Source organism: Nothobranchius furzeri, chromosome 9 (genome assembly GCF_043380555.1).
Source record: "Nothobranchius furzeri strain GRZ-AD chromosome 9, NfurGRZ-RIMD1, whole genome shotgun sequence".
Lineage (NCBI taxonomy): Eukaryota > Metazoa > Chordata > Actinopteri > Cyprinodontiformes > Nothobranchiidae > Nothobranchius > Nothobranchius furzeri.
The window spans coordinates 69,391,235-69,533,734 of record NC_091749.1 but is presented as its reverse complement, the minus strand read 5'-3'; the positions used below and the strand labels follow the sequence as shown (position 1 = coordinate 69,533,734).

Sequence of the window (142,500 nt, the reverse complement as noted above, 5' to 3'; positions counted from 1 at the left end):
CCATCCATCTATCCATCCATCCAGCCACACACTCCACCATCTATCCATCCACCCATCCCTCCATCCATCCATCTATCCATCCACCCATCCCCCCACCCATCCATCCATAGAAACTTCCAGATGGAGGCAACCAGGAAGCATCCAAATAAAATACTCTAACCACCTCAGCGGACTCCTTTTGATGAGGCGAAGGAGCTCAACTCTGAGTTCCACCTGGATGATGGAGCTCTTCACCTCCTCTCTAAGGCTGATCACCCTAATGGAGGAAGGTGTTTCCAGCTTCTTGGACCAGAATCCAAACTGCGTGACTTTCCAAAGACAAACACGGACCCATCCTGAAAATATCACCTAAACCCATCAATCCAATTCAAGATGGCTGCCAAATACATAACTAAGCGCAGTAACGGCTGTAAGTGAATGCACTTTTAGATGAGCTAAATCTTTCAACAATCTTTGTACAAACATTTGAAATGACTGTTTTCTTGTTTTGACCAAAGCAGTCACAACTCCATTTCTCCAAACGAGTTTGACGTAAAAGTTTAAACAGATCTGTTGAAGTATCCTTGATGCATCTCCACATGTGTAGAAGTACACAGCATGTGCTTGACACGATGCTGAAACTCCAGATAAAATTAACACATTTAAAACAATCTCATTTGTCTCATAATCAACCAATTATTTTCGTAATATCCTTTCATCTGTGAGGCTCCAACAGAAAACACACTAGTTTTGTTGTGATTCAACAGCATGGAGAATTTATTCAATTTAGCCCCTCCCCCTCAGATCTCACTGCTGGCTCTGTGATGACGGGAATACAGAGCGGACGACTGACATTGGTCTCTGACCACATGGAGAAATCCAGGTTCTGCTGATCTGGATCGTAATCAGCGGGCCTTCGGCGTTGCTGACATGCAAAAACCGAACAAGCCTCGTACACGAAAACGCTGGACGAGCCGGGTTCTTTACGGGAGAAACCACAGAACCCCGCCAGCTGAGGACAAAACAAGCATCTGATTGTCAAGGTTTAAAAAGGAGTCTGTATCAAAAGAATGAAGGACCATCTGCAAAAGAGGCATGACCTTTGACCCCAATAATAAAAAGAGGCCTCTTCCACTCCACAAAGTGTCCTCGGAGCCCCAAGCAAATTCCATAGTGTCTTCGTTAAGGCCCCTGCTCTCAGGAACATCCCTGAGCCAACAAACGGGATGTTCTCCTGGAGATGGACTACCAGAACCAGGATACGGGTGAGCAGACAGACCAACTACAGCATCACCGTCTCCAGCAGGAGTCCCCGGTGCAGCCCCGGCTGAGGCCTCACACTCCCACCTCTTCCAGTAGGAGGGAATTAAAATCCCACAAGCGATCGGCAAAAGTGCTGTGGAAAAATCAACGTCTCCGAGAGCTGGAAGAGAACAGGGATACTGTAAATACTTCCACTGAGCGGAAGGAGCAGGATGACGGCCCCGGCTGCTCAGTGCCGATCACCAGCACCAGGAGCTGGTTGGAAACCGGCTTCAGGTGTCATCGAGGGACCAAACTTCCATCACCGGCTTTGGAAAAACGCAGCAGGAATTCCAAAGCCACGACACCAAGCAGAGCCTTCCAGCCGGAGCTGCAGAAGGAAGCCCCGCTCTCCCCCAGGTTCCTCCTGGACCCAGAGGAGGTGATCCTACCTGTGAGCGCGGTCGCCCCTGTGCATGCACGTGGAGGCAGACGAGCAGCAGCAGAGCCAGCCCTGACAGCATTCTCTCACAACGGCCAATCACGAGTCCAGAGGCCGCTCCGGCAGCTTCTTCCTCTTCCTACGGAACTCCAACAAGAACCCTCGCGCTCCGCAAGTGATCTGCATGAGCTCCTGCTGTAAAACGAGCTGGGGGAGGTGCAGCTGGGTGGGAGGAAGAGGGGGGAGAGGTAGAACAGGAGTCAGGAGGGAGAACACAGAGGAGTGTGAGAGTGACGAGGAAATGGAAGTCAGAGAGGAAGTTTATGGGAACGTTTTCTATGTGAGTGTCACAACCTGCTCCTGCCTCCCTGACTGTCTCTCCCCTGCCTGATTAGTCTTTAATGTTCTCACCTGCCCCGTGTTAATCCGCCCATGTGTTCCTGATTTTCCCCTGTGTACTTTATACCTCCCTTCTTGTATCAGTCTTTGTCGGATCATTGTTTGTTGTCAGCGTTGTTTTGTTCTGTCGTTCCCGCTCTGCCATTAAAACTACTTTTATTTCATCCGTGCCGGCATTCCTGCCTCCTGATCTGCTCCACCACACATGGTCCGCCGCCATCCACACCCTCAACGTGACAGTGACAGAAAATCCTTCAGAGGTTTTAAAACAGGAATGAGGTAAAAACCACCTGGCAGGTGGACGTGCTTTCCTCCACGGATCCCAAAGCAAATCCACACGAGGTGGAAAGAGAGCTCACGAGGAAAATAAAACCTGGAAGAAAATAAATGATAACGGCTCTTTTGTCCACTCGGAGCAGAATCCTCAGCGGCCAAAAAAGTGCTGACTCATCATTAAGTTTAACTAGCGTGAAACCCCGACTCATCAGGATCTACAGAACCACGTCACATTTCTACTCTGAGCTTAAAAACCGGAGAGGCTAAAGGAACGAGAGAGAAGTCTGCTTAGCATGAGGATTGCTGTAAAGACTCTGACATACTCCTCATACAGGAAACTTTCTTCTGATTGGCTAAATGAACTGACCCGTACTGGAACGTTTACTGTGTGAAGGTAAGTAAGTAAACTTTATTTGTATAGCACCTTTCCCAGGCATAAGCCACAAGAAGAAGAAGAAGAAGAAGAAGAAGAAGAAAATATAATTTCTATAGCGCCTCTCAAGATAAAAATCACGAGACGCTTCACAAAAACAAAAAATATAAAAATTGTAAAAATATAAAAAAGCACTTAGAAAATGTTTAAAAATATATTTAAAATGAGCAAAAATAGACAATTGTTATTAAAAAATGTCAAGAAAGAGAGAGAGTGAATAGGAAAGAGGGAAATCAGTGGATCCTGAGGAAGGTGGAATAGGTGGGGAGAGCAGAATAAAGAGAGAGAGGTGAAGAAGGTCATACAAAAGCCAGCTTGAACAAGTGAGTCTTCAGCTGCTTTTTAAAGGAGACCACTGAGTCCACTGATCTCAGGCTCAGGGGGAGAGAGTTCCAGAGTCTGGGGGCCACAGCAGCAGATGATCTGTCACCTTTGGTCTTTAGCCTGGTGCTGCACAACCAGTAGGCTTTGATCACTGGACCTCAGGGACCTGCTGGGGGTGTAGGGACTAAGAAGATCACCAATGTAAGATGGTGCTTGTCCATGTAAGGCCCTATAGACCAGAACCAGGACCTTGAAATGAACCCTGAAGTTGACTGGCAGCCAGTGAAGCTGGAGGAGAAGCGGGGTGATGTGGGTGTGTTTGGAGGACTTGGTCAGAAGCCGAGCACAGGCGTTCTGAACCACCTGTAGACGGTTCAGGGAGGTTCTGCTCAGACACGTGAAAAGAGAGTTACAGTAGTCTAAGCGTGAGGAGATGAAGGTGTGGAGAACTGTCTCAAGTTCAGAGCGGGACAGAATGGGACTCAGCTTAGTAATGTTCCTGAGATGGAAGAAGGAAGAGCGAACAAGAGAACTTGACAACAAGGTGCTTGACAACATTTTAAAAAGTTTAAACAAAAAAATGAGTAAAATAAAAACTGAGTAAAAACAATTAATAAAAAAAAGATATCATAAAAGGCCAAGACCACACAGAAAACATAACAGCCCTAAAATAACTAGACGAATGCCTGAGCAAATAAACGAGTCTTAAGCTCACTCTTGAACTTGTCGACAGAATCAACAGAACGCAGAGTGAGGGGTAGGTTATTCCAGAGCTTAGGAGCTACAGCTTCAAATAAGCGGTCACCTCTAGTGCGGTAGTAAGTGCGAGGAACTTTAAGCAGATTAAGATCCTCACTCCTCAGAGCCCACATAGGGGTGTAGGGCTGGATCAGTTCTCTAATGTAGGAGGGAGCTTGTCCGTGCAGGGCTCTGAAAACCAAAACCAAAATCTTAAACCTAAAAGACACAGGCAGCCAACGAAGTTCCTTTAGGATGGGGGATATGTGAAACCTCCTATTCATGCGCGTCAGGACTCTTGCAGCAGAGTTCTGCACTAGTTGCAGACAATGGAGCTCCTTCTTGTTCAGACTAGAAAATAAACTATTACAATAGTCTAAACGGGATGACACGAAGGCAAGAACGAGGAGCTCCAAATCATTTCTTGACACCATATGTCTAAGCTTTGAGATGTTCCTGAGTTGAAAAAAGCAGTTTCTCGTTAGCTGCTCACAGTGCTGCACAAAAGACATTTCACTGTCAAAGATGGCTCCTAAATTTCTAAGGCTTAACTTCACAGATCGGCCCAAATCACCCAGGCACTGCTTAATCTCCGGGACAGAACCAACAGGGGCAGCAACCAGAGTTTCTGTTTTTTTAGCATTTAGCTGCAGGTGATTTTCATGAAGCCATTTCTTTATCTCCACTAAACAATGGAGCAAAGAGTCTAACTTAATCAGCTCAGACTGCTTAAAAGAGCAGTATAGCTGAATGTCATCAGCAAATAGGTGGCGGGAAACATCACTAAACCTTTGAATGATCTTACCCAAAGGGGTCAAATACAACAAGAAAAGAACAGGACCCAGGACGGAGCCTTGGGGCACCCCACTCTACAATTCTGCAAATTCTGACCTTATTTGGTTTGCTGTAACACTAAAGCTACATTCTGATAAATAAGAGGAGAACCACTGAAGGACTGTCTCTGATAGTCCTATTTGGTCCCTCAGTCTCATCAGCAGAACCTGACGATCAACTGTATCGAGGCTGAAGAAAGGTCCAAGAGAAACAGAACAGTGCGCATGGACGTAATTTTTTTTTGTTTGGGGGGGGGCATGTCCCCCCCACTTTTTCCAAAGTCAAGTTTTGACCCCTGCACTTTTTACCATCCAAAAACAATATTACGCTACATTAACTTGACACTGGTTGAGCTCTAGGGCCAACCGTTTGTGTTGAAGCTTGTTTCCCATTAGAGCATACTGTAAAGATACCCCCACCACCACCACCACCACCCCTTCTAAAGTGAAAATTACGTCCATGACAGTGCGTTTTCCAGAATCAGCAGCCATCATAATGTCAGCGGACACTTTCATTAAAGCTTTTTCCGTAGAATGATGTTTACGGAAACCGGACTGAAATGGCTCAAGGATGTTACTTTGATTCAGGAAGGTAGACATCAGTTCATAGACCACCTTCTCAAAATCTTAGAAAGAATCGGAAGCTTGGAAATAGGTCTATAGTTCCTACGGTCAGTTGGGTCTAAACCTACTTTCTTCAGTAGCGGCTCCACAATGGCATGTTTCAGTGCGTTGGGAAACACACCAGCAGTTAGAGAGAGGTTGACCATTTTGGTAATACACGGGCCTATTACTTCAAACACTATTCCGAAGAGCCTACAAGGAATGAAGTCGGATGAACAATATGAAGGCTTCATCTTAACTACTAGCGCCGAAATGTCAACAAGTGTCAAAGTCTTGAAAGAGCACCACGTACTAGAGGCGGGCTCCGAGACTGCAGGACAGGAGTGGGGAACCCTGGTCCTCGAGGGCCGGTATGACCTGCATGGCTTTGCTGCAACACTTCTGATTCAGTGGTTGATTCACATGTCCTGTAGCTCATCAGGCTCTGCGGAAGCCTGTTAATCACTTGCTAATTGAAAGCAGGTGTGATGATGCAGGGTTGAAACTAAAATATGCTGGATAGCGGCCCTCGATGGACCAGGGTTCCCCACCCCTGCTGTAGGAGAACCCCCAGGGGAGGACAAAATATTATCTTTAATCATCTTGATTTTGTTTGTGAAAGAATCCTTGAGACGACGCTTGTCGTGATTTGGCGCTTTATGAATAAACTTGAACTGAATTGAAAGTTTCTGATTTGGAGGAGTCTCACCGTACAAGCCAACCCTGCATGAACACGATCAAATAAAACTATGTCAACCAAAGATTTCTTTATTTATTTTTTACTTTCAGGCCTGATGAACCCATGAGGAGAACACGCAAGCTCCAGGCCACAGCTCAGACTCCAAACTGTCAACTTCTCGCTGCGAGACAACAGCGCCACCAACCACAGCACCGGGCGAACCTTTCCTGAAATCGTTGGTAAATATAAAGTTCGAACTAAACTAGAATAAACTGAAATATTTTCTATTAGACTCACAATCCCAAGAGATGTTTACAAAGATGTGAAAAACTGATGAGCTACTCTGAGCTAAAATCTACTAAATAAATGTGTCAAACAAATAAAAATGAAAAATCTCCTTCTTAAGTGTTGAAAGGAGCCGTGAAATGGAAAGTAGAGATTATAAACGTTAAATGTATGTAAGCACTCACTAATATAATTACATATATGAACTAACCCAACATGCAGCCATTTTTTTATAATTTTATGCATTTCAGTGTTTTTCTAAATGACTTTTCTCTTAACTTTAACAAATATGATGAATAAGCTCCACACCTGCAGCTGGCTTGGTTTCTGCTGGAACAGCGTCAGCTGACACACACACACACACACACACACACACACACACACACACACACACACACACACACACACATACACACACACACACACACACACACACACACACACACACACACACACACACCATACGCTGAATCTGCAGGATGTTCAAAGCTGCAGTCGTGCTTGAAGGAAGGCGGTTCCTGTTAGACCGTGGTCCACACAGTCCAGGTGTGCTTACCACTAACACACACCCTCAAACACACACTCATACCGTTGTTACCCTCTACTCTCACATTAGCCTTTAGTGGTTCTGAGTCTTTGATGGATCTTTAGACTAAAATCGGAGGATTATCCCTCCCTAACCAGCTTTTCTAAACCTTTCGCAAGTCGACTAATTTGAGCTAATCTGAGAAGCGGGAAAAAACATGAATAATAAAAAAGAAGAGATGATTTTCATGCATCTGGCATTCGTATCCGTCAGCAAGGCCAGGCATGTAGGTCCCCCTTCAAGCAAAGTGTTTCGACTGAGGGGAGGAGAAAACTAGAGGGGAGCAGATAACGATTAAAGCAGGTGGGATGGGTGTGTGTGTTTGTTTTTGACCCAAAACTGAACACTATGAACGCGTGTGTAACTCACACTCACTGCTAGTGTCAGTCAGTAACACGTCTATAGAGCCTCTCCATCAGTCATCGGGTGATGTTCTGCAGTTACAGCAGGTGGTCCAGGTTTTTTCTCTCTCTCTCTCTCTCTCTCTCTCTCTCTCTCTCTCTCTCTCTCTCTCTCTCTCTCTCTCTCTCTCTCTCTCTCTCTCTCTCTCTCTCTCTCTCTCTCTCTCTCTCTCTCTCTCTCTCTCTCTCTCTCTCTCTCTCTCTCTCTCTCTCTCTCTCTCTCTCTCTCTCTCTCTCTCTCTCTCTCTCTCTCTCTCTCTCTCTCTCTCTCTCTCTCTCTCTCTCTCTCTCTCTCTCTCTTTATATATATATGTATGTATGCATATATGCTATATATGGCATATATATACTATATATGTGCTATGTATATATATATATATATACTATATATATAGTATATATACTACATAAAGTACATAAATAGATTATATATATAATATAGTGTATATTCTACATATAGTATATATATATATTATATATTATAGTGTATTTATATACTATATATAGTATATATACACTATATATATAAACTATATATATATATATATATATATATATATATATATATATATATATATATATATATATATATACTGTCATGATCTGCCCCGGCCTCCCTGACTGTGTCGCTCCTGCCTTAATTAGTCCTATTGTTCTCACCTACCCCTCGTTAATATGCCCATGTGTTCCTAATTCGCCCTGTGTATTTATACCTCCCGTCTTGTACCTGTCTTCGTTGGATCATTGAATGTGCATGTCCTCGTTTGTCCTGTCGCTCCTGGTTGCTATTAAATCCATTTTTATTTGTCATCCGTGCCTGCTCTCCTGCCTCCTGAACCCTCCACCACACATGGTCCATCATCTCCACTCCACCCGCAGCATCACATATACACTATATATACTATATAGTTTATATATACAGTATATATAGTATATATATTGTATATATATTCACTATATATATACTATATATATATACTATATATCGTAAATATACACTATATATATGTGTATATATATATAGTATATATAGTGTATATATACACTATATATACTATATATATATACACATATATATAGTTTATATATACAGTATATATAGTATGTATATTGTATATATATTCACTATATATATACTATATATATATACACATATATATAGTATATATATACTATATATCGTATATATACACTATATATATGTGTATATATATATAGTAAATATAGTGTATATATACACTATATATACTATATAGTGTATATATACACTATATATAGTATATATAGTGTATATATATTCACTATATATATACTATATATATACACATATATATAGTGTATATATACTATATATCGTATATATACACTATAAATAGTATATATAGCATATATATATATATATATATATATATATATATATATATATATATATAGCATATATATATATATATATATATATATATATATATATATATATAGCATATATATATATATATATATATATATATATATATATATATATATATATATAGCATATATATATATATATAGCATATATATATATATATATATATAACCCCAAAGATGGTGATAAAATCATAGAATCGTCAAGGCTTCTTCTGAGCTCGTGAAGGTTGTTTAACGAAACAATGCAAAAGAACGATCAAAAATAAGGAGATGGAGCTTCAAGAAGCAGTCAGTTCAGAGCAAAATCTCACCTAAAACGTCTCATAAAACAACAAACAAGCAAGAGATAACATTAAAGCTAGAGTCTGTTGAGGCCATGAGCTCCATCTCTTAGTACACCGTCTCACTGAGACGCTTTTGCGAAGAAATTTTTACTAAAACAACGTATGTGTGGCTTCACGAAGCTAAAAGAAAGCATCCACGTAACAGGATATTCTCCTCATCACTGCTGACCTTTAAATTTTCAGTTTTATTGCTTTTGGAGGAAAACGTCCTTCATCTGCACGAGAGGAAAAGCGTTTGTGCTGATGCTGAGGTTTCAGAAGAGGCCCAGCTGTTAGCTGCGTGAAAACATTCAGGAAATTAGAGTTTGTACTGTCTTAGCCCTTCCTGTGGTTATAAACTAACAAACTAGACAATGTCTGACAAACAATTAAGTCACAGAAAGTATTACTGCCAACACCAGTGTGGAGAAGTCCATAAAAGACATGATGGCTTCGTCCCACTCTGAGACGTTGGAAGAGGTATAATCTGGGAAAAGTCCGGAGGATTTTCTGGTGTGAGTATCTTCCCCTGGGCTCCACCATCAGAAATGTCAGATTGAGCCAAAGTCCTGGACTGGCTGATGGATCACCCGTCACAAGTTTGGTAGAAATAAAACATAAAGTACTCATTTTTACCCGTTTGAGTCTGGAATCGTTTACATGACACAAGTAAATAATAATAAATAAGACATTCCTCTTTAAAAACAAGCTAATTGTAAGTTATTAAAACTTTACAGGCAGACGTCTTAATGCTTCAGAACAACGTAAAAAAAACACTAAACTGTCACAAAAGCTCAGATCTAACTGGAAACCTTCAGGAAAAAATGTGCTTTAGAAAACTCGCTAAAAACAACGGAAGTGATTCCAGAGTCCGGGTAGACGGTCTCCTCGAGTCCTGCAGCGAGTGTCGGGAGCCGCTGTAGCTCTGATGTAGAACGAGTAAAGCTCTACACGTTAAGGCCAAAAGTTTAAATTCATTCTGAATGTGATCGTTAGCCAGTGGAGTCCGGCAGCAGAACTCTGGACCACCTGAAGACGAGTCAGCCCCGTGGTATCGGTCGTAACCGTAGCCCAGGTGCTTAGAGACAAAGCTATTGTTAGGGACACGGGCCGCCCACTGCATGCCCAGTTTGCTCTCCTGCCATCAGGACGGAGATTTATTGTGCCTAAGTGCAGGACCAAGAGGTATAAAAGGAGCTTTATTCCTGAGGCAGTAACGATTCTCAATAAGAAATGAGTCTGGCGTGGCCATTTTACTTTATTTGTATTCATGTATTGTTTTTATTTTTTATTGATGCGTGTGTTTTTGTGACTGTGTGTGTAACTGGGCGCTAATTCTCGTGTCACATGGCAAATCAAATTTACCCGCGGGTATTAATAAAGTTACCTTGACCTTGACCTCGCCTCTGATTGGCTAACAGCAACACAACTCTACCACTGACTCCGTTTGCTCTGAGACATGGATGTCTCCACAAATAACACAAGCCTGGAGGAGCTTCTCCCATGTGGTTGGGTTGCTGATGCTAATGGTTAGCCTCTGTTAGCCGAGACATTGTCTGATGTTTCCTGGACGCTAAACCAACAGCTTTCCTCCTCGTGAGCTACGATGGGTGAGTCTAAGCGACCGCTAGACGACAATCTGTCAGGATTTTCTAATCCTGGAGTGTCACCGTCTGTTTTCTATCAGAAGCTAATGCAGGAGGTAGGTGTAGGAGACTATTTTCATTCTCAGCCTGCATGAATCAACAATAATAATCAAAAATAATCATTTTTAATGGCTGTCAGTGTTCCACCCCTTTAAGGAGGACAATTTGTGGGTTTAGGTTTAAATGAGCAACACAACTGAATATCATCAGGAGACATGGCTGAACTAGACCCGGATCCACCGGGGCTTGAACTATCTGCAGCCGTCTTCTGCCTGGCAGGCCGTACTTCAGAGCACTCATCCCCGTTTTCACAAGTCCTCCTGCCCACCTCAGCTGGGAATGTGCAAAACAGCTGTCTGTCAAGGAGAAGTGAGCAGCGGTTCTGGCTGTTGTTATGGATCCTGGGAAACCCGCCAGTCAGAGAAGACCTCAGCGCCTCAGAACCGGCTCATGGACTCTTATTTATCTTCACTGGGAATTACGATCCTCTGAAATCTGCCCGTGTGCTGCGACCATCATCATTCCTACCAAAGTCTCTCATCCTTCATTAGTGGTTTTACTGGTATTCCATCATTCCCCTGCAGGAAACCCATCGCCGACCGTGCAACAGCCCAATCTGAGATGGGCCTATAGTGGTCAGTGATCGCTCTTTAAACAAGCACACACACACACACACACACACACCCTTCTCAAGTGCACTCCCTCGGCATAAAAAGAGCGAACTCACTGATGAGTGAAAGTCCCTCCGTGAAGGATCGTTCTGCTGCTGCCTGTCTGGAGGTCCCAAGAGGTTCTCCGGCGTGTGCATGTAAGGAAATAACGGATCTCCTCCGATGCCTTAAGATTCAAAGCCCTTGAGTAGATTAAGGCTGAATAATTTAATGTTTGTTTATTGTTCAAGTCCCTCCAGCTGGTGTTTCATGACCCACGGCAGGGTCCAAACTTCAACTGGGAACCATTATGTTCACCATAACAACAAGGCTAGGGGAGGTCACGTGAGCGCTACTGATGCCATTAAAGACTATGGGTGAAAAGATGCGTGCGACGCGATGCAACACCTTTAACTTGTGCACCCGGAAGTGTGTTTTCATCTAAATGTCATAAATAATTCCAACGTTAGGTTACAGATTACATCCTTTTGGATTGATGAGCTAACGGCTAGTCTAACCAGCAGTTCAGAAAACGTACAGCAAATATCAGATTCAGATCGGGCCTGACAGGAAATCAAACAAAGTGTAAAATATCTGTCAACTTTCAAAATAAAAGTCGCATGCAGATATTGGGTTGCTTATCTAGAAAAATGAAACGTGCGAGTGCCTGCAGCCGACGGAAACAGAGCAGAAAATAAACCACGGACCTTTTGGATACAAGCTGCCATCTTTCTCCTTGCTTGTTATCATTTAAAGTGCCAAACTGATGAGTGATCTTGCTATTTTCCGATGATTTCGTGACCTCGTACCCGCTGTGTGGAACGCTTTCCTGCTACATTGGTCTCCCAGTGGGAGGGGATGCGTTGCTGAGCTTGCAGGAAAGACACATCTGTTACGCTCACACTTCCGGTGGAAAGATGGAGTAAAGCTTGGTTTATGCTTGACGCATTCACTTTCCGCTTGGTGATGCGGCTCGCGGACGGAACGCGCTTCACAACTCGTAGTGTTTATGGTTCACGCGGCTTGTCTCTGCGGTGAGCCAATATTCTCCCAAACTGTAGGGGGCAGCATGGAGCTCTACGGCATGCATCCAACACTACACCATAGTAGAAGTAAACATTGTTTACAACATGGTATTCCAGCATTTTTAACAGCGTCCTCGTCTTTTCCGACAGTGCGAGCTATTTCTCTCCAAGAATTATTAACAACATGTTGATCACGGTGATCTCTGAGAGCTGAATCATACAAATGTCTGTATTTACGAACCTCTGCCATACTAGTTCTTGCCAGTCCGCCATGTTTTTCCGCGTCCGACCGTCCGCGTGGTTAGAAATTTTCCTTGGTGCGCGGTGCGGAAATTTTGGGCCGTGTGCAGGCGCGGTGGAGGGGCGTGGTTGTTAAAATGACACAATTTCGCTGCGCGGAGCCGTGCGGACCTCGCGGACGCGTCAAGCATAAACCAACCTTTAGGAGACTTTGAGTCATTTTAAGGAGGCAACAATCCACTTTGGTCTCGGTTGCACTCAGCCTAGCCGTTAGCTCATCACTCTGAGTTCTATTCTCCAAACTGAGGCTGTTCAGGAAGCTATTAACAGGTTAGATGGAAACTGGACATAAAACTTACACACAGGAACACACTTTATTTTCCCTTTATACAGATTATAATTCCAATCCCAATACACATCAGTGCAGATCTTTTAAAGCTGCCTGAAGACCTATTTGTGCTCACTAGCTTTGCACTGTGATTGGTAGTCCTGCTGGTCTTCTCTATCATTGCTCTATTTTGTTTTCTCGTTTACCTTCCATATCATTATGACCGTTTTAAATCCTCTAGCACTTTGTGTTACCTCATTGGTGATGAAACAGCTTTGTAAATAAAGTTTGATAGATTGAATGATGCAAAATGTATAATCTGTGTGAATTTAACCACAGATTAGGGAGCATGTTTGGGTTTTGCTTTGTTTTGAAACGCTGTTTCTTCTCATTTCAGTTAGGCCTTCTGTTAATTCTTAATTTTACTCTCAAATTGAAAAGTTTCTACACATTTATGCCAGTTTTACTTGTTTAGCTCCTCTTTAATCTGTAACTGTTATCCACACCTGGCTGTAATCTGCATTTATTTTTATATATTACCATTCATCAGTATTATAAATGTTCATTTATGTCTCTAAGCATGTTTTAATATTTAGTTTCTTGAAGCTTGTTTTTAGGTTTTGCAAAATAAAAAATAAAAAAATTCTTCTCAAAAATAAAATTGCTGTTTAATGAATGGTACAAACTTCCTGTCTATAATTTATATCTATAATATATATAAATATAATCTATATCTATCATTTTAGTATTTATTATTTTTAAATCAGTCTTGCAGAGATTGAGACTAACTGTGAAGCAGATAGTGGTATTTTGCTAACTGTGAAAACTTTAAGCATTTAATTTAGTTAACAAGACAGTTTAATTTTTTTTACTATTATTTTAATCTGGGAACATTTCTACTGTTGTGGAAAAATCTATAAGGTCCCTTTTAAAATGCACAGTAGATTCTCTCTGCAGCGTGCGGACACGCTCCGACCTGCTTGCTGGAATAACTGGTAGGAAAGATTTGCCTGATTTGGCTTTCATCCAAGATGTTTCAAATTTAAGAGACTCTTTGCACATTTCACCGTTTTAACATAATGTCTACGTACAGGATTGTAGAGGCTTTTATTTTGAAGGGAGAACAGAAAAATGTATATGATGGAACACAAATAAACAAAGCAAGGGAAGCAATAATCATAATAATCTCAGATTATAGAGAACATGTCAGGTTAGTAGAATGGGATTAAAATTTCTGATACAAAACTCTTCTGATATTTAATGAATAATCGAAACTTTTGGTGCCATTTTAGTAACCATGGTGATTAAATTAAAACGTTGAGCCCTTTGGAAACTTCAACATACTAGAAACACAATAAAAACACAGAATGAGAATTTCTGTCGACTTTAACCTTTTCTCTTAAGTCTCCCTAAAAGGCAAAGCAAGAGCGCGCTGACGCTCCAGCAGACTTTAGTCTCAGAGGTCTCTTCACAGATGGAGAAGTGTGATTACCTCATCACACCTCCAACACAAAACGCCGTAGAAACTTCACGAGTGGCCGACAATCCCTCCTACCATGCAGGTTTAAAGGAACAGTGTGTAATACTCTTACTTGTTCACTATCAAATTCTGTGTATCTGTTATCAAATGTGTCCTTTTTTATTAATAATTCTTACCAACGTCAATTCTAAATGTTAGCTCGAATTTTACATTTTCATTCATGTAAACTATAGTCGAACCTCCGTAGCCACGTGCCATCTTGATACGCGGTAGCTGTTTAGAGTAGCGATGGGTACCAAATTTGGTACTTTTTAAGGTACCAACCGAGTACTATAGAGCTCTGGACCCCACGTGACTCTCAGTTAGTAGACGCCATATTGGCAGGAAAAAAAGGTAAACAAACACGGATCGTAAACGTGAACATGAACGGGATCGGCTAGGATTTTACTTTGTCGGAGTTTACTTCACACTTTAAAACCGAAGAAATCGTTTTATATAGTCAGAAATTAAATAGACTAAACATCTCCGACCCTTACCGTGCCACTGGGATACTTTTTAAAAACGCCAGAAGCTGTCGGAGCGGACTTCTTATCGAACCTGGCCGGGGAACGCCTTGGGAGGAGTTTCCCCGGAGGAGAAACTGATTCCCCGGAGGAGCTGGCCCAAGTGGCTGGGGTGAGGGATGTCTGGGCCTCTCGACGCTACATGCCCCCGCGACCCAACTCCAGATAAGCAGATGAAAATGGATGGATGGATGGACAAATAACAGATTTACATGTAAGTAGTTTAAATGGAGTGGTGTGCTGTTTGAATGTATAAACTGAACGCCAAGAGAAATCACTAGTTTGATTTTTTTCCGTGAATAAAATAAATATGTCAGGCAGGAGCGTCTCAGGATCTGTCTGAGATCTGCCTCGGTGAGACAGATAATAGCAATCCAAAGTGCTTTTTATGTGTGATCTGACAATTGATCAACCATTAATTAAAAATGAAATACAGCTTAGCCGGTTAATTGCTGTGATCATAAAACACGTAAACGGCAGCACGCAGAACTCACGAGGCAACGTTTTACGTGATGTTTACTTGTTGCTATGAGTAATAAGACAGAAAAAGCCACGCCAGAATAAGTTTAGGAAGCCCACTAAGAATCGTAATAAAAGCATTTAAACTAAATACCATACACAGTTGAGGAAACGTTGGTTTAAGTACCTGATATGAAGCGGTCGCTGCATAAGCGAAATCCTTTACTCTCGGGTCCCACATTTTCATTTTAGCCCGGTCACTAGCGCGTTTTATTACAATGATCCAACGTTTGCAGCGCTCCGGATCTTGGGGAATCCTGTAGAAGGCTCATTCCTTATGTCTTCCACGTCTGTTCTGCATCCTGGGGCACAACAGGAATCTACCGTATTTCCTGTCTGATTGAGTTTTCTGACAATAACAAAAAGTCCAGCTGCGGGCTTCTGCCTGCCAATATGGCGCCGTTTCGATTTGAACTGTTGCATGCCGGGAGAAGTGACGTCAACTCCCGGAGCTCAGCACTCTAGTTAAACTACTTATGTGTAAACCTGTTATTTGTCTATCCATCCATCCATTTTCATCCGCTTAGCCAGAGTTGGGTCGCGGGGGCAGTAGCCTAAGTCGAGAGGCCCAGACTTCCCTCTCCCCAGCCACTTGGGCCAGCTCCTCCGAGGGAATCCCAAGGCGTTCCCTGGTCAGGTCCGGTAAGAAGTCCGCTCCGACAGCTTCTGGCGTTTTAAAAAAGTATCCCAGGGGCACGGTAAGGGTCGGAGATGTTTAGTCTATTTAATTTTTGACTATATAAAACAATTTCTTCGGTTTTAAAGTGTGAAGTGGACTCTGACGAAGTAAAATCCAAGCCGATCCCGTTCATTTTGTTTACCTTTGTTGCCTGCCAACATGGCGTCTACTCTCTGAGAGTCACGTGACGTCCGGAGCTCTATTGCAGGAGCCGTGCAGTTAGTTTTTGCCACATGTTTAACTACCACAGAGTAGATAAGGGAACTGATGAGGAATTGGGTCGATAGATGGAATCGACAATACCACTGATGTTGATAAAAACTTATCAGTTTCCACCCTTAGTTAAAACTATCTGCTTTGAGCAGGAAAGCTTTCACTGAAACATCTCTCCTGTTGGGTTGTGATGTTCCTTCCACATGGATTCATCAGAGAGCTCAACGCCCGTTCCAGTGTGGAAACGCAAACCCATATCTCCAGCTGAGAACATCAGCAGCTCATCAAAATCATTAGATTATGTTTGTACAGTTTGTTTTTTGTTATTCTAATGGAGGGCAGGAGGGGTGGGGGCTCTTCCCTCAGAATAAAGCCCTGATCCAGGTCATAAGTAGGACAACGCTGACCTTCAGAGGACATCTAATCCTGCGCTGCCCTCTACTGGTCACAGTCATCACTGCTGACTCTCTAAAAATTAAGTCTGTTGAATTAAAGCTGCTAGTTTTCAATAAATAGAACCAAATAAACAAGCAGCGATTCAACAATGAGGTCATACCCAAAGCAACAAAACAAATAAGTCTGCTTTTTACTGACAACACCACAAACATGAGTCCATCCACCAGCAGGCCCAACATAAACACAACGTTTTAGTACTTAAAGGAAAACGGTGAGTCTTATTTCTCACATTCATGACCTACCGCACACTTTCCCGCCACACAGAGAAACGTTTGGTTCTGTCCACACGGCGTCCCGTCGATGACCCGGTCTGAGTGTCGCACGTAGAACCTGAAGCCCTCAGCCCGGCAGTTCAGTTCACAATGCTGCTCCTCTGGCACTGAAAGGACAGAAGGACACGTCCTCACAGAGTTTATAAAACATACATATCAGCCGGTCAGCTGAGGGTTTTAAATAATGCAGCGCTGCAAGATGGATTCACGAATGAGAACCTCAGATCCTCTCCGTCTTTGTGAAGAGACACACACGGAAACACATCAGATCTCAGAAACCCGGACGTACATCCTGATGAGGAGTGGGTAACACGTTTGGAACAAAAGGATGTTGCGTCATTTGATGGAAATAAAAAGATCAACCTGCTAAAGTTAAGTCACCAAGTAATGCAGCAGATGCATCGCGGCGATCCAATTAGCCCAAATCTTGAAATTGGTTCTCGTGGTTTGCATGTTTGTTAGTGGAGGCTGTGCTTCTCCAGCCCCTTCCAGAGTGAAGCTGCCCTCATCTGTGAAAAGCACCGGGCGCTAGAGCTACACTGTCTGGTAAATGCCAGTGGAGCTCCACGGCGCTGGCCAGTGACCACGGGGCCCGCCAGAGGACGTCGAGCCCTAGATCCCCCATGAGTCCAGATCCAAGAACAGACAATGACCCTGATTTGGCCTCGGACTGATTTCATGTTTAAATCATTTGTCTGTGGGTCTAAGAGCAGCTCTCACTGACAATTCTCAAACAAACCTCTTTGACAGGATGTTAATTTGGAGACTGTTTTGTCCATTAGACGCACCGGATCGTCAGGAGTTTTGACCGTTGCCTGGAAACCGCAGGTGTGTCAGGTCAAACAGTTTTGTCCTCAGAACGGGTCATGGATCACACAGATGAGAATGTGCTTAACTGTGAAAATAACATCTTGTTCATTTTCATGGCTAAATAGTTGCTTCCTCCTTTTTTCAGAGAAGAACAAGTTTGGCCCCGTTTCTTAAATCGGAGTCTTCTCTTACTTCTCGCTCTAGCAGACTTGAAGTTTTGGTTTGTCTTTCCACCATCATTCACTAACTCACTTTGCGTATATGGCTCATTCTAGCAAGGGTCATACCAGAACACAATATAGAGCATTATTACTAGGTTCTCCTTTATGAAGCTGGAGTTTGCTGCTTCAGAGCATGCAGGCGTGTGTTAAAGAGCAAGTCACCCCCTACCAGAGTATTACTCCACTCCCACTTCCTGTTTGAAAAATGCAACGAATGCTGTTGCCTAGCAAACCGAGAGGGCGGAGCCGCTAACAAATATACACACACACAGGCTCACAACGACATTGTGACATCATATGGTACCAGCTAACATTCTAGGGTACCTCTTAGCCGATAGCGATGGCAGATTTAAATTCAAATGCAGTGCAGAGTTTTTACCTGACAACGGAACAACACTGACAGTTTTAGGTAGAAAATGAACATTTTAACTAAAGTGCAGTAAAGTGCAGAACTATTGACGACATGTGTCTGCAGCACGATTAGACACGCATTTATATAGTTTATCAGAAAAAAAGTTGATTTGGGGGTGACTTGCTCTTTAACGTAAAGACAAATGAATTCAGCAAAGGCTGTTGCTGATGCAAACCTGTTAGTGTCTACTGTCCTAGACGTCTTCTGCTGTTTCCTGGACGCTAAAACAACAACAGCCTTCCCCGTCATGAGCCAAGATGTCCAAGAGTCCATGAACGCTAATTTACATTGTGGCGAAGATCTGACTGGTTTTTTGAAATCCGAGCATTTACCCATATCGGCAGCTTCTGATAGAAAACAGACGGTGAAACTCTAGGATAAGAAAAGCATGACAGATCTACGTCACACTGTCACTTAACTCATTCACTGCCAATTATGGGCATCGGAACGAGCCCCCGCACCATGAGAGCAAACATCTCAGCTCTAAAGCTGATCTTCATCCACGTACGTCACACGTCACGTGATCAGGAAGCAGAACATCCATGTGTTAGGAGATCGTTTTGGGCCGCTGCTGTAAAAAAAGTGAGGCGCAAACAGGAAAAGCTTCGGCCGATCACAATTCAACAACGGATTATGTAAGAACGGATAACGCTCGAAACGCGCGGATTCTTCCTGATGTAAGAGGCGAATCTCTGCTTTGAATTGGTTGATTTGGCGTCGACATCATCCTAGTGCGCAACGTTCTGTCACTCTTAAAAAAAACAGTAAAAATGGTGAGAAACGCTGGCAGCGAAAGAGTTAACATTCATGACACGTCATCGCTGGACAAAGTTGGTTTTAGCTCCGTCACAAACTCACATCAAACCACTTCTGGTCTTAAATGCTCCAGATGGAGCATCAGGATTAGTACCTTCATCACAAACCTGCAATTTCCAGCCCTATATGTGTCTACTGCCCCCTGGTGGAGGATCTACAGGTAGGTGGCGTCCAGGAAACAGCAGAACACGTCTCGACCAGTAGAAGCTAACTGTTAGCATTAGCAACTCCACCACAAAGCATAACTCCTCCAGGCTTGTGTTTTATTTGGATAAAACAATGTTGCAGAGCAAACAGTCTGTGGTAGAGTTGCACGGCTGTTAGCCAACCAGAGGAGAGATGTCCAAATATTAGGAAATAAGACTCCCAATCAGGTCGTCTGAAGCTACTTTCTCCTCCAGCTGACTTGTACTTCCTAAAACAGGCGCATCGGAGCTTTTTTTCTCCTCAGAGTATGACAAGACATTCATTTCTACTAGAGACCACTGCAAATGTATTGATTAAACCAGAGGTCCACATCTTTAAACTCATTTTTCAAAAATAACTAGTAAAAAATTGTTCTCAGTGAACTTGGTCTTTAACCTCCCAGAAAATTTGCCCCAGATCAGATCAGGAAACACTCTTAGAAACCAAAAAAGGTAGCAGGAACATTTTAAAAGTTGCAGTTTAAAGGTTAAAGGTCGTGACGAGACGATGAAAAAAAACTGATTTGGCTCGTTTGGAGGGTTTCAGGAAAGAACCTTTTCTCTAAAACAAGATGGACACTCAGTTCAGGTTGGTTAGATTTTATTCAACCAACAACAAGAGAATGTTCCAACGTGGAGATCTTTACCCACAATGCACAGCAGCACATTTGGTGAAAACCAAACCCCACCTGTCGCATGGTGGTGGAGGGCTGATGGTTGGGGCACATTGGGACCTGAAACAAGATGATACCCTACACGTTGTGGACCGTATATAAACATCGCTCCTACCTTCGTTAAAAGGTTCCCACTGGTACAGTCTGCCCATGAAAGGCTGGTTGTTGTAATAAGAGCACTGGACTGCTCTGATGGGTTTGCTGGGTGGAGGACAGGCCTGTGGGTGGACCAAAGAAACACAAACATGGTTTTAGTTTCTCTGAACAGACAAACCTAAAGATCTATCCGTCAGGGTTTACTTTATGGTGAACAAAGGCGTTAGATGTGAAGGTTCTCCTGTGGAACCTGACCTCCCTGAAGGCTGAACAAACCCACTATCTGTGGCATCACCACAGGGAGTGTCAATTTTATTGTACAGAACAAACTGATCAGGTAAACAAATAAAAAGAAGCACTGGCCCCCATAAAGCCAGTAAAGAACGATGCTGGAGAGGGGAGAAGAAGAGAGTTGCTGACATCACTGTTGCAGATCCTGTACTGAGCGCGCTCCCCGGGGCAGGAGGAAGAAGGCAGCGGGTTGTACGGCCTCTCTCTTTGCTGATGGCCGGCGGTGCGACCACCTGGATACAGCTCCTGCTGAACCTCAGCCCGGTTTGGTGACGTCGGCTGGTAGAGTGGGGCCCAGACCTGGTGGTGTTTTGGACGTTGTGTCCTGGGCTGGACGTAGGGTCGGTTGAGGCGTTGCATGTTGTTTGGTCTGAAACCGCTGTTCCCTCTGTTTGCTGCGGGGGCGCGTCTCTGCCTGTAGAGGTGGGACGTTCCAGAACCACGACCTGGTTCCTTCTGTAACGGAGCAACGTACGGAGCTCGCCCGTAGCCATACTTCCCAGGAGTGATGAGAGTGACCCTCCTAATGGCACAGACAGTTAAAAGATTTAGACAACACGCCTCTTTAGAGACATCGTGAATCTGTACTGGCGACCGGAAGCTGGACTTTGGTATTATTTTTAATTGCGGTTACCATGGTAACCCCATGTAAGCCACTGACAGCCGCTTTAACATTTCTGTAGCTCTTCTTGCAAAATGTGATGTTTGAACATTATTCAGTAGCTGTGTTTGCACCTTTGATGGTTTCTACAGAAAATTTAAATTTTGTTTGCTTTTTATTTAATTATTAGATAAGTTTGAGCTCAAAGGAGCTCATTTAATTATGGAAATCTGGGAGCTTTGAGTCCATCTCAAACAAACCCCTCAATGCTCAGTTGTCAGCGTTGTTTGTTTAAAGGCGAGCGCAACAGGAAGTAGGTCACAAAGCTGCCAAACACTGGCTGAGCTTTTGACTCCAGCTATGAAAGGCTGTCCTTTGAGCGGAGGCAGCCTGACGGCCCATGGTGACAGATCCGGATTCACTTTTACACCAGGCTGCTCAGCATGCAGCACAGATCTCCACAAAGGAACGGGGAGAAGAATAAACGTTCCTGAGACTGTGTGTAAAACTCAAAAGCTACGCGTAACATTTAAAACGGAACTTTTCTTAGATGACGTTTGATTTGGCCCTTTCGCCACAGAAGCAGAGCCAAGCTGGTCGATCGGTTTATTGGTTTACTGAACAGAATCGAATCAAACTGATTTAAATGATTTCTTTGTGTCGTAATGATCATTGAATCCACTAACTGACAAATGGACGAACCCTCCGTGCCGCCACTGTAGGTTTCTGAAGAGCTGAACCACCACCATCTTGGCTGCGTCATGCGCCTCGTCACTCCCGGAAAATACAGAAATGGAGCTGAGAGCGGTGCTGTGAGGGTGGGGGCAGAAGAGCAGCCATGAAACTCTGAGCCAATGTAGCTACGAGCTAACTAAGCTAACGGTAGTTGGTGGGCGCTTTTTCAGAGCCGTGCCCAGGACTTTTAAAATGGGGTGGCCCATGTGGGGCACTTGTTTTTTCATGGGTGGCACCAATGGTTATGCTTATTTATTTATTTATTTACACAAATCGTTTATTTATTTACTTTCTAGTGAATTTTTGAGTTTCACATTGCACAATCACCTTTTTTTTTCCTCTTCGTCTTCTACTTTTGTGGTGGTTAGCAAGTCACTTCTTGTTGCACGGCTGCCACCAACTGGAGTTGAGTGGGACTCTAAATACTATTTATGTGAATATGAAAAAATATTAAATAATACTACATGCCTGGGCTGGAAAACATGGTGAAAGGTGCATGCAAACACACACTATTTTGGAGTTAACAACCCAAGCCTTTTGTCAACAACGTAAAGTCAATTTAAACTGGAACTTAGTAGGGTGGCACCTGGGGGTGGCCAATCAGATTCTAAGGGTGGCATGTGCTACCCCAGGCCACTCCCTGGACACGCCCCTGGCGCTTTTAGCCAGAAAACCTCAGTTGAGTGACTCTACCCTCTGCTGTCTAGGCTGTAGCAGTTCCCTGAGGCAAGCAGTGTGGCGAGCAGCTAGTGTTGGTGGCTCATCTGCAACCTGTCAATAAAAAGGACACGCCCCTAAGTATTCATAATGTCAAGCTCTAATTACATCTAAACAGATGAGCGGTAGAAAAATCCAGCCCTCTCAGAAATGTCATGACGGTTAAGTAGATCTTTTAAACCTAAATGTTTTTGAAACAGGCTGTAAACGTGTTTATTTCTGCTGTGAAGTTGGAATTTTTAACATGGGAGTCAATGGGAACTTTCCGGATCCTGCCCCTAGTGGTCGAGGGGTGAACTACAGTTTTTTTGCTTCACTTTTGGCGGGCCGAATTTCCCCCTCAGTCGAATCGCATTTTTAGAGACAAACACACGAATGACTGAAATTCTAATTATTTTCCAGAGTAAAGCTAATAAGTGGAATTAACTATGTCCAATGCGTCCATCCATTTTCTGAACCCGCTTATCCATGCAGGGTCGTGGGGGGGGGGGGGGGGGGGGGGGGGGGGGGCTGGTGCCTATCTACAGCGGTCAACAGGCAAGCATGCGGGGTACTCGCTGGACGGATTGCCAGTCCATCTCAGGGCAACACAGAGACACACAGGACAAACAATCATGCACACACACACACCTAGGGACAATTTAGACAGACCAATTAATCTGACAGTCGTGTTTTTGGACTGTGGGAGGAAGCCGGAGAACCCGGAAAGAACCCACGCATGCACAGGAAGAACATGCGAACTCCATGCAGAAAGACCCCAGGCCGGGATGCAGACCCAGGACCTTCAAGTCAACAGCTCTAACCACCTCACCACTGTGCAGTCGCTCAGTCCAAACCCTGCCTGATGCTCAGCCAAACGCTTAAAGAATTCTTCTGTTTATGATTTAGAAAGAACAAATTCTGAAAACTGTGCGGCCCGATTCAAGGATCCGAGTAAAAGACAAAACAAAAGAAACCAAGAAGAGTCAGCATTGTTTCTCTCTCTTCCTACACCTCCATAAGTCACCTTTGCCCTCTGCCTACCTGCGTTCTCCGGGTGCAGTCTGCTTCACGCCCAGGGGTTCTCCTCCCCTGCTGCTGTTGGAGGTTCTGGTTCTGTGGTGGTCTGGAGTAGCAGAAAAGGCTCCGCCCAGCTGCTGGTGCTGAACACCGGCTCCTCTTGAGGGGTGTTGCGTGTATGGCAGACAGGGTCTGGTCTGCTCTTGTACCCCTTTGCCACAGGTCCGGGAACAGGAAGACCAGACTCCCCAGGCCCCCCACGAGCCCTGGGTTCCTCCCAGCTCCCGATGAGGGTCCACCCTCTGGGGAACCTGCAAGAAGACCAAACAGCTTCAGTTAGAGACGCCACAAAGTGTGAAGAAGTGGGGTAATCCCATCAGATGGAAAGCTTCCATCACCAAGTGTTTAATCTCTGCAGATCTGTTCCTTAGAAAACATCTCACCACCATGACCTCATGACCTCTACTCATGAAACGCTCCTCTGTTTGGTGTAATGAAGCCCTGATTTGGCTGACTAGTCCCTGTCGGTTAGTGACCCACCCCCGCCTCCCCTTGGCTACCCGTCTCTATCCCTGTTGACTGCGGCGGGGCCAGAGACGTTTTAGCGGCGATCACTGCTCTCTCTGTTTGAGGACGCTGCCAGCTGGAGCTCCGCGCCAAACCAGCTTTCTGAGTGGAGCCGTGTGGGCACCCTGCTCTTTGTCTCCATTCACAGCGACTCTCTGGGCAAACGCACGGCTGCAGTAGAAACTCAGCTGCTGCTGACTGTCAGCGGATGGCAGGTTGGCAGGGAGCTCCTATTCAGAGATGAACCCCCCCAGCTTCCTCTGTGGCTTCAGCTCAATGCCACTGTGGTCTCCAGGTCATGAGCGGGTCACTCAGCAGGACTAACAGAACGGTGGGTTGGTCACTGAGCTCCGACAGGGTTTAACCAGACATGACTTACTGGATCTCCTCCAAACAGGAAGTGAGGTCTGCTTTTAACTCCTCCATCAGACCCAAGCCCCCACAATGCGGCTCAAAAATTGAGGCCAACTCGGAAGTACCAAAAATTGCAGTTCCGCCCTCATCCACTAGGGGCTGGTGTCAGAAGCGAGCAAATCCTTATTGACTCCCATGTTAAAAATACACATTTCACAGCAGAAATAAACATGTTTTTGGTTTAAATGATCTAGTTTACACTCATGACAACTCTGAGGGGGGTGAATTTTTTTCTCACTCTTCTGTTTAAGTGTATTAAAAGCCTAAAATTCTGTATAATTAATGAGCATCAGACCCACGTGACCACAGAGCTAGCTCCGTGGAAAGGCCTCAGTAGAGCCTCGGTCTGGCCTGGAAACTGTTCTGGGATTTTGAGTCTCTGTGTGTGTGTATTCTGTTTGGATATTTTTTGTGCAATTGTTGGACAAAATGACTTGCTGTGGCATTATTTGCACTAATAGAGCGTCCAAGGAGTCTCCCAATTCATTTTATTTTGGTAAGTAAAATTACATTTATGTATTTTAGGTCACTGCCGAGCTGAGCTTAGATTTTAACATGTACTGTTTAACCATGAAATTTAAATGTAATAGGGTAAAACCCAGTGCATTTAACATAATGCTGCACTTTAGAAAATGGGTTGAAATTAACATGTTGGTGGAGCTGGGTTCCCACTATCGGCTTGTGGAGCTCTCGGGAGACCGATGTTTTCCACCCGGTTCTCCCCTCCCCGCAGCTCGGCGCATCTCTGTCTGATCGCAGCGGCGCTTGTCTGCTGTGCGGCTGCCAGCTTGTGGAGGTCTCAGAGACCTCTGTGTTCCACCCGGTTTTACCCAGCGGTCAGCCCGGCATATCTCCGACTCAGAAGCTCCGGTGTTGTGCACAGTTAACTCCGGTTGTAGCTAGGTTGCTACCTCTGTTAGCTTAGCTCCCACCTCCGTGTTAGCTTTAGGTTAGTTTCAGGTTAGCTTGTAGCTAGTTCGAACGGGTGTCGTCAGTTGATCCCAGCCTTACAGCCCCACCCTCAGCTCCACCTCTCTTCCCTTTTGTGGAATTGTCTGGGCTTGACGGAACCTGTGACATGGTCAAAATGGCGGTGGTGGCCACCTCCCATTTCTCTTCAAAAATGTGTTATTGGAGTCTATGGAAACCCACTGTCGAATATTTATATGTCGATCAGACCCAGTAGAAACCTTTTTTTTTTCTATTTATCTAGGCTTCTAGTGTTTTTTGTCTATGTTTTATTTATTTTTTTGTTTGTTTGTTGTATTTGCCTCTGCGGCACTTTGGACAGCTCTCATGCTGTATTTGAAATGTGCTACTGGTATCAAAATTCCCTATTTCTGCTGCTTTTCGCCCAGCAGCCAGAGGAGGGGACACTCACTGGTGGTTACCACGGTGACCCTGATGTGACACTAGCAGTAGCAGTAGCATTTCTATTGATCCCACACTGTTTATTCATCCAGTCCCAGACATTTGGTCTCAGTGTGATTCTTACAGATCAGCTGGTGGCTGCTGCATTCTCGCTCCACATGCTAACTGTGGTCCTTTAAAGAAAGTAAAACAGCGAGGATAACAGCAGGTCTGTTATCCTGAGAGAGGGATATCCAATCCAGCATTAAGCTCACCTTCCGGTGATCCGCTGTGTGCTGCCCGTCCAGCAGCTGAGACCAGAGCAGCATCACAGCCGATACTCTGCAAACAGACACACGTCATCGCTGGACAAAGTTGGTTTTAGCTCCGTCTCAAACTCACATCAAACCACTTCTGGTCTTAAATGTTCCAGATGGAGCGTCAGGATTAGTACCTTCATCACAAACCTGCCATTTCCAGCCCTATGTGTGTCTACTGCCCCCTGGTGGGGGGTCTACAGGTAGGTGAGCGCCAGTTTTAATGATGGTACTTTTTTATGATTTTATTATATTAAATTAAATGCATTAATGTACAAACATTACACAATATATAGTTCCTGTTTAAAAATAGACTTTAAGGGGTTAGCTGGCAGGTCGAACACCACCAGCAGAGTCTCCGTATCTGATTGAAATGTGCTGGAATAAAAAGTTATTTACTCTGGGGTTAAAATGACTGTTTTACACCTCCGAACCCTTCTGTTTGGCGGTTTAACATCAGTGGTTCTAAAGAAAGACAACATTTTGAATTTGCAGATTTAAGGGAGTTTGGAGAATAATCCTGAGTTTGATCCCTGATTAATCCAGTGAATACCTGATAATCCAGACTCTCTGCATGGTCCGTGGTTCCAGACCACTGAAAACAAAACAAAAAACTTTGTTTTTTATGTTGGTTTGACACAAACAACCTCACAACAGAAACAGACTGTTTTATTCATGTGTTAGAGTGTTGTCACGTGACCTCCCACAGACACAAACACTTGACCATGTGAGCTGACCTCTGACCTCACAGGAGAGGCAGCCCCTCTGGTGAACCCCTCCCTCCCCACTCCTGGCAGGCTGTAGGTCTGAGGTCCAGCTCGACTTTCACCTTTCCCCCCCACAGCTCCTGCTCTGTCAGAATTAAACTTAGACACAAAGAAAGAGGTTCTGCCCTCGTTAGTTTACACAAATCATTAGTCCTGCTCGTTAGAGCCCAATAATTCTGCAGCCCGGTTCGGACGTACCCGCAGGTTTCTGCTCCGGGTCTGATGCGCGTCTCTATCCGAGCACAGAGAAGATCCTCATGGTCGGGTCCAAGTAGGAGTTCGGGTTTTCTCTCCGGTCGGGGGTTCGGTTCTGGTCCATATGAAGAATCAGATCAGAGTTCCGGATCACTGTGAGCTCCGAGCGCAGCTCCTCCGGGATTTTACGCGCAAACAGCCTGGAGAGCTGGAGACCGAGACGCACCTACGGCGGAAATGCCGCTCAGCTGCGCCCCCTGCTGCGCACTCTGGGAATGATGGAAGGTCTCACACAGGAGGCGGAAAAAGACCTAGGACGCAAAGTCAGATCAAACCAATCTAATCTGGATTACTGCCGGTTTATAATCTACCTCTTTATTCTGTCGTTCATGTTTGGGCTGATGTCTAAACTGTGTTTTATTTACTGGAAATTCAGGGCAACAAAGGGCTTAACGGGCTAAAAGTTAAATGAACAAATAATGTAAAAAGACATAAAAGTAAAAAACAAATAAAAAGTGAAAAAAAACATGAATGTACTTAAAAGTAAAATATTAAAGCAAATAAAAAATTATTAAACAAATTTAGAAAAATGTCATTACATTTGAAGGCGTTATGTTATATTAGCATCTTGTAGTCCTGCAGTTAAGTTTCCTATAATAATAATAATAATAATAATAATAATAATAATTTTTAGGTGTTGATTAACATCTATTTGTGAAGCTGTTTATGCATCTTAAGATTTAATAATATTTCTGAGTTAAGAGCCAGTTGCCGATCATTCTCTTTTATTTGTCTATTTGTTAGCCTAACCCGTCCGAGAACGTCTGAAAGCTCTGACTCAGCTGGAGGCCAGAGCGCTGACCCGATACAGCAGCAGCTCAGGAGGTAGAGCGGGTTGTCCAGTGATGAGAAAGGTTGCAGGTTCGATCCCGGCTCTAACCAGACAATGCTGCTATTGTGTCCTTGGGCAAGACACTTAACCTACAGAGGTCAGTGCGCCCCAGGGCAGCTGTGGCTACATCGTAGCTCGTCATCACCAGCGTGTGAATGACTGGTTGCGTTGTGAAGCGCCTTGGGGGGCTGTAACCCAGAGAAGGCGCTGTACAAATGCAGGACATCTACCATTACTCGTCCAACTGTTTTACCTCCTGCGTGAGCCGGAAGTAAAACTGATTCTGTTTGGATGTCATCAAGTTCTGTTAAATGTTTATTTTGAGTTTAAACATCACAAAATAATAAATATGTATGTTTAAAGCTAAAGGCTAACAGGAAACTTGTTTTTTCAGGCCAAAAAAAATCTGAAAAGGTTGCATTTGGGATTCTGAGACCAAAGTATTAGAATCTCTGGTGCAAAATAGCTTTTTAATAAAGTTTCTGATGGTTCAATTAAAATAAAGAAATATTTTACATTATACTTAAAATGTTATCATTATTAATGTTATTATAATTATTTGCATCTTTCATAGGGGATGTCCATGCTGGGGATCAGAAACTCCAGTAGGTTAGTACAAATATTCAAATAAACGATGAAACCATAACTTCATTACAATAACAGCAGATTTAATATATCTTAAAAACTCGTCTCTCCCTCTGAAAAAATCTTATTTTGAAGGTTTGAACACAAAAAAATATATTTGTTTATTCATGTCTCATAAATAAACTGATGTTTTTTTATTTCTTCACTTTAACCTCTTAATTTTTTTATTTATCTTTTACCTTGTGAGGAAATGAACTCCTGCTTCACTTTGAACTTTTGATGCACCTGAAATAAAGGATACTTCTGTTCTATTTTATCCTATTCTATTCATTAGGTAATTGAATATTTCTAGACCTGTTTTGTGTTCTACACTTTTATTTCCCTGAATAATAAATTGATCCAAAAGGTCAGATCCTTCTGCTGAAGGTTATTTTTAACCAGAAACAACAGAGAGACGAGCCTACTGGCCGTTCGGGCGCTGACTGGATCAGCCTGGACCGAGAGGTTGTTTGTGTTCTGCGTCTGCATGCCGTCACCAGTCTTGGAGCTCTGTCGCTCCTCTGGGAATTCTCTTGCCTTGTTGGCAGCCAGACGTCCCATAAACTGTCAAAGTGTCTCAGCAGAGCGGCTCCGCTAACAGAGAAGTTGGAGATTAAACTAGCCGAAGCGTTCTGACAGCAGACGGTTTCCTGTCAAAGCAAAACGTTCACATGAGATCTTTAGAGGAACTTAAAGCCTTTTATGATGTCTGTCAGCCGACTCAGCGCTGGAGTCGGTCCTGGACCACAGCCTTCCCACTGGGGTTGTGGTCCCCCCCCCCCCCCCCCCCCCCCCCCAAGGATCCTCTCATGCTCAGAAACGATGGAGTTATGGTCGTTTAGGTCAAATCCTAAAATCTGAGTTTGCATGTTAGTCTGAGCTACAAACGCGAGATTTTAGCTCAATGAGTAGAAAACTGAGCATGAAATTCTGGCTTGGTTAGCTGTGACGGCCATCTTTAATTGGGTTAGAAAAGCCTGACAGATCTACGTCACACTGTCACTTAGCAGTCATGGACTCACCCATCTCGACTCACGGCGGGGAAGGCTGCTGTTGGTTTAGCCTCCAGGAAACAGCTGAGAATGTCTAGTAGAAGCTAACTGTTAGCATTAGCAACTCCACCACAGAGCAGAACTCCTCCAGGCTTGTGTTGTTTGTGGAGATCATCAACGTTGCAGAGCGAACAGAGTCAGTAGCAGCGCTGCTGTTAGCCAATCAGAGGTGAGACGTCCAAACATCAGGACTGAAGCTAATTTCACTTCTGGCTGATACAGGCGCTTCTGGACTCTTTTCCCCCAGAGTAGGACTTAGAAGGCATTGATTCCTACCACACCACTTCAGATTTATTAAAAAATAAAATATTTTTGCTTTATGATTTTAGCTGTTCAACAATAAAGGAAATATGCTGATTTAATTAACAGAACTAAATACTGTATTTTTCTTTTTATTAAAGTCTGAGTAGATATGTGAAGCTGTGAGACATGGAAGGTTCTGGTTCCCTGGTTCTGATGGGTGGGTTCTGTTATCCAGTTCTTGTGTCTGATGAGGAAATGTGAGTTTGTATCAGCATCTGGGTCACCTTTTGCAGTTTTTAGTCGTATTTTATTAACTCATAAGTCTGCTTTTCTGTAAAGGTCAGTGAGTTTGAGCTGCCGGTGACCAGGTAAGAGAAGCTGGTTAAAAAGACCAAGAGGTGAATCTGCTGGTTCTGATGAACTTCCCTACCTGCCCTACCTGCCCTACCTGTGTCATTTCAAAATGAAACAAGCTAGAGGTAAAACGAGAAACGGGAAATTGATTAACCCTGTAACCTGTGTGTTTGCTTTAAGTCCTTTGAGCCAGGCACTAATCTCCATTGTTGTAAATTACAAGACTACAGAACCTGTCAGTGTGTGTGTAAGTGTGTGTTTGTGTGTGTTTGTGTGTGGGTTTGAGCGTGTGTGTGTGTGTGTTTGTGTGTGTCTGTGTGTGTGCGTGAGTGTGTGCGCGTGTGTTTGTGTGCGTGTGTGTGTTTGTGTGTATGTGTGAGTGTGGGTGTGTGTGCTTGAGCGTGTGTGTGTGTGTGTCTGTGTGTGTGTGTGTGTGTGTGTGTGTGTGTGTGTGTGTGTGTGTGAGTGTGTTTGTGTGTGTGCATTAGTGTGTGTGTGTGCATTAGTGTGTGTGTGTGAGAGTGTGTGCGCGTGTGTTTGTGTGTGCATTAGTGTGTGTGTGCGTGAGTGTGTGCGCGTGTGTTTGTGTGTGTGTGTTTGTGTGTGTGTGTGTGCATTAGTGTGTGTGTGTGAGAGAGTGTGTTGTGTGTGTTTGTGTGTATGTTTGAGTGTGGGTGTGTGTGCTTGAGCGTGTGTGTGTGTGTCTGTGTGTGTGTGTGTGTGTGTGTGTGTGTGTGTGTGTGTGTGTGTGTGCGTGTGCGTGTGCGTGTGTGTGTGTGTGTGTGTGTGTGTGTGTGTGTGTGTGTGTGTGTGTGTGTGCTTGAGCGTGTGTGTGTGTGTGTGTGTGTGTGTGTGTGCTTGAGCGTGTGTGTGTGTGTGTGTGTGTGTGTGTGTGTGCTTGAGCGTGTGTGTGTGTGTGTGTGTGTGTGTGTGCTTGAGCGTGTGTGTGTGTGTGTGTGTGTGTGTGTGTGTGTGCTTGAGCGTGTGTGTGTGTGTGTGTGTGTGCTTGAGCGTGTGTGTGTGTGTGTGTGTGTGTGTGTGTGTGTGTGTGGGTGAGGGACAGGTGAAGCTTCCAAACCTTCAGGGACATTCCAACACTCCTGCTACCTGGAGGACATCACGTTTGGACCTCGTTGCTGCTCCAGCATGGAGACCTTAACCCTTTACATACCTCGGTGCTTCTGGTGTCGTCTTCATAGCCACGCATAAGTAACCAAATATGGTCGCTCTTCCTATAAAAGATTAAATTAGCCTAAATTAAAGGTGGAGTTTAGTTTTTTCCAGGATTAAACAGAAAAAATTAAACAACTCTTACTGGATGCTCTTCAGAGGAACCACGATAACTACGCACACCGAGTCAGGGTTAAAGCAGAATCTTTTAATTCTAAGTACAACACAGAGTTTAACTGTAAACCAAGACAAGAGACCTGGTCTCTGTTGTGCCCTGTCTATGACGTCAGGCAGAAGGAGGTGGGATCATTATGCTGACAACGAGATGTCGCTGACGGAGACGGTTTTAGACGAAGGATGGTGACGTGGTTTTTAAAGTGCGAAGGATTGGTCAGCTAAGTGCTTTTAACTTTCTTCAAGTTTGATTCAACTCCAAACAGAAAAAACAGAGAAAATCTACATTCAGTCAGAAGGATTCAGACATCTGAAAAACAGTCTACGTCCATCTCCGGAGGAGCCGCCTCAGACTAATAAATGTTAAATCACCAGGTGATGAATGTGTAATGAGGAGAAGCTGCGGGAAGCCACGCCCACACGTGCTCAGGTGTTTGTGGTCTCAGACAGAACAGCTGACCCGCTTCACTTGGTGTCGGTGAGCTTTGTTAGACTGGCCTGACGGAAGGCCGTTCGGTCTCTCATCTCCAGCACGCAGTCCCGGACCATCTCAGCGAACATGGACGGCCAGAGCTTGTGCAGCGCTTCACCCTTCAGGTTCGTTTCCGACGCCCTCTGGACCAACTCCTGGAGGTACTGCTCTACGATGGCGGCACGCTCCGAGGATGCCACCGAGCCCTCCTGGGGAAAAAAACAGGATGGTGTTGGCGGGGATGAAACTTTATGGTTTTAATTTAAAAAAAATCAGTCGTTCTCTTTGTTTCACGTGTGTTTCGTGTCAACGCTTAATCTATTTCTGGATCTTATGATTGTAAATTTTCAGTCCCCTGGATTATTTGCTCATTTTTGTTAGTTTTTCTCAAATGCTAAAACACAAAAGCCAATCCTCTAAACCAAATGACCAGTTGTCTAAACACATTTACTAAATCATCACCTTCCAACATCATAAACGCATTTCACATGAAGACACAATTCACAAAACACAATCCTCCGTTCTCATCAATCCAAACACATTTTTCTTGCTAAAACACAAGTTGCAAAAGAACTCTGCTCATATTCTCAAATGAAAGCTCATGTGATGCCAAATGCTTGCCACAGTCAGCACTAACTGAACACAATGAACACACCTGTCGTCATTCATTACACACAACGACTCAAAATTGAAGACACCTGTTGCTAATGCTGTGACCACATCTCCTCACCTTCCTAGAGGAGCTAAAAGACATCCTCCTGGACCGCCAACAACACCATCCTGGGCCCGCACATCACATTTATGTGATCATTTGGGACAATGTCCGCTTCCACAGAACAAACCAAACCAGAGAGTGGTTCACCACCAACAGCAACCACTTTTTAAGCGTCTGTCTGCCACCCTACTCCCCTTTCCTGAACCCTATAGAGGAGAACTTCTCATCGTGGAGATGGAAGGTTTATGACAGACAACCAAACACTAGAGAGAACCTCCTAAGGGCGATGGAGCTGGCCTGTGGTGACATCCCAGTGGAGGCCTTACAAGGATGGATTCGCCGTTCCAGGGCGTTTTTCCCGCGGTGCCTAGCAAGAGACAATATAGCCTGCGATGTGGATGAGGTGATGTGGCCCGATGCAGCTCTGCGACATGATGCCGCACAGTGATTGTGGTGTGTGTGTGTGTGTGTGTGTGTGTGTGCGTGTGTGTGTTGTGAATAAAGTAAATAAAAAAAATTCACACCCTGCTCATGTTTTCAAGAGTACTGTTGTGTGCCATATATTCTGTTTTTGCATGAGTTGTGTTACAGTGTACCTGCAGAATGTTCTATAGATTTATTCTGCTCTTTCGGTGTGAAAGTTTGAGTTTTGAAGTGAGAAGGTGTGGCTCTGTCTCGTTCCCTCCTGACTGCCAGTGGCAGTAAACAGAGTGGACGTATCTCCTCGCGCTCTGCGCAGGTCGAGTATTCATGTAAACAAAGTCACGCACGTGACACGTAGCGCACCTGGTCGCGAGTCTATAAGTTACGCGCCGATAGCTACGTTCGGGTCTCCCGGGATCTTCTCGCCCGAGAAGTTCCGAGTGACCCCCGTGACTGGCAGTCATCCAGGAACTCACAGAACCATAGTTACACCGTAACTTCCGTTGTGTTTACGTAGTTTTAGAAAAGGGTGTTGTGTTTAGACGTTGGGGAACATGGAGGAAACGTTTGTGAAATGTGTTTTAGCATTTGAGAAAAACTGTAAAAAGTTGAATTAGTAACTCTACATTTGAGGTTTACAGATTCCAGAATCTTTAGCAGAGGCAACTTGAATGAACGCAGAATAAGAAGAGAAGCTAACCAGTACTAGTTCTGGCGCTGATCCATAACTGGCAGCAGCCCTGAAACTCACGGAAATGATACCGATCACTCACTGATGGCAACCAATAAATTAAATATTTTGTCAAAAAAACTAAGTAATAATTATTCTGGAAAAACCTCATCCAATTATTATGAAAGTCCCTTTTTTAATGACTGAATCCAGATCCAACCATCAAACTGCCCTCCCCAGTTTACAGGTACCCCACTACAGTTATGGTCAGAAGTTTACATACACTTGTAAAAAATATAATATAATGGCTCTACTGAGCGTCCCGTTATTTCTAAAACTCTGATTTTTCTCTGATAGAGTGATTGGAACAGATACTTCTTTGTCACAAAACACATTCATGAAGTTTGGTTCTTTAATGTCTTTATTATGGGTTAACAGAGAAAAGTGATCACATTTGCTGGGTCACAAATATACATACAGCAGTGCTAATATTTGGTTACATGTCCCTTAGCCATTTTCACTTCAATTAGGCGCTTTTGGTAGCCATCCACAAGCTTCTGGCAAGCTTCTGGTTGAATCTTTGACCATTCCTCTTGACAGAATTGGTGAATTTCAGTTAAATTTGATGGCTTTCTGACATGGACTTGTTTCTTCAGCACTGTCCACATGTTTTCAATGGGGTTTAAGTCAGGACTTTGGGAAGGCCATTCTAAAACCCTTATTCTAGCCTGATTTAGCCATTCCTTTACCACTTTTGATGTGTGTTTGGGGCCAATGTCCTGTTGGAACACCCAACTGCGCCCAAGACCCAACCTTCGTGCTGATGATTTTAGGTTATGTTGAAGAATGTGAAGGTAATCCTCCTTCTTTATTATCCTATTTACTCTCTGTAAAGCACCAGTTCCATTGGCAGCAAAACAGCCCCACAGCATAATATTCCCACCACCATGCTTGACTGTAGGCATGGTGTTCTTGGGGTTAAAGGCCTCACCTTTTCTCCTCCAAACATATTGCTGGGCATTGTGGCCAAAAAGCTCGATTTTTGTTTCGTCTGACCACAGAACTTTCCTCCAGAAGGTCTTATCTTTGTCCATGTGATCAGCAGCAAACTTCAGTCGAGCCTTAAGGTGCCGCTTTTGGAGCAAGGGCTTCCTTCTTGCACGGCAGCCTCTCAGTCCATGGAGATGCAAAACACGTTTGACTGTGGACAATGACACCTGTGTTCCAGCAGCTTCTAATTCTTGGCAGATCTGCTTTTTGGTGATTCTTGGTTCACTCTTTACCCTCCTGACCAATTTTCTCTCAGCAGCAGGTGATAGCTTGCGTTTTCTTCCTGATCTTGGCAGTGATGAAACAGTGCCATGCACCTTATACTTACAAACAATTGTTTGCACTGTTTCTCTTGGGACCTGCAGCTGCTTTGAAATGGCCCCAAGTGACTTTCCTGACTTGTTCAAGTCACCAATTCGCTTTTTCAGATCCATGCTGAGCTCCTTTGACTTTCCCATTGTAGCGTTTGTGGGCGTTTGTATCCAATGAGCCCTATTTACCTGGCCTAAGAGAAGTCACCAGCTGTAGTCACTCATAATCACTCACAAGAAGTTAAGAGGCCATGCTATGAAGCTCAGTTCGCTGACACGTTTCTAATGGGCCATTCCCATCTGTACCGGGTCGGCCCGGGCCGGGTAGCCCCAGTCGGCCCCAGCCTGGCCCGGTTGATTCCACACATCCTTGTCTTAAGCCCATGTGGGCTGATTCTACCCACCAATCAGAGGCTTGCTCTAATGGAAGGTGTGAATTTGCTGTCAGCAGTGGGCGTGTTGGCCCTGGTCGGCCTGAAGCAGTACCCCTCGGGAAGAGGGCCGAGAATGAGCCTTGGTTGGCCCGGGAAAATTCCAGGCCACCCAGATATGTAAACAACCTACGCTACCCGGCCCGGGCCGACCCGGTACAGGTGGGAATGGGGCTTTAGTCACCAAAATTGCTAGTTCATGTTGCTGTATGTATATTTGTGACCCAGCAAATGTGATCACTGTTCTCTGTTAACCCATAATAAAGACATTAAAGAACCAAACTTCATGAATGTTTTTTGTGACAAAGAAGTATCTGTTCCAATCACTCTATCAGAGAAAAATCAGAGTTTTAGAAATAACGGGACACTCAGTAGAGCCATTATATTATATTTTTTACAAGTGTATGTACACTTCTGACCACAACTGTATGTGCATGAGTCGTGTGCTCTTGGCCTTGGGCAGCTGAACAGGAAGTGAACACCTAGGACAGGGGCTGTATTTGAACGATGACATTAACTATAGGAATAGAAAAAGCTGCAAACCGATGCCACGAGGGTTCTATTTCACCTTTATTCTGTTGGCATGCCTTAGAGGCGGGTCTAAATAAAGGGGGCTGGACATTTTAATTATGTTTTGGCTTGCTGTAACAGGCTAGTTCCTGGAAATTCCTACCCAACCTTTAAGGTTTTCCTTTAGCTGTGAAGATTAAAAATCACGTGACTCATACAGAAGCCTCGACATAAGACAAACGAACACTACTCGTCCAAAAAAAAGTTGCCACCTAAAAAAATAAGTCACACACTCTAATATTTCATTGGACCGCCTTTAGCTTTGATGACATCACACATTCGCTGTGGCGTTGTTTCAATAAGCTTCTGCAACGTCACCAGATTTATCTCCGTCCAGTGTTGCTTTAATGTGTCACCAAGATCTTGCACTGATGATGGTGAGTCTGACCGCTGCACAAAGCCTTCTCCAGCACATCCCAAAGATCCTTAATGGGGTTAAGGTCTGGACTCTGTGGTGGCCGATCCATGTGTGAAAATGACGTCTCATGCTCCCTGAACCACTCTCTCACTCTCTGAGCCCGAAGAATCCTGGCATTGTCATCCTGGAATGTGGCCGTGCCATCAGGGAAGATGGAATAACCTGGTCATTCAGGATATTCAGGTAGTCAGCTGACCTCATTCTTGGAGCACATCCTGTTGCTGAACCTGGGCCTGACCACCTGCAGCAAGCCCAGATCATAGCCCTGCCCTCACAGGCGTGTACAGTAGGCATGATGGGTGCATCCCTTCTGCCTCTCTTCTTACCCTGATGCGCCATCACTCTGGAACAGGGTCCATCTGGACTCATCATCTTGATGCCAATGATCTGACCCTTCTCACACAGACTAACAACTTTCCACCGCCAGATGTGTCTTTCCACCTGGTTGTTTAAGAAATGAGAAGCAGCTCGTTGCACCAGTTGGGTTAATTAAGCTGTTGCAGCTGAAAGATAATCGCCCTGCAGTAATTATCCAGTAGGAGGCTCCTACCGGTTTGCTTAGTTACATCCAGCTAGCAACTTTTTGGGGGCAGAGCGGTGTATTTACCCCCACAAACGAAAGGCATTAAAGCCTGGAGTCCGTTCAAAACAGTGGCGGCGCCGGGGGGGGGGGGGGGGGGCGCTAGGGGGCGCTATAGCTACCCCTGGATTAGTCATTGCACCCCCAAGTAAATATTAGATTTTTTTTTACACTCTAATTTTAATTTAACGTGTGGATGTGATAATATTTAACATACAAAACAAAAATAATCAGTAAATTATCATCTAGATAGTAAAAACTTAAACCAAAACAGGAAATTGATGTTAACCTTTGACCTCATTTTCCACCTGTGAACGAGTGAAAGGTAGAGCTAGCGGTAAGATGGATTGGTTTTTGTTGCCCACATTTCCACGGGTTCAGTCAGAAACGAATGAATGTTTGGAAGTGATCTCAGACCCACAAAACCCTACGGATCTGGATGAAGAGAGTGAACCCTCAACCGCCGCAGCAGTCCAGGGTTTAGCCGCTGGAAATGCTAACACTAAAGTTAGCTAACCTATAGATGGTTTTCTGTGTGGCTGTGTGTGTTTATGATTTCATGGAAAAGTCAGCGATTGTTCATATGTTTATGATGTACATTAATGATTGTTTCAGGTGTTGTTGAGGTGTTGTGCACGCATGTGTATCTGCTAGTGTTGAAGGTGTTTTAGAGAACAATAGGTACGCATGACCACTTCCTTCATAGCACCCTCAATAGAAAAGACTAGCTCCTTCATAGCACCTGCAGAAAAACATTTCTGGAGCCGCCACTGGTTCAAGATGGCCGTCTGTGCTTAAACCATCAGAGACAAGTATAGGTTGTATAGCTACTGAGTGCATTAGCAGCTGAGAGTCATTCACGCCGACGGACCACACAACATCTTACACAGACTCCCTCCTCTCATTCAAATCCAAACTCAAAACTCACCTGTTCAAACCGGCTTACTCTGTCTAGTCCACAAACTCTCGGCTCTGTAATTTAGAGTATAGTCTTTGTAATTCTATTGTTTAAATGATCTTATTCTTATTTTCATGTAAGTTTTGTCATGTTTTTGTGAGGTGACCTTGGGCTTTGAAAGGCGCCTATAAATTAAATGCATTATTACTATTATTATTATTGTTATATGTTTTGTATATTTGTATGCTTTCACTGAAGTGCCAGAATCAATCCATGCTTCTAAGGCAGTTTCAGGGTTAGTTTATGGAAAGCGTCCTTCTGATGATGTGGGCACTTCCGAGAAGAACAATCTTCTGGATTCATGCTTTCGTTCTTTTTTAAACACAGAAACAGTTTTGTTTACCTGTTTGTAGCTACAGTTAATCTTCTGGATTTCTTGGTTTCCAGGAATCTGTTTTCCAGATTCCAGATTATTATTATTATTATTATTATTGTTATGACTGTCTAAGATCATGAATAACACAAAACTAGACTTCCATCATGGCGTTTCGGTCTAAAGCTCTGATTTAAAGGGACATTATGGAAGTGTGACAGCCAAAACATGTATAGAAATAATAAATGTCTTCTTCATACGTTCTCCTGCAATGCCCTGGTCCTGTAGAATGAGCCCTGGCATTTTTACTGTGATTGCCTGTTTTTCCTGTAAAATCACAGAAAAAGAGAGATGCTCGGGTCGAGCAGGCTGCTTCATGCGCGTTCACGCTCAGGCATCGCCCGTAGCATTTGCTATCCGTAGCTTTAGCAGCAGAGAGAGAGGCAGTGCCACTTTGTCGCTGTTCCTAACGCCTAGTGACAAAGCTAGCTACATTTCTGAGGACCCTTAAGCTTGGTTTATGCTTGACGCATTCACTTTCCGCGTGGTGATGCGGCTCGCGGATGGAACGCGCTTCACAACTCGCAGCTTTTATGGTTCGTGCGGCTCGTCTATGCGGTGAGCCAATATTCTCCCAAACTGTAGGGGGCAACATGGAGCTCTACGGCATGCATCCAACACTACACCATAGTAGAAGTAGAAATTACTGTTTACAACATGGCATTCCAGCATTTTTAACAGCGTTCTCGTCTTTTCCGACAGTGCGAGCTATTTCTCTCCAAGAATTATTAACAACATGTTGATCACGGTGATCTCTGAGAGCTGAATCATACAAATGTCTGTATTTACGAACCTCTGCCGTACTAGTTCTTGCCGGTCCGCCATGTTTTTCCGCGTCCGTCCGCGTGGTTAGAAATTTTCCGAGGTGCGCGTCGCGGAAATTCTGGGCCGTGAGGAGGTGCGGTGGAGGGGCGTGGTTGTTAAAATGACACAACTTTTCCGCGCGGAGCCGTGCGGACCTTGCGGACACGTCAAGCATAAACCAACCTTCAGCTACTTTCTGTAGAACTTTCTTCTAGATATTTCCTGCAAATTAGCAACAAAATAGCCATTTTCGCTCCGAACCATTCTTTGGTTTGACGTTGTTTCAGCTGTCATCAAGGATATAAATGTTACAGATGCACCAAATATTACTGGTGCTTTAGCTCACCTTGTAAGATGTCTGACTCCCATGCAGAAGACCTGGGTTTGATTCTGGATGTGAACACAGTTCATTTAGTTTCTTTTGATGCTCCATCGGGACGATTTAGGATCAAAAGGGGAAAATCAGGTTTGAAACTAAGATCATCTTATGTTGAGAAATGATGGATTTGCAGTCAATTCAGTCCAAATGTGATGATAACATCGGCGTGTGATCCATGCGTGTTCTGGATGACTCTCAGCTACCGCACCATGTTTCAGCTGAATATCTGACAGCATTTCCTGTTAGTAGTAAGTCCACATTTCTGTTGCATGTAGGAACTAAGCTCTACTTCTTCCTGCAGCTCATGGTAACATCTACCGAATGAACAAGCGCAGGCAAAAACCTCCTCACCGACCTTTGGCCTTTTGGCTGTAGGTGGCACTAAAACAGAACCAACCTCGGGGCTCTCTACGCTGCCGTCTCTGCTTGGGTAGTTAAACAGCGCTCTGCTCAGGCCTTCTCCCAGGAGCTTCCCGTTATCCCTCAGCTCCTCCGGACTCAGCCCGGCCCGCCGGCCGCGCCCCTCCAACAGGAACTGCAGCTGCCGCTTCCTTCAGGGTTGGGAGAAAAGGGAGCGTCAGACACCAGGGTAAGCAGACACCACCATGGTAAACTCCACCAAATGTTTTCTCCCCTCTCCTGTGTCACACTTCTGCTCCAACATGTTGGGCTGCTCAGTGCCAGGATGCTAGGATCTACCTAGCAAGCTGGAGGCAAACATTCCCGACAAGGAGGAGGTTTCTGTGTGCCGGAACGCATCCGAGGGCAGCAGCCGGACTTCGCATAGATCCACGCGTTTAAAACGTTAAAACACAGACAGAAACTCAACACTGACAGGTCCAGTTAGACCACTGGGTTTCTGTTTTGTGTTTGGGATCACATTTGGATGGGACGTGTCATATTCTCAGTTTTTAATGCAAATTTCCATTTAAAATCAAAGTTTATCTGATTTAATGATCGGATTTTTATTTATTAGTTGCAGAGGAGATCAAATCTTTGCAGCTGGGGTCCAAAATCAAACACTGATATGCCTTCATGTGTCACAATTCCTGCCCTGGTAAGGTCTATTCAGGGGTTCTGGAGAGGAGGATCCATCGGTATGTCGAACCTCGGATTCAGGAGGAACAATGTGGTTTTTGTCCTGGCCGTGAAACACCGGACACTGGACCAGTGGATTGGTGCTGCATCTGCAGTGATGCGGGCATTGTGCCAATCTGTCATAGTGAAGAGAGAGCTGAGACAGAAGGTGGAGGCCTTTTAACATCTTTTCCCCCATCTACATCGGTGGGGGTAGATGGTTTGGTGGACTCCTTCAGTATGGCTTGTTCTGTTGCCCTTGACTCTGTTGCACCGCTTAAACTCAGGCAAAAAAAGACCATCTCTGATCCCTGGTCAAACGACAACACTCGTGCTCTCAGACGCCAGTGTAAGACACTTGAACGTAGATGGAAAAAGGACAAGCTACAAATGCTGAAAGACTCCCTGGCAGCTTACCAAAAAGCTGTCAGATCAGCTAAAAATAATTATTTTGACAACATCATTGAGAGGCATCGTGGTGATCAACGCAAGCTTTTCAGTACCATTAACTCTGTTCTTTCACTGAAGGAACCCCCCACCCCACACACACACACACACACACACACACACACACAAACACACACACACACACACCAACCATAGCACTATGCACTGATTTTCAGATTTTTTTCCTGGAAAAAATCTGTACTATTAGACATAATCTGTTGGGACCTGTTACCCAGAAAGAGTCACTCTGTTCTCCTCCATTCTCTGATTTTGATCATGTCTCCCTTCAATATCTGGATAAATTAATCAAGTCCATGAAACCCTGAGGTTCCCCACTGGATGTTCTCCCCCCAATGTTGCTACTAGGGGTTCTACCAGTACTGGGTCCTTTTATTCTGAGTATTTTAAATTACAGTTTGTCGTCGGGAGTGTTTCCAGAATCCTTTAAGTCGTCCAACCGCTATTGAAAAAACCTGGCCTGGATCAAAATGATTATGCAAGTTTCCGTCCAATCTCCAAACTTCCTTTTTTATCAAAGGTTATTGAAAACGTGGTACATGCTCAACTCTCACATCATTTACTGGAACATTCACTCCTCGACCATTTTCAGTCTGCTTTTAGGCCAAATCATAGCACCGAGTCTGCACTTATTCGTGTGTTAAATGACATTCTGACAGAAACTGATGCTGGTTCCTTTGTTCTGTTACTACTGCTAGACCTATCAGCGGCATGCGATACAGTTGACCATAACATTCTGTTAACTAGGCTGAAATCTTTTGTTGGAGTCACTGAAACCGCGCTAAATTGGTTTCACTCCTATCTGTCTGACAGGAGTTTCAGCATTCACATAGGTGATTGCTCTTCTCCTTTTGTCCCGCCCCCCTGGGGAGTTCCCCAGGGCTCTATTCTAGGTCCACTCCTCTTTTCTATATATATATATATATTCTTCCACTGGGAAACATCATTGCTAAACGGGGCTTACATTATCACAATTACGCTGATGACTGTCAAATTTATGTGGCTTTAAATCAGTCAAGGTCCATTACTCAGCTCTCAGAATGTCTCACAGAAATTAAAACCTGGCTAGCTTCCGATTTCCTGAAGTTCAATGACAATAAGACCGAGGCCATTCTTTTCAAACCAAAACATAATCTGCATACTTCTGCGGCCTTTGATCTCTCCCTCTCCCCCCTCAACCTTAATTCCTGTGTGACCAGCCTTGGGGTTAAACTGGATGCTGACTTGTCAATGAGTGCACGTGTTAATGCCACTGTTCGATCCTGCTTCTTCCAGCTTCGTCGCCTTACACGACTAAAGCCCATTCTTAAGAGGCCACACTTAGAGTCTGTTATTCATGCATTTATCACTTCCAGACTCGACTTTTCCAACTCGGTTCTAATTGGTGTAAATGTATCTGTCCTAAATCGTCTGCAGAAAGTCCAGAATGCTGCAGCCAGATTTCTTTCCAATGCAAATAAACGCTGTCACATCCCTCCCATTCTGGCTGATCTACACTGGATTCCTGTGCAATTTCGAATACAACACAAGGTTCTAACTTTTGCCTACAAGGCCCTGAATGGTCTAGCCCCCTTATACTTGTCAGAGCTGCTCCCCCCCATCCCAGCTGCTGCACAGAACCGCTCCAATGAGAGCCGAAGATCACGTTCTGATGAAGCCAACAGGACCACATCATCTGCAAAAAGCAGTGTCTCAATCCTTAGGCCACCAAAACAAGAGGAATAAACTTTTCTATTTAAAATATATTCTGATTGATCTGCATAATTTTTAATTTGTAACAACAACCTGAGCTAGCTAGGCCTGCACTTTCAACACTCCTGATATAAACGACAGAATGACTTAAATGGTGATTATTAGAGAGGAAGCTAAATGAACAGGGATGCGCTTTCCATTGACTGCTGACAGGATGCAGTCACACGGTAGAAACTGTAACAAAGGTCTGCATTAGGCTATTTCTTTTACCTCTAATAACAAAATCTGCTTTGCATCTCGTGACACGTTCAGCTGACTTTTGACTCGAAAACTTGCGGAACGTTTTCTATTGACCCAGAGTGACAGTCCTCAAGAGGTATTTAGCTGGAAGGAATGTTTGTATCCGAGTGCCAAGTACCCACCCTCACCCTGAGACACCCAGTCTAAATCCCCCGGCTCCTTGGTGCCAGGCTCTCTCTCTCTCTCTCTCTCTCTCTCTCACACACACACACACACGCACGCACGCACGCACGCACGTACGCACACACACACACACACACACACTAAAAACACACTCACACACACACACACACACACACACACAAATGTATACAAAAGAAATGCTACACAGGCATGCACACACATGTACAGAACCTAAAAATGCAGAAGATGAACTCATTTGGGAATCCAAACACTCTTGAAACGTCTAAACATACAAACACACACGGAGTTCTCACCTGGACTCTTCTAGGAGCAGCAGGAGCCGACAGCGAGGCGTTTCCGTGGCTGCTATGTGACCCAGAGTCCCAAACACTCGCTCTGCAGCAATCACATCGTTCATGGTCACCTAACGTACACACACACACACACACACACACACACACATTCCACTGAACAGACCTACAACACGAAGAAAACTACATTCTGAGGTTTTCTAAACAAATTAAACTAAAAAGAATAAAAACTGAGAAACTAAATCAACAAACTGCTAAGAACAGTAATTAAACACATTTAACAGGAGTTTCTTGTCCATAAGTCGCCACTCCTTCACCAAAACATCCCGTCACAAACTGTAGGTGACAGAAAAATAGAGATGTGAACAAAACTTTTATAATATAAACAAACAAAATGAGGAGGGCCGGTTAAGGCAGTAGAAAGGGGCAACTTTGAGCTGGTCACTGGAAACTAAAGAGCAAGAAAACAAGCAGTGGGGAGTATTTATACAGGGATGGGTGTTAGATGAGTGAGAGCAGCTGGGCTGATGAACGGCTGCAGGGCAGGTGAGAGGAATGGACTAAAGGCAAGAAAACCGAGGAAGGATAAAGATCTTATTTGCACTTTTACATAATTTCACCGAGAACAAACAACAACAGATAATAAAACTTTTAGAGGTGCAGCTACAGAACTAAAAAAGTCCCCCAAACCCAGACTGAGTGGATGTTTTTGTTTAGGAAACAAACGTTTCTAGGATGTAAATGGATAGCGGCAACGTGACTGGAAAATTATGTTGGCTCCGTAAATAAAGGTAACAGTAATAAAGAACAATAACCCTAAGCTAAAGTTAGGGTCAATGCCGCTGTTGTGTCCTTGGGCAAGGCACTTAACCCACCTTGTCTGCTGGTGGTGGTCGGAGGGACCGATGGCGCCAGTGCTCAGCAGCCTCTCCCGAGGGCAGCTGTGGCTACATCATAGCTCCTCACTAGTGTGTGAATGGGTGAATGACTGTGTTGTAAAGCGACTTGGGGGGTTTAGGTCTCTGGAAAGTTCTATATCAAATACAGGCCATTTACCAAAGGGAGGATATTCCTGAAAGTGTAAATAAACTTCGTTTAGGCTGCAGTGGAAGCATTTTCACTCATCCCTCTTGTGTTTCCGGTTTCTGTGAAAAAGGTCTATTTCTAGTGAACATAGAGGGAAAACCATCAAAAGTGAACAATAATGACAAAATGACTGGAAATAAACTGACTATACCAAAAACTAGCACCTCAACTCCTATCTATATTTAGTAATTTGCACTTTTTATTTATAAAAAATATCTAAACAACATCTGAATGTCTACATTTAACAAAGCTGGAATGAGAAATGTATTAAATCCTTCATATTTCAGCCTAAACCAAATGCTTTTCCTCCAGAAAAGCAAGAAAAGGCCATCCTTTCATCAACGGTAAATGACCGCCAGCTACTAGATCAGCACTCCACCCCCGCCCGCCTGCCGCGCGTACGGCTCAAGATCTGCAACCAAAACCCAGCCTGGCGCTCACCTCCAGGCCGTTTATTCTCTGGAGATTGAAGTGATGCAGTCTGTAGATGATGAATGGGCGCCACAATTTCAGACTGACGACTGGGTTGCCTTCTGGGTGGATGGTCAGCTGGTCCAGCCGCCTCACCTGAGCCAGAGCCGCCAGCTGGGGGAGACGGCTGATGTTGGTTTCCAGAAAGATCAGATGCTGAAATAGACAGAAGGAAGCTGCTGTTAGGCTTAAAGGAGCCATCGTTGGAGTTTAGAGCTCAGAAAGCACCAAGATGATTATAAGACTAGCAAGATTAGGGAGAGTGCCTGTTTGGAGCAGGACACACAAGTCTGGATAAAGCAGAAATCAGAAGTGGAGCCTCTTAAGGCTCATCGTCACCATAGATGGCTAAATTACCTCATCAGAGTCGATTCCTCCTCACTTCCGAACAAAAATAAACATTTTTGAGGGATGCGAAGTAAACAATCTGAATTACAGCAGGATGTGCAGCACATCCGGTTATGAACAAAAACGGAACAATGCTAGATTAGCTTATAAAATCAAATCTGGATTACTAATGTTTTCTCATCCTAGAACATCCATCACCGCGACCCGTTGTGTTTCTGTGGTTTCATGAAAACCATATTTGATGCATCCTCACCGACAGATTTGGGAACTTGACTCTTAATCTGGGCAGAGTTGGCACAATGGCGTCAAAATTGATATAGCGGAAAGTGATGACAGTGACGGCACCAGCAGTTTGAGCCCCCCAGCCCCTCTCTAGGGCCTCCAGGGCTCCGAGGCCGAACAAACGCAGGGCGTCGCCGTCGAGCTCTGCTAGGTGACTGTCGGACAAGGATAAGCTCTGAACACTCCCCGTCTCCACAAGCCTGCAAAAAAGAGCACAAAAGTTGTTCTCTTGGAAGGACTAAAAGGATATTAAAGTTTTCACAGACAACTGGTGCACATTTCAGTTTGGTTTCCGTTAAATGACTGTTTTCCACCTAAAAGTCACGTTTTCCCCTCTCCTCTGACACAGAACTAGTCTGCATGAGATATGGCCTCAAGGTCTCATGCATGTGCTCTAAACTGCTTCCTTTCCAGCCCAAGAGAAGAATGAAGAAAGGACTCTCTCCCTTTAATAAATCAAAGAACTCTATTTTAATAAAGCTAATCAAACAAAGTGTTAGTCAATAATAAGATGTGACCAATCTGTGAAATCAAAATATTAATTACTTTATTATAATCCTATAGAATATAATAAGTAATATGACTTTAAATGTTTCCACTAGGAATGATCTCACGTAGCGTTAAGACATGACACATTGCTTTACTGATCCAATCAGAATCTGCCAGATCTGACGGAGGCGTAGTTTTGGTGGTGTTTGGTAAATCTGTCATCTTTTCATTCGACCATAAACCAAAACATCGGAAGTATAAAACTATGCCCACGTCATCTCTAACGCCAGTTCAAAGCGTTCTAGAGAAGTTGTCTGAGTGGCCAATCCGTAACTTTCCTCTTCAGCCGAAAGAACCAACGACAAGCTGGATAAAATCTGTTGCTGTTCCAACTGCTGCAATGGTTCCTTTCAGAATAAAAGCTGAACCATCACGACCCAGGTTTGGGTCTCGCTAGACGCCAACAAAACTGTCGTGACCCGGGAGTATCTCAAGACTGGTGGTCGGCTGCCGTGGCTGCTTCTACAAATTTCGGCTCCACAAAGGTCAAGCTGGACCTCTACACCTCCTGATCTAGACGGGGACTTCCGCTAAGGGTACGTAGACCGACAGAATGGTGTTGAATGTGTTTATGAATCTAACCAAAGCTTAGCGCGAAGACATCACCTTCATTTCCCACCAGAACTAATCGTTTCTTCGGTTTGCTGGTTCTGAACAACATTCCACACTACACCATTCTCCGTCTCATTCACCTAACCCCGGCTTTCCACAGGAGTCGTCAGCAGCACGTCATAGCTGCTGATAGGAACCGCTGTGGTCAACAGAACCATTTCCACCGGAGCCGTCGGCAGCGCGAGTCGGCCGCGTCTCAGGAGCAGCATGGCGCGGCCCTTACACGCCGGTTCTATTTTCTACGCGCGACGCCTCAGAAACGGGTCATGTTCGACATTTTTGGGGAAGGAAAGACAGGAAATCGGACGCGGAAATTGAGAGAAGCTCCCGGGATTTTCAGAATAAAGAACGTACTGTCTTCCGGTTGCTTTACTTATAAAAAAGGTTACTAACTGTGCGTCCCCGTGAGAAGTTATCACCTAGCTAGCGGTCTCCTTTGTTTTTCAGGTCCGTATTGGCGATTATAAAACGGACATAAAACACAAACCATGTTGTAGTTTTCTCCTGCTTGTTGTTGTGTTTACTGACGAAGTCACTCGTGTGACTTCGTGCTCGGTCGGTGACAGCTGCTCCCCTGCTGCTTCGCGTCTCGTGGGAAAGGCCAAGCAGCAGCTTACGCGAGCAAGACGTGCTGCTGACGGCTCCAGTGGAAACCCGGGGTTAGTAACACCATACATTTAGTGTTAAAGTTAGTCTAGTTTTAATTTGTTTAGTAATAAATCTTTAAACTTTTAAAACCTAACTCGCTCTCTTCTGTTGTGTCTGAGTTAATACGAAGCTGTTATCTAATCCCTGCAATAAAAATGTCCAATCTTCTGGTTAAAATAACCCAACGGTCCGTAAGACTGATTTCATATTTACTACGGAATCTTATGTCTCACGGGTCCTTAATTAGATGTAAATTAACTCTTTTACAGTCAGAAGGTGCGAGAAATGTGTGAGAACTTTGGGAGGAGTTGGGAGACCTATAGGAGACCAAGCTGTGACAGAGCAGAGATATTCAGAGAGCAACATATTGCAAATAAAATGGGGATAAATTGCAAAAAGTTAAGTTTGCACCACCAATTTATGCAAATGCAGCACTTGTGCAAATGATTCTGATATTTGCAACAGTGTCAAATGTGCAGCTTAACTTTAATTTTTTCTTAACGTTTACAAATTTTCTTTAAATGTTAGTCTGTGTGTGTGAGCCTCGTTTATTTGTTGCTCTCTAAACTCCGTGGCAACAGCTGAAGTGCCGTTTCCTAATAAGAAAGCTGAAAGTCAAATGTCACGCAGAGATTAGCTCTCTGCTCGAGAGCTCAGCCTTTCAGGTCCGCTGATACTGGAGCAAGCTAGCCAACACTGATGCTTCCGAGTTCAGCCCACCAGCAAGCTAATTACCCACTTTCATATTTCACATTAACCCGATCTTCTGTAACCAAGAGCCAAAGTGGTTAGATTTTAATCCTGTGATTACAGAGGAGTAATCCAAGATGAGGCCAATTTTTGGAAAACAACTATCCAGCCGAGGAGACGAAGCCAAGTCTGCATGCAAAGAAAAGTCTGAAGAAACACTTTTGTAAGCTGCAGGAATTTATCACTGAAGCAGTAAATAGAAAATATTACAAATGAAAAGTAAAGTGGGAGTGCATCTGATTATACAATATGGATGAAGCCCCGTTCTCTCTCGGGCCAATATGGAGACGCTGACGCACCGGTAGGATAGACTACTGCAACGCCCTGCTTTCTGGTCTTCCCAAAAAGAGCACTTCAGGTCCACAACTTTTACAAAACTCAGCAGCTCGTGTCCTGACGAAGACCAGGAGGCGGGGGCACATCACTCCGGTTTCAGAATCACTGCACTGGCTCCCCATATGTTTCAGGATCGATTTTAAGATACTTTTAATGGTTTCTAAGTGTCTTAATGGTCTTGGCCCGTCTTATCTCTCACAACTGCTTTTACCGTATGAACCCTCGCGGTCCCTGCGCTCCTCTGGCAGCCATCTCCTTGTCATTAATAAAGTCAGGACACACAGTCATGGCGAGGCGTCTTTTAGTTATTACGGTCTTCGCCTCTGGAATGGGCTGCTGGAGGATCTCAGGGTCGCAGAGAACGTTCATGTTTTTAAGATCGGGCTCAAGACCCACCTTTTTAGTTTAGCTTTTAACCGATTACGATTTATTGCATTGCTTGTTTTACTTATTTATTTATTTTTAATTACTGTTGTGTTACACATTTATGTTGTTTTATTTATATAATCACATTTTATTGGATATTTTACTATCTATATAGCTCTTGTTATTTTACACATCAGGTATTTTAATCCTTCCAGTGTTTCCTCTGGGTCGGTGGCGGCGGCTGGGGCGCTCCTTGGGTAGCGCCCAGGTAGTGGTGGGGGTTGCCACCCTCCCTCCCAGGGCGCCCTGGACTGGTGTCTTGGCTGCTGCTGTCGAGGCAGATGGCTCCCTTGATGGCGTGTCTTTCATTACCTGTCCAATCTGAGCTCAGACTAGTGTTTACTGTGGTCTTTTAATGTGTTATGTGTGTGTGTGTGCGTGCGTGCGTGCGTGCGTGTGTGTGCGTGCGTGCGTGTGTGTGTGTGTGTGTGTGTGTGTGTGTGTGTGCGTGCGTGCGTGCGTGCGTGCGTGCGTGTGTGTGTGTGTGTGTGTGTGTGTGTGTGCCTGGGAATGGTTTGTGGATTGGGGTCATAATTGTTTTAAGTGTGGGAAAGGGAGGGCATGTGGGTTATACGGGTAATTTTAATCTGTTAAGCAGTTTGTGTTGCTTCCTGTGCATGAAAAGTGCTGTATCAATAAAGTTTGATTGATTGATTGAACAACATTTACCTTACGTGATGACAGAGTTCATTTGGTTGACAAAATATTTTCTTTTTTTTTGTGTAAAATTACGCAAAACATGAGAGGCCGCTAGCGATGGGTACCGAATTCGGTACTTTTTAAGGTACCGACCGAATTCCATAGTACCGAACGAGCACCGATTCACGTCATTTGAAACGGTTCCTCATTTCGGTACCCGTCCTTCATAACGAGAACTTGCCTAGACAGCTGCGCATGCGCAAGAGCGTTATGTCGTCGGTCGCTGCGAGCGAGTTGTAAACAGAGCAGCATGGTAGAAAGAACGCACGCTAAAGCTTGGGTCCACTTCACTAAATGTGATGGGTAACTGGGTGATGATGAAACCAGCGACAATGATCTAAGTGAGACATCCTCGTCTTAATCTGCTCCGGTGGGTAAATAAAATGTTTAAGATAACGTTAGCTTGATATGTTAGCTTCCGTTTCGCTAATGGTGCGTTCGCTTTCTCCTCGGAACTCAGAATTTTCGACTAGAAGAACATGAACGCGCTCTAAAGTTTGGCTTCACTTTACTAAATGCGACAGGTGATTGGGTGAAGACGAAGCCAGCGACAACGATCTAAGTGTGAGGCATCGTCGTTTTAATCTGCTCCAGCAGCTAAATAAACTGTTTAAGATAACGTTAGCTTGATATGTTAGCTTCCATTGCTACCATTGTTATCAGTTAATGGTGCGTTCACTTTCTCCTCAGAAATTCTAACTTCCCAGTAGGAAAAATCAAAGAAAAAGGACGGCAAAAGGAATGAAGATACACAGTAAATTTAGTTCACAGTAAAGATGTTTGCTTCAGTTTAATTATCAGCTTATAAAACTACAAGGACGATGTTAAAATACAAACAGTTGTATGTTATTTATCGTGATATTTATCAAATATGGTTATATATTGAGAAAAATATATATTTAATTATAAAAGAGAATTAAAATATTAAACACTCAAAAGTATCGAAAATTGGTACCGTTAAGTACCGGTATCAATTCCTAGGTACCGGGAATCGGTACCGAATCGATTCAAATGTCAAAGGTACCCATCCCTAGAGGCCGCCTCTTCTTAAGTGTCACAAAAAGGAGGAAAAAACTCATCCGGCGTAGTTCCCGACCTGAATGAGCTGGTGATGCTCTTAGGCATGAACGCCGGGTTAGGACACACACAGCAGAACCGCCATCATTCCTAATCCTGAGGTACGATGGAGCCACAGAGGGGGCAGCCAGGTCGCTCACTCTCTTACCAGATGTTAGAGCTGGCAGCAGGGCGACAGGAACTTGAACAAAACCTGATCCACGGGCTCTAAATGTGCTTTAGTCAAACTACATATAACCACCGTTCAGTCCCAGTGAGGGACTAGTGAGCGGGACATAGGTCTGTGTCTTCTGACGCCTCTCAGGAAACGTTTCATGAGCGAATGATTAAAAACCAATCTGTCCTCAAACCCCTGATAAAAGGAGGAGACAGCTGCAGCATGGGTTTTAATGGTGCTGAAGAGTAGACCTCTATTCATCAGCAGAGGACTACACCAGCACTAGATCGCCCTGATCTACAGCAGGTCTACATGAGCCCAGCAGAGCAGCTCCCTGGCGACACGCAGGAGTGTGGCCGAACGAGCCCTGCCCTGGCGATTTTAATGAATGCTATCTGATTGTCTGTGTGGATAAGAACATGATGAACCTTGAGCGGAGAGGTATAGGATTTGAACATTCCAAACGTCAGTTCTAGCATATTTACGTGAGCAGACGTGGGGAGGCCAGTGGGTTAAGGATGTGTGACGTCAGTGGTCCGAGGGGAGCTCCTCCCAGCAGTACATCAGGGTATCCCCAGTGCTCAAAGTCTCTCCCTGCCGAGGGCTAAACCAGTAGCTCTTCTGACACACCTTGGGGAGAGCGAACCGATGATGGAGATGCCTCATATGAAGCAATCTGAGTGGATCACAACATGTGTTGCCACCATCATGCCTAACAGCCTCATAATCAACGGAGTCGTGATGGAATTGTGAGGTCACACACGGAAAATCCAAGCGGAGAGATCCTGACTCTCACCTGGGAGAGTTGGGCTCTCATGAAGGAGGAGTCCGGCGCCACGTCGAGTAAACTGATCGACTCGGCTGCGATGACGAAGCTTCTGTTTTAGTTCGTCTGTATCGTGGCCCTTCTAGTGTTAAAGTAGAGTTTTTTAATCAGTTACGTTTTCTTTAGTTGACTCATTCATTCATATTATTTTATTTTGTGACACCTTTGTTTTATAAAGCTTCTGCTTCAAGCATGCACACACACACACACAAACACACACACACACTCAAACATGCACACATGCAGGCACGCACGTGATCACTTACACACATGCACGCACACACACGCATGCGTGCACACACATGCGTGCACGCATGCACGCACACATGCTTGCACACACACACATACACACACACGCACTCACACATGCGCGCACACACACAAACATGCACACATGCAGGCACGTGCGTGATCACATACACACATGCAGGCACACACGCACATGCATGCAATCACACACACACAAACATGCACACATGCAGGCACGCACGTGATCACATACACACATGCAGGCACACACGCACATGCATGCAATCACACACACACAAACATGCACACATGCAGGCACGCACGTGATCACATACACACATGCAGGCACACACGCACATGCATGCAATCACACACACACAAACATGCACTCATGCAGGCACGCACGTGATCACATACACACATGCACGCACACATGCTTGCACACACACACTTACACACACACACACACACACACATGCACGCACACATGCGCACACACACAGACACACACACGCACGCACGCATGCACACACACACACACGCACACATGCACACACACACACGCACATGCGCGCACACACACACACACACACACACATGCACACACACACACGCACATGCGCGCGCGCACACACACACACACACGCGCGAACACAGGCAGAGATGAGGAACAAGATGAAGTGGTGTTTGACTCTGGAAGACAGTTTAAAGATCAGAGCATGTCCCGCCCCCAAGATGGAGGACTGCCAGAGGTGGTAAAAAGAAGGGGAGGTGGTGCAGAAGATGGAGCAGTGCATGGTAAAGGAGGCACACAAAGAGTGAGTGTAACTTCTGTGCATCTGGAGGTGAGACAACACACTCTGCATCATCATGTCACACAGGGTGTCTTCTTCATCGGAGCTGAGCGCTTGCCAGGTGGCTCTGCACTCCATCAGGAAAGAGGATTCCAAACACTGAGAGACGAGAACAAGGCAGAGGATTTATACAAAGGATCTCTGGCAACAACAAGACGATCATTCTGATTCAGTTAGGTCTATCTGACTTAATCCCACAGCACCATTGAAAGTGACATCTGCCATCTCTCAAAAACGTATTCTCCCCAAAGACAGTTGTGCACGTCTACAAACGCCGGAATAATGGGAAGCAGTCCCACTACCTGAGCTCGTGTCATTCTGACAGAACATTCCAACCTGATCGGGGAATCCTTCTCATTCACCTGGACTCAGCCAGTGCCTTTGCATGTGCACTTAAGTCGATCTAAGGTAATAAACTGGGAGCTTTTGTCCTAGTTTACATGGACGTTAGAAAATGATGTTTGTTTCACTCTATATCATATCAATTTATTTATAAAGCACCATTTCTAAATAGCATGGCAGCTAACCAAAGCGCTGTACATAAAAAGCCAAATGCTTGAATAAATCAACAAAACACAGTGAAATCAGGTAAAATACATAAAAACATAAACAATCAAGGACAAAAATTCCTACAAAAACAATAGAAGAAGAGAACAGTTAACCATACTATCAAAAATAAAAATTATGCGACAAATGATAAAAACCATTTGAAACGGCACAAATAAAACCAAAAAAGCTACAAGATGGTGCGAGGTGTAAAAAGTGAGCTACTGAATCATAAAAACTAAATTAAGAAAAATAAACCCGGTGCTGGATTTTCATGTAAAGTGTCACAGAGGGAAGGCAACACTGAAAAAGTGTGTTTTAAGGGCCGACTTGAATCTGCTGCAGTAGGCAGCGACATGCGTCCGTTTGTGTTGGCATTCTTCTGGTTAGCCCATGGTCATAGAGCATGGAAGGACAGCAGCTCAGCTGATGATGTTGGGTTCCTGTGGAATTATCTGGGTGCTTCAGCTGGATTAGAACCAGTTTGGCTGACGTGTTTACATGCATGTTAGAAATCAAGTCTATCTACGGCAATAGTTTGGTTTTCTTATGCAATGTAAATGCACCGACTGAAAATCAGGCTGGGATTTTTAATGTTTGCAAATAAATACAAATAAATCGGGTTTAGATCTCAGTCGTATTTTAGACATGATGCCAATTATTGTGCTGCAAATTTTAAACCCAATAACAACACTATCAAAACCAAAAAGGCGTTAAAGACATTAGCTTCATCCTTGCTTCAGTTTATGACGTCGTGTGGTTGTCTTCCTGCATGAAGACATGTTTCCTACCATCTCACACATCTCCACCTAAATAGAACGAAGGGATCGGTCATAGTGATGTGACGTTCACGAACGAATCGAATCTTTTGAACGGGTTTTCAAAGTGAATGATGAGAGCCGAGTCCCTGTAGAGAGCTGTTCATCTTGTCTTCCGGTAACAAATCTCCCCGGAAGTCGGCAAAGCGCCCGCTCAAATCCCATCCACCGCTGTGACGAACGTAGGAGGAACGCTAACCAACCCTGTGCGCCCTCACGGACCCAAGAACACGTTCCTCTTAACTGTTTTCCTTTCCAGCCCAAGAGAAGAACGAAGACAAAGGACTCTTTCTTTTTAATAAATCAAAGAACTCCATTTTTAATAAAGCTAATCAAATAAAGTGTTAGTCAATAATAAGATGTTGACCTATCTGTAGAATGACAATGTTATGATTAGTAAGTTTTAATAAGTAATATGACTTTAATCTAGCTGCACTAGACATTCTGACGACACGTAATGTAAACACAGGACACATTGCTTTTACTCATCCAATCGGAACCTTCCTTTCTGAAGCGTGGCATAGTCTCTGTGGTGTTTATAAATCTGCCAACTTTGATTCAACCAGAAATCAAAACATCCAGATTAATAAAACCAGTCCCCACGCCATCTTAGATCAGTTCACCGCATGCTAAGAGAAGTATCGGACCGGCCACCCGGACTTCCTTTTCAAGCAAAGAACCAACAAGCTGGATAAAATCTGTTGCACTTTACCAACCAAGCAACGGTTCCCTTCAGAATAAAAGCTGAACTCACTGACCCTCCGGGTCCATCTGACGCTGTCAACCAACTGTCGCTTTTTACCTGGAGACAATCCAAAGACTAGTCTGTCGTACTGCTGATGCTGTTTCATCGGCTCCGGTACCGAAAGGGGGGTTCGAGGACCTGGTTTTCCGGATCTGTGCGGAGGTCGTATGTGTGGAGGGACAAAATGGCATCTCGTGTGCTTATGAAACTCCGATCATAGCTTAAGAGCAAAACATCACTTCATCACTCAGACTTGCTTCTCCGGATACGAGAGTTCTGATGACAACGACAACTCACACATACACCATTCATCTCACGTCTCAACCACACCAAGATCCATCAATTCACTTAGAGTTTAGAGTTAGTCTTGTTTAAAATTGTTTAGAAATAAATCTTCTTAAACATTTTCAATTCAATTCAATTCAAATTCAAAATTGAATTTAAAGGTGATTCTCTCTTCTCTTGTCGCTTATTTAATACGAAGTGTTACATAATCCCTGCAATAAAAAGTTCCAATCTTCTGGTTAAAAGTACCCAAAGATCCATAAGATTGATTTCATATTTACTATGGAATCTCACGTCTTATGGTTCATTAAATAGATGTAAATTTAACCCTTTACAGTATTTAAGGTCTAGTTTTAAGTCATGTTTACGAAGTTCCACCAGTGACATCTGGGGTCGTAGCTGCTGTTCTGGAAACCGCAGTGAGGTTAAAATGGTCTTTTGTTTGTTTTTAAGGAGGCAGAACTGAAATTCTCAAATCGTAAATTACATTTTTTTTCCAAACGTAATGATTTTTAGAATAAAGGGGTCATCCAGATGTGTGCATCTGCTACATCTAACCCTAAATCTAGCAAGTAAAGCCAAAAACGTCACGGCGGGGTAAGAGGGTTAAACGAGCCAAGGAATTCACCCTGAGATAACAAAGCAGGAATAACAACTCAGGGATACAAGAGATGCTCGTAAAGCATCGAATCCTTTCAGTGTCACACAGCAACCATCTGAAACAGACAAGCTGTAGACACGCAGGACTTAAAAACACAACGTTCTCTGTTAAACAAAACCATCAGATTTCCCACCCACGGCTCACCGTGTTCCCTTTCGACCTTTCAGTCACAGAACCCGTTTCTGTTTCCAGTTATTTCTGTTGCTAAGGATTGTAATTTCTCATGATACGTTGTCATATAATCTGCTCCAGAGTGAGAGTCACAAACAAGAAAAGGAACCCGCTGAGCAGAGATTAAAACAGATCCCCATCAAGGAAAGCTTTTGCTTTTGGGGCCATTTTTATATCCTGGTGCAGGAAGGAAAGAGCTTCTTTGAAAATGTAATCATAGCCCCAAACACAACCCTCACTTTCATCTCAGCCCTCTCTCTAATAACATGTTTAGGCCTGGTGTTGTCCTCTGCGTAGGAGAGAACATAAGAGCACAGAGACCTTCTAACGTGGTGTTAAAAACCTGGACAGCTCAACATAGATCTGCATGAGTTCACCAGCAACCGAGGCCGAACGCAGACTTAAATAATATCTTATTTGTCTTCCTGGACAGCCTCTGTTCTGGGAAGCAGAGTTCACATCCTGTAGGATTGATGAGCTAACAGCTAGTCCAAGTATAGCCAATACAAAAGTGTACCTCTATGGTCAAAGCATGCACAGATCCCTGCAGAATTCAATGCAAATGACTGCACAACAGTTTGTAAAATAACGTGTGAATTGTGATGAAACTTTGAGTTTTGAGCGCTTTTAATACAGAAGCAACACACTTTGGTCACATTCAGGAAGCAGCAGTGAGGTAGGAAAGATAAAAATACTGAACATGGTAGAGATCAGGAATAAAGATGAGCGACAGAAATAATAAAAGAACGTTATACAAGCATGTGGCTGCCACCCATTCAAAATAAAATTGAGCCATACTGTGATATTACAATATATTTCTCACATTCAAACTACATTTTTTATGTACTGGGATACATTTTGGAACAATAAAAATCACGTGTACCATATGTATTATATTATAATAAGAAAATATTCACTTTCAAAATGAAAAATATTTTAAAAGATAATGAAAATATCACAGATTTTATTTTGAAAGGGTGGTAGCAATATGCTTCCATACAATAGATAAGAAAATGTACAATAAATGGGCAGATGGGACTGGAAGTGATAGAACCAGAGAGACGTTCTGATCCAAAGGCCAGCCTTCACCACCAGGGTGTTGATATCTTACTTTGGATCCCGAGGGCTGTTTGGACGGCTGTTGGTGCGAAGTCTGCTTTCTGTTGTCCCTGATGGTCGCTCTGGTCCTGAACCTGGGCTCACCCGCCTGTCAGGAGCATACATATGAACGACAAATCAAAACAATTAATAATTCTCCAGAGGAGCTAATTAGCACAGAGGACAATTTTAAAGTCTGTCCACATCATCGAGGAACGCAACGACTAAACCAGCTGAAATTTGAATGACTACATATCTGGAATCTGGCTTTTCCGGGAATAGTGATGGAAGACCTAAAGTGTCTTCAAGTGCAGCAAATGAAGCAACAAAAACAGCGTCTCATCACAAAGCAACGTTGACTCGAGAATAAAACAAAAGCTTTTTTCCTGCAAAAGACTGGGATTACACGTCTCCGTAAACAAAAGCAAAAGTGGTCAACCTGCCCACAACATGTGGAGGGCTCCCCAGAAAAATGCACCCTGTAACAAATCCTGGCCCTCAAGAGTGTCCTTCTCGCACTTTCTGTTCAAATTAGACCTGTTTGATTTTTTGCATCCATTTGTGCTGCCATGTGGGTTTCTACTGCCTCAGTAAATGATCCAAACAGTCCATCTAGTTTTTGGTTTTACAAATTATGTTTATGTTCATTTATTTATTTGGCAGACGCTTTTATCCAAAGCGACTTACAATTTATAACCTATAGGGCGTGTTGTGATCTGTGGGGGAAACCGGAGTACCCGGAGGAAACCCATGCATGCATGGGGAGAACACGCATCTCCACGCAGAAAGGCTGCAGCCGAGTTTCGAACCCGCAACCTTCGTGCTGCGAGGCAACAGTGCTAACAACTGCGCCACCATGCAGCCTAAATTATACCTCGTTTCAAAAAGTCCCCGTTTGTGATGTCACAATAAGGAGCATTAGCGTAGACTGTGTCCAGACGTTTCTAAATAAGAAGGAATGTAATCTATAATAGCTGGATCATAATGCTACCTCTGAAGATGAGGTCATCAGTAGCAACAATTGACTAGAGATCAGAATTTTCTGCAGACGTCATTGTTGTTGAGATCTTATTTCTGTGACAGCTTTTAAAAACAACAGAAACCTCATCATTCAGCTCCAAAAACAGCAGGAAACAACCATCCCGTGGTGCACCTTGGTTCTTCTGGAGAAGGTTCCTGTGCAAGGCCATTGGTCTGTGCTGGACTGTGAGCCGGGCTGTTCTCTGGACTCACGTCCTCCTTGCTGCCGTTGGTTGGAGGCAGCTCCAGGGTGGCCATGACGCCCTCCCACTGCTGGGCTGCATTACGGATCGCCAGACGCCGTTTCTCCTGGAAGGGCAGGACAAACCTCAGGAGCCATCTTGTTTAAATGAAATCTAAAGAATATGTGATGATCTGGTTTAATTACACGTTTAATATCTGACACCAACACCCTGCTGATTGAATGATGTTTTTCACCGTAGCCACAGCTCAGCAGTCAGAGCATAATGAGTCTTTGCCCTCGTGGACCCACAGCTACAGCCTTTTCTCAACACCAGGGATTAGTGAGAGTTGGGTTATGGAGACACAAAGAGCTCCACATCACAGTAAACCACACGGGGGTCACACACACACAGCTTAAACGTGCATGAAGACAGAACAGGGTGGTTTTTTTGTGGATGAACAAGTCCCCCCTGGACCGCGTGCTCCGCAGGTTCAGACTCCATCCAGCTCTGCTGTCATGGTAAACTCATGCTAATATGAAGCACTCATGTAGAGGCGTGTTCTAGAGCTACAAGTAGGAAGAATTATAAGTTTATGACTTTATTTTTTCTATTTCTGTTTGTAGATCATTATGATTTTATGACTTTATGTTTTAATTTGATCCATGTGAAGCACTTTCTATGTCTGTGATGAGTGCTATTTAAATAAAATGTACTTACTTACTAGAATGAAGCCAAAATGCTGAGTCACAACAGCATTTGCAGGATTCAATCAAAGCAAGGCATTATGGGTATTATAAGTCTTCGCTGTGCTGCTTTACTTTTTAATTTGCCATCTTTCCTTAAAACAACTTTAATTTTGTCCTTTATCATTTTGTAATAAATAGTATTTTAACTTTAATCTCAACATTTTGACTTTAATTGGCACATTTGGAGTTAAAACTTAAAGAGCAAGTCACCCCCTACCAGAGTATAACTCCACTCCCACTTCATGTTTGAAAAATGCAACAAATGCTGTTGCCTGGAAGACCGAGAGGGCGGAGCCGCTAACAAATACACACACACACAGGCTCACGACAGCACTGTGACATCATAATGTACCAGTTTACATCATAGCATACCTCTTAGCCAATAGCGGTGGCAGATTTAAATTCAAATATAGTGCAGAGTTTTTACCTGACAACGGCACAACACTGCCAGTTTTAGGCAGATTATTTAAATTTTAACTAAGATGCACTGAAGTGCCAAATTATTGACGACACGTGTCTGCAGCACGATTAGACACTCGATTATTTAGTTTATCAGCAAAAAAAAGTTTATTTGGGGGTGACTTGCTCTTTAAAGGGACTTTACGGAGTTTTGAATTTTTATGCTCGTGATTGCCCCCTCAGGCCAAAAGCGTAACGGCAACTTCAATAGTAGGCTCGTGCACGAGGCGTGCATGCTGTATGTGCACAATCCTTAATGAAAATAACAGCTGAGACAGTCCTGTGTGTGTGTGTGTGTGGCCCAGAGGCAGAGGACAGGAGAACGCGCAGCTAATTAATTAAATAATTTGGTTCTGTAGCTTTCTCTTCAGCACAGCCGACAAAGGTTTATGATGGGTCAGTCCTCCTGCATGCTCAGATCATTCCCTTCCCTTGCTTGAAAAAATGTTCCAAAATGAAAGATGAACCCACATCTTTTTTATCTGTGAATTCAATGCCGTTCGACGAGTCTCAAATAAAAATGTGTGCATCTTACTGTACAAAAATATAACATTAATGTAAAAAATAAACTCTAAATGAAATATGTTCACACCCAGACTCAAACCCAGGTCTCCTGCATGAGAGTCAGACATCTTATTAGGCGAGCAAAAGCGCCAGTGGTGTCTTCTCGATCTGTAACATTTATATCCTTGATGACAGCTGAAACAACGTTCAAAGAACGGTTCGGAGCAAAAATGGCTATTTTGTTGCTAATTTGCAGGAAATATCTAGAAGAAAGTTCTACAGAAAGTAGCTAAGGGTCCTCAGAAATGTAGCTAGCTTTGTCACTAGGCGTTAGGAACAGCGACAAAGTGGCACTGCCTCTCTCTCTGCTGCTAAAGCTACGGATAGCAAATGCTACGGGCGATGCCTGAGCGTGAACGCGCATGAAGCAGCCTGCTCGACCCGAGCATCTCTCTTTTTCTGTGTTTTTACAGAAAAACAGGCAATCACAGTAAAAATGCCAGGGCTCATTCTACAGGACCAGGGCATTGCAGGAGAATGTATGAAGAAGACATTTATTATTTCTATACATGTTTTGGCTGTCAAACTTCCATAATGCACCTTTAAAGCTGGGAGAAAAATAACATCTTCTTGTTATATTTTTTGCCTTCTGAGCGGTCCTAATATGTCGCTAATGCCAAAACATTATATAACTCTATAACTGGAAGAAGCCTGAGAAATGAGCAAGAAATTGATTTAAACTGGTCAACAAAGGGGTAAAAACACAAATAATCCAACGATGTTGGTGTGATGGGCAGGTTAAATACAGATGAATGGTGAAACCAGAGCAAAATGGCTTCTGTTTAAATAAATCCCTGTTCCTGACCCTGGGTATCGTCTCTATAACCAACGCTTTATACTTCATTTAAAAATCAGCTAAAAGTCTTGATGTTATCAAAGTTCCTCCAAGAAAATCTAACATTTAAATCAGTTAAACGCTGTTTAATCTGACTAATCTGAGGAGATGAACCTGTTTTTATTGCTCTAAACCAGGATAAAAACAACACGGTGATGCAGATCAGGGTCGGTACCTTATGAATGGTCTGCTTGTGACTCTCCTTCTTCTTCTCCTCCTCTTTTCGAGCATGTACACCTGCCATGCGCCGATCCTCGTCCTGAAAAGGAGAGCTGGCGCAATCAGAGTCGAGCTCCATTCATCAGCTGTATGTTATTCAAGAGAGAGGCGGGGGTGGGGGTTTGGGTTCGACACCCAAGATCCACTACGATCGATGCCGGGACGACTTCACACACCAGCCGGATGCATCACAGGATTATCTTTCTGATTTTCAGGCTCTCGTTCACCGAGCCCAGCTGTTGTGGAAAGGGGAAACTCCCAGCATGCACTGCTGCCAACACAATCTGAGAGAGCCGACTCAGAGCGAGGGTAAATCAGCAGAAACAACGCAATCAGTTCAAGTTCCTGTGTCACCAAGTCTGCTGAATAAATCTATTTTCTATTAAAGATCAATCCCTTTAGTCTGCAAATTCAAACATTTTATGATTTTTCCTCTAAAATATTTAATTATTACAAAAATAAATGAGCCACAGAGTAATTTTTCAGTATTTTTAAAATAACCATGGACCTTCTACATTTATAATAGCTAATTTGCCAGCAGTCAGTCTGAGGTTTTCATGTATTGGTGGCATCGTAGTGCAGTAGGGGCACGTTTTCACAAACCAGCTGAGGTCAAAGATCATTTAGATTACAGCTAACAGAAACATAAACCTGGGATCTATGTGCTGGCGAGGCTTTACGGACCGCTGAAACCTGCAGATCCTGATCACGTGGGCTTAACATCAAGTAAAACGTAAAAACGGCCGAGATTTGAGTCACGATCTTCCTTTTTCTTTACTGTATGTTTTGAGGGCAAGGTGTGTGGGGCGTTCAGATTCCTCTAAGCTACAAGCTCAGACCTGGGAGCGCTCTGCTTGACAGCTTCTGAAAGCACGCCGATCTTTTACTGTAGCACTTTTCTGGCACACGGTGCAAACACCGTGTCTTCATGGGTTATGAAAATAATCACCGTCTTGCTCAAGTGAACTGTGATAATGTCCGCTGCAAATGTTTATTTTATGTCGTAGTCGATTTGAGCCTCTGTTAGCAACCAGAAAACACTAAAGAGTCCCGAGCTAATGAGACAGAACCACAAGAACCGGGTCGCCTGATCTTTAACAGGCTCTGAAACCATTCACTAAAACCTCAAAGAGCAAAAACCATCCGATCAGGTCATAAGAAACAAAAGCTAAAAGGAAAAGCTGCAGCTTCCACAGGACTTCGGTTGTTTGGGACCCTCCTGGTGAAAAGCTCTGCAGAATACAGGCGTGTGTTAACCAGGAGGAAGAAACACATCAGCAGTGACATTACAGCAGCAACTCTTGCTGCCCATCAAGCTGGGAAGGGTTAAAGGTCATGTCCAAATATCTAGGAGTCCATCGTTCTACAAAGAGATGATTCCCAAGTGGAAACATTTAAAAAGAGTTACCAAACTTCCCAGGAGTAGACATCCCAGTAAGATCACTTAGAGGACAAGGATCAGAGGAAGGACAAAAGAAAAGGTCCGTCTCAGACTCGGCAGGCCTCAGGTCGCAGGTAAAAGGTTAAAGGTCGGTGTAGTTTTATCTGAATGAACCACAAGGCTTCTGGAGAAGTGAGACAAAAGAAAAGCAGTTTACCCACAATGCACAGCAGCACATATCAGCTGACCCCAGCTGACAGCAAGATGGTGGAAGGCTGATGGTGTGGGTCCGTCTGATCGGCTCGTGGACCAGAACCATGATCCCAAACAAAGCAGCTGAGGAAAAGAGCCCAGGTTCTACTGCGGTCCGGTAAAAGTCCAGACCTCATCCTAGTTGGAATGCTTCAGCTGGACCTTCACAAAGCAGCAAACCTCCTTTAGAACCAGGCGAGAGACAGGACAGGCCCTGCTGAATCGGGTTCTGTTGGATCAGGTGTGCTTTTGAGGTCAGATCTGAATAGGTCCGGTCCAGATGACATTCTAAAAGAGAATGTGCGTTCTGTTCGTGCATTGACCTGGATGCGGCTAAATGAAGAGAAACAGGAGATTTACGGAGTTCATCGTGACGGAGTCACAGATTCTGATTTTTATCTCACTCAACGACAAATAACCTTGTTTAAAAGCTTCCCCGTTCATCTCCCAACAGACTCCTAACGGTTGGACTCTTACTGTGATGCGCTTCATGTCCAGCCGTCTCAGATGAAGCACACAGCGCAGGACGGCCTGCTTGTACCATGTCTCCAGGGCTACAGGATTCCCATCCAGGGTGAGCTCAGAAAGGGAGCGTGACTCTCCGAGGCAGGCCAGCTGATCAAAACTGCAAACAAACAAACAAACAAAACTTTAAACGCGTGTTGTAGTAAAACTTCAGCCGTGATGAATGGCTGCCACAGGTGAGGAGGTGTCGGCTGCGTTGTTGCTAATTTTGCTTTGATGAATCACAGACTGGAACCAAACCTGCAGCAAACAGAGTGCTTGGTGGTTCTGAGATGCCTGCTGTTTTATTAGCTGTTGGGTTTGATGATTAATGAAGAGCTAAGACAAGAGCAGATAACTGTAACGCCTTACTGAATCCTATAAGTAGCACATAAATAACCTCCTGTTTGACACAGATGGAAGATGATCCTTTAACTTTAGCTCCAAAAGGAAGCATCTTCTGTTCTACTTCATTAGTTATTAATAAACAATATAAAAATTAAGCCTGAAGATATAAAAATGTGTCTAATTATTCTTTTTTGGTATTTTACTACGATTAAACTGCCCTAAAATTAAACCAAGACAAGGGTAAACAAACTTTAGTTCAACTTAAACTAAACCAGGAGTACCATCTGCTGTAATAAATGTAATTTAAGCAAAGCCACAACATCAATATGGCCCTGAACATTAAGAATTTATGCTCTAATGTGAATTTTCTGTTTATTTTTTAGGTTTGATGCGAAGAGGAATAAATGATCATGTTTTCATTAACAAGAAAATTACACTTTCTGGTTCAGAAGACATCCAGATCTCAATCAGATCTTCACAGTTTTGTAAAATGTCTTAGAACCTTGACTTCTTTGTGGGCGGGCACCATCTTGGATGAACCCGCCCACAAGGTAGTCATGGTTATAAGAGACGACCAAATCGACATGGTTGTATGTTGGAGCAAATTAGCCTCCTGAGAAACAGAAAAATGCTCTTATAGAATCTCCTGCAGGGATCAAACATAATTCAGTTCATATTTGAAGTTTATTTTTTGTGACCAAAAAGCTACTGTATAACTAAAATATTATATTGGACCAACTTAAATTCTTGCGTTCTTGTTGACAATTATTAAGTTCATGTAACTTAGGAATGTGTTTTGTTGTGGCCAAAAGGCTACTTCACCATACTCAAAAATGTTGCATTGATTTAATGTAATTCTGCCAGAAGTTGGTTTAACTTAAAAATTCTAGTGGAAAACGTTAACATTTTTTTTGTTGAACCAGTGCTTTATTTTTTAGAGTGTTACCCTATAAAACCTTTAAACTAAGTCAGTTTGTTCAGATTTGAATAAATAGCCACCATTAAAGTCCTAAAAGTACCAGGCTTTTATTGTATAAAGGTTTTTATGTAGAAATACCCTGCTGTATGGTACAGCTGGAAGTAGTGGAAACTCCACGCATTTTACAATGTTTTCCTGCCGTTGGCTTAAACATTCCCAAGGTTTGTGAAGTATTTCATCAAAGTTGCAAGGAGCCACTTCAAAAAGGGCTGAAGAGCACACGTGGCCCCGGAGCCACAGGTTGCAGCCCCCGGGGTCTGAATGGAGTGAATATGAGATTTATGCACGAGATGGTTCTGTAAAGATGTGGTGGAAATTGTGCCGTCGCTGCTTTGTTTCTTCATTTAAAAAACATTCAAACCTAATTTAGATGCAACCCAACACAAACAGATGACATCATCTTTTTTTTCACAATTTTTTATTTTTTGTCATTTTTAAGATTTTTTTGGATCTTTTTAATGTTTTAATTTTTTGTTTTTGTGAAGCTCCTCGTGATTTTTGTCTTGAGAGGCACTACTTAAAAGATCGTTTTCTTTCTTTCTTTTAAACTAATAATTACAGATGTTCGTTGGAGAGTTTTGCTCCTTTAGCTGGGTGAGCTGGGCGCACCAAACCGACGAGTGCGTATCTTTACCTAGCAACAGAGCACGGCTGGTGTCCTATCAGCATTACACATAATCTAAAGGTGCAAGCACCTCATTTAAAACTCCTGCTTTAAAACACACTCAAATTTAGTTTTAATAACAAAATAAAACTGAAAAAAGAGAAATTTTGAAGGTGGTAACATATTAAGGTTTCAGTGACATGTGTCTGTAAAGTTCTGCTGACTTCCAGTAAAAATAAAGTCCTGGTTTGTTGCCTTTCATGCTGTCTGCGTGTGATGCTGAATGGTACGGACACTCAAACCACAGCGCTGGCATGAAATGTCAGCTCAGATCTAACAGAACAAGGTGACCAGGGGCAAAGGAAGCTGTCCTGCCCAGAACCCCAGTCCTGCTTCAGTCAGTCAAGTTCACTTTTTCACATCTAGATCCCTAAACTAAACTGGGCAGTGAGAATAAAACTACCAGGTCGAGGGAACAAAGTAACATGCAGGTATTCAAACATGTCACACACTCAGTCAGCTATGAAGCAAATCAGTTCAAATAATAAATCTGCCATCATCACCTTCTTAATCTTTGAAACTTTGGAGAAAATGGAAACATGTTTGTTTAACAGTTTTGACAATAAACACATCAGGGTAACTAAATGGGAAAACTGTCTAAAGCAGTAAAACAGGAGTGTGAGGTTGTGTTTCAGCCTGTTCTGTCCCAAGGGGCGAGGATGTTGGACGTGGCGCTGTCCAGCCACCACTCCTGTCCCCTTCTCTGTGGAAATGAGGGAGTTAAGAATCTCTTACCTGATGATGTTGTTGCAGCTGAGAAAGAGATGCTGCAAACAGGGCAGGCGGTCCACCTCAGCCTACAGAGAGACGGGAGGAGAGGGGAAACAGAGAGAGGTGTAGATGTGAAGAGAGGAAGATGCTCAGGAACAGGCTGCTGCATCGTCACAGCTCTTTTTCTCTCTCCATTCCCTCAGTCACCTTGCAGCTCTGAGCATCCCTATCCACTCTGCGCATGCACGCACGCACACACACACACACACACACACACACACACACACACTGCCTTGTCTGCACATGGAGGAGGGGCAACAAAGAGAGAGAATGTGGGAGAGAGAGAACGGTGGTGGGGGTGGGTGGGGGAGCGGAGACTGCTGCACTAATGCAGTGATCCCCTGCTGCTGCAGAAGTCTAACGCTAATGCTAAAGCTAACTGGATCATCTGCACATCAAGCAGCACACAGAGCTAACAGGGCTGCACCCTAATGTGCTGAACCACAGAAAACCAGGCAAATCTAGCAGAAACGGAACACAGTGGTGGACCGCTCGTATCGACTGATTTGTGATCGATGCTGGGTGTGTGTGTGTGTGTGTGGGGGGGGGGGGGGGTGCAGCAGCTGGCATGCTGACCTGAACACACAGAGACTGAAACATGACACCTAATCAAAAACCGTGCCCCCGACAGCAGCCTGAGCTGTCAGCATCCATCCATGTTGCAGCCAACGCCCTCCTTCCCTCCTCCTTTAGCTTGTCTGCTCGTCTCTGTTAACATCAGCCATTAGCTTAGCATTCAGGCCATGCTAGCTCTGCTACATTTTAATAAAAAAAATACTGCAGCTTAGATTTATTGGATGAAACTTTGAAAACCAGCAGATTATGTCTTTAATCACGTTATCAAGGCCTTTTCTACACTTAGCTTTTTTTCTACGATGAGAATGGAGCAGGGGGCTCCCACTTGCCCGCAAGGGACACACGCAGCGGGATATATGCTCGATTCCTGGAGGGAGTGGAAGATCGTATGCCTCTCTCAGTTGTCCATTGAGGATGTTGAAGATGTGTGGAAATGTGGCCTGACGATCACTGGATTTCTTCTGATTGGAGTGTGAGGATATCTGGTTTTCTGTAAATTTGGGAAGACAGGAGCGATTGGAGGGCGACCCGCACCCACGGAAAGCACCGTCCGTGTGGGGACCTCACAGACTGGGACGTTACTCGAGGCGAATCGTAAGCTAGGCAATGTCCTAGAGGCGTTACCGGTATCAGTGCGCAAAATGGAAGTCATCTCGGAGAGAGTCACAGGACGGTGTGGAGATGTTTAAAACCTGAATTGGCTTCACTGAAGGACTTGAATGATCAGTTACAGACTTCAAGGCAGAGAGGAAAATTATCTCAGCCTGACCCAAACAAAGTCTTGTTATCTGAATCTGGCGCCATGGCAGCCTTGTGAATGACAACAACAAACCCCCACGAAGGAATACAGACAGATGCTGTGAAAACCCGACCTACCCCCCCGCCTTCGGTTTGGTGGACTTCAGCCTGGCAAGGTCATCAACCTGCAGGTGTCAATGTGCTCTGCGCTCCTCCCAAGATCTCCCTCCCACCTGTGGCTACAGTGGCTGAGCGCCATACAGGGCTGCTCTTGCTGGGGAAACAGGATCCCCCCCCCCCCCCCCCCCCCCCCGCCGCCTTCCTCTCGGTGTATCATGTTGTTACTTGTTGATGTTCGTGCTTATATGTTTGAGGCGTTTTTTTACATAGTAAAGCCACGCCCTGTCGGGAGTAACTCTGGTATACCTTTTTTCCCCTCCCCCAATTTATCCTCATGTACTCCCCTCTTCATCTAATTGAAATGAGCGCCGTTATGGCTGTTCTTGTGGTCTGCCTGTATCTGTTCTGTCTACATGTGTGTGTGTAACCTTGGTCAGGCTGTGCTGCAGAGTCAAGTTCCTATACTCTGGTTCGCTGGAGCGCTGGCAATAAAGCTTTTTCTGATTCTGATTCTGAGCTAATAAAGCTGGACCGCGGTTTTTAAAAGGCATCCCTTCTCTTCAAAGATTCCCGAAGGTCTTTGAAGTGAAAGATGGTTCTGATTTGATATAAGATTCTGTGTAAACTGATGACGGACTTTTCTCAAATGTTCAGAGAAAAACTGCAGCTTAAGTCCAGCCTCTTTATTCCAGAGGTTTTAAAGTAAGATTGTCTAAACTTGAGTAAAAAGGGATTTAAGGCCAGTTATGGTCTTCTGCTGTCACACAGCACTCTGTCAGCTAGCTGTGGTAGCCATCTTGGATGGGGTTGATGCCAAAAGTGTATCAGATGTAGCCTACATTTGTAAAAATGTGTCCAGAGGTTCAGGAAATATTTTGAGACATTATCATTATGGTGAAGGTTGATAAAAATGAAAGAGGTGATATTACAAGCAAAACTCAGTATTATCAAATAGTTCAGACCGACATGTGACCTCTAGCATGGTAACATCTGGGCTTGCAATGCTAACTAGTCAGATGTGTGGCAGATAAGATCAAGTTACATATTCCTCCTGCAGAAAGAGCTGCAGATGTCACCAACTACTCTCTGAGAAGACCCATCAGGATGTGTGTGTGTGTGGGTGTTGATCTGAGCAGTGTTCACTGTGCTTTGTGGAGTGTGTTGGCTTTGCTGTTGCAGCGTGTGACACAGACAGCTTAGATCAGGGCTCACTTTGTGTGCGTGGAGTAAACCCTTTGCTGGAGTTCAGTGTGAAAGACACTCAAACTGTCAGAGAAAAGAGGGTGGCGCCAGGATAGAGAGGTGAAGGCACGGACACACGCACAAACACACACTCACACACAGTCAAACAAAGCCACACAGCTGTGGAAAACCTCACAGCAACTCCTGTCAGCTGATTGGTTCTGATCGATCAGGTCGTCTGACAAAGAGCTTACATTGGAGGTTGATTATGTGGCTCACCAGCTCAGTGATGACATCATCCTGTCTGAGACAGCTAGGCTTCTATTTTTAGTGCAAGACAGTATGCAGCAGCCGCTGCTTCACCAGCATCCACACAGGAGCTGACACACACAGAAAAGGGAATGTTCTTTGTTCTACTGACTTGGAGGCCATCATGACGCGGATCTTTCTCTGTAGCATCCCACAGACGATGGGTTCCAAATGTAACTCTTGCTCTTTATTTAGTATAGCTACTTTACTTCATTAACACTAAAATAATCTGAGTTTAGTGTCAATAATCCTCTCCACCTGTGTGAATGTTTGTGAAGTGCTGATTACAGATAGGTTCCTACAACATCAGTGCCTGTAAGGGGCTAATCCTGACTCCATCTGGGTGCTTTAAAGCTGTTATAGCAAATCTACGAACAAGCTAGGTTTTGAATGCTAACACAGTCAAGGAACACCCACCCCTCCCCTCGGGTATCTTCCCTGAGACGCTTCTACTGGAACCAGAAACCCACAATCTCAGACGAAACGAGATAACGCTAAACACCAGTCGCCGTTTTCTAGGTCCAAATGTCTTTTGTTGTCCGTGACTTCAAAAAGTGTTTTTGTTTTTGGGACTCTGGTAGTTTGTCCTAAAGTTGAAGTGGTAGCAGCCGGCTGTTTCTCCCTCTCTGATGTTATTGAGTGGAGAACCTCTCACACCAGTGGTGTTCTGTTACTGAATACGTGAGTGGAGGACCCAGTGTTGGGAATGTTACTTTAAAAAAGTAATTAGTTATAGTTACTGATTACTTTGTCAAAAAAGTAACTTAGTTACTAAGTGAGTTACGAGATAATAAAAGTAACTAATTACCAAGAAAAATAACTATTTAGTTACTTTTTTCATTAAAGAATGCTGGAAAATGGATTCACCCTTAATTAAACTTAGTTTACTATAAATTACTACAATACTGAAATATAAATGAGTAATAACTGGAACATAATAAAATGTATGTCCAAATGTTTTTTATGAACCTGAATAATTTTAATAAATAAGCACTTAACAGGAGGAACTACTAACAGGAACATTACACTAATCTAGACTATTAAAAGGTCACTGTGTGATATTTAACAAGACCCCAATCAGCTAAAATTTAAAATTGCAAATGGAAGCACCTGCAAAGGTTCCCAACCCTTTAAATGGTCTCTCAGTCTAGTTAAATTACAGAAATGAATGTAATTTTGCATTATTTAAAATTTTCCAGCTTCACATAATTGTGTGTTATTAGCAGCATTTCTGTTGCTGCTAATCTAGTAACGGTTAAATAAATAAATAAAATCCTTTAAAATGACACTAGAAGAGGCACAAGCCTGATGGAGGACTTACATTTACTAACGTGGGTCAGACCCAAACACAGAAGAGCTGAAGCTGGGTGGTGAACACACACAGGTAGTTGTGATAACACCTGAGCTCCATGACGTCTGAGACTGACGCATCAGTGTTACAGCGGGACTAAAGACATGATCAGAAACAGGTTACAGCTGGATGATCTAGGAAGGTAGATTGTGACGTCTGAGCGGTGAACAGGTGAGCGGACCTTCGGGACGTCCCGCTGTCACGCTAAGAAGGGCACGGCTGCAGATTCACGCCTGCAGCCGTAGACTATTCATCACGTCTTCCTCATTTTTGATGCGCTTGGATGAAAACATCTGCCTCTTTAGCTCCTGATCAGCTGATGACAGCTTCAACACACCGCGCTGCTTAACGCACGCTTTTTCTTTTGATAAAAGAAGACGGTAATTAATTAGTTTGCTCATTACTGAAAAAATAATATTCTTTAGTAATGCAGTTATTTAAAACAGCGTTATTCCCATCACTGCTCTGTTGTGTCTACAGCAGGCAGTGACTGAGACCGTGAGAACACTGAGGGTCTCTGCCCACCCGGCCAATCATCATCGTGATTGTAACACCATAGTGCGTTACTGACACCTCTCTCTCCCTGGCTGCAGCTGAAGTGTGGCGGTCAGAAAGCCTGACACTGTTGCTCAACGTTCGACAAGCACATAGTAACGCACAACCTTCCGTCCCCAGTAACGGTAACGGCGTTGCAACAGTGCAAAAGTAATTAATTAGATTATTCCGTTACCTAAAAAAGAACGCCGTTATACTTAAACGCCGTTACTCCCAACACTGGGAGGACCCAGGGATCAACAACCAGGTGGTCCAATAGTTACTTTCTGTCTGAAACATGTTTTTGGCTGAGGTTTTTAGATAAATGTGAGAAAACCACTTTATTCTTTTTTTTATCTCCACAATATATTTATGTGTAAACTATGTCAGAACAGTTAAGGGGCATGAAAAAATGTTTTAGCTCATTTGTTAAAGGGACTTTACGGAGTTTTGAATTTTTATGCTCGCGATTGCCCCCTCAGGCCAAAAGCGTAACGGCAGCTTCAATAGTAGGCTCGTGCATGAGGCGCGCATGCTGTACGTGCACACTCCTTAACGAAAATAACAGCTGAGACAGTCCCGTGTGTGTGTGTGTGTGTGTGTGTGTGTGTGTGTGTGTGTGTGTGTGTGTGTGTGTGTGTGTGTGTGTGTGTGTGTGTGTGTGTGTGTGTGTGTGTGTGTGTGTTCGTGTGGCCTAGAGAACAGAGGACAGGAGAATGCGCAGCTAATTAATTAAATAATGTGGTTCTGTACCTTTCTCTTCAGCACAGCCGACAAAGGTTTATGATGGGTCAGTCCTCCTGCATGCTCAGATCATTCCCTTCCCTTGCTTGAAAAATTGTTCCAAAATGAAAGTTGAACCCACATCTTTTTTATCAGTGAATTCAATGCTGTTCAGCGAGTCTCAAATAAAAATGTGGGTGTCTAACTGTAAAAATATACCATTCATGTAAAAAAGAAACTCTAAATGAATTATGTTCATATCCAGAATAGAACCCAGGTCTTCTGCATGGGAGTCAGACATCTTACTAGGTGAGCTAAAGAGCCAGTGACATCTTCTGGATCTGTAACATTTATATCCTTGATGACAGCTGAGGGTTCAGAGTGAAAATGGCTATTTTGTTGCTAATTTGCAGGAAATATCTAGAAGAACGTTCTACAGAAAGTAGCTAAGGGTCCTCAGAAATGTAGCTAGCTTTGTCACTAGGCGTTAGGAACAGCGACAAAGTGGCACTGCCTCTCTCTCTGCTGCTAAAGCTACGGCTAGCAAATGCTACGGGCAATGCCTGAGCGTGAACGCGCTTGAAGCAGCCTGCTCGACCCGAGCATCTCTCTTTTTCTGTGATTTGACAGAAAAACAGGCAATCACAGTAAAAAATGCCAGGACTCATTCTACAGGACCAGGGCATTGCAGGAGAATGTATGAAGAAGACATTTATTATTTCTATACATGTTTTGGCTGTCAAACTTCCATAATGCACCTTTAAAGCAGCTTTACGGTCAGCAGAGGGTTGATGAGGATCTGAGACAATGGTCTGGAAGGAGTTAACTGAAGCGATTCAGAGGAAGAAGAGCTGTTCTGGTGAAATAAAAAGCCAGTCAGCTTCTAGGTAAATGACTTCCAGTAAAAATAAAAGGGTTTCGTTTGTTTTCTCATCAAGATGTTGTTTGCTTGTCAAGAACATGACATTCAGCATTTACTCACAAACTAAAGCAGAACCAAAAACGGACTGATTGAGGATGGTTAACATCTCTATTGTACCGTGTAACAAAGTGAGAATGTAAAGTCTCTAAACAGGCATTGTCAACGCCTGCGTGAGTCATTATCGTGTGAAACCAGATTTCCCTCTCATCATAAAAACACAAACCCGTGCACCTGGAGGATGATTATTTGGTGTCACGCGGGAGAACTTGGCAGCAAGCGTCGCTAATGACGGAGACGAGTCAAGGTGCTGATGGGCTGCAGTTTCCTTTCCGTTGTATAAAAAACATTACATCTAATAATTAGCAGCTCAGCGCTTGAAGGCAGAAACCAGAGTGAGAGAGGCGGATTCTCAGCTGGCATATCAGATTTAGTTTTGTTTCATTTTCTACCCTAAAAACGGAGGTATGTCTCAGAAGCTGTGCCTACAAACAAAGGGACCTGCTTTGGCACGCATCGCTGTGTTTATGTGTTGAAAGCTATAGAAACCAAAGGGGGTGTCTGTCACTCCCCTGGAAAGTCATTGGGAGGTTATGGATAATGATCCACCACATCTCCCTAGGTAACGAAACAAGACGCCATGCAGCATTAACGTTCCTACAAAACCTTCTGGTATCATTTCTGTTTGTGTTTTACAGTAAAAACTGTGAAATCCCATAAATGAGGGAAAATAAAGAGATTTGGTCCAAAAGAAGAACATGAAAAGGAAAGATGAACGACGTGTCTGGAATATTACTGCCTACCTTTAGTCATTGTTATAGTGCTTTAACTGTTTCTGTTTAAAAAGTAGATTTTAATGTACCTGTTTTATTTTTAGGTCAAACCATCCAACTCTACCGCCAACCTCTGGGGAAGCTGAGTGTAATGCCGCTGTGATGAAGACCAACACCCGCACTTCCAAGGCCTTGGTTCTGGACTGGAAAAGGGCGACTTGTCCGCTCCAGGTTGGGGGAAAGGTCTTACCTAATGGGGAGGAGTTTAGCATCTCTGGGTCATGTAAATGATGGAGAGGCGGCTCAGAACAGTGTCTGCAGTGATGCCGAAGTTAAAGAGCAAGTCACCCCCAAATCAACTTTATTTTGCTGATAAACTAAATAAATGAATGTCTAATCGTGCTGCAGACACGTGTAGTCAATAATTTGGCACTTCAGTGCATCTTAGTTCAAATTTAAATATTCTGCTTAAAACTTTCAGTGTTGGGCCGTTGTCAGGTAAAAACTCTGCACTGTATTTGAATTTAAATCTGCCACCGCTATTGGCTAAGAGGTATGCTATGATGTAAACTGGTACATTATGATGTCACAATGCTGTCGTGAACCTGTGTGTGTGTGTATTTGTTAGCGGCTCCGCCCTCTCGGTCTGCTAGGCAACGGCATGTGTTGCATTTTTCAAACATGAAGTGGGAGTGGAGTTAGACTGTGGTAGGGTGTGACTTGCTCTTTAAACTAGTCTGTTGTAGTGAAGAGGAGCTAAGAAAGAGAGCAAAAGCTCTGGTCAACCTTCATCCCAATCTCCACCTCTGGTCGTGAGAGGAGCCAGCTGATGTGGTTCAGGCATACAGGGTCGGTGTTTCTCAGTGTCAAGGCGCCTTGCTTACGTGGACACGGTCCTTCCTTGGTCAAAGAAAACAGTTAAATGGAACGGACTTGCATCACGTGAATGCATCTTCCGTGGCGGTCACGTAACGTCACGTGACACAGGACATAACGTTATATTTTACACGTATACGTTTCAATATAACGAGCCTTTTACTGTGAATGTGAATATATGTGTTAAAAATTTCTCTTTATTTCATTCAAAATTCATAAAATAAACAAATAAAAATAAATTTCATCCAGTCTCATTTGGAACAGTGCCCTTAGTTTCCCTTTAGTTTCTTTTATACTGATTTTTGTATTTTCTTACCTGTGTTTCCGTGAGTGATTCTTTCATGTGGGTCAGGAAGCTTCAACCCACCATGATGTTTTTAATATAATCATTGACATTTTAATTTATCTTTTCATAATTACTTCATACATTTGATTTTATACATTTTTTAAATATAGCAAGTGAGTCTGATTCTTTACTTTCTCTGTTAAGGGCATTCCACAATCTTTCACCATTTACAGAAATATCACATTCCTTCATTTTGGTTCTGAATTTAGGTTTTTTTAAGACATCAGTCCCTGTTAACATGTACCCACTTACTCTCTTATGAAGCATTTCCTGAATATTAGTTGGTAAATTACTCGTATTCGCTCTGTACATTATTTGCAATATTTTCCACTCGACCAAGTCAGGAAATTTCAGTATTTTATATCTAATGAATAATGGATTAGAGTGATCTCTATAGTTACTGTTATTAATAATCCCCAATGCTCTAGTTTGTAAAATGAACAAATGTTGAGTTAAAGTTTTACATGTGGCTTCCCAAATGTCTAAACAATAAATTAAATATGGTTCAATCAGTGAGCGAAACAACGTTAATAACCCAGACTAATTTAGTAGAAACTTGACTCTAATAATAATATAATAATATAATAATATAATACTGCTATGGCTTGGCAACTTTCCCCTTTATTTAAAGAGCAAGTCACCCCCTACCAGATTCTTACTCAACTCCCACTTCCTGTTTGAAAAATGCAACAAATGCTGTTGCCTAGCAGACCGAGAGGGTGGAGCCACTAACAAATACACACACTCATGACATTGTGACATCATAATGTACCATCTAACATCATTGTGTACCTCTTAGCCAATAGCGATGGTAGATTTCAATTCAAATGCAGTGCAGAGTTTTTACCTGATGACGGTGCATCGCTGACAGTTTTAGGCAGAATATTTAAATTTTAACTAAGATGCACTAAAGTGCCAAACGATTGACTACATTTGTCTACAGCACAATCAGACACTCATTTATATAGTTTATCAGCAAAAAATATTTGATTTGGAGTGACTTGCTCTTTAACTTTTATGTGATTTCCAAGTGAGACTCTCATCAAACATGACTCCAAGAAGTTTGGTTTCTTTTACTCTTTGAATTTCCATTCCATCTATCGTTAAAGATACATCACAGTTAAATAACAATAATAATAATATAATAATAATAATTAATATATAAGCGAGTTACTACCTGCTAGCCACCAAAGCTGCAACTACTAACAACTAACCAACCATAGATAACCTCTTTGGATCTAAAAAAACATTTTAAATTAGTTGACTTACTTTTACACTTGAAATTTGTCCCAGAAGTAGCTGCCAGCTTCTGATCTGCCGTCCTTTTGAAAATACCGCGGTGTATTCTGGGAAATGTTTGACCAAGGCTAGGCTACAAGGCCCCTCCCATGTGTCCTTGCTCAGCTAGCTAAACGGCTAACAAACGGAGAACAAACGCCTGGGTAGAACATGAACATTAGAACACGCCTTCCGATGACTATCTCCTAGGCAACCGGGGCGGGGCCAAGACATCAAGGTGAGGTTCCTTGGCACTGAGAAACACCCCTAGTTAAGATGTCTCGAAGAGGTGTCTCAGACATGTCCTGCCAGCAGGAGACACCTGGGCCAAACCAGAACACGTTGGAGTTATTCTATCTACATGTTAGTCAGGGGACGTTGGTTGCTGGGGAGAGGACAGTTTGGTCCTCTCTGCAGAGGCTGCTGACCCCAATCCGGACCAAAGAAGCAGAATAAAATGGATGGAGATGACCAAATCTTAAAGAGGGACTGCACACCATCAGAAAACCTAACTCTACCCCTAGTCGAGATTTGAAAAATGCTACGAAAGTGGGCGTTGCCAGGAGGCACGGAGTGGCATTGGCCAAGTGTGGGGAATGTCCATCCTGGGAGGGAGGGGGAGTGGGAGGAGACTGTACCGATGACATGAAATTGTTCCAGCCCCAGTCACAAGTTTAAGAAGCAGTAGCCGCTGTTCTGCTTCAGGGGGCAGCAATGAGACGTTTTCAGACCTAAATTGTAGATTTAATCAAGTTTACACAAACATGTCAAAAAATGCACAGAAACAGAAAGATTACATTTGTAAAGACCCAATTGTGCAAATTATAAGCAAAGAAAGTTATTTTGGAGTTTAGTTACTTTTTAAAAAGTAACTCCTTAATGAGTGACATCATAAACTCTCACATGGTCTGGTAGTATTTGGAGTGAATCTATCCCATAAACTTCCAGCCCTATCTCTGTAAAATGTACCGACTCAGTAGAATTTTTCTGTTTGCTCAGGATGAGCAGCAGTGGTGGCCATCTTGGAAAAGGGAAAGAGCAGAATTCCAAATGAGATAAATGACCCGCACTTGTACAGCGCCTCTCAGAGTAAGGACTCCAAAGCGCTTTACACTACAGTGTATCATTCATCCATTCACACACACATTCACACACTGATGGCGATGAGCTACGATGTAGCCACAGCTGCCCTGGGGCGCACTGACAGAGGCGAGGCTGCCGAGCACAGGCGCCACCGGTCCCTCCGACCACCACCAGCAGGCAACGTGGGTTAAGTGTCTTGCCCAAGGACACAACAGCAGACTTCTCTGTCCGGAGTCAGGATCGAACCAGCAACCTTCTGATTACTGGACAACCCGCTCAACCTGTTGAGCTGCTGCTGCCCCCAAAGGCAGTATTTACTTTGTTTACTTGTGTTTACTTTGATCAGGAAGTCTCCCCTCCTCTTCACGGGAAGTTTGCAAAGAGTGAAACTTGAAGTTGTCACACAGAAAGAGTTCACTCACCACAGCAGAGATGTTGTTGTGCTGCAGGCGGAGTTCAGTCAAAGAGTTCAGGCCCTGCAGGTTTTTCATCTCTGAAATGTGATTTTCTGACAGATTCAGAACTCGTAGCTTGCTCAGGTGAGAGACGTTTTCTATCCTGCTGATCTAAACCAAGACAGGAGAGACAGCGCACAATCAAAAACATCGAATGGTCACCAGAGGGTCTGAGCCAGAGCTCCAGCAGACACTGTGAGGGCCAGTTGCTCTTCTAAAAAAAAGTTCCAGTATTATTGTACCTTCATTTATGACTTTTAAAAATGGCTTTGCTTTCCATCTAAACTGTTTTGATCGGAGTTTCAGTTGTGTTTGGAGAAGGTAAACAATTATTGATATTTGGGACGTGAATTTTGCTGCTTAACTTCCCCAGTTGGGGGGCGTTGGGGCCCAAAGGGATGGGGGCAGGTGGAAAGGTCTGGCGGGCCGGATGTGGCCTGTGGGTTGCCAGTTGTGGTCTAAGCTCTACAAAATGATCAAGTGTCTCACAGCAGAAATCTGTGTTACTGCTGAACCAACCACTTTCTCCTTACTGAGCCGCGACTTCTGGTTGAACCTGCAAATTATAAAAACAAAACACTCAGCTAAAAAACTGCTCAGCTGTTAAATATTGTGCAGCTCTTTCTGACTCCCTGCCTGCGAGAAAGCATTTAGGAACCCCTGTGACATTTTAAATACTCGGGGAGAATTCCCAGAGGGTGTTAGCTCATCACGCTGCTTAGTGTGCATGTGAGGAAAAGGTTAAAAAGGCAGCTTGAGTTCAAAAATGAAGCCTGAAGTTACAACCAGGATAGTGACGACATGTTTGGACATGAGGACCTGGACCTGAAACGTCTGCAGGTTTGTCTGGAATGACTGCTCCTTCAAACACTGCAGTAAAAGAATTTACGATGATTTGTAGTCAGATTGGATTTCCAACTGGACCATGAGGTCCAACTCCGGGTCGGGGGAGAGGTCCTACCTCAAGTGGAGGAGTTTAAGTATCTCGGGGTCTTGTTCACGAGTGAGGGTAGGAAGGATCGGGAGATCGACAGGCGGAGCGGTCCGGCGTCTGCAGTGATGCGGACGCTGAGCCGATCTGTCGTGGGGAAGAGGGAGCTGAGCCAGAAAGCCAGGCTCTCGATTTACCGGTCGATCTACGTCCCAATCCTCACCTATGGTCATGAGCTTTGGGTAATGACCGAAAGAACGAGATCGCGGATACAAGCGGCCAAAATGAGTTTCCTCCGTAGGGTGGCCGGGCTCAGCCTTAGAGATAGGGTGAGGAGCTCGGACATTCGGGAGGGACTCGGAGTAGAACCGCTGCTCCTCCGGATCGAAAGGAGCCAGTTGAGGTGGTTTGGGCATCTGGTCAGGATGCCTCCTGGACGCCTCCCTGGGGAGGTGTTTCGGGCATGTCCTGCCGGCAGGAGGCCCCCGGGCCGACCCAGGACACGTTGGAGAGGTTACATCTCCAATCTGGTCCGGGAACGCCTTGGGGTCCTGCCGGAGGAGCTGGTGGAGGTGGCCGGGGAGAGGACAGTCTGGAGCTCCCTAGTTGGGATGCTGTTTTCTTTTAAACAGGTTTTATTTAGAAGTTTTTATTCCAGGTCAATTTTGTAGCTATTTATTGTAGTTTTTCTTAATAAAAATCACTGCTGCTGTGACAAAACAGTCGGTCCATCATCTCTCACTCTCCCTCAACATAAAACTGCCAAACCGACCATGCCAGGTCACACAGAAACACTCGGACGTGGGCCGGACGATCGCTCCCAGTGAGAGGATAACGTTTCAACTGTTGCAGCAAACTGGAGGTGAAGCTCCATCCTGTTGCTAAGACAAATTGTCAAAAACATAAAAACAGGAAGTCTGATGAGGAGACGTGGATCAGGGTTAAAGTCCTCAGATAGTTTTTGAAAGAACAGCTTGTGTTTTCTTGATCAGCTAGTTGTGCAGCAGCTGAAGCTGCATTTGTTGAATTGCATCACCAATGAGTGGAAAATGTTTTGATAAGATTAAACAAAACTGGGTTTCTGAGGTCTGTGACTGAATATTTATCAGCTGTTTCATCATTAGTTGCTGCAAATCCAAAAAAATCATTCTTAAAGCCTCTAATTCTGTCACATAAACTGCTGGAAGGCACCACGGAGTTAAGCCTCATTTATGCTTCTCCGTCTGCGTCGGGGCGGACGCACGCAACGCCATTATCCGTCCTTTTGATGGCTCTCTGGCTGGCTCACAAGGACGGACAGTCGAGCTCTCTTTTCTAAACATCCGTCCAACGAGACAGAGAATGCAAGCTTGTGATTGGTCAGGACGCCGCTTTCGTCTGCGGCGTCGTCATTGCGACCTCAAAAGCATAAAGAGGGCCGAGGACATCCAGCATCAGCCACGGAGAAGTTAGAAGAATCCCTCGCAGAAAAACTAAAAATATGAACGTTTTATTCCTCCGTGACCGGAGGAGCGAAAAGATGCGCAGCAAGCGTTTTATTCGTGGATGGAAATGACGGGAAACGTGGGTTTAGAGGTGGCGAGCGCATGAAGAGGCGGAGGAGGATCCATCGATCCATCTTCTGAACCCGCTTTGTCCACACAGGGGGGGGGGGGGGGGGGGGGGGGGGGGGGCTGGTGCCTATCTCCAGCAGTCAACGGGCAAGTAGGCGGGGTACACCCTGGACAGAGAGCTAGTCCATCGTAGGGCAACACAGAGACACACAGGACAAACAATCACACACACAGTGGCGTGTCCAGATCTTGTAAAATGGGGTGGCCCAGGTGAGGCACAACTTTGTGCATGGGTGGCACCAATGGTTATGCTTGTTGTTGTTTTACCCCCAAGCCTTTTGTGGACAATGAAAAGCCTATTTAAAGGTAAATTAGTGTGGTGGCACCTGGGGTGGCCAATCAGATTCCGAGGGTGGCATGTGCTACCCCAGGCCGCTCCCTGGACACGCCCCTGCACACACACACACACACACACACACACACACACACACACACACACACACACACACACACACACACACACACACACACACACACACACACACACATACACCTAAGGACAATTTAGACAGACTAATCAACCTAACAGTCATGTTTTTGGACTGTGGGAGGAAGCCGGAGCACCTGGAGAGAACCCACGCATGCACAGGGAGAACATGCTAACTCCATGCAGAAAGATCCCAGGCCGGGAAGTGAACCCAGGACCTTCTCGCTGCAAGGCAACAGCTCTAACCGCTGCGCCACTGCGCAGCCCCGTGGAGGACGATGAGGGACAAATTTGTTTGTGTTAGAAAGTCTCTTAAATACAAAAAAACCACAATATAAACACACCAGTAAGTGCCCTATCTTGGACCGGATACAGCAGAACATCACCACGCCTGTTGCTCTCGTAGTCGCAGAACGGAGATGCATGTAAAGAGCAGCCAACAGCAGAGAGCGAGGACGTCTTAGCAGAGCTCTCAGAGGAGAAACGTGGGCGGCAAACCGGCAATAAAAGCCTAATTTCACCAAAAGAAGCTGTTCTGTCTTATCTTTTTATTTCGGGGCTTTTTTATTCTCATCTGAAATCCTTTGATTCCTGCGACCTTTGACCTCACCCAGCTGGGAACTGATCAAAGCAGCTCCTGATAATCTGAATTATTAGTGGAGCATGATACCCTATGACAGCTTAAAGCCATTCCCAGCTCTAAAAACATAAAAACAGTCCTGCCTGTTAGATAAATTACGCTCGAGTCACAGAGGAAATGGTTGTGGGAGTAAACTCAGGAGAAGGGCCTGGGAAATTCATCTGCGTGCTTCCTAAGCGATCTTTTACAATTCTCAAGACTTTATAAACGAAGATTACGAGAAAAAATACAAAAAAAATTTTTTATGTAATCAGTTTATTATATTATCCTCACTGAGAGACTAAATGGATAAATGGTTCTGAATGAGCATGCTCCATCTCCTGCTGTCAAGTCTGACTGAATCCAGCGTTTCTAAAGCTGAAGCCCTGAGGAGGAGGAAGTCAGCTCCGGTGCAGCACAGACAACCTAAAAAAAACCTCACCCAACAAGCTGAAGTCCAGAGTTAAAGAAAACTACCCGATTGTCATGGAGGTCCAGGATTTCCAGGTTGGACACATCTTCCAGGCAGCAGATTTTGGTAATCCTGGTGAAAGATGACGAGAAATAAAGCTACAAGGTGAGAATCTCCAGATTGCCCACCAACTCTCAGAGCTTTATACTAAAATCATCTAAATCTTTCAAATAAAGTTTCCCACAAACTCCTAGAATATAATCGTTGGTGCTCAGAGTGGTTGTTGGGAGCGACTGTTAGCTAGCTCAGTGTCTGTAAACGGATTCAGGTCAAGCCATTTCTGGGAACTCTGCGTTTGAAAAGCTGGGGCGGCCATCTTAAATTGGATTTACTCCAAAAGGGAATCCGTTATGGACGTGAAACTTTCTGATAATTCTCTTAAGATCTGTGCAGTGGTTCATGAGATCTTTTGCAAGCACACACCAACATACAACAGTGCAACAACATTATAACTTTTATAGCCGTCTATAAAAATAGAATTACAACAAAAAGCTACAACATCAAAAGACACAAGTCCTTTTCCAGGTTTGTCCATGCAGATATGGTTGAATTTACACCTGAGATCATTTTGACTTTCATCTTTTTCCAACTGGCCTTTAGATTTAAATTAAAAATGGCAAAGAGACGAACGGCTCTCAGATTCCACGCGTTCTGAAAGCTCGTCTACGAAGTTTAAGGTGTAGAAAATGTCTGGTGGTGAAAATATGACCTCAGAACAGAAAGCGAGCAATAATTACAGCTCACTGCTACATCAGTCATATACACAGCCCGGCCAAAAAAAAGGTGCCACCAAGAAAAGGCCACACTCTAATTGTCATGTTCTGTGTCCCTTTGTTCCCCAGCCCCTCCAGTTCCCACTCCAGGTTCTCCTTTTGTGTTTATAGCGCCCTCATGTGTCCTTTGTCTGCATCTCATTTATGTGTCTCCTGTGTTCCTTTAGTCTGCAACCAGTCACCCCTCTACAGTGTTTATAGTTTCAGCTTTTCATTTTTATTTGTCTCTTTAATATGTTTTGTCCCACCGGGTTTTGTAGTTCTCCTTCCTTTTAGAATTTTAGTTATATGGTTGCTTTTCTGTTTTTAGGTTCACTCTTAGCTCATGTTAGTTTCTTCCCTGATTAGTCATTGCTTTCACCTGGTCCTCCCCCCACACTCCACACACCTGCAGCTCATCTGCCTCCCATCATGCCCCAGTGTATTTAAGCCCTGTCTTGTCTCTGTGTCTTGTCGGTCCATTGTTGCTGTTTGTGGTAATTCTGTCAGTCTCTCGTTCCTAGTCTCTAGTGTTTCTCGTGTCTCAGTTGGATCTCTAGTTTATTTTGGATTTTGGACATTTTTGGACTTTGGCTCCCTGCCCCTGGATTTATTCTTCGTTTCATCCTTCAAAATTAAAGGATTTTACTTTACATCATCTCCTGCCTCGTGTCATCCTGGGTTTCTGCACTTTGGGTTCTAACATCCCTCCAAAACTTGACACTAATATTTTGTTGGACCACCTTTAGCTTTGATTACTCAACCACTCTCTCACTCTCTGAGCCCGATGAATCCTGGCAGTCATCTTGGAATATGCCTGTTCCATCAGGGAAGATGGAATAACCTGGTCATTCAGGATATTCATTCTTGGAGCACATCCTGTTGCTGAACCTAGACCTGACCACCTGCAGCAAGCCCAGATCATAGCCCTGCCCCCACAGGCTCGTGCAGTAGGCACAAGGCATGATGGGTGCATCCCTTCATCTGCCTCTCTTCTTACCCTGATGCGCCATCACTCTGGAACAGGGTCCATCTGGACTCATCAGACCAGTTTTACTAAAGTGTTGGACAGTTCTGAACCCAGTTTTAGTCGTTTCTGCATCTCCTTAGATGTTTTCTCTGCTTGATGTCAATGATCTGATCCTTCTCACACAGACTAATGTCTTTCCACCACCAGATGAGTCTTTCCACCTGATTGTTTAAGAAATGAGAAGCAGCTCGTTGCACCAGTTGGGTTAATTAAGCTGTTGCAGCTGAAAGATAATCACCCTGCAGTAATTATCCAGTAGGAGGCTCCTACCTGTTTACTTTTTTTAAAAATCCAGGTGGTGACTTTTTTGGGCCGAGCAGTGTATTTCTATAACATATGGCTGCTGCACAGTGGTGTGATTTGACCTAAAAGTCATGTCAGATCTTCTAGACTGGTCTTGTTCAGACTCTGGCGGGCAGTGATAGCAAACCTGTTCCTCCCCAGAACGAGGATCTTGAGAGACCTGAGAGACTCGATGCCCGTCATATCAGAGATGTGGTTGTCAAACAGGTTCAGAAGGATGAGCTGCTGCAGATCTGACAGATGTTGGATCCTTTGGATCAGATTGTGCTGGAGGCTGAGAAACTGCAGCTCCTTAATGAAGCCCAGCTCAGGAAATTCCTCCAGACAGCACCTGGATAATTAAAATCTTAGGATTCATGCATTCATCTCTAACTGTCAAGTTGAGCTTCTCTTTCGTTCACTTAAAGATTCAAAACACACATAAGACTTGAATTAATTCTGTTGAATGTTGGTGACTAAGGGCTGAATGTTCAAAGAGATTCTGCTGCCTCCTGGTGGCCACTGCAGGTATTTCTCATATTGACTGAATCAGAATTCCCTTTGGAAATAAGATGAGTGTCAAACTATGTCAAAACTAACAAGAGAAGCAACCTGGTTGGAAAACATATACCAGACATCTGTTATGAATCCTGTCCACACACACACACGCACGCACACACACACTTTTGAACCCAGCAGGATGTTGTAATGGCAGTTGCACATAGAACAGGTCATGGATACCTGTCCAGGTTGATTTGCTGGAATGTAGAAGTGAACGGTAGCGGAGTGTGAGGGAGTTCCAGAGGAGCTCTGTGATCAAATCCAGCAGAACCACCTGATAAAGAAATAAAACATGAGATACGGTCAGCATCCTGCATGAAAACATTCACTTTACCAATAGAACCGCCACTCCGGGTGTTGCCTTGTCTAACTGCTGGTGGGGGGGGGGGGGGGGGTTTAAGGCAGCATGGTACCATACCATGTTTATGTCTATGGCACATTTAAAAGCAGCATGACAGCTGACCGAAGTGCTTCACAGTAAAAAGGACAAACCCCAAGATAAAAACAGATAAAAGTCATATAGGAGGTAGGAGGTCGAATCTAAAAAAAACTGTAAAAGAAACGTACAACAATAAAATACAGAGTCACAATAAAACGTAAAAACACTAAAAACTAGATCATTGAATAAAAGCTAAATGATAGAAGAAGGCCTTCAGTACCGACGTAAATCGACCCAGTTCTGGGGCCTGTCGAACTCTAAAGGGGGAGAGCGTTCCAGAGTTTAGGAGCGGCGAACGCAAACGCCCGCTCTCCACCAGATTTATGCCTCATTTTCTGGACGCACAAAAGCAAATGATCTGCAGGTCTCAGGTTCCTGGTTGGAGCATAAGGCTTTATCAGTTCTGAAAGATAAGCCGGGGCTTGACCATTCAGAATGTTGTAGACGAAGGTCAGAACCTTCAATTGGATGCGGTATTTAACAGGCAGCCAGTGCAAGCGTGCAAGGACGGAGATGTGACAGCGTCTCAAGGTGCTTGTCAGGAGCCTAGCCGCCGCATTTTGCTTTCTCTGTAGACGCTCGGTTGCTGAGAGGCTGAGTTGGCATAGTCTAAACGTGTAGTTACAAAGGCGGGAACAACAGACTCCAGCTGAGGTCGTTTTTAAGCGCGAGATGCCACGTAGTTGAAAAAAGCAGGACCGGACTGCAGAGTTAATTTGTGAACTCATTAACAGATCAGAGTCAAGTTTCACTCCCAGACTGGATACACGGGATTTAAGATTTAAAAACGGTAGAGGGGAGTCACCAGGTGCATGCTTTGGACTTATTAGATGAAAAAGAACGGCGTCGGTCTTGTTTTCGTTGAGGCAAAGGAAGTTCTCCGACAGCCAGCCTTTAACTGCGGTAATGCAGTCGACAAGGAGGCGTGTTGAGTCAGGTTGACTTAACGCCGGATGAATCTGTTTCATGGTGGCACATCTTGGCACTGTGAGGCACTCCGCTGAACCCGCCTCTAGCTCCGTTTGCAGCATGACAAACTGGAGCACCACCTGCTTGCTGCTTTGTGCGGTCACCGGCAACTCTTGGCCGACCACATGCCTGGAACCCGTTTGCTACAGATGACGCGTCGTGGCGGCACGTGTCCAAGCAGAACATCAGAATTATTTGTGAATCAGAGCAAATCCAAAATGCTGAATCAGATGAAATACTTGGAGGCAGCTGGCAGGTGAGTGACTGGAAAGGTGATAAGGGTTGTGCTTACCTACGTCAGCGTGGTTACTGTGGGTGGTGGTCACATTCGTGTCTTCAACAAAATCACGACAGCTGGCCTGCAAAACAGAAATCATAAAGGATTCATTTCCAGACAGTTTAAAACATTCAGTCCTTGTTTAAATGTTTGACGTGTGGGTTTTACACCAGCGGTGGTCAAAAGAATCAAGACTTCACCTCAGAGCCCATCTCAGATGCTGAGAAGCGCTGTTTTGTTTGTTTTCATTCTGGGCCATTCTAACAGCACCAAAATAAATCCTTCATGCAGAATAATTAAAACAACAAACTGTAACTCCATTTAATGATGTTCTACTTTTCTACATTCATGTTTTCAGACTGATTTTCATTTCTGTAAATGTACAACAAAAGTATTGTGAACGTTTTTCTGAGCACTCAAAGTAAGGAAAAATGGAATTATCTGTACAAAGAGAGAAGGCCACCAACAACACTTGTGAAAATATTACATCTAAATAAATTCGTGTTCCTAACCATCAATTCAGCTTCAAAAAGCAAAATGTTTATTACGTAAAACTTTTTTATTGTTTAGACATTTTAAACAGAAAAAAAACATTATAAATTTGTGCTTTTTGTTTTTCTCTTTCAGACCTGAGAAAACCCTAAAAAGAAGCCTAAACTACTCAAGTCAGTATATCACAGGGACGCCCTAGAGAAGGTGGGGCTGAGTTAATGAGAAGAAAAGTCAAACTGTCAAAAACTGATCTATTATTTTCAGAATGAAGTGGGAAATTGTCTCTTTGTTACAGTTAGCTATCTAAATCGTTTTCTGGTTAAAAAAATATATGTATATCAGTTTTAGACTCTTATTGTGAAGGACTGAAGGAAGTTCTTTAAATTGTGGACAATCACATATTCTGTAATGAATATTTCAACCGTTTCTTCACATTTCAACTTTTTATTACAATATTTCAATTTTAATCTCCACATTTTCGCTTGGCTATTTCTCTTCACGGTGGCTCTAATACGCCTGTGCAGAACAGAACCCAGAAATAATCTTTTCTGCGAGTTTTGGAAGCAATGCATTCTTCAGAATAACCTGACCCACTACCATCACTCACCGCTTGGTGTCGCCCTTGTGTCGGTGGGTTGGCCGCGTGCAACTTGCACCTGCTGATCTGGAAAAGATCCGCCACATTGGATTTATCAGGCTGTTTATTTTCTCCGTCGTTTCTCCAACAATTTAGTGGATTAAATGACATTATCTAAATATCTCAATAAAACTGAAGTTATTTAACAGTATAAATTTACCTTAAGGGTGAGAAACGCCCGTTCGTTTCCATCTTGCTCGTGTTTGTTTTTTCCTTCTTTCACACCAGACTCCATTGAACTTTCGTAAACTAAAATCACCCTTAAAAACAAAAAAAGTCGTTTTTGTCTGAATGTTTTTATCAGTTTGGCGAATTAAGATCATTTAGTAAAATTAAACTGCTATAACTTGCAAAAATACGGCTACTCAAAACTTATTTTCATTTTGCCTACAAACTTCTCGCGGGCGGCTCTGCTGTTACCACGGCAACGCCCGCGGTTGCCTGGTTACGCTTACTTCCTGTGTTACCTTACGCAGTGTTCCGTTCAGAAACAAGCGCTATTCGTGATAAAATAAATAAGATAAGATAAGATAAGAACAACTTTATTTATCCCGAGGGAAATTCTTGTGTCATGTACATGCTCAAAGCAGTCGGAGAGACAAAGGAACAGGTGAAATAGAAATATGATTTACAATATATACATAAAAAATGATCTACAGTAGTACCATGTAGGATAGTGCAAAACAAACAATCGCATATCTCAATAATTAAATAAATTAAGAAAATTATAGAATATAATAGAATAAAGAAAAGTTGTCATTACATTTGTTTGATGGCTTTAAGGGTTTTCTTTCTTTAATTTTGTTGTTATGATTTTACTTTTTGGTGGATGGAGTCAGAAGGATTTATTTAAATTACAATTAAATATTTCTAATATTGTCGTAGTAATAATAATAATACTTTGACCCAACAGATTACCTTAATGTGTCAGTATTTGCAGCTACTTCTAGCAACCAGTGTCACAATCAGTAAGAATCTGATTATATTATAAACTGAATATTTTAGCAACTCACGGGTCAGAGCAGATTTCAGCCAATCAGTTGTGCTTTCCAGAAATCCACCATTTTCAGGAAAAAAAAAACCTCATATCCTATTAGCATGAATCAATTCTGAAAATGAAAAGGAAGCATGTAAACACTGCTATTAGCGACAGTTAAAATAATAAAAACATACTGATTGGCAAAAATTCTACATCCTCTTTATATTCAAGAGTATTATCATTTTATGTGTTTTCACATAACATTGTACATAATTATATTTTACAGCTCCTGAGGTTTAAAGTGGAGTAGATTAATACTAAACAAACTACACTAATTAATAAAGAATATATACTAAATAGAAAAGGAAATAAATTGAGCAAGTAAAATACTACAAACAATAAAAAAGGAAGCACATAAAATAAGTGCAAATAAAACATGGTGGTAGAGCTCTGCATTTAAATGGGATGGTTAACAGTTTTAGCTAATGTGCAAACGAAAATGCCCAACTGCTAAATATGTGCAAACATACAAGTCTTACACGCGGGTAACTAGCAGCTGAAGACAAAAACAACTCTGAGATTTGAGTTTTTAGACTTTGCTTCAGGTACGATCACTGAAATTCATTCCTGTTCAAATGAATCCAAGATCACAGATTCAAGCTCTTTTTTTAGGTGTACATGCTGCCATCGTTGGAAAAGGCACAGACAGGTGTAACTCCTTTATTACTCAACCTGCACAATGTAGTTCTGTTTGTTTTACAGAAGATTATGAGAGAGTAAACCTCTTAGGTGTGTTCTTGCTGTGTCGTGGTTCTAATTCGGCGAAACTGTAGTTACAAAACAGGTAAACAAAACTGTTTCTGTGTTTAAAAAGAACGAAAGCATGGAGAGTAAACCTGTTTAGAGCCACTGAAACAAAAGTCAGGGTTCCTCAGAAGGAAACATTACCAAGGAAACTCACATATTTTCCAACTGAAAGTTCTTCATCACATCAGCAGAAGATCATTTATTACAATTAATCTTCACTTAGCCACTTCCTCCCATCTGAGGACCCTGCAGGTCTGGGGGAAAGCAGACAGAAACACATCAGTGCCCCCAACGTGACGAAGTGAACGGTGCAGCGTGATTTCAGCCCTTTTATCTCAGCTGAGGAGAGACAAGAGCAGATTCATCAAAGAGGGACATCCTACTCACTGCCTGTCACAGTCTATTCATGAAGCTCAGGCTGACACATGATGGGAGGCGTTCCTCAGCAGAGTGACTGGCAGCACATTTTATGCAGACAAATGTAAAACTTTGAATATTTATGGGGTATACTTGTTCTAACCGCCTTTAATTCAGGACATTTTCAATGTTATTTCTTTCTTCATTACTTCGTGTGTGAAAATATTCATGACATTCATTTTGTTTTCAGTCATTTCCTTGAACACGTGCATGCTGGAAGCGTCGTTTATAGGAATGTAAATATAAAGATGATGTAGGAGCAGCAGCCGCCTGCCAGGATGGAAGCAGCGCAGCACGACGGCCGCCTTCACTGACTGAAGGAATTTAGGTGAGGTCAGTTTATGAACCTGTTTAAGAAAGGGAGGCGGAGCTACATTGCTGTAACTCTGTGCTGTTCTTGTATGGATTACTCATGCTGCGCAGTCACACAGTCCAACGTTTTAACGTGAATATTTTAGATTTGTTTTGGTTTCATTGTGGTTTTGGAACATCTCCCTGTGAAAACATCTCTGAGGTGTTGGAAAGGGGGGAGAGAGCGTTTCTGCTCGTCAGTCACGAAGCGTTTTGTTTCATAGATTTGTCAAAGTCTGCTTAAATATAAGTTATTTGACATTTTGGGGTCAATCATTTTGATGTTCAGTTATTTTTTTGTACACTTGTTCAGCTACATTGGAGCACGTAAAGTGTGCCTTCTGCAGCTCTATAATAGATAAGAAACTTGAAGCTAGAGCTTTAGCATCGATCTCTGATTGTTGGGGTTAGAAACTTGACCAGTTTCATATCTGACACCACTCTGCAGCCCTCTACTCACCAAAAATTGCACTTGATAGTTTTGTGGAGCAGGTAGGTGTCCTAGGAGGTGCTCTTTACTTGTTTTGTGTCTGTTAGCTGTTATGCTAACCGTTAGCATGGTGAATTCACCAATGGTCAATAACGTAAAAAGCACAAGAAGAAGAGGAAAAAAAAGAAGTTGGCTTTGTCTGTTGGCATCGTAGAGGAGCAAGTAAAAGTAACGTCTCTGGAGGGGAAGCAAAGAGCTAAAACCAAAGTGAACATCGGCATGGCCTACGCTAGTTTGAGGAAGCTAAAGGAGGCTACAAAACGGACTGATGCTGACCTTGCTTTGTTGTTACTGGACTTGTAAGTAATAAAGTTTTTTTGTCCAACTGTGTGGATATTTTCTCCTGGAATTTGTGTTTGCAAATAAATGTGTCCTAACAGGTTAAGATAATAAAACTAGCCTTCACTTCCCATTAAAACATATTAAAAACAACCTAAACAAGGTCGAACATCACAACAAAGTTATTATGAAATGTATAGGACATTTAATAACTGTCTGGGCATAATAAAGATAAGTTAAATTTTAAATCCGTCTCAAAATCAAGATTAAGATGAAAAACATATTTTCCTGCGTCATTATTATTCAACAAAAACAAAATTCAAATGCACGAAGGGTACATGGAAAATCTAAGTATGCCCTCATTGACTCAGTTAGTGGTTAAACATCTGGAGAGAACAACTAAAAAAATATGTTTGGCTTATTTGCAGCTGACCTCAGGTTGATATCGAGTCATTTGAACAAACCATAGAACCTCAGGAACAAACAGATATTGACTCAGATTACGCAGCAGGTTTGGTCAAAATCAAACTCAGCCCGTCGTTCAACCAGGCTGTAAGCACGGCGACGGAAGCCTGATGGTTCGGGCTTCAGCTTCTCTGTAGACCAGAGAACTCCAGATGTGAGGCCATCCAACACCTGAAGTTTGAAGCAGGATCAAGATTCCAAACACAGGAGACAAAAGAACTGGAAAAGCATCAGTGGGTTGAAATTCCCCAATCCAAACTCAGACCTCAACCTGAGGGCTGAACATAAACAAACCTCAACTGAAGAGTGAGTCACAATCAGATTATATCATGGAGAACACGGTTCCTTTACATTAGTGAAAATGCCGATTTAACTGTTCTGTTTTAATGTAAATGACTTTAAGTCACCTTTAGTCATTTTACTGATTACATCAGATTTTAGGTGACCGACCCTTTTACATGAGGCAGTTTAATAAAAGTGGACTTGTGCTCTTGTGCACATCCAGAATTAGCATCTCACACTAAGCCTGATGTGCTTATCCAAGAGGCTTTGCTGGTTCTACTGAGTCACCATCATTAAGCTTCGTTAGCAACTGTGAAACTCAACCAGAGTGCTTTTCACTAACATCAACCTGCTCACCGTCACCGTTTGGATATTTAGATTTTACAGTATTTTTTTTCCATTTTAATGACCAAAAATGTTCTAGTTCTAATGGAGCAAACAGACAAACACAGATGAGCTATTTAGCTACAGGCCAGACGTCTTCCTCACCTTCGGCAGGTGTGGGCGGTGGTCTTCACAGAAAATAAATGAGGTTTAGTTAAACAGAAACATTTTTTTGGCTGTAGAAAAAAATAAATATTTTAAAATTTTTGGTTTGGTATTTTAGACCAGCGGTTCTCAGTCCTGGTCCCGGAGTGCCGTTATCCAGCATGTTTCAGTTGATTACCTGCTTCTACACACCTGACTTTAATCAACAGGTGATTAAAAGGCTCCTGCAGAGTCTCATGAGCTGCTGAACAGGTGATTCATGTAAGTAAATGTTATTGCTATTTATAGCACTCATTATCACAGACAGAGAATCACAAAGTGCTTCACGTGGATCAAAAACAAAACTAATCATCAAGTCATAAAATCATAATGATCTTAAAACAGAAATAAATTAAAATCAGAAAACAAGAGTCGTAAAATTATAAAAATCAGAAAAAGGAAAATTTGAGTTAGAAAATAAGAAAAGTAAACGCAGTTTTAAATAAAAGGGTCTTCCGCTGTTTTTTAAAAGTGTCCAGACTGTCAGGATAAAGGAAAAAGGAAGATCATTCCAGAGTCGGGGTGCAACACTCTGGAAGGAGCGATCGCCTCGACTTTTATATCTGGTCTATGGAACTTCTAGAAGGTTCTGGTTTGTGGCTGAGGGCTCGGGTTGGAGCATAAGGCTTTAACAATTGAGTCAAGAACTGAACCAATTGTGTTGGAGCAGAGGAACAACGGAAACATGTCGGATCCTGGCCCTCCAGGACCAGGATTGAGAACCCCTGGATGGACCAACGAGGTTCCCAATAATGGTAAAATTTCTCATGAACTACTGGACAGAATTTAATGAAGGTTTTAGAAAATACTCAACAGCTGTCCATCAACGATCTTGTATGATCAGGTTGAAATCAGACTAGCAGTTGAAAATTTGGCAAAAACGTCTCAATTTTATTTACGTCAAATTTTAAATCATGTTCATTTTTTCATGTTTTACTTCGTTTTAACTAATTTCTCATAGAGCAATGCAACCACTCTGTTGCTCAGTGTTAAACCAGGCCAATAAGAAAACATCAGCTGTAACCAATACTGAGCTGCCCTATGCTAACACATGCTAATAATGCTAACATATCGCTACAGCTAATCATGGTGTAAATCACCAACTAACTGACTAAAGAGTAAATTCATCACCAAATGAACACATATTTGGGATTTTCTACTTTGTTGTTATAAATAAACAAAGTGATCAGGCTCAGAGAGTGTCACGTCTGAAACGGTCCAGGTGGAAACATGCTCTCTGTTCTCAATTGCAACGTGACAAACGATCTCACTGCTGCGGCAGATTGTCTCAGATTCACTCTATATGGTTAAAGACCAGGTTTACTCACTTTTCCAATACATCTGCAGTGGCCTCTAGTATAACTGAATGCTGAGTTGATCTCAGAGGGGAAAAAAAGTTCCTGGTTCAGGAAATAGAAGTGAACCAGAGGAGTGGTGAGCAGAAAACAACAGGATTTAGTTTAGTTTAGTTTAGTTTAGTTTATTGGTCATATGCAAGTTAGCACAGGGTCAACATTGCAATGAAATGTGTTTGACGAGCAGCGGTCTCTCAGCAGCATAATACAATAGAAAAAAAGAACAAGGTATAACACAGTAAAAGCAAAATATTAGAGTCATGCTAAAAGTAAAAGCTTACTAAATAGATAAGTAAGTATAGATGACTAAATATAAATATATCTAAAAAAAAGTGAGTAGTAACATTAAAATTAAGTAACCAGTGCAGGTTAAATTTTACTTGTGGAGCTGCAGGGTAACATCTGTATCCTGTGTTGTGTGTGTTTAAGTGTAATGGTTGAGGTGTCGTATGGCTTGGTGGTAGAAACTGTTTTTAAGTCTCGTAGTCCGAGCAGGCAGACTCCTGTAACGCCTGCCAGATGGTAACGAGGAGAACAGCTGATGCGCTGGGTGGCTGTGGTCCTTGATGATGCTGTGTGCTTTCCGGAAGCATCGCTGGAGATAAATGTCCTGAATGGCAGGAAGCCTTGTGCCAGTGATGTGCTCTGCTGCTTTCACCACCCTCTGTAGTGATTTACGGCTGCTAGCAGAGCAGCTTCCATACCAAACTGTGATGCAGCTCGACAGCAAGCTCTCAATAGCACACCTGTAGAACTTTGAGATGATACTCGTGTTCATGCCAAACTTCCTTAGCCTCCTGAGGAAGTAAAGCCGCTGGCGAGCTTTCTTGATAACAGCGTCTGTGTGGAGGGTCCAGGAGAAGTCCTCAGTGATGTTGACTCCAAGGAACTTGAAGCTGCTGACCCTTTCGACCATGACACCGTTGATGTGGATGGGTCGGTGTTCCCTGACTGGTCGTTTCCGGTAGTCCACTATCATTTCTTTGGTTTTGCTGATGTTGAGAGACAGGTTATTATCCAGGCACCACTCGTGCAATGCCGTCACCTCCTCTCTATAGGCCGTCTCATCATTCCCTGTGATGAGGCCTATGATGGTCGTATCATCCGCAAACTTGATGACGATGTTGGACTCATGTTTTGCAACACAGTCGTGTGTGAACAGGGAATATAGGAGGGGGCTAAGCACACAACCCTGGAGCGTGCCTGTGTTTAGGATGAGTGATGAGGAAGTGTGTTTACCCACTCTCACCACCTGGGGCCTGTTTGTAAGGAAGTTTAGAATCCATCTGCAGATCGGTGTTCCCAGGCCAAGGTCGACAAGATTTGGAGTCTTATTTTCTGATATTTGGACATTTTGTTTCTGATTGGTTAACAGCAATGCTCTGCAGCGTTGATGTTTCATCTCCACAAATAACACAAGCCTGGAAGAGTTCTGCTGTGTGGTGGAGTTGCTAATACTAGCAGAAAACTTCTACTAGCCAAAATGTGCTCTGCCCTCTCTTGGATGCCAAATCAACAAATACCCTCCCCGCGGCGAGCCAAGATGGGTGAGTCCATGAATGTCAATTCTGGTGTGACATAGATCTGTCAGCTTTTCTAATCTAAGCATTTCCTCGTCTATTTTCATCAACTGCTAATCCAGGAAATAGAGGTAGAAGAATTTTGTCACGTTTAGCCTGCCTGTGAAACACACAGTGACCAATTACGTTTCAAATACTACAAAGAAAAGCTTTCTCTGTGAACTTGATCTTTAAAGAGCAAGTCACCCCCTACCAGAGTATTAAGCTTGGTTTCTGCTTGACGCATCCGCAATGTTTGCATGGCTCCATGTGGCAATATTGCGTCATTTTAACAACCACGCCCCTCCACCGCACCTCCGCACGGCCCAAACTTTCCGCACCGCGCACCTAGGAAATTTTCTAACCACACAGACGGTCGGACGCAGAAAAACATGGCGGACTGACAATAACTAGTATGGCAGAGGTTTGTAAATACAGACATTTGTATGATTCAGCTCTCAAAGATCACGTGATCAACATGTTGTTAATAATTCTTGGAGAGAAATAGCTCGCACTGTCGGAAAAGACGAGGACGCTGTTAAAAAATGCTGGAATGCCATGTTGTAAACAGTAATTTCTACTTCTACTATGGTGTAGTGTTGGATGCGTGCCGTAGAGCTCCATGCTGCCCCCTACAGTTTGGGAGAATATTGGCTCACCGCAGAGACAAGCCGCATGAACCATAAACGCTGCAAGTTGTGAAGCGCGTTCCATCCGCGAGCCGCATCACCAAACAGAAAGTAAATGCTTCAAGCATAAACCAAGCCTTACTCCACTCCCACTTCCTGTTTGAAAAATGCAACAAATGCTGTTGTCTAGCAGACCGAGAGGGCGGAGCTGCTAACACACACAGGCTCACAACAACATTGTGACATCATATGGTACCAGCTAACGTTCTAGGGTACCTTATAGCCAATAGCGATGGCAGATTTAAATACAACTGCAGTGCAGAGTTTTTACCTGACAACGGCACAACACTGACAGTTTTAGGCAGAAAATTTACATTTTAACTAAAATGCGCTAAAGTGCAAAACTATTGACTACACGTGTCTGCAGCACGATTAGACACGCATTTATATAGTTTATCATAAAAAAGTTGATTTGAGGGTGACTTGCTCTTCAAAGAATTATAGACATCCATTAATCTTAATTTAAAATCATCAGTCAAATCTATCTAGAAGTCTATAATATGCTGCTGTTAGTTTATTGGGAACCACATTGGTTGCTATTGAAATGTTCAACCAAGTCAAAATCTCTCAGAGCTACAGTAAAATTAAATGTCCTACAATAAAATTCATATATTTCAGTTCAACTTGACCTGATTTGTCTGCTGTAAAGGTCGTCTTCAGCTACAGTGAGTTAGTGTTTCTGAGGACAATCTCACAGAATCTCCTGAGTGACCATTTTGTCACATCTAAACATCACATTCAAGTACATTATTATTTATTTAGAGTAACTAAAACTAATGCCAAAATAAAGAAAACACTACAAAAAGTCTGAGGGAGAATTAGAGCATAAAAGTGAGAAATTGAGGTTAAAAGGGAAATAAAATGAAACTGAGGAGAGAAACCTGTGAGACTCTAAGGGAGATTCCCCTTAGTGATTTAAAGGTGCAATAAAAATGGTAATCATAAAGATGAACATATGGAGATGTGATGGTTCTCTCCCAGTCTCCATAGTTTTATTAGTCAACAAAGGTGATGAGAATCCAATCCAATGCCAACAACCCTGTGACGTAGAACATCCTGTCTCCATGAGGCTTCGTCTGTTTGTGTCGACGTGAAGCGCACATGGTTTCAGTGCACATTTATATCACTGCAGAGGGACGAACAGATGTTTGAAAATGAAGGTAGTCATTCCAGACAGAAGTGAAGCACTGAGAGGAGGAAGTTGTATAGGTTTAGAGTCGTGGTGACATCTCTGTCCAAGTTCCCTTTATAAAGTTTCATAGTTTTGTTTTAGTGCTGGTGGACTCCAACATTCCAGCTATCCATGCATTTAAACCAACAAGGATGCTAGCGGCGGTAGATCGAGCTGGCAGTAGATCGGGCTAGTGGTAGATTGGGCTAGCAGTAGATCAGGCTGGCAGTAGACCGGGCTAGCAGTAGACCGAGCTAGCGGTAGATCAGGTTAGCGGTAGATCGAGCTAGCGGTAGATCAGGTTAGCCGTAGATCAGGTTAGCGGTAGATCGGGTTAGCGGTAGATTGAGCTAGCGGTAGATCGGGCTAGCCATAGATCAGGTTAGCGGTAGATCGAGCTAGCGGTAGATCAGGCTAGCCGTAGATCAGGTTAGCAGTAGATCGAGCTAGCGGTAGATCGGGCTAGCCGTAGATGAGGTTAGCGGTAGATCGAGCTAGCGGTAGATCAAGCTAGCAGTAGATCGGGCTAGCAGTAGATCGAGCTAGCATCACTGTGACCAGAGGTTATTTACTGGTGACACTGAAGTGGGTTGGCACATACAAATGTGAGGAGGCGTGTTTATGCTTATGACGCGTTAAACCAGCTTTCTCCATGGCCATGACAACATTACTAATTTACAAGGAAAGCAGGTAAGAGATGGCACAGGTTTTTTATTTGCCATGCTGCCTATATTCATCTATAAGGTGGTTTTGACTCGTAGGACACCTTTAAAATGAGCTATGAGGCTGTTGTTTAGATGCACCAAATCCTTCATGCTTCTGCCAGTAGAGGGTCCACAGGTGGATGAGGCCACATAACTGGGCTGGGTCCCATGGCCGGAAGCCTGGATACCTGCTGGTGGTGGTCAGAGGGACCGGTGGCGCCGGTGCTCGGCAGCCTCGCCTCTGCCAGCGCGCCCCAGGGCAGCTGTGGCTACACTGTAGCTCATCCCCACCAGCGTGTGAATGTGTGTGTGAATGGATGGATGACTGATGTGATGTGAAGCACCTTGAGGAGCCGTAGAGCCCGAAGAAGGCGCTATACAAATACAGGCCATTTTACCAGGTGCTCACACACAAACCACAGGCCTGGCTCCTGGGTGGGATCCTGGTCACCCTCTTGTCAGGACTACTTGGTACTTCACCGACATTATGATGAGGGGTTTTCTTGCCCTCTACCTGCTGGGACCAGGGTTCAAATTACGGGGGAGCCAAAGGGAGCCTGGCTTCCCTGAGAGGATGATGGACGACCCCAAAAGTCGTCAACTGACACTCCCAGGGCGAGCCTTAAATGCACCCCACCCACAGGGTGACAGTGGCAGAGTTGTTAAGTGTCCACCCCATAATTGGAAAGTTGCAGGTTCAATCCTTGCTTAGCCTGTTCACTCACTTGTTCACAATACAGGCCATTGTGAACAAGTGAGTGAAGGAGGCAGGGGGATGTCGACAGATGGATCATCTGCAGAGATGGATTCAGAACCGGTCTGCTGTCTCGAACATAAAGGTAAGTCAGTAGGCGAGGTTCTCGATTCACCAGTTCATCCACATTCCAGTCCTCACCTAAGGTCATGAGTTTTAGCTGATAAAGGAAGGCGGTCGCAAAAAATGACCATAAGGAGTTTCCTCCACGTGGGTGATGAGATCAGACATGCTGGAGGGATCCTATCTCAAAGCTCGGCCCGGGGACCCGACAGCTTTAGATGATTTGCTGCTGGTGCCTTTCCAGCACCTTTTGTCTCCAATTCTCTCTCTCCTCATGTTGCATTGAGCAGACTGGAGCTCTGCATGGCATGTGGCACAGAAAATGACTCAGACTGCCCACCAGCTGTGAGCCCGGCTTGCCAGTGGGGAGAAGCTTATATACCACACAGATCTGGTAATGGCCAATGACACTGGAGTAGAGGATTAACAGACGTGGTTGGATTAAAGAAACACCAAACTGCTGATGTTGCAGAGCAGTTAAGGGCAGCCAACAATTTGTTTTGGATGAGCACCTAAGTGTGTGATTACCCATGGTGATGTTTATCTGGTTCCAGACGATGACCAATGGGCTTCCTGGGATTACTGACAGCTGACGCAAACACAGATTACACATTTTCAACAGATGACTTAGCCATTTTAAAATTACTGGTTTTGAATAAAATAAGACACCAAGGTATAAATCAATAATAACTCTGGTGTTTTGGTCTTTTAAAACATTTTTTATTATGTTTTTCCATTAGTAAGGACAGTTTTGCTTCTCTACACTACAAGGACATTAATATTTTTGTCATTCTAAATATGTTGAACTTCTCTAGATATTTAGTTTTACTTCTATAAATTTACGTGGTATTATAAATCTTTTTTATTTTGTTGTTCCTTTTAATCTTTAAACAAATAACATTTTAATTTCACATAAAAAAGATTAAATTAACACATTTATTTATTATTATTATTATTATTATTATTATTATTATTATTATTATTATTATTATTATTATTATTGGTGATTTGTTGTATATTCTCCCTCTTGCGTGCGGCGCCTAAAGCTCATTATCCAATTAAACCAAAGGGGTCGTCCTGGCAGGTGATTTCCCAATTAGAACTGAGCACGTGCGTTTGCTCCCCCTACTTAGAGACAGGTAAATGGGGCGCGCGCGTGTATGCACAGAAATAGCCTACACCCGGTGCGTCTGTGTGTGAGAGAGAGAGAGAAACGAATCATGCACGCTCTAGTGAACGCCTTCGTGCGCTGCCTCTCCTTCCTCCTGCCTCCGTGGCTTTGTGTCAGCTTCTGTCTGTGGGTAGGGAGCGAGAGCGAAGACACGCTGCCGCGGCCCAATCCCAGAGCTCGTTTCAAAAGCACAAAGCCTCTTGCATATGAGGAAGTAGCAGCAGTCGGAGTAGCGGTAGCAGAAGCGCAAGGAGGCTCCTGCTCCTCGGTCTCAGCAGGTCCAGGCTGCGTCTCGCTGGCCGCTACAAGCCCCGCCGCTCCTCAGGGCCCTCCGCAGGCTCGGATCTGGATCGGGGGTCTCTGGCGAGCCGTGGAGCGCGTCTTCGGAGCCCCCTGGGTCTTTCTCCGCCATCGCTGGTGTCCGAAGAAGCCTCGAACAGCTTTGCGCACCCCGGACCCCGCGCTTACCTTCGAGTCGAGCCGGATTAGAAGCTTCCAGGGAGGCGCCGCTGTCACCCGGGACTGGGAGGGACCAGGTGGAGACACCTTGACATATTCCTGGAGCGTGATGAGTGGTTCCGTGGGGATCCCCGGCGACGGGAGCGCGTCGGAGCAGGGCGTCGATGAGGTAATCACCGTGGACCAGCACTCGCAGGAGATGGGGACGGTAACGATCACCGTGGCCATCCAGGCGGCGGAGGACGAGGAGCTGGAGGAAGAGTCCTTCAACAACCTGGACTGTCTCCGAGGCAGCTGCAGCGAGGATGAGCTCGGGAGGCATGACAAGTCCAGGTACGTCTCCCCTCTGGCACGCTTTAATTAAATTACACCCCAGAACAGTTTAACTTCCTATTCCCACACCGGTATGTCCGCTCTGAGTTTGGACGTGATTTTCCCACCAAATGTTAGCTTTTCCTTAACTCTTCCTGATTGTTGACTAATTAGCTCCAGCTGGTGAAGTGGCGCACATGAGCAGCTCTGGGCTCAGTCACGAACGGCCTCGTTGCTTCAGAAACAGGAATTCCGACAGGTGTATCCACCTGACTCCAGCAGCAGACACCTGAGCCGGAGGGAGGACGGCAGCCTTCACTTTAATCTAATCCCCTGCGTCATGGCTGCTGTTTTTATCCCCTGGCCTATAAGGTCCCTACAAGCAGTGAGTGTGTGAGGGAAAGGCCAAAGGTTAAAGACATCCCTTCAAGTGTTTGTTTTTACTCGTGGTGTCTTATTACTGGCAGTTATTTACTCCTAACCCAGATCTGTTACTCAGCTGGCTCTGACATTCCTTTAGAGACCTGATTCAGCACTTTTAGAACCGTTTGATCGCATCATGACAAATCCCTTCCTGCGCTGTTGCATTTTCTTTAATTTACCTCTTGGAGAGGATCCGAGCTGCTGCTCGTGCCTCCGATGCCCTCAGCGATGTGGGCTCCGACCCTCCAGCTGTGTGGTCAGCCTACTGGAAAGCTGTTGACTGAGGGTGTGTGAAGGAGGAGGTGATGAGTCATCCACAAATTTCATTCAGACCCTTACTCCTAGGGTGTGCTGGGCTGATGCTGCCGCTTCAGAACCAGAGTCTGGTGTCTGAAGCTGCCTCTGAGCCTTTAGATCACCTCTTATTCCAGGTGTGGAAACGTGGTTTTTGCCTTGGCGTTTTTAAGGAAACCATCCCACGTTTATCTTCAACCGGAATGAGTTCGACTCAAGCCGGCCGCCACATCTGATGAGCATTAGCCAGCATGAAAAACACCTACTTATTCCTTTTTTTGTTCCAAACTCCCAACGTGCATCCATACAGCTGATTACATCGATGTAGCATCATTGCTAACTGGCGTCCGCATCATTTCTACAATGTTAAAGCAACACAAACGAAACGTTAGTCGTGTCTCCCTTCTACTGGTTAAAACAGAAGAACAACTGTCTTAAACAATCCTGCCACAGCCTGCTGTAGCTAGTGCTAGCAATAAGCTAACGCTACCACAAGCCAACTGATGCTAACCCTAACAGCCACAAAGTAAAAGCATCCACACCATTGGACAAAAAAAATTACAAGTCCAGTAGCAACAAAGGCAGGTCACCATCGGTTTGTAGTTTTGTAGCCTCTTTCAGCACCCTCAAACTAGCGTAGTGTTCACTCTGGCGTTAGCTCTTTGCTTCACCTCCAACTCCTACTCAATGCCAAGGAACCTCGCCTCCTACTCTTTTATTTACAGGCGCTGTCATGTCAACAAAAGCAATATCCTTAATTTCACTTTTATTTTTATTTATTTATTTAGTTATTTAAATTGACAGTTTGCAAAATAAAAGCTAACTGCTAGCCTTTATATTAGCTACTGGCAGAGTAAACGGCTATCGGGCATAAAACAGGTTAAGACCTCCACCAAGTGAGTTTACTTGTCCCACAAAACCGTTAAAGTGGCAGTGTGTAGTTTCCTGGCGCCAGGGGGGCAGTACCTGCATTTCAGGGTAGTTTTACATCACATCACCGTGACTGTCGCTAGTTTAAACAAGCGTTACGGAAATGTTACCCGTGGACCAGAAAGCATGCGACCTTGGCGTGACTCCTCAGACTTTGATGGTCCTTCAGTTGGTTCCATCAAGAGAATGCAAAGCCGATGCTAGGTTTCTGGGGTAATTTCCAGGAGTGTTTCTCAATGTCAAGGCGCCTGGCCCTGCGAGGTGATGTCTTGCGAGGCCAGGTGCCTTACTTACGAGGACGCCGTCCTTTGTCGGTCAAAGAAAACCGTTAAATGGAACAGACTTGCATCACGTGACCGCGGCGGTCACGTAACGTCACGTGACACGTGAGATAACGTTATATTTTATACGTATTAATTTCAATATAAATAACAAAACTAACTTTTTTAATTGTCTATGTTTGTTAAATTAAATAAGTGAGTTACTACCCGCAACTACTAAGCAACTAACCAACCGTGGATAACTTCTTCGGATCTTAAAAAAACATCCTTCGCTCAGCCGGCAGGGAGCTGTTGATCGTTCCACACACCAAGTGCAGGTCACGGGGGGACCGGGTGTTCTGTCGATGGTTGGCACCTGCACTTTGGAACCAGTTGCCTTTGGTGGTGCTTCAGTCACCCTCATTGGGGGTTTTTAAGACTCGCCTTAAGACCTTTTTTTTTTTTTGTCAAGGCATTCCAGGATTAGCAAATTTTACCCGGTTTCGTTGCCCCGGCCTCTTAATCTTTTTCAGGATTATATTTTTTGCTTGTACGCGCCTCTTTTAATTGATTTTATGCTGGTTTTACGATTGTTATATTTTATTCTGATGGTTTTATGTTTTTATTGTGTTGTGTTCAGCACCCTGGGCGTCTGCATTGGTCGCAGAAGGGGCTTTATAAATCAATGAAATGAATAAATTAGCTGACTTACATTTACACTTGAAATTTGCCCCTGAAGTAGCTGCCGGCTTCTGATCCACCATCCTTTTGAAAATACCGCGGTGTATTGTGGGTAATTTTTGACCAAGGCTAGGTTACAAGACACCTCTCGTGTATCCTTGCTCAGCTAGCTAAACGGCTAACAAACGGAGTACACACGCCTCGGTAGAACATGAACATTGGAACACGTCTTGGTGGCTCCCGATGACGTATCTCCTAGGCAACCGGGGCAGGGCGGGGCCAAGACATCAAGGCGAGGTTCCTTGGCATTGAGAAACACCCTAGATCTGCTCGGGTCCTGTGCCTGCTGATGACTTGAAACTACGGCAATACCACTCAGACAAAATATATTTCACCTCTTTAGATTCTGTTCTTTCACGCCTAAAGAGTTTAGCAGTTTTGTTATTCATGTTTCTTACTGCCTAAATGTTTTCGAACGTGGTAACTTACTTAACTTCTGTAGCTCAGACATCCAGCCAGTCGTCTAGTGCAGAGGTATTCAGTTGCTAGTGTAAATCACCTTTTAAACGCAATAGCATAAATTGTTAAACTCTCAGTGTTGCGTTAAGCTAAAGCATGACTCGTTATTAGCTGAGAAGCATCTCCATCACACACCCAGAGCTTTTGTTATGTTTTTAGCACAAACGCCATTAAAGATGGCCGTCATAGATGACCAGCATTACCAAATACAAAAGTACTTCCAGCTCGATTGAGCTTAATTTGGTTTGATTTATTTGTACACAGCACATGCTCAAACGGGTATTGTGTGACATCACTCAGAAAGGTTTAACCATTTTTTAACAGATGATGGAGGAAGCTATGGGATATTTGCATTCCTTCTGGGATTAACTGAATATATTATTTTTTAATTGTGAGGTTTGATAGAAGGAAAACTCTTTTCTATGGCGCCTCGCAAGATAAAAATCATGAAGCGCCTAACTGATGTTGTGAGGCTCCGTACTCCCTGTGGGAGGGGGAATCTGTGACCCCTGTGCCCTTCAGATGGCGAGGCCGTGGCGGTTCCTGGACCGGTTGGACACGAGGCCTGGCACTGAGGCGTGGTGACTTCGGCTGCAAAGCCAGCTTGCTGATTGCTGCAAGAAACGAATGTAAAGGAGGAGGAGGCAGGCAGGCAGAGCAGTGATGTGCAGGATGGGACTTCATCTCTGCCAACAGTGTGAGCCTCTGGCTCGTTGTATTAATGAACATTAAAATCAAACGTGCTACAGTTGTGATCTTGCTGCTTTAAAGATGGAAAATTTCAGCTTTCTTGAGTTTTTGACCGTGATCCGTGTTCTCTTCCCACACACAGCGGTGCCGGCACCAGCGGAGGCGAGGAGGAGAGCTGGCAGCCCCCAGATCCAGAGCTGATCCAAAAGCTGGTGGCTCAGATTGAGTACTACCTGTCTGATGAGAACCTGGAGCACGATGCCTTCCTGCTTAAACATGTCAGACGCAACAAACTGGGGTTTGTCAGCGTCAAACTGCTCACCTCGTTCAAAAAGGTAACCATGGCTGCGGCTCACCTGGGTGCAAACGCAGCCGGACATGGTCTGAATAGCTCACCTGTGACGGCAAACGTCTCGCGATGTTCTAATAGCCCGAATTGCTGTGTTCATTCCTCATGCCAAGTACCGCTCTGCGGGCTAATTAATGTTCTAATGAGATGCCTTAATGCTTGGCTGTAATCCAGCAGATTAGGATGTCCAGACATGATCTAAGTCTGAGACTGTCATTTTCACCAAAACCATCTTAAAGCTGTAACTTTCATCACCAGGGTTGGGCGTCGTTGGATTTGGAACGATTCAGATTCCAATTCCTCGTTTCGATTCTCGATTCCGGCTCTTTGAAGACATGACATGTTTTACACGAGCCAGCTACCCACAGGTGTTACTTGATGAAATAATCTTAACTTCAACATGAATTTTAACTCAATGAACATCGCCTTCATTTAGACAAAAACATGTTTTGGAGAAAGAGAGACTTGCAGCACAGCCAGTGTGTTTGTTTCTGACCACAACCAAAGTCTGGAAGAAGCCTCTGGGATGAGAGGCTAAATGTCTCCAACACATCCAGAAACGTGCAGCTGTTTTCAGCTACAACTCTCAGGATGATCATGTCCAGGATGACTGAGAACTACACCTCCATGCTGCAGCAGCATTCAGTCACAACAGAAACTTAAACGTAGCTGCTGTCAGTAACAATCTAACAAATCTTAAAAGGACATTATGGAAGTTTGACAGGCAAAACATGTATAGAAATAATAAATGTCTTCTTCATACATTCTCCTGCTATGCCCTGGTCCTGTAGAATGAACCCTGGCATTTTTACTGTGATTGCCTGTTTTTCTGTAAAATCACAGAAAAAGAGAGATGCTCGGGTCGAGCAGGCTGCTTCATGCGCGTTCACGCTCAGGCATCGCCCGTAGCATTTGCTATCCGTAGCTTTAGCAGCAGAGAGAGAGGCAGTGCCACTTTGTCGCTGTTCCTAACGCCTAGTGACAAAGCTAGCTACATTTCTGAGGACCCTTAGCTACTTTCTGTAGAACTTTCTTCTAGATATTTCCTGCAAATTAGCAACAAAATAGCCATTTTCACTCTGAACCCTCAGCTGTCATCAAGGATATAAATGTTACAGATGCTGTGATTGTTACTAGAGTGTAGCTCACCTTATAAGACGTCTGACTCCCATGCAGAAGACCCGGGTTTGATTCTGGATGTGAACATAGTTCATTTAGAGTTTCTTTTTTACATTAATGGTATATTTTTTTACAGTAAGATGCCCAAATTTTTATTTGAGACTCGCCGAACGGCATTGAATTCACAGATAAAAAAGATGTCGGTTCAACTTTCATTTTGGAACAATTTTTCAAGCAAGGGAAGGGAATGATCTGAGCATGCAGGAGGACTGACCCATCATAAACCTTTGTCTGCTGTGCTGAAGAGAAAGGTACAGAACCAAATTATTTAATTAGCTGCGCATTCTCCTGTCCACACACACACACACACACACACACACACACACACACACACACACACACACACATACACACACACACACACTGTCTCAGCTGTTATTTTCGTTAAGGAGTGTGCACGTACAGCATGCGCGCCTCATGCACGAGCCTACTATTGAAGCTGCCGTTACGCTTTTGGCCTGAGGGGGCAATCACGAGCATAAAAATTCAAAACTCCGTAAAGTCCCTTTAAACATTAAAACTCTAAACAGAAATAGTTCAGAAAGGAAATAAAAATGTTATTTATTATTATTATAATAATTATTTACTGTGGCAGAAGTTGGTGTGGTCCACCACAGAGAAGCTGCTCTAGCATGACGACTGTAATTATTCTACAGGTTACTGTTCAGCTTCTGACACACACACACACACACACACACACACACACACACACACACACGAGTGTTGGTGAGCGGCTGTTTATTTCTGCAGTGAGAAACTCGCCTCACACCACCATAATTCCCAACATCCCATCAGAACGGCAGCGGATGGATGTTTCTAGTGTCTGCATGACCGGCTGTTGCTGTGTTTCAGTGGTGTCCTTACGCTGATTCACAACAGCAGGTGCTGCTTCAGGCTCATGCACACAGATTTGTTGGCTTGTAATTGTTTTATTCAAAAAAAAAAATGTTGCGACAACAAATCGGGCCAAACTCGGTCCTTAAAATAAACAAGAGCTGAGCTGCGAGTTAATGGGAGACGAGATGATGCAACACACCGAAACGAGGCCCTGATTTATTAGAACCTGATGTGTTTTCAGCTGACGGGCCGAGGTTTGGCGTTACTGAAGCTGATGCGTTAATCATGACGCCTGTTTCAACCTGTACAATGGCGAGCATCCTTTTTCCTACCAAACAGCATTAGTAGAGAACCCGGGTTCTGCAGCCTGAACAGAACATGAACCTGACAAAGTTTAACAGGTATTTCTTGTTTTCTAGTCCAAAGTTTTGCAAATGTTGTTTCTGCAGCAGTCTAACACCCGTTTAAAAAAGGCTTTCGCATCATTTCAGAAACAAGTGAGCTAAAAACGGTTTAGGGGAGCAGCTTTACTCTTGAGCCAAAAGTTTGCTGGCTTACTTTCCTGCTGCAGCTTTCTGACCGGAGATTTCACGCTGCAGAAGTGAGACTAAACTCGGCCCATTTATGGCTAATTACTAAAAGTAAGGCTAAATTGTAAATGTGATTGTAGATGCAGCTAATTATTAAAAACAGAAAAAAAGGAATTAAAAAACCCGCCTCTAAGGATTTTTTTATATAAACACCACAACAAGCTGAAGCTTTCTTTGCATTTTTCTCTAAATTAGCAACAATTTCAAAAATTTTCTACAAATATGTGAAAAATGAAGAGACTTTAAAATCGACCCATAAATTATGCAAATTTATTTTGTGGCTTAAAAAAATCAATGATCAGTTAAGTTTCTCCTCATTTTAGGGAAAATAGGTGATAAAGGCATTAAAACAACTTGGGGGGGGGGGGGGGGGGATTGGTAATTATATATTTTTTCTAAACTTTATTTTAATAATGTGCTCATAAAACCGTTATTTTATTAAATCCAGGTTTTTACTATTTTGTTAGATTAACTTTCTTTATGTTCCCACATTTTAACACTTTGATGCCATTTTAAGTTCTTTCCTCTTTAATAAAAGAACAAAACTTCCTTTTTGCATCAATCTTCTGTAAAATCTTGAAGAATAAATGTTACTTGTGGATATGGAGTGAAACGATAACTGTTCGCTCGACTCCTGAAGCCTCTGTAGCTAATTTCGAAGCTGAAATGATGGAAAACCTGCTTTGAGACTGCTGTGGAAACTCCACGCACTCGTTGCAGAAGTTTGAACATGAAAACTGCTACGAGAACCTTTTTTTTTTTTTTTTTTTCTGCCGAAACACTTTGCTCGTGGCATGTCTGGTCAGTCGCCACTTGAGTCGAGGCCCCCGAGCCCTGGGTTGGAGAAGGAACGTACTCTGTACTGACATGAGCTTCGTCTCGTTGCAGGTCAAACACCTGACCCGCGACTGGAGAACAACTGCTTACGCTCTGAAACACTCGAAGATCCTGGAGCTGAACGACGAGGGCCGTAAGGTGCGGCGTACGTCTGCCGTACCGGTTTTCGCTAGCGAGTCGTTGCCCAGCCGCATGCTGCTGTTGAGCGACCTGCAGAAGTGGCCTGAACTGGCCGCTCTCACCAAGGACAACGGAGGCGGTGAGGGAGGAGCCACTCAGCAGGAGCAGCTGATGAAGCTGCTGCTGAAGGCCTTCGGGACGTATGGCGCCATCGCATCTGTGAGGGTCCTGAAGCTCGGGAAGGACCTGCCTGCGGACCTGAAGAGGCTGAGTGGGCGCTACAATCAGCTGGGCACTGAGGAATGTGCAATTGTGGAGTTTGAGGAGGTGGAGGCTGCTGTCAAAGCCAACGAGGCAGTGGGAAGCGAGGATGGAGGGGCCAGTTCTCTGGGGCTGAAGGTGGTCCTAATTGGAACCAAGCCACCAAAAAAGAAGGTCCCTAAAGAGCGACCTCGGGAGGAGGGGGGCATGCGTAAAAGCCGCTCTCTCAACAGCAGAGTGCGAGAGCTTCAGTACCACGGGGACGACTCGGCCTGCAGCTCCTCTGAGACTGAGAGCACCCCCACCTCGCCCAGACTGGCGAGAAAGTCCCAGTCCTGCAACAAGCTCAGCCCCACCACCGCTGGCATCAGCTTCCAGAACAATCACCTAAGTCCTGCTATATCCCCACGTAGCAGTCCCTGGTCCAGCCCCCGAGCCAGTCCCTGCCCTCAGCGCAAGTCTCATCACAGCCACAAGTCTCCCCTAGCCAGCGAGGGCAGGCTGAGTCCCGAGGCCGGGCGCCGCTGGGCGGACTACTCCTCCGACAGCAGCCTCACCCCCTCTGGCAGCCCGTGGGTTCAGCGGCGGAAGCAGGTGGCGTCTCAGGAGAGCAGCCCAGTCGGCAGCCCCATGCTGGGCAGAAAGATCCAGAACGCTGACGGGCTGCCGCCGGGAGTGATGAGGCTGCCTAGGGGCCCCGATGGAACTCGGGGCTTTCACAGCGTCTCCGTGGCAGAGCGGGGAAAGACCGCTGCCACTCAGACTTGATGCGATTCGTTTCCTCCCAGTCAGAAACGCAGGGATCCTTCTGGACTCGCTCCTGGCCGCGATGCTCCGCCTGCCGCCTACGTTTGAGACTGTGTAGATATATTTTTGGTTGAGTGCATCAGTTTTCAGTCTTTGTTATATTTTTATACAACGTTTTGCGTTACCATGGTAACACAATGGGGATTTACCAATGGAGATTTAAGTGAATGTGAACCGATATGGCTCTGAGAGAAATCTAGACCTGGACCTTGTTGCCTAATCTTTCTCTAAACTTGCTCTGCTTGAGCGACACTAGAGGAAGAACCCAACGCATCTCCATCAAAGCTCATCATGGTCTGGATGGTGTTCAGGAGACCGTGGACTCCAGTTTAGATGTCACCATTTGCCTTTCCTGCATTCGTCGAACGTGAATTTTGTTTCCACGTGTCGTTTCCAACGAGGCCATGAAAGCTCCACTGCCATAAAGGTTGAACATCACACTTGGTTGTGTTCCATTATTTTTATTTCCGGTACGCTTTGGCACTTGGTAGGGTTTCGTCTTAGCCCTGTTTGGCAGGAAAGCTGCTTTAATTTGTTTTTTTACCTTTTTAATTTTTTTTTTTAAATCAGTCTAAGCTCACTGTGGTTTGAGGGATGTTCAGGTGGGGAGAAAAGATGCTCTTATGTTCTTGCCTTTATATCTGAGCTGGGGCATTTGTACACTGAAACTCCTGTTGTACAAATAAATCACTGAAATTGCAAATAATTTGACTTGTTTTGACTCTTAATCCTCTGAGATTTGCACAAACCCAACCATTCATGTCTGACGGAACAAAGGTTTAGCTCTTTTGAACACCAAGTTCCATCTGCAAATATTCAGATTTTTTTTCTAGCTCCGTTGGCTGTGGAAGCCATCTTTAAAGAGCAAGTCACCCCCTACCAGATTCTTACTCCACTCCCACTTCCTGTTTGAAAAATGCAACAAATGCTGTTGCCTAGCAGACCGAGAGGGCGGCGCCACTAATAGATACACACACTCATGACATTGTGGCATCATAATGTACCAGCTAACATTGTAGTGTACCTCGTAGCCAATAGCGACGGCAGATTTAAATTCAAATGCAGTGCAGAGTTTTTACCTGAAGAGGGCGCAACACTGACAGTTTTAGGCAGAATATTTAAATTTTAACTAAGATGCACTAAAGTGCCGAATTATTGACTACATTTGTCTACACCACAATCAGACACTCATTTGTATAGGTAATCAGCAAAAAAATGATTTGGGGTGACTTGGGCTTTAAAGAGCAAGTCGCCCCCTACAAGAAACTTTCTTCACTCCCACTTCATGTTTGAAAAGTGCAACAAATGCTGTAGCCTGGCAGACTTGAGAGGGCGGAACCGCTAACAAATACACACACACGGGCACAACGACATTGTGACATCATAATGTATCAGCTGACATCATAGTATACCTCTTAGCCAGTAGCGGATCTAAATTCAAATACAGTGCAGAGTTTTTCCCTGACGACGGCACAACACTGACGGTTTTAGGCAGAATATTTAAATTTGAACTAAGACGCACTGAAGTGCCAAATTATTGACTACACGTGTCTGCAGCCCAATTAGACACTCGTTTATTTAGTTTATCAGCAAAAAAAAGTTTATTCTTACTCCACTCCCACTTCCTGTGTGAAAAATGCAACAAATGCTGTTGCCTAGCAGACCCGAGAGGGCAGAGCCGCTAACAAATACACACACACAGGCTCACAACTACATTGTGACATCATATGGTACCAGCTAGCATTCTAGGGTACCTCTTAGCCAATAGCGATGGCAGATTTAAATTCAAATGCAGTGCAGAGTTTTTACCTGACAATGGCACAACACTGACAGTTTTAGGCAGAAAATCTTAACTAAATTGCACTAAAGTGCAAAACTACACGTGTCTGCAGCACGATTAGACACGCATTTATATAGTTTATCAGCACTCTGTTCTGATGTACTCTTTTAATTGGGTCAACTAAAACAAATGGTTTGAGTTTTATTAAAATCCACCCAGTGGCTGGAGAGGTACTTGTGCAGGCTGTGTGTTTTCTAGCAGAAACACTTTCCTTTCCCATCTCTGCTTTAAATCATTCTTCGCTTCTGCGTGAACTGCAATCGAAAAGCCCCATTACAGGTTTCTGATTGGACCGGGTCGTCTAGACGGGAAACTGGGTTGCTGTCTGGTTGTAAAGCGAATCCTTTGTCAGAATTCTGTTGAATGGATCGCAGAAAATGATGTTTGTGTGGGTTTTTGTTGCCCTCGCTAGTACTTCAGGTGCTCACAGCATGAACACGAGCTCCTGAAAAGCTCTTCGCGCACAGGTGCGTGGCTCTGCAAATCACTCGTCACACCTCGATTACAGCACAGCAGCCCACAGCCGTAGTAATTCATGTAACGGGAAACGGTTAAAATTGTGTAACCAATTGTTTCCATATTGGTCCTTAATTGGCCCTCTGCTCTGATTAGAATGAGAACATAATTACCCCTTTTGTGAGGCGCTGTTGCAAAACAAAATGCAAAAGTAGAAGAGCGAACACTTTTTTTTAAGAGCACTGTAATTTGTCCTCGGGTGGTACTGTGTTCTCCTTAGCAACCCCTCCAAACGTGGGAGAAATGAAGCAGCGGGAGCCTCAGACTGCTGAATTCACGCGGCGGCAGCTTTGTGTTGCTCTGCTGTGTGTTCGGTTTGGTAGCTCCTGTAGGAGGGAGCGTACCTGGCGGCTGAGGGTCGAGGCCCGTGCTCCTAAACTCAGGCATGACAAGACTAAGTGGGATTGCATAAGAGGGAGATGAATCAACTTTTTATTCTCCTCTTCGCACCATTAGCAATTGAAAATGAGGAAATTGAGCGTGCGTCTGCCTCTGACAGCGACCGAAGGTAGCGCAGGAATAATATCTGTTTGTGAATAGTGTCGCTGAATTAAAACATTATTTTCAAAAGGTGAAATTCTATATGATTACAGTTAAATATAGATTTATAGTTGGATTAAATTGGACCATCATTAAGAGATAATACCGCTGATCTGCTCATTATTTGTGATTTGGCAGGAAGCTCTGAAAAGAGCATTTTGTTCAGTTGAGTATCTTTTATTCAGATCATTTGTAAGATGTGATCAGAATCTGTTGGAGCTTTTCTGTGCCCAGTGTTCAGGTTTACATCATTATAGAATTAAACACAATGCCAGTTTATTAGGGGTATACATAGTTTTATAACCATATATTATGTCAGTGCATCAATGTTGCTTTAATCTAAACTACTCAGGAAATTTTCAGTTTAAGAGGCTTTTTACGAAGTGTCTCGATGTGAAAGTATCTAATGTGTTGGCGACGGCGTCTTGAGCTGTGTTTTGTTCCTGAGAAAAAGAATTAAAGTAAATGATAAATGACCCGCACTTGTATAGCGCCTCTCAGAGTAAGGACTCTAAAGCGATTTACACTACAGTGTATCATTCATCCATTCACACACACATTCATACACTGGTGGGGATGAGAGGCGAGGCTGCCGAGCACAGGCGCCACCGGACCCTCCGACCACCACCAGCAGGCAAGGTGGGTTAAGTGTCTTGCCCAAGGACACAACAGCAGAATTCTCTGTCCGGAGCCAGGATCGAACCTGCCACCTTCCGATTACTGGACAACCCGCTCAACCTGTTGAGCTACTGCTGCCCCCCAAGTAGCACTAAATAGTATTTTAGACTTTAAACTAGAAGTTTAATACTGATCTCAGTGATTGAGTAAGAAACATGACCACTCTGCAGCCCTCTCCTGACCAGAAACCACACCAGATAGTTTTGTGGAGCAAGTAGGTGTTCTAGAGGGTGCGCTTTACCTGCTTTCATGCTAGCTGTGGTTAGCATTTTCAGTTTGCCGATCGTCAATAAAAAGCAAGAGAAGATGAAAAAAGTTTGCTTTTTCTCCGGCATCCCGGTAGACCTGGAAGTAAAGGTGAGAGTCATGTCTTTTGTTTTAACTCTTTGCTTCACCTCCGGAGTTGACTTCGACACGGCCTACGCTAGTTTCAGGGGAGCTAAAGGGGGCTACAAAATCACGGACTAATGGTGACCTGGTTTTGTTGCTTCTGGGCTTGTAAGTGCAAAGAAAACAATCTTTTATATGGTGCTTCCCAAGATAAAAATCACAAGGTCCTTCACAAGAACAGAAATGTAAAAAAAAAGTTCAAATGATTTTTAAAAAAATCGTAAAATTAGAAATAATTGATTTGAAAAATGTGAGGAAGGGAGAGAGAGTGGTAAAAGCCAGTTGTAGTCATTGAGAGAAGGTGTGGATAACGATCTCGAATGCAGAGCGGGACAGAATGAGACTCAAGTGGATCTTTTTACTTTGTGGTTTAGTTTAGTGTTAGCTTGTTGTTAGCGCTAGCTACAGCAGGCTGCAGCAGGTTTTTTTTATGACAGTTGGAATTCCACTTTCAACCAGTAGGGCAGGAGCAGAAAACTGTTACGTGTTACTTACACCCCAAGGTGCTGTTCAACACCATCAGCAGCATTGTCTCTCCTGCCTCTCCTACAGCCTCCATCCACTCTGTTACAGACTGTGAGAACTTTCTGTCTTTCTTTGTGGACAAAGTCAATAAGGTTAGATCTAGCATCTCTCCTTCAGCCTTATCGCTGCCTCTCCCGACTCCAACCAGGCCCATCATCCTAGATAGCTTTGCTCCTGTTTCTTTGCCTGAGTTAACCAAACTAGTTAACTCTATGAAGACCTCTGCATGCCCCCTCCACATCTTACCCTCATCATTGTTTAAAAGTGCTTTTCAGTCCATCGGTCCCAGCGTGCTCTCTATAATTAATGCTTCTCTGGTTTCTGGTCAGGTCCCTGCTTACTTTAAGAACGCTGTAATCCACCCACTTCTTAAAAAACCGAGTCTTCACACCTCTCTCCATAGCAGCTTCAGACCCATCTCTAAACTTCCGTTCATCTCCAAGATCTTGGAAAAGGTTGTGGCTAAACAACTCACAGCTGCTCTTGATGAACATAACATCTATGATAGCTTCCAGTCAGGTTTTCGTAGAGCTCATTCTACTGAAACAGCTCTTCTTAGGGTCTCCAATGACCTTCTGACTCACAGTGATGAGGGGACTGTTCTGTTCTGGTCCTGCTGGACCTGACTGCAGCCTTTGACACGGTTGACCATCACCTGCTACTGGAGAGGCTGAGAGACTGGGTAGGCCTATCAGGATCTGCTCTGGAGTGGTTCTCCTCTTATCTTTCTGAGCGCTCCTTTTCTGTGGCCGTCTCCAAGTTTAGGTCCTCCACCACCTCCCTTACCCATGGTGTCCCACAAGGTTCTGTGCTGGGGCCTCTGCTCTTCCTCCTCTCTCTGCTTCCTCTTCAGCACATCCTGAGCTCCTTCAAGGGAATCTCCTACCATCTTTACGCAGATGACATCCAACTGTACATCTCCTTTAAGCCCCATGAGATGTCTAAGCTGCAGCTGTTACACACCTGCTTAGACTCTATCAAAGCCTGGATGGTGGGAGCTTTCTTCAGCTGAATGAAGATAAGACTGAGATCCTCATCTGTGCCCCAGACAAGCTGGTTCCCAAAGTCAGAGACTCTCTTGGTCAGCTTGCTTCCCACACCAAATCTTCCGTCAGGAATCTTGGCGTGACCTTTGACCCAGCTCTCACCCTGGATTCTCATGTCAGTTCTCTTGTTGGCTCTTCCTTCTTCCATCTCAGGAACGTTGCTAAGCTGAGTCCCATTCTGTCCCGCTCTGAACTTGAGACAGTTCTCCACACCTTCATCTCCTCACGCTTAGACTACTGTAACTCTCTTTTCACGTGTCTGAGCAGAACCTCCCTGAACCGTCTACAGGTGGTTCAGAATGCCTGTGCTCGGCTTCTGACCAAGTCCTCCAAACACACCCACATCACCCCGCTTCTCCTCCAGCTTCACTGGCTGCCAGTCAACTTCAGGGTTCATTTCAAGATCCTGGTTCTGGTCTATAGGGCCTTACATGGACAAGCACCATCTTACATTGGTGATCTTCTTAGTCCCTACACCCCCAGCAGGTCCCTGAGGTCCAGTGATCAAAGCCTACTGGTTGTGCAGGACCAGGCTAAAGGTCAAAGGTGACAGATCATCTGCTGCTGTGGCCCCCAGACTCTGGAACTCTCTCCCCCTGAGCCTGAGATCAGTGGACTCAGTGGTCTCCTTTAAAAAGCAGCTGAAGACTCACTTGTTCAAGCTGGTTTTTGTATGACCTTCTTCACCACTCTCTCTTTATTCTGCTCTCCCCACCTATTCCACCTTCCTCAGGATCCACTGATTTCCCTCTTTCCTGTTCACTCTCTCTCTTTCTTTACATTTTTTCTTTTAAATCGCAACAGATCATTCTTGCTCATTTTAAATGTATTTTAAACATTTTTGAAATGCTTTTTTATATTTTTTACAATTTTTATATTTTTTGTTTTCGTTTCTGTGAAGCGCCTCGTGATTTTTATCTTGAGAGGCGCTATAGAAATGATATTTTCTTCTTCTTCTTCTTCTACTTTAACATCTGGCAGAACTGATGAGCTAACAGCTAGTATGAGCCAGGACCATAATCTGTTTCTCGTCTCGTCTTCCTCCGCTTCCTCCGGGTCTGGGTCGCGGGGGCAGCATCCCAACTAGGGAGCTCCAGACCTTCCTCTCCCTGGCCACCTCCACCAGCTCCTCCGGCAGGTCTCCAAGGCGTTCCCGGACCAGATTGGAGATGTAACCTCTCCAACGTGTCCTGGGTCGACCCGGGGGCCTCCTGCCGGCAGGACATGCCCAAAACACCTCCCCAGGGAGGCGTCCAGGAGGCATCCTGACCAGATGCCCAAACCACCTCAACTGACTCCTCTAGATCCGGAGGAGCAGCGGTTCTACTCAGAGTCCCTCCCGAATGTCCGAGCTCCTCACCCTATCTCTAAGGTTGAGCCCGGCCACCCTACTGAGGAAACTCATTTTGGCCGCTTGACTTACACGGAAATAAGCCTTCTCCAAACCCACAAAACACAGGTGGATTGGTTGGGCAAACTCCCATGCCCCCTCCATCACCCTTGCAAGGGTGTAGAGCTGGTCCACAGTTCCACGGTCAGGACGACAACCACATTGCTCCTCCTCAATCTGAGATTCAGCTATCTGTTTCTGCCATCCTAAAATGATTCCAGTCTCCACTAGTTTGGGGAAAGTTTTGTTGAAAGATTATACTCTAAATTTCATAGTTCACAGAGAACTCAGCAGTAGCAGATAAACGTAGAACTTCTGGCGCTTCCAACAAGGGTCCAGTCCAACAGGAAGTTTCAATGTTTTTCCAAAATCATGTCATAAAATTATGAAATTGTAAAGGTTTGTCAAATACATGAGTCATTGTGAAATTTTAGTGATCGGAGTCCTTTTAAGAAAACAGTGTTGCACTTTGTTCTTGGACTAGCCGCTAGCTTATCAATCCCAAAGAACGTTAACCTTTTTTGTCAAAGACGAATCTTGGTAACGCTTAAGTTTAGGGAACCTTAATAAGGCTGCCAATTAATATGCATATTAGTGGATGAAGTCTGAACTAGTCATTATTAAGCACTTATTAACAGCTTATTACTAATGCAGTTATTCTAACATTAACAGGCCATAAATGAGGAGTTTTATCAAAAGAAGCCATTCATAATTAGCCGAGTGAACTAGACCAAATTCTTTCTTTGCAAAGTTTGGTCTAGGAATGCTCCACTGGAACCTCTGCAGCTCCTAACAGCATTCTGGCTGGCCAATCACAGCTCTCTAGAGGGGTTTCAAACACAGAAAGAGCTGTGATTGGTCCATAATGGTGGGCCAATCATAGTGCTCTATCTGCTTAGTGAACAAATCACAGAGCTTTATCCGCTTTGTGGGCCAATCAGAGCACTCTATATGCCTGGTGGGTGGGATGATGCAACAGAGTGAAACAAGAGTATGTCACATTCATTGTCCAGTGGAATGCGGAGATCATTTGAAAGACAACGGTAGAACCCGCCCCACAACCGAGAGCCGTCAGTGGAGCGTTGCCAGACTAAATAATACATTTATTTAGTCTGGCTTGCCAGGCTAGTTCCTAATGGTTTGTTAACTGAATGTAAATGGTTAGTTGCTGATAAACGCACATACTAATTAGCTCAAATCAATATGTGGCTTTTAAAGAAGTAATTCAAGGGGAACATATTCTTGCCTTTAAGTGCATAATTATTACTAAACTACTAGTAATTGGGTATGAACAAATTCTGACTTTAGAAAGGGGACCAGATTCTTGCTTACAAGTGATTAATTGATTGTGGATCTATTAACATGTGGAGTTTATGGTTTGTTAATGTTAGAATTACAGCATTGGTAATAAGCACCTAATAATAGCTTAATAACGACTAATTCTGACTTAATAGTCTACTAATATGCATATTAATTGGCAGCTAATTAATGATTAATTTGTGTTCCTTAAACTAAAGTGTTACCCGAATCTTATAACTGTTCTGACACCAGAAAACGCTCTGCGTAATGCTGCCTTCTTAAAATGGCTCCAATCTCTGATATTTCACAGCCTTTCATGGAAAAATCTACACCATGGGGGTGTGCGAGGCGTTGGGGTTGTATTCACATGATGCGTTTTTGTGATAAAAACAGACTTTTAAAAACACGTCAAAGTGGAGATGTTTAAAAACTGCGATACAGATCTTTTGATACCAAGTGGTGGTGTGTCGGGGGGGGTATGGTATGGTATTTTGGCATTTTTATCAGAGTAACCTGGATGAAGATTTTTTTCCACTAACGGGAACAAAAGAAAAACCCCAAAACATCTGGTTGAGTTTTACCCAAATCAATCTTTAAATGTCCCAGATGCCACGTGGAAAAAAGGAGACCTAATTAATGGTTTAGTTTACAGCACAAAGGTCGAGGGAGGACCGAGATGGTGACTGACTAAATAAGGTAGTGTGATTGAGGCGTGACCTACTTAACTTCATTTGTTTTTGTTTTAACATCTAAGAAATCGCTGCTGGACTTGAACCCTGAATGCACCAGACATGCAACATTTATCTGCTACAGTTGAACAGTTTGTACTTTTAAATCAGAATTTCAAGTGAGTAACAACATAAAATAAAAACAGCAGGAACACATTTTGGTCGTGGCTGAACTCAGACTAGCAGTTAGCTCATCAGTTATGAAGGCCATAAAAGCCATTTCTCTGAACAGAGGCTGTTCAGGAGACAACAGGTGAACATGTTCTTTCCTCGGAAATGGAGACCAAAAAAAAATCCATACATAGATTTATGTTTTTCTTTTTTTTATTCATTTGTGCTAAATGGTTTTAATATGATGTAAATGAACAATTTAAAGTAACATTAAAGTAGTATTTGAACTTATGTGAATTTCAATAAGATTTAGAGACAAAATAAGCTCTACCATGCAGTTGCCAATTAAAGGGTTAAAGAGCAAGTCACCCCCTACCAGCTTCTTACACAACTCCCACTTCCTGTTTGAAAAATGCAACAAATGCTGTTGCCTAGCAGACCGAGAGGGTGGAGCCACTAACAAATACAAACACACACAGGCTCACAACGACATTGTGACATCATATGGTACCAGCTAAAGTTCTAGGGTACCTCTTAGCCAATAGCGATGGCAGATTTAAATTCAAATGCAGTGTTTTTACCTGACAACGGCACAACACTGACAGTTTTAGGCAGAAAAATTACAATTTTAACTAAAATGCACTAAAGTGCAAACCTATTGACTACACGTGTCTGCAGCACGATTAGACACACATTTATATAGTTTATCAGGAAAAAAAAGTTGATTTGAGGGTGACTTGCTCTTTAAACACAATCCAGCAGCAGCAGAAGTGTGGAGTGTGCAGGAGGATTACTCAACGTTTTAATCTTTTTCATCAGAATTTAAAGTGTTCAAGCAGAAAAAAAAACTATTTGCTTTCCTCCTGGACTCCGATCACGCCGTCCACTTACATCAGTCTGTGGGTGGGTGGGGGATGGAGGGGTCGCAGTGACTCCAGTGGGCGGCCTCAAAATTCAGGAACTAGATTTAGGGTGGAGACGACTTACTCTCAGCAAAGCAGCCAATCAGAAAACACGAGACAAACGTCAAGATCCGGCCGGAAAGGAAATGAGTTTGTTTTTTAGAGCTATGATGCAACTCTGGAGCAGATTTGTCACTGACGAACGTTGGCTGGAGCTCCAGAGAGAAGAATGCTGCTCTGCTTGATGCCCTCCGTCGTGAAACGTGACACCCTCAACCTCAAATTAATAAACCTAAGGAATGCTCTGCTATGGGATGGCTGCTGGTGACCTCTGACCTCTTTGACAGCAGCAGAAACAAACTGCATTTTTTTGTTTTTCTGTTAGCTTCTCATGTACAGGTTAACTGCAGCCAAGCCCCGGATCTTCCACAACACGTTTCCTGCGGATATCACACGAGTGCAAAATCTAGTTAGAAGCTCTGAGATGGCTCTAATTCAGTTCTGCATGGACCATCGGTGTAATTTTCTTTTCTTTTGGTCTAAAGCCTGATTCTCTAAACCACCCACCCACCCACACACACACACACATACACACGTACGTTTGTCTTGCTATACTTGTGAGAACCCTTCACTGACTTCCATGTATTTCTGTGACTTTACTATGCCTAATGCCTAACCCTATAAGCTAAAAAAGTTCTTTGATTTCACTGTGAGGACCCGGCAAATGTCCCCATGTTAGAGGTGAAGTCAAAATGTGTCCACACCGCTGATGCGAGACATGCACACACACGACTCCAGCGTGTTCAACATGTACGAGTCACCTTTTTTTTCCGGAACTGCGCTGCTCTGGGTGGCTGCATGTTGGAGTAGCTCTGTTGACTATATGTAAGTTTTGCCTTTTCTTGGGCTTTTTTTCTTCTACTTTCTCAAGAAAAACTGTATTTTTGGACATTTTACTTTTCTGTTTCTGGTGCTGTGAAGCTTGGAGGATTTTTACTGCTTATTTTTTAGCTTTTTTCACTTTTTGAGCATTTGTTATGATGCGTAACCATGGCAACAAGCTGGTTTACAATCGGGAGCAGCTGATTAACATTGGAAAGGCTGAAATAATACCTTAACTGAAGCCACAAATCCCAAATGAGCTAAAACACAAGAAGCGTGGGTGCAGAGCGGGAGCAAAGCGGAGACAGAGAAAGAGGAAATTCAAACCATCTCTTCCATCGATCATAACGGGCAATGTGAGATCACTGGCCAACAAGATGGAGGAACTCCAAGCCCTTTCAAGGACTCAGCCAGAGTTTCAGCAGTTTCGGAACCGCTGGAGGAGATAATGCAAAGAAGGATTCTCCAGAGAATCAAGAAAATGATGGACAACCCTGAGCATTCTCTTCACAAGACTGTCCGACAACGGAAGAGTGTCTTCAGTCAGAGGCTTCTTCAGTTTGGCTGCAACACTGACCGCTACTGGAGATCCTTCCTGCCAACAGCCATTGTAATATACAACAACTCTTTGATGACTTGATTATTATTATTATTCTGAGCTACTACAGCAATCAATTTCCCTCTGGGATTAATAAAGTATTTTTGAACTGAATTTGAATTAAAGCCGATTCTCTAAACCAGGGGTGTCAAATATGCATGAATCCAGCCCGCGAGATGGTTGTGTAAACTTTATTTTCATACTTTACAATGTAGAGTGAAAATAAACTTATCATTGTGAGCAAGTTTTCTCTGTAATTAGTATAAATAAAACAAAGCTGCGCTCAAGGCCCACACAAGAACTTGAATCACATCCTGAAGTTGGCCGCCACTCAGGATGTGACTTCTGATGTTGATGTGCTGGTGAAAGCTAAAAGATGTAAAGTAAAATGAGTCAAATATACTTTAAGTGCTGCATGGAACTGATCTAGCCATGTGATCTGTAAGCTCTTTGAATCACTAAGGAATGTTTTATTTCATTTATTGATTTTTTTTTCTTTCAAATTTTCAAGTACACTTCAGGTGTTGTACTTGTACTATTTTGGATACACTGTCCTCAGGCTCCAGCCTTGTTTTATATTGATTGTATTAAAACAAAGAAAACAATCTGAAGTTCTTTTTAATTTACCGGTCCGGCCCACTTGGGACTAGATTTCCCTCAATGTGGCCCCCGAGCTAAAATAAGTTTGACACCCCTGATCTAAACCAACCAAACACACACACACACACACGTACGTTTGTCTTGCTATACTTGTGAGAACCCTTCACTGACTTCCATGTATTTTTGTGACTTTACTATGCCTAATGCCTAACCCTATAAGCTAAAAAAGTTCTTTGATTTCACTGTGAGGACCTGGCAAATGTCCCCATGTTAGAGGTGAAAAGTCAAAATGTGTCCACACCGCTGATGCGAGACATGCACACACACGACTCCAGCGTGTTCAACATGTACGAGTCATTAGATTTTATTTACAGAAGTCAAAAATGAAACATTTAGTCCAACCAGAGAACAGATGAACACCTGACATTAAAACAGAACAGTAGTAGTTGGTCTCGGTGTAAATAACACGTATGGCTCACATGTATGTGTTTGATTAGATCATCAGCAGGAAGCTGAGAGGATCTGCTGCAGCTCCAACACGTCTGCAGCGTTTCGACATCGATCATGAACAAACGTGGAGTTTCCGCTGCAGCTGGTGAAACCGTGTGGATTATTTCTGACCCACCGGGTTTCAGAAGCACTCGCTATACATTAAAGCGCTCACGCCCCAAAACATCAATATTACCCTTCAACTTGTCCTCAGGAGTGTGGCGTTGCCACAAAAAGCTCCGTCTCCTTGGTAACCATTTGACCCTCGATGCATCTTAACTTGTGATGGATGAGGAGCAGTGAGTGCTCGGAGGTGACGGGATGTCTGACAGAAAGGAGCTCTGCAGGAAACCAAAGCCATCTATCAGCAAGATGGGTCCTAACCACCGGTTGGACCAAACCAACGGGATAATCACCGGCTTCTCGTCCTCCTGCACAGTCTTAACGGGAGAAGGGCGCAGGGTGACCGAGGCTGATCCGGGCACTTATGTAGGCAGTCGCTGCTGGAGGGAAGAGGAAAACACCTCCTGCTAGTTAGCAGATGGGAAAGAGGACGTGCGAAGCGGAGAGCGAGGGCAAGCGGATGTGAGAAGAACACGGCATTTCAGAGCGTGAGGTGGTGGAGGAGGTCGCAACCCAGCGACGTCTCCAGGGACTGGCTTCAGATGTAGAGGGAGCCGTCAGCGGGGCCCACGTAGCCGACCCCTATCAGGAGAACGTCTATCAAAGTCCAGATGCCCAGGCCTCCGAAGCTGAACAGTTTGCCCAGACCCTCTCTCCACTGGCCCAGATAAAACCGGTCTGCGCCAAAACCACCCAGAGTGACGCTGCAGCGAGAAATGGAGGGCACGGGTAACATCAAAGACTACATCTAGGTGGAAAACAGTTCAGCTTGCAACACCCTAACTGGTTTACCTGAGAGCCAGCGCCGTCGACCACTTGTATCCTCCGGTCAAGTTACAGAACAAACGTTTCTGAAAATGTCTTCTGCCTGCCGGAGGAAAGCAGAGTCAGACGTAAGGAGAGAGGACTCCGATGCGTTTGTCCCTCAGAAACTATCTTTAATTGTATTTCTCTACACATTAAACCAAAGAAAGATCCGTTAACACGGGGCGACGGTGGCGCAGGAGTTAAGTGCTCGCCCCGTAATCGGAAGGTTGCAAGTTCGAGCCCCGCTCAGTCTGTCGCTGCCGTTGTGTCCTTGGGCAAGACACTTAACCCACGTCGCCTGCTGGTGGTGAACAGAGGGACCGGTGGCGCCAGTGCTCAGCAGCCTCGCCTCTGTCAGTGTGCCCCAGGGCAGCTGTGGCTACATCGTAGCTCATCCCCACCAGTGTGTGAATGTGTGTGTGAATGGGTGAATGACTGTGTTGTAAAGCGCCTTGGGGGGTTCCAGGACTCTAGAAGGCGCTATATCAAATACAGGCCGTTTACCATTAAAGATCCACTTCTACACAGGGGACTCAACTAAAGAGCAAGTCACCCCCAAATCAACTTTTTTTTTCTGATAAACTATATAAATGTGTGTCTAATCGTGCTGCAGACACGTGTAGTCAGTAGTTTTGCACTTTAGTGCATTTGAGGCCCTGTCCACACGTAGCCGGGGATCTGCCAAAACGTAGATATTTCTCTACGTTTTGGCCTGTCATCCACACGAAAACGGAGTTTTTTCACACGAAAACGGATCTTTTTAAAAACTCCGGCCAAAGTGAAGATCTGCGTTTTCTCCGTTTTGGGTGTCTGCGTGTGGACGGACAAAACCGGAGTTTTAAGGTCCGCAACGTCACTTTCCACGACAAAAAATGCTGACATCACGTGTGCGACCTGTGTTTACACTAGCCGACAGCATGGAAGCCCTCAGAGCTGCGCTCTGTCACTACCCGATCCATCAATTGTCCAAGTGCTTTCTGCTTGTTTGTTTTTGCAAGCGGAATTACTGCTCCTTGCGGAAGACCACAGACGAAGGACGAGGTTAAGAACGGGGGAAGTACTGCCGCCTACAGGTCTGGCATGTCCTTAACAACTTATTTATCCGGGTACGTGTGGACAGAGTTTGTTTTTAAAACACGGTGGTGTGGATGCAAGTTTTTGGAGGGGCGGATATTCGTTTTCAAAAAACCCGGCTACGTGTGGACTAGGCCTTAGTTAAAATTTAAATTTTCTACCTAAAGCTGTCAGTGTTGTGCCGTTGTCAGGTAAAAACTCTGCACTGCATTTGAATTTAAATCTGCCATCGCTATTGGCTAAGAGGTACCCTAGAACGTGAGCTGGTACCATATGATGTCACAATGTCATTGTGAGCCTGTGTGTGTGTGTGTGTGTGTGTGTTAGCGGCTCCGCCCTCTCGGTCTGCCAGGCAACAGCATTTGTTGCCTTTTTCAAACAGGAAGTGGAGTAATACTCTGGTAGGGGGTGACTTGCTCTTTAAGGTTAACTAGAATAAAACACAGAATTTCTGTAGTTTTCTGTCTGTTACTGTGCTTCAGCCTACGCTCTTCTTCATCACTAGCATCACATTTTGTGTCTGACGACATGATTTATGTTTATCTGGCAGATGCTTTTATCCAAAGCGACGTACGATTGTTAACCTATAGGGCACGTTGTGATCGGTGGGGGAAACTGGAGGAAACCCACGAATACACGGGGAGAACAGGCAACTCCACAGAAAGGCTGCAGCCGAGTTTTGAACCTGCAACCTTCTTGCTGCGAGGCAACAGTGCCAACAACTGTGTCGCCATGCACTCCACTGATTTGATTTATGGTTCTTTTAGCATTTTGGTGCCTCCTCTGTCGTTTCTGAAATAAATCTGGCTTTGACACACGAGACAAACACAGGGCTTAAAATCTAACCCAAAATAGTCTAACAAGAAAAAAATAATAAAAGGAGAAAGAAATAAAACATTTCAGGATCCGCTTGTGACCGTTCTGCAGCCCCGACATTCAGATGGAAATCTGACGGCACTGGGAGGAATCTGAGGAATCAAAAAGCTTTTTTTTTGTTCTAAAATAAAAATGTTTCCTAGTAAGCATGAAAGGAAAAGAGGCTTTTAACAACATGTTTTGAAATCAGTAAAATTAAATTAATAATTGAATATTTTAGTTTTTAACGGAAACAGAAATAGAAAAACGACTCAGAGGTCCATTAGCAGCTTAAAGAGCAAGTCACCCCCTGCAAGAAATTACTTCACTTCCACTTCATGTTTGAAAAATGCAACAAACGCTGTTGCCTGGCAGACTGAGAGGGCGGCGCCGCCAACAAATGCACACAGACAGGTACTGTGACATCATAATGTACCATCTAACGTCATTGTGTACCTCTTAAGCCTGATTCATGCTTCTCCGTCAGCTCCGCAAGGGACAGACACGCACGGATTGACGGAAGCGTTTTGCTCTTTTACTTCTCCGTCTCCTGGGGAGTGTTGCAAAGCAATTCCACTCCAGGACAACAGAGGGCGTAGCGCTGTTCTGTGGTATCCTGTCATGTATCGGTCCAAGACAGTGTGTTTATATTGTGTTTTTTGTGTATAAGAGACTTTTTAACACAGACAAATTTGTCTCTCTTCCTCCTCCACCTCTTCATGCGCTCCCCACCTCTAAACCCACGTTTCCTGTCATTTCCGTCCACAAATAAAACGCTTGCGGCGCATCTTTTCACTCCTCCAGTCACGGGGGAGTTAAACGTTCATGTTTTTAGTTTTTTCGCGAGGTATTCTTCAAGCTTCTCCGTGTCTGCTGCTAGTTATTCTCGACTCTCTTTATGTTTTTGAGGGCGCGATGGCGGTGGTGTAGACAACAGCGGCGTCCTAACCAATCACAAGCTTGCGTTGTCCGTCTCGACGCACGTTTAGAAAAGAGAGCTCGACTCCGTGCGTCCTTGTGGAGCTCTCCAGCAGGCCTGCAAGGACGGATAATGGCGTTGAATGTCTCCGCACTGACGCAGACGCAGAAGCGTGAATCAGGCTTTAGCCAATAGAGGCGGCAGATTTCAAATCAATTGTAGTGCCGAGTTTTTACCTGACGGCGGTGCAACACTGACACTTTTAGAGGCAGAATATTTAAATTTTAACAATGATGCACTATAGTGCCGAATTACTGACTACACATGTCTGCAGCCCGATCGGACACTCACTTATATAGTTTATCAGCAAAAAAAAAATGTTGATTTGGAGTGACTTGCTCTTTAAAAAGCTTAAAACTCTCGTTCACAGAAAACAGGTACCAGTTCAAACGAGAATAAACTGCACGAGAGACTCTGAAAAGGACTTTAACAAGCTGGTAACTCTGCTGTAGTGAAACTCAAAAAGGCTTTTCAGTAGATCTGTTATCGTACCTAAACAATGCACGTGGTCCAGCACATCACAGGTGGTGTTGTAGCGCTTTCGCGGACAGGAAACCGTCATACAGTTGGTGGTGTTCAAACAGCTGTACTGAGACGGGTCCAGCTGCCAGCAGAACTGACAGATGATGGAGAGGGTGAAGTTGGTTTGCTGTTGCCCTGACTCTCCCTGCAAAAACACACGGGGGTAAGTTCACTAAACAGAAACAACAACCGGATTTAATCTGTAAAATTAGCAGGTGGGGGTTTTAAATCGAGCACGCTTCTACTCACGATGCACTGGATCCCTTTTCTGGGTTTACAGGTGAAGGAGGCCTTTTTGCCGTAGGTGCAGTTGAGATGGTAATGACACTGAATGCATTTTGCTGCCAGACGACTACACAAAACTCCACTTGGACATTCAGCAGCGTAGCTCTCTTCGTCAGCTGGAGGCACTGAAAACACACCCGGAGACGGAACCAGAGTTTACAACCGCGACAGACGCTGGGTGTCCGCGCCGATGTTGCTGCTCCTGGTGCAGCTGGCTAATCTGTAGTGATCTACCTGATCTTGTGCTTAAAACTGTGAGGGAGAGTGAAAGTTGGCTGTTGTAGGGTCATTTTTAACCCGTAAAGCACTTTGAGCTGCCATCTTTGTATGAAAAGCACTTACAAATAAAGTTAGATTGATTGAAGACCACAGTGTAATTTTAAGATAATCAACTTCCTTTTAGAATTGCTTGTCAACATGACAAAATATAAATGTAGCTGGGTAATTAATTAAAACTTAGCCTTTAAAGAGCAAGTCACCCCCTACCAGAGTATTACACCACTCCCACTTCCTGTTTGAAAAATGCAACAAATGCTGTTGCCTAGCAGACCGAGAGGGCGGAGCCGCTAACTAGGGCTGCAGCTAGCGAATATTGCTGTTTCCTGGTCAGGTGCTGCAGCATGGAGGATGTGGTGGTGTGGTAGGCTAAATCGATTTTACAGTATTTACACTGGACTATGTTTTCCGTCTTACAACGTGAAAAATGGTCCCTCACCTTTGACCGAGGTCCACGTTGTCCGCCATGGCTTAAGAGAAAGTTAAGTTACATTCGCTACTCGCGTGTGCATTCAGTGCAGTGTGTATGTGCATCACTTATTTCGGTCCGGGTGAAACATGACCCCGGGCGATTGCAAAGCCATGAATTAATTAAACATGAATTAAACAAAGACTCGAGGCAGAGAATTTGACTCGAGGCTTTTTTGTACTCGAATTATTTGAGATGCTCGAGGAATCGTTTCAGCCCTGCCACAAACAAATACACACACACACAGGTTCACAACAACATTGTGACATCATATGGTACCAGCTACTGTTCTAGGGTACCTCTTAGCCAATAGCGATGGCAGATTTAAATTCAAATGCAGTGCAGAGTTTTTACCTGACAACGGCACAACACTGACAGTTTTAGGCAGAGAATTTAAATTTTAACTAAAATGCACTAAAGTGCAAAACTATTGACTACACGTGTCTGCAGCACGATTAGACACGCATTTATATAGTTTATCAGGAAAAAATAAGTTGATTTGGGGGTGACTTACGCCTTAGAGATAATTAAAGAATAATAGAGTAAATCCATCCATCCATTTTCTGAACCCGCTTTGTCCACGCAGGGTCGCAGAGGGTAATAGAGTAAAGTGGTTCCTAATTCATTTAAAGATATTTATCACTTGGGACAGTAAAAAGAAGTTGTAGCAGAACAGCTGACGCTTTTTATGTATTATTACTTCCACAATGTTTTACAACCCTCTATCCATAACGCTTACTACATAGGAGCGACTGTTGTATTTAGTGTCTTGTCTTTTTTTATTTTTGCATTCTCTGTCAGTTTTGTACTCCTTTGCTATCTGTATGAAGAAGAAGAAAAGATCATTTCTATAGCGCCTCTCAAGATTAAAAATCACGAGGCGCTTCACAAAAACAAAAAACGTAAAAATATAAGAATTTAGGAAATGGTTAAAAATATATTTAAAATGAGCAAAAAATAGACAATTGTGATTACAAAAATGTAAAGAAAGAGAGAGAGAACAGGAAAGAGGGAAATCGGTGGATCCTGAGGAAGGTGGAATAGGTGGGGAGAGCAGAATAAAGAGAGAGAGGTGAAGAAGGTCATACAAAAGCCAGCTTGAACAGGTGAGTCTTCAGCTGCTTTTTAAAGGAGACCACTGAGTCCACTGATCTCAGGCTCAGGGGGAGAGAGGTCCAGAGTCTGGGGGCCACAGCAGCAGATGATCTGTCACCTTTGGTCTTTAGCCTGGTCCTGCACAACCAGTAGGCTTTGATCACTGGACCTCAGGGACCTGCTGGAGGTGTAGGGACTAAGAAGATCACCAATGTAAGATGGTGCTTGTCCATGTAAGGCCCTATAGACCAGAACCAGGATCTTGAAATGAACCCTGAAGTTGACTGGCAGCCAGTGAAGCTGGAGAAGCGGGGTGATGTGGGTGTGTTTGGAGGACTTGGTCAGAAGCCGAGCACAGGCGTTCTGAACCACCTGTAGACGGTTCAGGGAGGTTCTGCTCAGACACGTGAAAAGAGAGTTACAGTAGTCTAAGCGTGAGGAGATGAAGGTGTGGAGAACTGTCTCAAGTTCAGAGCGGGACAGAATGGGACTCAGCTTAGCAACGTTCCTGAGAGGGAGGAAGGAAGAGCGAACAAGAGAACTGACATGAGAATCCAGGGTGAGAGCTGGGTCAAAGGTCACACCAAGATTCCTGACAGAAGGTCAGGAATCTTGGTGTGACCTGCGATAATGAGCTGCGGTAATGCAAACATTTCCCCACTGTGGGATCAATAGTCTTGTCTTATCTTATTAAAGCCTGTATGACTGCCCACCAGCAGAATCCAATAACTCAGACCATTTAAATAATTGTGTGACATGATGCAGACCCACTTTGGTTATATGAAAAAGGTCAACACTGGACGCTTGACAGAAACAACTGATGGAGGCTTCATTAAATATGTTGAAAAGATGTAATCACTGACAAATTTGATGTCTTTTTATCATTGATTTGAATAGAAAATAACCACGATGCATTAAGTATTTTTATGCGAAAATAAGCGCGTGCTAGCTCATCATGCTACACCTCTGCCACCAGCTTCTAGATTACAACCATAGCTGTGTTCATTACCCGAGGCAGCTGCTGGGACCGCTGGGCTGGTGATAACTGGTCCATGTTGGGCTTCTCTGGCGAACGTTGGCTCTTGGTTAACATGAGGGGAACTGAGATACCCTGGGGAGGGGGAAGACATCAAAACTCAGTCTAACATCTTCGGGTTTTTTTTTTATTAAAACACACTTTAAAGGTAAACAACTATGCTGGTTCCCATTGAATTCACCTCAATATGAAAACATATAGCTCAGAAAAGGTGTCTGAAGCTAATAACTACAACCAACAGTGGTAACAGAAGCAAAATAAGACAAAGATGACAAAAACGGCCGTTAAATGTGATATATAAGAGTTAAATAATCAATATTCATGATATAGGTGCACAGTTGCTAGGTTAGCACGCTAAGTAACGCTAACTCTGCTATCAATAGCCGTTTCCGACCGAAACCTGATGTTTTGGAATCAATGCGACTGACTTTGGGAACACACCGTTAACGCACTGCAAGGCCAGGTCCATAAACAGGATGACAACGATGCCGTAGTGTCTTAAGCATTGTCCTCGGTCTGGTCTCCATATCTGGCAGCTAATAGCCATTGTTGCTGCGGAACAAGACGCTGCAGATGCGTTCAAAGCGTGTAGGACAAAAGACCTCTGCTCGCTTCTGGTCTTTAAAAGCCTCGCTTCTGGTCTTTAAAAGCCTTTCACATGGAATATAAACAGTTACAGGATTTTTGTAGATTTTCAAATGGCCTAAAATATGTAAAGCACAAAAAAAAATCAACTATTAACTGGAAATAATCAAAAATGTTTCTGAAATTATTTGTGAGAGTGTTTGAATGAGAGTCGTGAAACTATGGAATAGTAGTCTGGGTCATTGAACTGGTTTTGGTTTCACCAATGAGTGTAAAAGATTAGGAGTTTTAAAATGATCTTTAACAAATTTGTCATTAAATCGTACAAATCTGCATGAACACAAAGATGATTAAAAATCTGGATTTTTTTGTTGCTTTTGTTATTCAACAGTTTTGATTTTACTGTTTGTCCACGGTTTCTTAAATTTCTAATACAAAAATGGGTTAAAACAAATTAAAGGAAAACTAAATGTAATTTTTTATACAATCTATTATAATCTGTCTATAATTAACAGGAGGATTTGTTATTTTAATGATTATTCTTCCGCTGCTTGAATGGCAACCAGGTCCCCATAATCCTGGGGTGAATATTGAAGCCGACACGGAGGTGGCAAAAATTGCAGTTCCACCCTCATCCGCTAGGGGCTGGCACCAGAAGTTAGCAAATCCTCATTGACTCCCATGTTAAAAAAGAACATTTCCCAGCAGAAACAAACATGTTTACAGCCTGGTTGAAAAACCTTTTTAGGTTTAATAAATCTAGTTTACATTCATGACAACTCTGAGGGGGGTGAATTTTTTGTAACTCTTCTGTTTAAGTGAAATTTAATGCTTGAAATTCTGAATAATCAATGAGCATCCGACCCACGTGACTTCAGAGCTGGCTCCGGAGAAAGGCCTCAGCCTCACGTTAAAAGATGCTCGGTCATTTTCGACTCTCTGAACTTTAAGCTAAGGTTATTGACTTTACTAACAGATCATCCAAGCAGTTTCAGATTCTTTTTATCACTAAGTAAAATTATATTTCAGTACTTTATTTTGCTGGTTGAATGGGGGGGAATGTTGTGTCATTTAACTGCTTGGTCAAACATGTCAGTGGAGCTGTAAAAGAAACTTGAGCAGGTGCCCGGCTTCCCCTGTCTCCTGCCCGGGAACAGTTGCTAGAGCAGGCGGCTGGCCATCGCGGCTGGCTGTAGGCCGCAAGGTGAACAGAGAAAATGAGCCATCAGAACCAGGAGCATCTCACGACATTATTATTACATGTGTAGAACCTTCTATCGCTGTGCCATTGAGAGCATCCTCACTGGATGCATCTCCACCTGGTATGGCAACAGCACCGCTTACAACCGCAAAGCTCTCCAGAGAGTAGTGCGGTGTGCTGAAAGCATTATTGGAGGTGAGCTGCCCTCCCTCCAGGACATCTACAGGAAGCGGTGCCTGAGGAAAGCGGGGAGGATCATCAAGGACTCAAGTCACCCCAGCCATAAACTGTTCAGACTACTTCCATCAGAAAGGAGGTTCTGCAGCATCCGGTCCAGAACCAGCAGACTGAGAGACAGCTTTTTCCATCAGGCCATCAGACTGCTGAACACTTCGCAGACACCTCACCCTCACTACTGAAACTCCCACATTACACACTCCATACTGTACATTAATGCCACTGTTTTGCACATACCAGCCTCTGTACATTTTATATCTCTTATCTTATTATTTACTTTATTCATTTGTAAAACATGTATATACACACTATACACACACTCACATGCACACACGTAGAAAAATAAAAAATAAAATACTTAGCACTCACATTTAGTTATGTATATACCTTACATACTATACATATTACTTAGATTAGCCATTTTTATATTTTGCTTGTTTTTACGTTGCATTTTTGCACAACTCTGTTGCTGTGAAGCTCGCACACAAGAATTTCACTCGCATGTACTGTACCAGTGTACCTGCACATGTGACGTGACAATAAGTGATTTGATTTTTGATTTGAGGAGCATCTCACTTTGTTATTATTACATGTGTAGAACCAGCACCTCCTCACTTTGCTCCTGCCCTTCCTGCAAACATTACCAGCTGGGATGGTAGCCAGCTGACGAGGTCCTTTTCAGATCTGGCCAAACAACATGAAGGTGTTGATGCTTCAAACTACAGGTAACTGTAATAAGTTCTGCTACAGAATATTTCAGTATTTTCACTCAGTTTTGCTGCAGTTCACGTTCAAATGGGTTATTCTTAAACCAGTGAGACACTCCCACCATCTTGACTGTGTCCTGTGATGCACAGTGTCCAAGTCTACTTACCAACACCAGCACGGACCATGGATATGAAAAAGAGCGTTTGTTCATGTTTATTAAAAACAAACGGGACAATAAATGCAGCGATAACCAGGGCTTTGACAGGAAATGTTTGCTAACATTTAACATAGATTTTACAACATGCGAGGTCCACAGGTAAAATGTTCAGAACTTCCATTTATTGAAATAAATTGTTGTGATCTACTTCTACTGATCTACTTTAATCAATTTCTCTCTGGGATTAATAAAGTATTTTTGAATTGAATTGAATTCCTCAGTTTATTTAAACCACTGCAGATTATCTGGTTGCTACGTTTTTTTTCCTGTCACTCCAATGCCTCTCATATGTGCTGGTGGAGATAAAAGGGAAATAAAATGACACACATCACAAAACGCCTTTTGTTGTTATTATCTTTAGTGAAAATTAAAGACATCTGCATTATTACTGAGATGCAGGTGGTCACGTTCTGTGATAGCTACTATCATATTGTGTGACCATGGACCGCGCCGCACAACTTCCTCAAAGCTTACGTAGTTTACGGTTTTAACGTTGCATCTTCTTCTTTTATGCCAATTCAGGATGTACAGACGCAAAAAAACGCAACACTGCCCCCTGGGGTCACAAACTGTGATGGGCCGCAGAATTTGGTGTAACACCTGTAGGGGCCGCAGAGACGCCTCAATGCGAGGCTGTCTGCTGGTCACTTGTGGATCCTTGAGGGAGACCACAGAAACAGTGATGGGATTTATGGCTTTTTCACGAGAGCCGTTCATTAGTCGGTTGTTTACCTCAAAGAGCCGTTCAAAAGACTGGCTCTTTTGAACGAAGTGAAGCCAAGGGGGTATCAATAGCAACGTCTTCCTGCGGTGTCCGTGAGGGCGCACGGGGTTGGTTAGCGTTCCTCCCATAGATATGTACATAAACACGTGTTTATGTACATATCTAACGTTCCTCCTACGTCCGTCACAGCAGTGGGTGGGGTCTGAGCGGGTGAGTTTGACCGACTTCCGGGGAGGTTTGTTAAGAAGGACGGCTCTCTGCAGGGACTCGGCTCTCATCATTCACTTTGAAAACCCGTTCAAAAGATTCGATTCGTTCGTGAACGTCACATCACTACACAGACACACTGCAGCTCTTCGAGTCGACAATTCACTTTTGAGTCACTCAACTGCATTTCTCTTGCTGGTTGAATGGGGGAAATTATATGCATTTACCTCAACACCGCTGGTCATTCGTCTCAGAGACCGTCAACAACGGCAGACTTGCAAATATTTGACAGCGGTGGACCAGCAAAGCCTGATATCCTTGGTCGGCTTACCTAGTTATGATTTTGTTACTAAACAGGCCGGAGGTGCCGTCCCTTTGATGTTGCTCTACCGCGTTTTTCTTTCTAAAAACACAGTTAGCCTTGGGTTAGCATGTAGCTAATGTCTTGCTGATCTTTAGAGCATGAGTTGATGTAAAAGGCCACGGCGCCCAGCTACGATCGCAGCGGTCTGGCTCTGCTTGCAATTTACCAGTCCCGGTCCAAATTTCAAATCCATACTTCACAGTACTACATGGATCTTGCCAACAACGCCAATTGTGGCAAGGCGTAGAAACGAGGGCCCGGGCGGGACTTGATCCCCAGACTCCCGGTCCGGGCAAGAGTCCACGCGCGCTAACCAGTCAACCAAAGGGATATCCCAGTGGCCAGGTAGCCGGGGTGCATGATCAATCGGGACGCAGTGACAGGATGTTCACCCTGTCACAAAAACATGAAAAAGTTGCATTGTACCTCTTTAAATCTAGTCATTAGTCAAGAGTTGCATTCATGTAATCTAAAGAGTAAATTCCACTGTGGCCGTCCAGATGAACTCCTCATTGACGAAGAAAAGCTAAACTAGTTCCCGGTGTGGTGTGTAGTAAGAGAGGATGAGGTCGTGCATTGCCCAATAGACAAATCATTTTTCAGTAAATTATTTGTGAAATAAGTCACGCAAATTCCTGGAAAGCTGTTTGTACAAAAGCTGGTTTGGGAACGCTGCAAAATCTTAATACAATCAGATGTGATAATAAACTAAAAAACCTCCCATTCTCCATTTTTAAATTTTTTTTTATTTTTCTTAGCAACGCAGGTCTTTGTGAACACTTACATGAACACAGAGGTTTAAACTGCCGCCTCCCTTTTGTCTACATTCACAAACCGATCCTTTTTCCACCGTTAACTCACCATCTTTCCACATCTTTGCTTCCCAGTGCGATAAACAAACCAACAGATCACTTCATATTCACCTTTTCCACATGCCATCATCAGCTCTTAAACTGAACTACCAAGACTGAGGTAACCAAATGTCAGACTCTGCTCTGCGTTTCATCTCCATCAGAATTCTTCTTCGGCGTTCCGACAGCGGGACCGCTTCAGGAGGGTCAGGCGAGCCATCACCTCGGACAGCGGCAGCTCTCCGTGGACCTTGTTGTCCCTCGTGCGCACATTGACGCCGTTCGTCATCTTCTCCTTCTCTCCGACAACTGCCAAGACACAAGACAACAGCTTGACATTTTTCTCTCACGTACGCACACACCGCTCTGTTTCACCAACTTCAACCACTGTGGGTGGCGACTGTGCCAGCTTGGGCGTCCATTTGCCTCGTAGAGGATGTTTACGTTGACTCACCGAGCCTCTGATAGCAGCTGTCACGGTAAACAGTTTATTACAGATCACATACAGAGGGATGCGAACGTTTGTGCAGCCTTGTTAATCTGCGTGATCTTCCTGTATAAATGTTTGGTTGTCAGAGATCATACAGTAGACACACAGTGATATTTGAGAAGTGAAATTAAGTTGATTGGATTTACAGAAAGTGCAATAACTGTTTAAATTAGACAGGTTTGGGCACCAAAAATAAAATAAATGAACTCAGTATTTAGTAAATCCTATTTCCGCTTTCCAGAACTGCGCTGCTCTGGGTGGCTGCATGTTGGAGTAGCTCTGTTGACTATATGTAAGTTTAGCCTTTTCTTGGGCATTTTTTCTTCTAGTTTCTCAAGAAAAACTGTATTTTTTGGACACGTTACTGTTCTGTTTCTGGTGCTGTGAAGCTTGGAGGATTTTTACTGCTATTTTTTAGCCTTTTTCAATTTTTGAGCATTTGTTATGATGCGTAACCATGGCAACAAGCTAGTTTACAATCGGGAGCAGGCAGCTGATTAACAGTGGAAAGGCTGAAATAATACCTCAACTGAAGCCACAAATCCCAAATGAGCTAAAACACAAGAAGCGTGGGTGCAGAGCGGGAGCAAAACGGAGACAGAAAGAGGAAATTCAAACCATCTCTTCCATCGATCATAATGGGCAATGTGAGATCACTGGCCAACAAGATGGAGGAACTCCAAGCCCTTTCAAGGACTCAGCCAGAGTTTCAGCAGTTTCAGAACCGCTGGAGGAGATAATGCAAAGAAGGATTCTCCAGAGAATCAAGAAAATGATGGACGACCCTGAGCATTCTCTTCACAAGACTGTCCGACAACGGAAGAGTGTCTTCAGTCAGAGGCTTCTTCAGTTTGGCTGCAACACTGACCGCTACTGGAGATCCTTCCTGCCAACAGCCATTGTAATATACAACAACTCTTTGATGACTTGATTATTATTCTGAGCTACTACAGCAATCAATTTCCCTCTGGGATTAATAGAGTATTTTTTAATTGAATTGAACTGAATTTAGCAGAAATAGCAGCCTCTAAATGCTCCCTATAGCTCCCAATATGAGTCTAGAATCTGGTTGAAGGACCATTCTTCGTTACAAAACATCTAGTTTATTCAGGTTTGATGGCGTCTGAGCATGGACAGCTCTCTTTAACTCACACCGGCACAGATTTTCAATAATATTCAGGTCTGGGAACTGAGATGGACATTCCAGAACATTCTACTTGTTCCACTGCATAAACCTTTTTAGTGGATTTTGAGCAGTGTTTTAGGGTCATTTGTCTTGTTGAAAGATCCGGCTCTGGCACAGCTTCAGCAGGTAGGTAGCAGGCGTTTTTCTCGGAATGCTGTGTTCTTTTTCCTCCATGCATAACGCCCCTTGTTATGCCCAAATAACTCGATCTTAGTTTCATCAGTCCAAAGCACCTTATTCCAAAATGAAGCTCTTGTCCTAATGTGCTTTAGCTCCGTTTGTGCTGTGGGTGGAGAAAATGCCTCCTATGCATCACTCTCACATACAGCATCTCCTTGTGTACAGTGCGCCGAATAGTTGAACGATGCCCAGTGACTCCATCTGCTACAAGATGATGTTGTAGGTCTTTGGTGCTGCTCTGTGGGTCTCTGACTGTTCTTACCGTTCTTCTTTGTTTATCTGAGATTTTTCTTGGTCTGCCACTTGGAGCCTTAACTTGAACTGTGCCTGTGGTCTTCCATTTCCTCAATATGTTACTAAATGTGGAACCAGACAGCTGAAATCTCTGAGACAGCTCTCTGTATCCTTCCCCTAATCCACGATGGAGAACAATCTTTGTTTTTAGGTCACGTAAGAGGGTTTTTTTGAGACCCCATGTTGCTGCTCTTCAGAGAATACTCAAAGCAGAAAGAAACTTACAATTGGCCCCTTAAATACTCTCATAATTGAATTTACCTGTGTATAGAGGTCAAGGGTCACTGAGCTTTCCAAACCAATTTAAGTACCAATAATTAGTACTAAAGGTTTTGGAATCACTGAACTGACAACTGTGCCCAAATTTATGCGCCTGCTTAATTGAGTTAAAACCATTATTGCACACTTTCTGTAAACCCTATAAACTGTTTTTCTTCTCAAATATCACTGTGTGTCTCCTATATGATACCTTAAACTGAAATTGTCATAACAACGACGGTGGCACAGGAGTTAAGTGCTTGCCCCGTAATCGGAAGGTCGCAGGTTCGAGCCCCGCTCAGTCTGTCGCTGTCGTGTCCTTGGGCAAGACACTTAACCCCCCTTGCCTGCTGGTGGTGGTCAGAGGGACCGGTGGCGCCAGAGCTCGGCAGCCTCGCCTCTGTCAGTGCGCCCCAGGGCAGCTGTGGCTACATCGTAGCTCATCTCCACCAGTGTGTGAATGGGTGAATGACTGATTGTGTTGTAAAGTGCCTTGGGGGGGTCCAGGACTCTAGAAGGCGCTATATCAAATACAAGCCATTTACCATTTAACAACCAACAACTTATTCAGTAAAATCATGAAGGATGCCCAAACCTTCACATCCCACTGTATTCCTTACGATTCCCTGCAGCCAATCAGATTGCCAGCAGGATCATCAGACCTGGAAAACCCTTTCCTGGCCTGATGAGTCTGGATTTCAGCTTCAACGTCCAGATGATTGGGTCAGAGTTTGGGGTCACGAACGTGAAAGCACGGATCCATTTCCATCAGCAGGGAGATGTTCTGGTTCCACTTTGGACCCCTCAGTACCGCCTGTACCTGGTCTAAACACCACAGCTTACCTGATTGTTGTTGCTGACCATGTCCATAGTTTTATGACCACATGAGCCCATCTTTTGACGCTACTTCCAGCAGCACCTTGTCACAAAGCTCAGATCATCTCCAACTGGTTTCTAGAACATGACCATAAGTCACTGGATTCCAACGGCCTCCACAGTCACCAGATCTCAGTCCCGTTCAGAACCTTTAGGATGTGGTGGAATGGGTGGAGCTGATGCTGTCACACCAGGATGGACCAGAACCTCTCAGAAATGTCTCCCGACACCATGATGGACCTATTATATGAAGAACTAATGTGGTTCTGAAGGCAAATGGATGTCCACGCTGGTACTAGAGGAAGTACCTAATAAAGTGGCCAGTGATTGTGGAGGAATCCGCTTTAAATACGTTTTTTTTTCCTTATTTTTACTCAAGTTTGAATCTCAGAAACCGAGGAAATAAAAATGAGTTAGAACTTTGTTCCTCCAGAAATCCTCACCAAGGATGAAGTTATACTGAGCCAGCTGAGCGTTTCGGATCTTCTTGTTTAGGAGACATCCAGAGTCCAGGTCGGCGTCTGCCATAAAACCAGCCTCTGTGAACTGCTTGCACACCTGACAGGTAAATAAAATAAAAAAAGCCACACATGGTTCACGAACGTTCTGCACATTTAAGCCCCACCAGCATCTCCTGCCTCCCTGCGACTGGGTAATGGAACACCTACCCTCTTGGCGTAGTCCTCACAGGAGGGGTTGACAGGCACCAGCATCACTTGGCGAGGAGAGAGCCAGAGAGGCCTGTCGGAGGGACAGATGGCTTTAACATCTACACACTCTGAGATAAAAACCCCTCCACCCACCCAGCTCCAGTAAAATCACTGGAATGATGAGATACGACTAATCACTTCATCACAAAGACCTGCTCTGAACTACAACTCTCCCAGTTAGAGCAGAGAAACACAGACTCTGGCCAGGGTGGGATGTTTGAGCAGATCTGCACATAATGGAGGCTTCTCACCATTTTCCTGCATAGTTCTCTGTGAGGATGGCAATCATCCTCTCCACTGAGCCCAGGATGGCCCGATGGATGATGACTGGCCGCGCTTTGTCGTCGCCGTCCTTCCTGTGATCAGAGATCAAAGCGATGGAGAAAAAAAATTCAACTTTCATGAAGTTGTTCTTTATGTTTCTCCAGACTGTCTGGTTTTATTCCAACAGGTTTTTGTTTTTCAGACTTTCATCAGCTCCGGAACAGTGAGGTTAAAACCACAATTGAATAAATGGAAGGAAAAAACCTGTAATTTAAACACATCGGTGTAAACACGGCACCTGAACAGTATTTATATTCAACAGAACAGACGAGTCTCGTTTCTAAACAGCTGAAATGAACTAAAATAATAAAAATCTATGAAATACACAAAATAAAGTCATTCACTTTCTTTTGTTGTTCTACCTATCCTCTCTCTCCCCCTTCTTGTTCTAATTTTGCTCCTCATTCATCCTCTTCCTCTCATCTCCTCCTTTGTCTCCACCATTGTCCACATTCTCATCATTTCTTCTCAGTCATCTCTTCCATCCATCTTGTCCTCTTGGTCTGGAGATTTTTTTTCTCGCTGTGGAACCTGGTAGACCCTCCGGCCTTCCACTGATCCACGGCTGTATAACCCAGCAAACACCCCCCGCTAGAGCTAAAATTCTAATTTTATTAGTTGAATTGTGGTATTTTTTTTATGTTTTCCATCAAATCATTTAAAACAGGAACAAATCGAGTCTGTAACAAAGAGCCTGAAGATCAGATTTAAAACCAGTTCTAAATTGAGACCAGGGGCGGTTCTAGCATAAAAATTTCCTGTCTGAAGGACAAAGGGATTTAATATTCAATTTTCATGCAACGTAGGTAACAACGTTATTTAAAAGTTTGCCAGTCCAGATCTGAAGAGAAAAAAAATCCAAAATAAAAAGCTTTTTCCGGTAAGTTTTGTTTTAAAAAAACTACTTCCAGTGAAAATAATGACTTCTGGTTAAGGTAATGACCCACCGTGTAATTTTTCTCTTAAATATGTACGTATCGGAGAAAAACGGCAAATCCAAACTACTTCCGGCGAAGGTAAGGACCCGATGTCTTGATTTTCCGGATACGTCATTTCCTGTCACGGCAAAGACGCCAGCTGATGTCTGCAGCCAGATGCTTGTGGCGCCATGGGGAAGTGCAAGTTTTATGGTAACTGGATGGCTAATTCCACGTTCGCGACGTGGTTAGTACCGGTTCCAGGCAATAGCTGGAAATTATAGCTTAAATTTAATTTTTAAAAATTGCTTACGCTTGCTGAAAGTGGCCTTAAAAAAAAGTCTTAAATTTGGCTCCCTTAAACCCGCAGATACCCTGTTTTGAGACGGGGGAGATTTGCTGTTTTTTTTTTTTTTTTTTTTTTTTTTTAATATAACATTTTGACCTATTGTATGGTTTTAATATATTACAAATGTGTTAAAATAACCACAAATGGTAAAAATAGATCTTTTAAAAAATGTCAAACTTGAGGGGTGCCAGGGATGAATTTAGGGGCGCTTCAGCAACCCCAGAAACGCCTACGGTTGAGACAGCTTTGGTTCCTTTCTTTAGCAGCAGATTTCCGTCTGAATGATTCCGAAGTCTGATGCTTTTGTTTTATGTTCAGGTACAAGCACGAAAACGGGAGTCAAGAACGTTCTGAGAAAAGGAAATAAATCAATCAGGAACACTTGGACTTGAGGGTTCTGCACTAAAGGTTTAAACGGTCGTGTAATTCAGTGAAACTGGTTTTGAATTGTTGAAAAAAAAAGCTGAATGGTTCTGAGTCTAAATCAGTTTTATTTTTGAAGATCCCGACTCTAAACAGGATGAACGCTGAGTTCTGTTACCATACAGATCAGACATCGTTTACTTTTCCTGGGATCAGCGACTCAAGTTCCTGCTGCCGAGTTTAAATGTGAGCAAAACACCTTCCATCCCGTCCTTGATGCCGCAGACGGCACCAGCCCAGGGGTGTGTGTGTGTTTGTGTGTGTGTGTGTGTGTGTGTGTGCGTGTGTGCGTGCGTGCGTGCGTGCGTGTGTGTGTGTGTGTGTTAGATTAGCTGACTCACCCCATAAAGGTCAGGTTGAAGCGAATCGGCAGCTGGAAGTCCAGCTGAATGGTTGCACACTGGTGGTAGCGTCCAATTGCATCTTTGATCTTAATGTCGATCTGCGATGGAACAGAGCGAATCAGGATCCAGCTGGTCTTGTGTTTGGTGGGCTTCAAACCGCATGCTCCTACCTTAGGTCCATAAAAAGCCCCGTCTCCTGGGTTGAGTTTCCATGGCTCCCCGAACTCATTCAGGCTGTTTTCTAGTTGCTGCCGAACATGAAGAAACACGTCGAGGCAAATTACACACACACACAATCTGAGGCTTAACACACAACCAGAGTGATAATCAGCATAAAACACGAGTAATGACTTAGTAAAAACACCACCTACATCACATCAGGGAGCGGGACGTGACTCACAGAGGTGATCACAAACATGGCAGAGAGCCAGCTCTTTCATCTGAAGAGCCAAACACCAGCAGGATCAACAATTCAGCTCAAGGTTTGGTAAAAACAAAGTTCGACAGGTTTTATAATCCGGTTTTGAGCTGGGATGAAACACCTGGAGCCGTTACAGATCCACAGGTAAACATGCAGCGTTCATCTCAAATGGAAAAGACTTTTAGGTCAAAAACCAAACTTTTTCTTTCACTTGTTTGTGGTTTCAAACGTTCAGACGCTGTTCAGCAGAAACCTACATAAACGGCAGCGCGGTTTGATTTTAGTATTCACTTTCTCCTCTGCAAACGTTCCTTTGGAGCCTTCGCAGATTCTCCCGCTCTCTTAGAGACTTCCACATGCATATGTCCACTGGATCTCAGCTGCTCCTCCATCCTGCTGGAATGTCAAGTCAGCAGCTGCAGAGAAGTCTTGCAAATGAAGCCTGACTGAACAATACCAAAGACAAAATCCAAGACTGGATTTGCTTATTTATTTACCGAGAACCCCATTATCCTCCACCTTAGCGCAGGAGCTATTCCTCCTGAGGTGTCCCACATTTTCATTGCAAACATGACTACCGAGATACTTAAACTCCTCCACTTGGGGCAGGACCTCATCCCTGACCCGGAGAAGGCATTCTACCCTTTTCCGAATCAAGACCATGGTCTCAGATTTAGAGGAGCTGATCCTCATCCCTGCTGCTTCACACTCGGCTGCGAACCGCTCCAGCGAAAGCTGAAGATCACGTTCTGATGAAGCCAACAGGACCACATCATCTGCAAAAAGCAGAGACCTGATCCTCAGGCCACCAAAACGGATCCCCTCCACACCTTGGCTGTCTAGAAATCCTGTCCATAAAGGTAATGAACAGAATCGGTGACAAAGGGCAGCCTTGGCGGAGTCCAACACTCACTGGGAACGAGCCCGACTTACTGCCGGCAATGTGGACCAAGCTCTGACACCGGTCATACAGGGACCTAACAGCCCGTATCAGAGGGCCTGGTACCCCATACTCCCGGAGTACCCCCCACAGGGCCCCCCGAGGGACGCGGTCAAACGCCTTCTCCAAATCCACAAAACACATGTAGAGTGGTTGGGCAAATTCCCACGCACCCTCCAGGATCCCCCTAAGGGTACAGAGCTGGTCCAGTGTTCCACGGCCAGGACGAAAACCACATAGCTCCTCCTGAATCTGAGGTTCAACAATCCGACGGACCCTCCTCTCCAGAACCCCTGAGTAGACCTTACCAGGAAGGCTCAGGAGTCTGATCCCCCTGTAGTTGGAACACACCCTGCGGTCCCCCTTTTTAAATAAGGGGACCGCCACCCCGGTCTGCCAGTCCAGTGGGACTGCCCCCGATGTCCACGCGATATTGCAGAGCCGTGTCAGCCAACACAGCCCCACAACATCCAGAGCCTTAAGGAACTCCGGGCAGATCTCATCCACCCCTGGAGCCTCGCCACAGAGGAGCTTTTTAACCACCTCAGTGACCTCAGCACCAGAGATCTGAGAGGCCAACCCAAAGTCCCCATACTCTGCTTTCTCACTGGAAGACGTGTCGGTGGGATTGAGGAGGTCTTCGAAGTCCTCCGCCCACCGATCCTCAACGTCCTGAGAGAATTTGGTCAAATTGTCACCATTATTCCAATTTATTCACAATCGTCTCTCCAATCCATCCCAACGTCGTCTCATTTTTCCTACTTTCTAACCGACAGGCGTTAAAGTTTCCAGCCTCTCGAAGAGACTGATCATTCGGAGGAAG

At 44.0% G+C, this 142,500-nt stretch overlaps 5 protein-coding genes across 11 annotated transcripts in view; 1 reads left to right on the top strand and 4 right to left on the bottom strand.

The window, feature by feature from the left end:
- Window positions 1-27,400, bottom strand: part of adamtsl7 (ADAMTS-like 7) — a 45,854-nt gene extending 18,454 nt beyond the window's left edge. For 2 of the 4 annotated variants that reach the window (XM_015954086.3, XM_054732604.2), the window contains exons 1-7: window positions 26,964-27,088; window positions 26,780-26,821; window positions 26,185-26,251; window positions 23,603-23,889; window positions 20,656-21,049; window positions 20,255-20,357; window positions 16,992-17,128 (exon numbers count right to left, since the gene is read on the bottom strand). In XM_015954086.3, the coding sequence (XP_015809572.1) occupies window positions 16,992-17,128; window positions 20,255-20,357; window positions 20,656-21,049; window positions 23,603-23,889; window positions 26,185-26,251; window positions 26,780-26,802 (1,011 nt within the window). In that variant the 5' untranslated portion in view covers window positions 26,803-26,821; window positions 26,964-27,088. Of the gene's footprint in view, window positions 1-1,673; window positions 1,819-16,991; window positions 17,129-20,254; window positions 20,358-20,655; window positions 21,050-23,602; window positions 23,890-26,184; window positions 26,252-26,779; window positions 26,822-26,963; window positions 27,089-27,191 lie in introns of those variants that run through there. The other 2 variants (XM_015954087.3, XM_015954089.3) reach the window with 2 other exon arrangements.
- A 4,620-nt stretch (window positions 27,401-32,020) lies between these two features.
- Window positions 32,021-89,270, bottom strand: LOC139071854 (leucine-rich repeat-containing protein 49). Of its 3 annotated transcripts, none has more exons than XM_070555151.1 (18): window positions 89,145-89,270; window positions 87,365-87,464; window positions 87,175-87,231; window positions 86,091-86,157; window positions 84,571-84,664; window positions 83,978-84,181; window positions 81,771-81,837; window positions 77,671-77,814; window positions 66,405-66,466; window positions 63,652-63,799; window positions 61,498-61,581; window positions 58,667-58,842; window positions 57,527-57,622; window positions 45,978-46,206; window positions 45,347-45,532; window positions 43,823-43,932; window positions 40,249-40,402; window positions 32,021-32,378 (listed from the first exon to the last, which is right to left on the bottom strand). In XM_070555151.1, exons 1-18 carry the CDS (start codon window positions 89,168-89,170, stop codon window positions 32,163-32,165), a joined length of 2,220 nt encoding a protein of 739 aa, XP_070411252.1. In that variant the 5' UTR covers window positions 89,171-89,270; the 3' UTR covers window positions 32,021-32,162. The 3 variants fall into 3 exon arrangements, with proteins under 3 accessions (XP_070411252.1, XP_070411253.1, XP_070411254.1); XM_070555152.1 differs by lacking the exon at window positions 89,145-89,270 and adding an exon at window positions 88,218-88,303; XM_070555153.1 differs by lacking the exon at window positions 83,978-84,181 and having other exon boundaries at window positions 89,145-89,268.
- Window positions 89,271-99,313: 10,043 nt separating this feature from the next.
- On the top strand, window positions 99,314-109,000 carry larp6a (La ribonucleoprotein 6, translational regulator a). Its single transcript, XM_070555154.1, has 3 exons — window positions 99,314-100,060; window positions 103,979-104,171; window positions 107,680-109,000. Exons 1-3 carry the CDS (start codon window positions 99,318-99,320, stop codon window positions 108,775-108,777), a joined length of 2,034 nt encoding a protein of 677 aa, XP_070411255.1. The 5' UTR covers window positions 99,314-99,317; the 3' UTR covers window positions 108,778-109,000.
- Window positions 109,001-121,209: 12,209 nt separating this feature from the next.
- tm2d3 (TM2 domain containing 3) lies at window positions 121,210-129,471 on the bottom strand. Its single transcript, XM_070555157.1, has 6 exons — window positions 129,313-129,471; window positions 128,845-128,946; window positions 125,960-126,120; window positions 125,681-125,855; window positions 122,266-122,341; window positions 121,210-122,177 (listed from the first exon to the last, which is right to left on the bottom strand). Exons 1-6 carry the CDS (start codon window positions 129,416-129,418, stop codon window positions 122,012-122,014), a joined length of 786 nt encoding a protein of 261 aa, XP_070411258.1. The 5' UTR covers window positions 129,419-129,471; the 3' UTR covers window positions 121,210-122,011.
- Window positions 129,472-133,837: 4,366 nt separating this feature from the next.
- Window positions 133,838-142,500, bottom strand: part of tars3 (threonyl-tRNA synthetase 3) — a 38,414-nt gene continuing 29,751 nt past the window's right edge. For both annotated transcript variants that reach the window (XM_070555150.1, XM_070555149.1), the window contains 6 exons: window positions 140,487-140,564; window positions 140,314-140,414; window positions 138,211-138,315; window positions 137,918-137,990; window positions 137,693-137,807; window positions 133,838-134,274 (listed from right to left, as the gene is read on the bottom strand). In XM_070555150.1, the coding sequence (XP_070411251.1) occupies window positions 134,126-134,274; window positions 137,693-137,807; window positions 137,918-137,990; window positions 138,211-138,315; window positions 140,314-140,414; window positions 140,487-140,564 (621 nt within the window). In that variant the 3' untranslated portion in view covers window positions 133,838-134,125. The remainder of the gene's footprint in view (window positions 134,275-137,692; window positions 137,808-137,917; window positions 137,991-138,210; window positions 138,316-140,313; window positions 140,415-140,486; window positions 140,565-142,500) is intronic.

Excerpts from the sequence above, each read along its gene's own strand:
- LOC139071854 (XM_070555151.1), bottom strand. The coding sequence starts at position 89,170 with ATGAAGAACTTTCAGTTGGAAAATAT. Across the intron at positions 77,815-81,770 it reads TGGACCTCCATGACAATCGG|ATCAGCAGGATAGAAAACGT; the intron begins GTAGTTTTCTTT and ends GTCTTGGTTTAG. Across the intron at positions 43,933-45,346 it reads AGAGAATAAACGGCCTGGAG|GTGACCATGAACGATGTGAT; the intron begins GTGAGCGCCAGG and ends TGTGTACGTTAG.
- larp6a (XM_070555154.1), top strand. The coding sequence starts at position 99,318 with ATGCACGCTCTAGTGAACGCCTTCGTGCGCTGCCTCTCCTTCCTCCTG. Across the intron at positions 100,061-103,978 it reads GGGAGGCATGACAAGTCCAG|CGGTGCCGGCACCAGCGGAG; the intron begins GTACGTCTCCCC and ends TCCCACACACAG. Across the intron at positions 104,172-107,679 it reads TGCTCACCTCGTTCAAAAAG|GTCAAACACCTGACCCGCGA; the intron begins GTAACCATGGCT and ends GTCTCGTTGCAG.
- tm2d3 (XM_070555157.1), bottom strand. The coding sequence starts at position 129,418 with ATGGCTATTAGCTGCCAGATATGGAGACCAGACCGAGGACAATGCTTA. Across the intron at positions 126,121-128,844 it reads GGTCCCAGCAGCTGCCTCGG|TGCCTCCAGCTGACGAAGAG; the intron begins GTAATGAACACA and ends GTGTGTTTTCAG. Across the intron at positions 125,856-125,959 it reads GAAAAGGGATCCAGTGCATC|GGAGAGTCAGGGCAACAGCA; the intron begins GTGAGTAGAAGC and ends GTGTTTTTGCAG.